A 126,063-nucleotide genomic window follows, 5' to 3' on the forward strand; every position below is an offset into this window, starting at 1 on the left:
GAAACCTGTTTAGAAATCCTTGGGTTTGTGGCAACGCGTCAGCATCTGAAGCATGATTTTATCAAGATTTTTCGTAGAATCGGAAGGGACCTCAAGGGTCATCTAGTCTGACCCCATGCATTGCAGGAATCTCAGGTAAAGCTTCCTTGACAGATGGCCATCCAACCTCTGCTTAAAAACCATCAAGGAAGGAGAGGCCACAACCTCTCAAGGGAAAGAACCCCAGAAAGAGGGGGAAGGAAGTCAAATTTTGAAATGTTAAAATGATTGTAAAATCAGTGAAATGTATAAACTTGAAAAGCATAAATAAAATTTGAAGAAGAAGAAGACCTCCACTACTCTGTTATTTCTCTGCCTGCTTTACATCTGACTAGCTAATCCTGACCAAAAATCTGGTGATGAAAGCTGAGAACGGAGGCATTGGGATCTATAGAGTAACTTCTTTTTCAAGATTTGACTTCCTTCCCCCTCTTTCTCCGGTTCTTTCCATTTATTTTCAATACCTTCTGCATATCCAAATTAACTTAACCAGCTCATTTATTCATCGACTTCAGGCACGTCCAACAGGTAGATCGCGATCTACTGGTAGAACACGGGGTGTTCCTAGTAGATCTCTGCTCCCTCAGGGATCTCCTTCCACCCAAAATAATAAAAGAATAAAAAAAAGCTCAACCACTCTGGCTTCCTAAGAAATTGTTAAATTGCAAACTACCTGAAAGGGTCTCCTGCTGCTGTTTTCTACAGATAAAATAGAGGCAGCGAAGAAGGTCCTCTTCGCCGTCGCTATAGGTAGAGCAGTTTTGCTGTTGCCGTTTGCCGGGGCGGAAGGTTCCTGGAAAACATGTTCCTCATCTGCTGAGAGAGTTGCAAGGGTTGCCGATTTGCTACTGATGCAGAGTTCAGGATTCTTGCATTAATCTACAGAAATGTAACCAACTTGGGACTCAAGTGCCTTCATGACCTGATTCCTTAGGCTCCATTTCAGACACTGACATTCTGTGATTTTTTTTAAAAAAAATTACCGTCTTTTTCACTCTATAGGATGCACTTTTCCCCCTCCAAAAATGAAGGGGAAATGTGTGTGCGTCCTATGGAGCGAATGCAAGCTCCCTGGCTTCAGCGATAGCAACGCGAAGCCTCCGAAACCTGCACTCCGGAGGCTTCGCGTTGCTTTCGCTGAAGCCAGGAGAGTCTGCTCTTTGAGGCTGGCATTGGGGGGAAGCAGCGCTTCCCCCCACCGCCAGCCCCACAGGCTCAGGGGGCAGCGGGAAGGCTCACGACGCCTTCGCGCTACTCTCCGACCTGGTTTGGAGGCTGGCGGTGGAGGAAAGCAGCGCTTCCCCCCACCGCCAGCCCCACAAGCTTGGTGGAAAAGCCCACAGGAGCCGCGCGCTCTTTAAAGGCTGCTCGGCTTCTGCGGGCTTTTCTACGGGTTGGGGGAATTCCCCCATCTCATAGAAAAGCCCGCAGGAGCCTCGCAGCCTTTAAAGAGCGCGCTACTCTTGGGGGCTTTTTCCCAAGGAGGGAGAAGGGACTGACTGGCCGAGTAAGTCCCTTCTCCCTCCTGTGGGCTTTTGCGGGAGATGGAATTCCCCCACCTCCCGCAATAGCAGGGAGAAGGTCTGGGAGAAGTGCACGGGGGGGGAATCAATTTTTTTCCTTGATTACTCCCTCTGAAAACTAGATGCGCCCTATGGTCAGGTGCGCCCTATAGAGCGAAAAATACGGTATTTAGTTTTTCAATTTGAAGTTTTCCAATCAATTATCCAACAACCGACTTAAAAACAAGATTCCAGAGAAACTTCCGAACTTCCCTCCTCCCTTTTGTGGGTCCTTTGTTAACCGTTCCCTGCTGCATCTTTTATAATAATCCAAATTTTTTACATCTCCATTCTATCAAAAATTCAACATACAAGTGTCATTCCAATCCTACTAATGATTTTAGCCTTTTATAATGGTTTTTAAGATAAATTACGTATTTTCCCCATTCCTTTTGAAAATTGTGATCCCCCTGATTTCTGATTCTTCCGGTCATTTTTGCCATAATCCATCAACTTAATCTGCCATTATTCTCTGGTCTGGACTTTTCTTCTCATCTCTGGACATTCTGTGATTTAGCTCCTCAGGTTCACATGGCCGTTACGAGGGACTCATTGCCCAGATCCCTGTCCAAAATCGAATGGATTTTGAGATGTCTTGAGATATCACCCTTACGCCACCAACATATTTTGCAACCATTTTATTCTCTAAATAAGGCCAATAAAGGCTGAACGAATATTTTGCAAATAACGGCAACGGAAAAAAATCGAACCGATTTCTGCTCCACCCTGAAAAACGTTATTTCTTTAGAAAAGTTGTGCAATCTGAGAGTTTGGAAAGATGAACCCAGAACCCAGCACTCACATCCATGGGTTTTCTGGACTCCCACACAATCAATGAGGCAAGAATGTCGCAAGGAATTGTGGACAGGATGTTGAGTGCAGTCTCACCTATAAAAAGAGGACCAGAGATGCTTTTTACTACAGAGAGAAACGAGACAAGGACAGACGGACAAGGAGAGACGGACAAGACCCTTTTGGCTGGAAGAGAGGTATGTTGCATTTTGGGGAACTGAAAGCCATATTGGAGAGAGTTTGGGAACACGAGAAAAAAATATTGGTGGGGTATCTGGGATGCGGTTAAAAGATTCTCGCGCTTTTGACGTCAGACTCTGCCTGGGTGTGCATTTGGCAAAGACTTCGTCTTCCAACATAAGAAGGGATTCCAGCCAGGTAGGCTTAGAATTTGACGTCTTTTTTTAGTGGCAAATGACTAAATTCTTCCCTACATAGAAATGCATCTCATCTCTTTGGTGGCCCTGACCGGGCTGGTCTTGCTGGGGACATTTGCCACGGCTTTGAATCTGGCCCTGAATAAAGACCGGAACGAGTGGAAGAAGACCCACAATAAAGAATACAGCGAGGTGAGTTTGTGCCAAGGTAACTAGGATTTCAAAATATGGATGTGTAGTGATCAGATGGGATTACTATGAGGAATTATAAAATATGCATCAAGCCATTGTGTCCGCGATGAAAGCATGGCGTTGACTGGGTTTGATTCATTTGATTCATCTGATCGAATCCCAGAAGCCTCTCCACCTCTGCCATTTGCTTTCTCTACACCTGACAGGCACATAGAAGCATTCTGAGACACAGGCCAGTTGCTTCATCAGGCATCCTTAGTACATAAAGATAGTAGGTTACTTTGATGTAGCTGTTAATCTTTAGGTGGATCTTAAGGACCAGGAAGAGAGTTCACAAGGAGATGGTAAATACTCTTTCCTTGCCATCCTTCCTTTCCTGTCTGTTTATGACCTGAATGCATTCCTCTAGTCCTGTTTTATTTACTCTCAGATATGTCTGCATGCTCAGAGTAGTCTTTGTAGTGAAAATAATTTATTCTGATCTGACCTTGTCCCACGTGGTGTTTTTTTTTAATGCTCAGAGGAAATCTGATTGGTTCTTACGAACACTGTGTAAAAAGTTCTTTTGTGAATAAAACGACCTGGGCCAAGGGGTGGACAGGATTATTATTATTGGCACCCCTTGCAGAGTCTTGCTGGTCAAGCCTCGTGTGTACTTTATTAATCAGAGTCCAATCCTTCCTTTGCTTTGGGAACGCTACAGGATGTGTTTCTGAACATGCGCAGGGAAGAAGTCCTGGGGCAAGGTAGCTCTCTGCATTGGCATAGAAATTATCTTGCTGGCTCAACCACAAAGGCCACAAGCCCATTCTTGTCTATGCAGACGGAAGTCCTTTTGGGTTCAAGGGGGCTTTCTCCAAAGTAGGGTGTAAAGAGTTGTAGCCTTTCTCCGGCTATGGCCACCAAGTCCTCAGTCAACCCCTCTACCCTCTAACAGGATGGCATGTCCCCAACATCTCTGCATTCTCAGGGGCAGTTTTCCAGTCTTTGGGGATTCCTTGTGCCCTTATGGGTGGCAGTGTTAGAATGAATGACTGAATCTTTATTTGCATCAGCCATCGGCCATAGCAACAAAACAACAACACGATATACAAAGAATAGAAATAAAAAGTCAATTATATGAAATACATTTTAGGGCTTTGAATCAATGGTCAAACAGTGGATCTTATTCTGATTGCCCCGGCTAAAAACCTTGCCACCTTTGCCGTCACCTGCTCATCTTGATCGGCCGAGAGGAAGGACACTGGGGCAGTGGCTGGGCGACCCGGGGTGGATGATAAAAGAGGGGTGATAATCTCATTCCTCAAGAGGGCAAGCCAGAAGGGCATGCGCCACCGATTCGGGACGGCCATCTCCACAGGGACGTTTTGCGTGTGGGATCTGTTGGCATCGTCCCTCAAGTCCAGCTGAGGGCAAGACATTCAATCTTGCGAGAGTAAAAGCGCGTCTATATTTTAGAATTGCTCGGTTATGCTGAGAGGGTGCCAGAGAATCAAAGTTGAAGGATGGAAAATGGTCATACCATGGGCAAAATTTCCGTATTGTGGCCAAGTCGTTCTGACACTTGATATCATTTAGGCGCTGACAAATTAGGCTGTTTGCTTTACTAAAACCGAAAGTGAGTAGCTGTTGTGGTGATAAACGACAAGAGTGAAGTTTCTGATTGTTTTTGCAGTGTTAGAAACTCAGCTATATAAGCTATGCACCAAATGGCTCCCAAAACCAGGGTTATAGGAGTCAAACCGGAATGCCTAGTTGCCATTTGGGGGCTGGGAGGGTCAAAAGTTGTATTTTTTCAATATGACTTTTTGGTTCCCAAAATTCATTCTGATTGTGCAGATAAAATACAGCGGATAGAATTCTACACAATAGGGTGTTAGTGTGTGAAAAAAGTCCAGATCCAAGGATCTCCAGTTGGTGGAGATGTCAGGCACCATCCCGGCATCCAGACATCTTCACTTGGTTGCAAATAGCCAATAGCCAGGTGCAAAATGCGCCTGACGCCTGGCGAATTTCGATTGCTGGTGGGCACTGTCTGTTCATTCTTAACCAAGAGGCTTCCTTGCAGATGAGTGAAGAAGACCACCGGAGAGAGATATGGGAGGAGAACCTTCAGATGATAGAAAAACATAACCATGATGCTTCCGAGGAGAATCACACCTATGAGATGGCGATGAATCAGTTCCGTGATTTGGTGAGTGGACTCTGGCTCATATCCTGGACTTCACAGCTACCTGTCTCTTTGCTGCTCCTGCTCCTTCTTCTTCTCCTTCTCCTTCTCCTCCTCCTCCTCCTTCTTCTTCTTCTTCTTCTTCTTCTTCTTCTTCTTCTTCTTCAACTGCGGAAATTGACAGTGCCTGGTTATTCTCTTCTATGTACTTTTGGCTCTTTAATACCTGTGGTTCCGTAAGGACCATGTGAAAATTGCTGAAGGTCTCAGTGGATCACTTAATGATTTTTGCACGCTGCTCCTTGTTCAGTATGTTGAACTTTCCAAGCCCTGGGTAACAGCTTAACAGTGCTGTACTGGGTATGTCTACTCAGAAGTTGGTCCTATTGCACCCCCATGTAAGTGTATACAGGATTGCACCCTTAAGACACCAAGGAGTTCACGGCAGAGTGAGGCTGTATTTCAGCTGATGGTTTGCTGATCCACAGTTCGATCTGTGACATGACAGGAGTTTTGAAGACAAAGTGATGGCGTTGATGTCTCTTCTTCTCAGAATCAAGAAGAGGTTGAGGAGAGTTTGAGAGGGCACACTTCTGAGCTGGCCAGAGAAGATGAAGGCAAAGCGACCTTTTTTGAAGGATCGCTCAATCTGAGGATTCCTCCCTCCTTGGACTGGCGCAAGAAAGGCTTTGTCACCCCAGTGAAAAATCAGGTGAGTAGAACACCACGTGAGAAGCCTTAAGTGGCCAAGTTTGTTACGAAGGTGAGCATCTGTATTTGTCGTGCGCACTTCCGCTTCCAGTCTCTTGCAGTTCAGCTTCAGCCAAAGAAAGCTGTTTGTCCATCTATTAATGCAGAAGAGTTAGAAGCAACCTGGTTGGGCAGTCTTTTGTGCAACCATGTTCTGCAAGTGCAAAATGTTTTGGCAACACAAAGTGTTGTTATGCATTTTCCTTAAGCTATTGGAGACAATTCCTCTTCCATCAAAATTTGCTCCAGCAGGATAAATGGGTCTCCCCAATAGGTGTCCATTTTGCATTGCTTTTCAACACATATTCTACTTTTTTTGTGCTTTAAGCTTCCACTAAATCCTACACGGTTCATCTTGCTAATGTCAAAACTTACGCAATTAATCGCATTATCGCTTTCAATCCATTTTAATGAAAAGGAAATGTGATCTTTCAGATGAAGGGCAGTAGTAATTTAATAATAAAAATGCAGAAAATAATGCAACTGGCAGAATGAATACTATTGGTATTTATTTGCTTGTGTGGTTTCCATTCCTGACAATTGATGAAGAGGCAATGGGTGGCCATTTCCAACTCACAGAGTGTTTGTTGTGGGGGGAGGAAGGGAAAGGAGATTGTTAGCCGCTTTGACACTCCTTCGGGTAGTGATAAAGCGGGATATCAAATCCAAACTCCTCTTCTTCCTCTTCTATCCAGCTATGGTTCTCATCCTTCAGGGTCTCATTCATGGGTTTCTTAGCCAAGGGTTCAGCAACGTGGCTGGAGAGCGAATGACCTGAACAGAGTCTGGATCAAACTGCTTATTCCCACAGGATTATCCAACTAGCTGTTCTATTCTAACTAATTGCTTGTCCCCGCACCCCCCCCCCAGGGTAGCTGCAATTCTTGCTGGGCGTTCAGCGCCGCTGGAGCCCTGGAAGCTTTGCATTTCCGTCGGACTGGCAAGCTGGTCTCGCTGAGTGTGCAAAACTTGGTGGATTGCTCCTGGCGACAGGGCAACCAAGGTTGCAAAAGCGGATCCACAACTGCAGCCTTCCGATATGTTTGGAAGAACAACGGCATCGCCTCATGGGATGACTACCCATATACCGGAAAGGTAAACTGTGGACAAGACCTGCAATACTGCAATCGTGCAGCATACTCATGAGGCTCAACAGAACCTCCTTCCTTTTATTTCCTTTCACCATTTTCACTCCTCCTTTAAACCAGTGCTTTTTTGGTGGGGGGACGCAGAGGTACCCATACCTGTAAACATTTTGTGAATCTGACGCAGGGGTACCCCGTACCTGTAAACATTTTTGTTGACATGCTTTCTGCAAAGAAGCAAAGCCACTTTCAGCCGCAGCAGGGGGCTCCTTAGGACCTGGTGTGCTCGTCTATGCCATTTCCGTTGCCTCCTCCAGCAGCAACAGCAAAGGCAGGAGGAGGAGGGGAAAAGGCACAGCCCATGCTTCCTTGCTGCTGCACTTACCACGCGGTCTGGCCTGCAGTGCGCCCGAGCCAGGCATCTCTCCTGGGAGTGATGCGGTGGTTCGGGGCCCCGTGCCGCCCAAAACAGCAGCGTGGAGCTTGTGCCCGCCAGGTAAACTCCATGGGCAGCTTGCCCCACATAGAACATAGAAAATGTATTGGTTTGCAACTTCTTTGCAGGTTGGGAAATGTCGATACCATGCCTCTAAACGAGCTGCCACAATCAAAGGCTTCAGATGGATTCGCAAAAATGATGAGGCTGCCTTGCTAAAAGCTGTAGCCACGATTGGGCCAGTTTCTGTTTGGCTGGATGGCTCCTCCATCAAGAAGTATGTTCGAGGTAAGGTGCCTCATGAATAGCAAAGAGGCTGGGCGGAATCCTAAATTTGACGCTGAATATCTTTGGTCTTGCCGTGACATTTTGCGGGGGCAGCAGCAGCAAAAGTGAGTTGCCTCTCTCAGAGACAACCCTGGGGTGTACCAGTAAGGGCCCCCCAAACTTCACTGCTTTTCATGATTGATTTGTTTCCCCTCCTTCCACCCACAATTCCCCCTTTGTCCAGGAACCATTCTTTCCCACTGTGGAGATAAGATGGCACACTGGGTCCTGGTGGTTGGCTACGGTAATAGAAATGGGGTTCCTTATTGGATCATAAAGAACAGGTAAGCTGGGAATGAGAGGTGTGGGAGAGAGTTGCATTGGTGTGGCAGGATTTAGCATCATGTGGCGCTGTGGGTTAAACCCCAGAGCCTAGGACTTGCCGATCAGAAGGTCGGCAGTTCGAATCCCCGCAATGATTCGGGTGAGCTCCCGTTGCTTGGTCCCTGCTCCTGCCAACCTAGCAGTTCGAAAGCACCTCAAAGTGCAAGTAGATAAATAGGTACCACTGTGGCGGGAAGGTAAACAGCGTTTCTGTGCGCTGCTCTGGTTTGCCAGAAGCAGCTTCGTCCGGCTGGCCACATGACCCGGAAGCTGTATGCTGGCTCCCTCGGCCAATAAAGCATGATGAGCGCCGCAACCCCAGAGTCATCCGCGACTGGACCTAACGGTCAGGGGTCCCTTTACCTTTACCTTTAATGTCATGAACTGGCTGGATGTCGAGGAGCAGCGAGGCAGCACCAGCCAGGGAACCCCCAAGGGAACCTCCTGGAGAAGTCTCAGAGCCGTTTCCAAAGAAGTGAATAGCATTCACTTACAGTGGTATTGTAGTTCTCAGACTTAATCCGTTCCAGAGGTCCATTCCAAAACCAGAGCGTTCCAAAGCCAAGGCGCGTTGCTTTCCCACAGAAAGCAATGCAAAACGGATTAATCTGTTCCAGACTTTTAAAAACAACCCCTAAAACAGCAATTTAACATGAATTTTACTGTCTAATGAGACCATTGATCCATAAAATGAAAGCAATAAATAATGTACTGCAGTCACACAATCAACCAATCAGGAGCTGAACTGGGTTCCACACAGTTACAAAAGAAAAAAGAGCTGCAAAAACACAAACACAAAATAAAAAGCAAAAACAGACAGAGCTCAGCGTAACACTCAAATCAGAAGCGTAACACTCAAAACGGAGCATATTTGGCTTCCAAGAAAAGTTCGCAGACCGGAACACTTACTTCCGGGTTTGCAGTCTTTGGGTTCCAAGTTGTTTGAGTACCAAGGCATTTGAGGACCAAGGGACCACTGTATTTCAGCTATTTATAGATGATTTCTTGCGGCTGGGGGAAAACATTCTCAGATCGATTTAGGCCGTACAATAGAGCAAACTGTTTATAGCATTCTGAAAAATCCTCAATCCTTTACCTGCATAGCTCCACCTTGATTCCAACATTATTGTGATCCATTAAGTTTATATACTGCCATTCATCCAAAGGTCACAGCACCCCTAAGTACACCACCATTTTAAAGATATACCTAGCAAAATTACACTTTAGGAAATAATATGCAAAGCAAGGCACAGGCAGCCTTCACAATTCAGATTTCTCCAAATTACACAAAGCAGCTCTTCAGCCACGCCGTGTATATATACCCTGGTTCTCGGACTTAATCCGTTCTGGGTGTCCGTTGGAATCCCGAAACTGTTCAAAAAACAAGGCGCGGCTTCTGATTGGCTGCAGGAGCTTCTTTCGGCTTCCAAAAAACATTCGCAAACTGGAAGACTCACTTCCGGGTTTGCGGTGTTCAGGAGCCGATTTGTTCAACAGCTAAGCCATTCGACAACCATGGTACCACTGAATATTGGTGAAAATAAAATATAAAATGAATTTTATCAAGGGAGATTGCTTTGCGAGAATGTGCACATCCAGCAAGATTGCATACAAAATTGTTTTTATTAGGAGAAATTGGGACTGTAATCCTGGTGAGTTTTCATGTTTTATTTTTTTTTAAAGTGTTGCAAATTGCTGCCGAAAGGTTGAACTGAATTTAAGACTGGATAAATGTGAAACTAAGAGCTGATATGCTACATAGTCTGCACCCCACTTAAATGCATCACACTCTCCTGCTATGCCCTTCTTAAAATGACCCTCTCTTCCTTCCATAGCTGGGGCCCCAACTGGGGTAACGATGGCTACATGTACTTGCTCAGAGGAAGAAATACGTGTGGTATTGCAAGATACGCAAATTATCCCGTGTAACCAGCTAAGGCTCCGCGGTCCCTCTTCTTCTGATCAGCTTCAGAGCAACGAATCGTCAGCAATCTTCCCCTTTGCTTCTTATTTCACGGCTCTCAGATTGAGCAGAAATAACCTCCTGGAAACAGACCGCGTAGAGCAACATCTTCTTCCTTTTAAGCAATAAAAATAATAATTGAGCATCTATCTGGCTTCTTTGAGTGAATATTTGCATAGAGCCAAAGCTTCTCTGCATTTCTTTGTAGGTGGTGTTCTGTTTGAGATTTTTGTTCGCACCAGCGGTCCGCACTTTGGCACTCGTACCGAGGGCCGACTAAAGCAGGGAGAGAGTTCCGCTCAAACAATGAGTACACAATGTGGATGAATAGGTGGAAATAAATCAGAAATGAATTCAGTTAGGTATATGGCTTTTATGAAATTGCTCGGAGGTTTTCACTTGATGTGCTCAGAAGAGGAGGAAGCCACTATCTGAAAAAGGAAAAAATGCTCTATAGGTGGTACCTGACGCCCAGTAAAATTGGCTAACATGTACAAGAGAGGTTCCAAACTGTGTTGGAAATATAAAGAAGAGATTGAGGGAACTTTCATACGTAGGTGGCGGCAGTGTAAATATGCCCAGAAATATTGGGGAATAGTTTTAGGTAAAGGTAAAGGGACCCCTGACCGTTAGGTCCAGTCATGACCGACTCTGGAGTTGTGGCACTGATCTTGCTTTATTGGCCGAGGGAGCCGGCGTGCAGCTTCCGAGTCATGTGGCCAGCAGGACTAAGCCACTTCTGGCGAACCAGAGCAGCGCACGGAAATGCCATTCACCTTACCGCCAGAGTGGTACCTATTTATCTACTTGTACTTTGACGTGCTTTCAAACTGCTAGGAGGGAAGGAGTGGCCTCTCTGTGTCCCCTCTACCCTTTTCATAGGTCTGTGGCCCCTCTACCCCTTTTCTACCTCTGAGGCCCCTCTACCCTTTTCATAGGTCTGTGGCCCCTCTGCCCCTTTTCTACCTCTGGGACCCCTCTACCCTTTTCATAGGTCTGTGGCCCCTCTGCCCCTTTTCTACCTCTGGGACCCCTCTACCCTTTTCATAGGTCTGTGGCCCCTCTACCCCTTTTCTACCTCTGAGACCCCTCTACCCTTTACATAGCTCTGTGGCCCCTCTGCCCCTTTTCTACCTCTGAGACCCCTCTACACTTTTCATAGCTCTGTGGCCCCTCTACCCCTTTCCTACCTCTGAGACCCCTCTACACTTTTCATAGGTCTGTGGCCCCTCTGCTCCTTTTCTACCTCTGAAGCCCCTCTTCCCTTTTCATAGCTCTGTGCCCCCCCACTTCCCCCAATTCTACCTCTGAGACCCCTCTACCCTTTTCATAGCTCTGTGGCCCCTCTGCCCCTTTGCTACCCCTGAGACCCCTCTACCCCTTTCCTACCTCTGAGGCCCCTCTACCCCATTCTACCCCGAGACCCCTCTAACCTTTTCATAGCTCTGTGGCCCCTCTACCCCTATTCTAGCTCTGAGACCCCTCTACCCTTTACATAGCTCTGTGGTTCCTCTGCCCCTAGTCTAGCTCTGAGACCCCTCTACCCTTTACATAGCTCTGTGGCTCCTCTGCCCTCTATTCTACCTCTGAGACCCCTCTACCCTTTACATAGCTCTGTGGCTCCTCTGCCCCTAGTCTAGCTCTGAGACCCCTCTACCCTTTACATAGCTCTGTGGCTCCTCTGCCCTCTATTCTACCTCTGAGACCCCTCTACCCTTTACATAGCTCTGTGGCCCCTCTACCCCTATTCTAGCTCTGAGACCCCTCTACCCTTTACATAGCTCTGTGGCCCCTTTCCTACCTCGTAGACCCCTCTATACTTTTCATAGCTCTGTGGCCCCTCTGCCCCTTTCCTACCTCTGAGACCCCTCTACCATTTACATAGCTCTGTGGCTCCTCTGCCCCTATTCTAGCTCTGAGACCCCTCTACCCTTTACATAGCTCTGTGGCCCCTCTACCCCTTTCCTACCTCTGAGACCCCTCTACACTTTTCATAGGTCTGTGGCCCCTCTGCTCCTTTTCTACCTCTGAGACCCCTCTACACTTTTCATAGCTCTGTGGCCCCTCTACCCCTTTCCTACCTCTGAGACCCCTCTACACTTTTCATAGGTCTGTGGCCCCTCTGCTCCTTTTCTACCTCTGAAGCCCCTCTTCCCTTTTCATAGCTCTGTGCCCCCCCACTTCCCCCAATTCTACCTCTGAGACCCCTCTACCCTTTTCATAGCTCTGTGGCCCCTCTGCCCCTTTGCTACCCCTGAGACCCCTCTACCCCTTTCCTACCTCTGAGACCCCTCTACCATTTACATAGCTCTGTGGCTCCTCTGCCCCTATTCTAGCTCTGAGACCCCTCTACCCTTTACATAGCTCTGTGGCCCCTCTACCCCTTTCCTACCTCTGAGACCCCTCTACCCTTTACATAGCTCTGTGGCCCCTCTGCCCCTTTTCTACCTCTGAGACCCCTCTACACTTTTCATAGCTCTGTGGCCCCTCTACCCCTTTCCTACCTCTGAGACCCCTCTACACTTTTCATAGGTCTGTGGCCCCTCTGCTCCTTTTCTACCTCTGAAGCCCCTCTTCCCTTTTCATAGCTCTGTGCCCCCCCACTTCCCCCAATTCTACCTCTGAGACCCCTCTACCCTTTTCATAGCTCTGTGGCCCCTCTGCCCCTTTGCTACCCCTGAGACCCCTCTACCCCTTTCCTACCTCTGAGGCCCCTCTACCCCATTCTACCCCGAGACCCCTCTAACCTTTTCATAGCTCTGTGGCCCCTCTACCCCTATTCTAGCTCTGAGACCCCTCTACCCTTTACATAGCTCTGTGGTTCCTCTGCCCCTAGTCTAGCTCTGAGACCCCTCTACCCTTTACATAGCTCTGTGGCTCCTCTGCCCTCTATTCTACCTCTGAGACCCCTCTACCCTTTACATAGCTCTGTGGCTCCTCTGCCCCTAGTCTAGCTCTGAGACCCCTCTACCCTTTACATAGCTCTGTGGCTCCTCTGCCCTCTATTCTACCTCTGAGACCCCTCTACCCTTTACATAGCTCTGTGGCCCCTCTACCCCTATTCTAGCTCTGAGACCCCTCTACCCTTTACATAGCTCTGTGGCCCCTTTCCTACCTCGTAGACCCCTCTATACTTTTCATAGCTCTGTGGCCCCTCTGCCCCTTTCCTACCTCTGAGACCCCTCTACCATTTACATAGCTCTGTGGCTCCTCTGCCCCTATTCTAGCTCTGAGACCCCTCTACCCTTTACATAGCTCTGTGGCCCCTCTACCCCTTTCCTACCTCTGAGACCCCTCTACCCTTTTCATAGCTCTGTGGCTCCTCTGCCCCCTATTCTAGCTCTGAGACCCCTCTACCCTTTACATAGCTCTGTGGCTCCTCTGCCCCTATTCTAGCTCTGAGAACCCTCTACCCTTTACATAGCTCTGTGGCTCCTCTGCCCCTATTCTAGCTCTGAGACCCCTCTAACCTTTACATAGCTCTGTGGCTCCTCTGCCCCTATTCTAGCTCTGAGACCCCTCTACCCTTTTCATAGCTCTGTGGCTCCTCTGCCCCCTATTCTAGCTCTGAGACCCCTCCAACCTTTACATAGCTCTGTGGCTCCTCTGCCCCTATTCTAGCTCTGAGACCCCTCTATCCTTTTCATAGCTCTGTGGCTCCTCTGCCCCCTATTCTAGCTCTGAGACCCCTCTACCCTTTACATAGCTCTGTGGCCCCTCTACCCCTATTCTAGCTCTGAGACCCCTCTACCCTTTACATAGCTCTGTGGCCCCTCTATCCCTATTCTAGCTCTGAGACCCCTCTACCCTTTTCATAACTCTGTGGCCCCTTTCATACCTCTGAGACCCCTCTACCCTTTTCATAGCTCTGTGGCCCCTCTACCCCTATTCTACCTCTGAGACCCCTCTACCCTTTTCATAGCTCTGTGGCCCCTCTACCCCTATTCTAGCTCTGAGACCCCTCTACCCTTTACATAGCTCTGTGGCTCCTCTGCCCCTATTCTAGCTCTGAGACCCCTCTATCCTTTTCATAGCTCTGTGGCCCCCTGCCCCTTTCCTACCTCTGAGACCCCTCTACGCTTTACATAGCTCTGTGGCTTCTCTGCCCCCTTTTCTACCTCTGAGACCCCTCTACCCTTTTCATAGCTCTGTGGCTCCTCTCCCCCTTTTCTACCTCTGAGACCCCTCTACACTTTTCATAGCTCTGTGGCTCTTCTGCCCCCTATTCTAGCTCTGAGACCCCTCTACCCTTTACATAGCTCTGTGGCTCCTCTGCCCCCTTTTCTACCTCTGATACCCCTCTACACTTTTCATAGCTCTGTGGCTCCTCTGCCCCCTATTCTAGCTCTGAGACCCCTCTACACTTTTCATAGCTCTGTGGCCCCTCTACGTTCCTACCTCTGAGACCCCTCTACACTTTTCATAGCTCTGTGGCCCCTCTACGTTCCTACCTCTGAGACCCCTCTACCCTTTACATAGCTCTGTGGCTCCTCTGCCCCCTTTTCCACCTCTGAGACTCCTCTACACTTTTCATAGCTCTGTGGCCATTTCCTACCTCTTAGACCCCTCTACCCTTTTCATAGCTCTGTGGCCAAATGCCCCTATTCTAGCTCTGAGACCCCTCTATTCTTTTCATAGCTCTGTGGCTACTTTGCCCCATTCTAGCTCTGAGACACCTCTATCCTTTTCATAGCTCTGTGGCTCCTTTCCTACCTCTTAGACCCCTCTACACTTTTCGTAGCTCTATGGCCACTTTGCCCTTATTCCAGCTCTGAGACCCCTCTACACTTTTCATAGCTCTGTCGTCCCGGTACCCCTCAGAGCTATGAAAAGGGTAGAGGGGTCTGAGAGCTGGAATAAAGGGAAAGTGGCCATAGAGCTACGAAAAGTGTAGAGGGGTCTAAGAGGTAGGAAGGGGCAAAGTGGCCACAGAGCTATGAAAAGTATAGAGGTGTCTCAGAGCTAGAATCGGGCAAAGTAGCCACAGAGCTATGAAAAGAATAGAGGGGTCTCAGAGCTAGAATAGGGGCATTTGGCCACAGAGCTATGAAAAGGATAGAGGGGTCTCAGAGCTAGAATGGGGCAAAGTAGCCACAGAGCTATGAAAAGGATAGAGGGGTCTCAGAGCTAGAATAGGGGCATTTGGCCACAGAGCTATGAAAAGGGTAGAGGGGTCTAAGAGGTATGAAATGGCCACAGAGCTATGAAAAGCGTAGAGGAGTCTCAGAGGTGGAAAAGGGGGCAGAGGAGCCACAGAGCTATGTAAAGGGTAGAGGGGTCTCAGAGGTAGGAAAGCGGCAGGGGGGCCACAGAGCTATGAAAAGGATAGAGGGGTCTCAGAGCTAGAATAGGGGGCAGAGAAGCCACAGAGCTATGTAAAAGGTAGAGGGGTCTCAGAGGTAGGAAAGGGGCAGAGGGGCCACAGAGCTATGTAAAGGGTAGAGGGGTTTCATTGTTAGCAAAGGGGCAGAGGGGCCACAGAGCTATGAAAAGGGGTAGAGGGGTCTCAGAGCTACAATAGGGGGCAGAGGGGCCACAGAGCTATGTAAAGGTTAGAGGGGTCTCAGAGCTAGAATAGGGGGCAGAGGAGCCACAGAGCTATGAAAAGGGTAGATGGGTCTCAGAGCTAGAATAGGGGCAGAGGAGCCACAGAGCTATGTAAAGGGTAGAGGGGTCTCAGAGCTAGAATAGGGGGCAGAGAAGCCACAGAGCTATGTAAAGGGTAGAGGGGTCTCAGAGGTAGGAAAGGGGCAGAGGGGCCACAGAGCTATGAAAAGGGTAGAGGGGTCTCAGAGCTAGAATAGGGGGCAGAGGAGCCACAGAGCTATGTAAAGGATAGAGGGGTCTCAGAGCTAGAATAGGGGCAGAGAAGCCACAGAGCTATGTAAAGGGTAGAGGGGTCTCAGAGCTACAATTGGCGGCAGAGGAGCCACAGAGCTATGTAAAGGGTAGAGGGGTCTCAGAGGTAGAAAAGGGGGCAGAGGAGCCACAGAGCTATGTAAAGGGTAGAGGGGTCTCAGAGCTGGAATAGGGGGCAGAGGAGCCACAGAGCTCTGAAAAGGATAGAGGGGTCTCAGAGCTAGATTAGGGGGCAGAGGAGCCACAGAGCTCTGAAAAGGGGTAGAGGGGTCTCAGAGCTACAATAGGGGGCAGAGGGGCCACAGAGCTATGTAAAGGTTAGAGGGGTCTCAGAGCTAGAATAGGGGGCAGAGGAGCCACAGAGCTATGAAAAGGGTAGATGGGTCTCAGAGCTAGAATAGGGGCAGAGGAGCCACAGAGCTATGTAAAGGGTAGAGGGGTCTCAGAGCTAGAATAGGGGGCAGAGAAGCCACAGAGCTATGTAAAGGGTAGAGGGGTCTCAGAGGTAGGAAAGGGGCAGAGGGGCCACAGAGCTATGAAAAGGGTAGAGGGGTCTCAGAGCTAGAATAGGGGGCAGAGGAGCCACAGAGCTATGTAAAGGATAGAGGGGTCTCAGAGCTACAATTGGCGGCAGAGGAGCCACAGAGCTATGTAAAGGGTAGAGGGGTCTCAGAGGTAGAAAAGGGGGCAGAGGAGCCACAGAGCTATGTAAAGGGTAGAGGGGTCTCAGAGCTAGAATAGGGGGCACAGAAGCCACAGAGCTATGTAAAGGGTAGAGGGGTCTCAGAGGTAGGAAAGAGGCAGAGGGGCCACAGAGCTATGAAAAGGGTAGAGGGGTCTCAGAGGTAGAATAGGGGGCAGAGGAGCCACAGAGCTATGTAAAGGATAGAGGGGTCTCAGAGCTAGAATAGGGGCAGAGGAGCCACAGAGCTATGTAAAGGGTAGAGGGGTCTCAGAGCTAGAATAGGGGGCAGAGAAGCCACAGAGCTATGTAAAGGGTAGAGGGGTCTCAGAGGTAGGAAAGGGGCAGAGGGGCCACAGAGCTATGAAAAGGGTAGAGGGGTCTCAGAGCTAGAATAGGGGGCAGAGGAGCCACAGAGCTATGTAAAGGATAGAGGGGTCTCAGAGCTAGAATAGGGGCAGAGAAGCCACAGAGCTATGTAAAGGGTAGAGGGGTCTCAGAGCTACAATTGGCGGCAGAGGAGCCACAGAGCTATGTAAAGGGTAGAGGGGTCTCAGAGGTAGAAAAGGGGGCAGAGGAGCCACAGAGCTATGTGAAGGGTAGAGGGGTCTCAGAGCTGGAATAGGGGGCAGAGGAGCCACAGAGCTCTGAAAAGGATAGAGGGGTCTCAGAGCTAGATTAGGGGGCAGAGGAGCCACAGAGCTCTGAAAAGGATAGAGGGGTTTCATTGTTAGCAAAGGGGCAGAGGGGCCACAGAGGTATGTAAAGCGTAGAGGGGTCTCAGAGCTAGAATAGGGGGCAGAGGAGCCACAAAGCTATGAAAAGTGTAGAGGGGTCTTGGAGCTAGAATAGGGGGCAGAGGAGCCACAGAGCTATGTAAAGGGTAGAGGGGTCTCAGAGGTAGGAAAGGGGCAGAGGAGCCACAGAGCTATGAAAAGTGTAGAGGGGTCTCAGAGCTAGAATAGGGGGCAGAGGAGCCACAGAGCTATGTAAAGGGTAGAGGGGTCTCAGAGGTAGGAAAGGGGCAGAGGAGCCACAGAGCTATGTAAAGGATAGAGGGGTCTCAGAGCTAGAATAGGGGGCAGAGGAGCCACAGAGCTATGAAAAGGGGTAGAGGGGTCTCAGAGCTAGAATAGGGGGCAGAGAGGCCACAGAGCTATGAAAAGGATATAGGGGTCTCCGAGCTAGAATAGGGGGCAGAGGAGCCACAGAGCTATGAAAAGGTGTAGAGGGGTCTCAGAGCTACAATTGGGGGCAGAGGGGCCACAGAGCTATGTAAACGGTAGAGGGGTCTCAGAGGCAGGAAAGGGGCAGAGGGGCCACAGAGCTATGAAAAGAGTAGAGGGGTCTCAGAGGTAGAAAAGGGGCAGAGGGGCCACAGAGGTATGTGAAGAGTAGAGGGGTCTCAGAGCTAGAATAGGGGGCAGAGGAGCCACAGAGCTATGTAAAGGGTAGAGGGGTCTCAGAGGTAGGAAAGGGGCAGAGGGGCCACAGAGCTATGTAAAGGGTAGAGGGGTCTCAGAGCTAGAATAGGGGGCAGAGAAGGCACAGAGCTATGTAAAGGGTAGAGGGGTCTCAGAGGTAGGAAAGGGGCAGAGGAGCCACAGAGCTATGAAAAGGATAGAGGGGTCTCAGAGCTAGAATAGGGGGCAGAGAAGCCACAGAGCTATGTAAAGGGTAGAGGGGTCTCAGAGGTAGGAAAGGGGCAGAGGGGAGACTTCCGGTCGGCGCCAGCGATTAATGGCGGGTTCCCTCTGAGCTCCGGAGGGAACCGGCTCCGTGAAGCGTGGGTCTGGCCGCTGCGGCGAAGCGGAGACCCGAAGAAATCGCAGGCGGTGAAGCCTGCGAACTCGGAGACTCGGCGGGCTCCATTTGCGCGCCCCCCCCTGACTGCAAGGGAGCCTTTTTAAGGGCTTCTGAACGGAGCGGGGGTGAGCGGCGCGGAGCTGAGAGTCGTCTACCCTCTTCGCGGGGTGAAGCCGCAAGCCATTGTCGGAGAGCGCAGATTCCTTTCTGGAAATTTGGAACTGAAAGCAACTACCCGTGAGTAGGGGTAAGAAGCAAAAATTTTTACCAAAAAATCTAAGCAAGTTTGGCACCGAAACGGGAGAAGTTTAAACAGGAAGTCTGCTTCTCCCGACTTGTAGACAGAACAAAGCAAAGAGATTGTAAAGCAGTAACTTTGGAAGACGTTCTTTAAAAATCCTAAATCCACCACCGAAAAAGAAGGATCCCCCTCCTCTTAGCAGGGGTGGAGGGGTGAATTTAGAGCTCTAATTTCCTGCAAAGACAGCGAGAAGTACAGTTTTATCTGCTGCCTCTAAAACCTGGAACGGACTGCATTTGACAGCTGTCAAAGTGCTAAGGGTAAAGAATACTGATACTCTGTGAAAAGATACAATTGCTTTTAAAACGGACTTGGATATAAAAGTAACTTTTGATTGAAAGTGTGTATAGTTACAGAACAAAGGGGAGTTACTAGGACTATATTTGTTGCAACTGAAATTGGAAGTGTGTCCCCCTAGAGGAGATTTGTTGTAGCAAGTACCAAGCTACAAAACAACTGAGCCTGGAAAATTCCTTTCCAAAACAAAGTGACTAGGCGTGAGACTGACCTTGGACTGTGTATGGGAGTGCTATGGCAGATGAGAAGGGCAAGATAGAACAGACGGAAGAAAAGACGCTCAGGTCTGGGAAACAATACAAAATAGATATTGCTCAGCAGAGAAGGGCCTCAACATCTGGAGCAGTTAGTTCAGCAGGAGTTACGGTTTCACAACAAAGGCTAAAGGCTATGTCATCTCAAGATCCACTTGCTCAGGCACTTAGCAAAATTAATGCATCACTGGATAATCTAGCTAAACAGGTTGCAAAGACAAATAAGCAAGTAGCTGAGGCCTCAGCAAAAATTGATCTGAATACTACAAGCATAAATTTGAATACTACAAGCATAAATGAATTGGGAATGAAGGTGAATTCTAACACACAGTCTATTGAGAAGCTATTAGAGGAATCGGCTTCGACCAGGAAATTAGCTGAGGAAGCAAAGGAGATTGCAACTGCTGTTCAGGAGAAGATACCACCGGTATATAAGAAACTAGAGGACCATGATTTGACCTTGTCTATGCTGGAACTCCAAGGGAAAGAGAGGAACTTAAGACTCCGGGCAGTACCAGAAAAAGAGCAGGACAATTTGGTGGACTATCTTACAAAGGAACTTACAGAATTTTGGCAAAAAGATCTGGGGAAGGAAGAAATTAAGATAGTGAGTGCTTTTAGGATTGGCAGGAAACAAAGAAAGAACAGAGCAAGGGATTGTCTGATTACTTTAAGAACAAAAGAAGAAAGAGATAAAATTCTGAATCTACAATACCAAAGAACCCTGGAAATTGAAGACTCTTTTGTGGAAATCTTCAGGGATATACCTAAACTTATACTGGATGTCAGGGCCCACTACAGAGATCTGGTGGACCTACTGAAAAGAAATAGAATTCCCTTCAGATGGGAATTTCCCCAAGGCCTATCTTTCAAATTTAAAGGAAGTAAAATAAGAATAAGGACTGTGGAGGACAAAGACAAATTATTGAATGAACACAAGGAGAATTTACAGAAGGGAGTGATTGGAGAGGAGCCAACCGTTTCAGAAGAAATTCGAGACATAGCAAACTTATCATTTGGACTTTCTGAACCGGGGAAAGATACACTACCGACAGAGGAAGAACAACAACTGGGTGCAGTCGGCGGGAGTAAGTAATCCACTATGGCTCTGCAACTTCTAAGTTGGAATTGTAATGGTCTCAATTCCCCCCGAAAGAGGAAAAGTGTATTTCATATATTAAGAAAAGAACAATTGGATTTGATTTGTCTACAGGAAACACATGTAATGAGGCTCCACAGGAGGTTGCTCATAAATAAGAGATTGGGACAAGAATTTATTTCATCTGACAAGGTTAAAAAAAGAGGAGTTGTGATATATGCAAAGGAGAAATTCACACCGAAACAAATTTTTAAGGATGAACAAGGAAGGTATTTGGCTATTGAAATTCAACTACAAGGAGAGAAATTTCTGATTGTAGGGGTCTATGCACCGAATGAGGGGGAATCTGAATTTTTTAAGAAGTTGCATGAAGTTCTTCTGGACTATATGGACTATAATATAATCTTAATGGGAGATATGAATGGAGTTGTTTCAACAAATATGGACAAGGCACAAAGACAGGTAATTGCCAAAGATGGTAGATTACCAAAGACTTTTTTTGAATTGACTGACAATATGGACTTGATTGACATTTGGAGAACTAAGAACCCCCTGGGGAGAGAGGGAACTTTCTTCTCTGAAGCCAAGATGACATGGACTAGAATTGACCAAATTTGGATTACTAGAGGAATGGCACCAAAGATAAAGAAAGTGGAAATCTGCCCTAAAACCTGCTCAGACCATAACACTGTAAAGATGGAGATGAAGCAAACAACACCAGGCTCCTTTAGATGGAGGATGAATGACACCCTATTTAGAGATGAAGAAGTATACAAAAAGGCCCAAAAAACTTTGAGAGACTATTTTGAAATAAATATGACTACTAATGTCGAAAAAAGAGTAATCTGGGATGCAAGTAAAGCCGTGATGAGAGGGTTTCTGATTCAACAGAATGCAATAAAGAAGAGAAGTCGAAATGAGAAAAAGGATAAAATTCTGGAGAAAATAAAAGAAGGAGAGAAAAAACTGAGAGTAAAGCCAAAGTCACAGGAGATCCTGAAAGAAATAAAGTTACTTCAGGTACAATACATGGAATTGATGAACCAGGAAATAGAATGGAAAATTAAACAAATGAGACAGAAGACATTTGAATCAGCAAACAAATGTGGGAAACTGCTAGCATGGCAGCTGAAAAAAAACACAAAAATTAAATACAATTACAAATCTGGAAGTGGAAGGAAAAGATATACATAACCCAATTGAGATTAGAAACTGCTTCCAGAAGTATTTTAAACAACTATATGCACAAGGGCCACAGAACGAAATGGACATAGATCGATTCTTGAAGATAAATGGATTACAAAAAAATTCACAAGAAAGTAAACTTATGTTGAACTGTAAAATACCTGACCAGGAGATAGAAGGTGCCATTCAAAATATGCAAGTAGGCAAATCTCCAGGACTGGATGGGTTGTCTTCCTGCTACTATAGACTTTTGAAAGAGTGGCTATTGCAACCATTGAAGGAAGTTTGCAATGAAATTCTGGAGGGGAAAAGGGCACCAGAATCGTTGAAAGAGGCTTACATTACACTAATACCAAAAACAGAGACTGAAAAGACTCAACTTAGGAACTATCGTCCCATATCCTTATTAAATGTGGATTACAAAATCTTTGCTGACATTTTAGCTAAGAGACTGAAAAAAGTACTGATTGAGGAGATTCATAAGGACCAAGCGGGCTTTCTTCCGGGTAGACATCTTTCTGATAATTTAAGGAACATAATTGACATTTTGGAAAAGCTAGAAGTGAACATAAATACTAAGGCAGTTCTGATATTTGTGGACGCGGAGAAAGCCTTTGACAACATTTCTTGGAGCTTTATGAAAAAGAACCTACAGGGTATGGGGGTAGGCCATGGTTTTGAGAATGGTATTGGTGCAATATATTCAGAACAAACGGCCAAACTAATTGTAAATAATGTGGTCACAGAACAGTTCAAGATAGAAAAAGGGACACGACAGGGATGCCCAATTTCCCCTCTGCTCTTTATATCGGTCCTGGAGGTTCTGCTGAATATGATTAGAAGGGACCGGATGGTTAAAGGGATACAGGTCGGAGCCAAACAATTCAAATTAAGAGCATTTGCAGATGATCTAGTTTTGACACTACAGGAGCCAGAATCTAGTACTAAAAGAGTTTTAGATTTAATTCAAGAATTTGGTCAGGTTGCTGGGTTTAGATTGAACAAGTTAAAAACCAAGGTTCTTGAGAAAAACTTAACACCGATTGAGAGAGAGAAGTTTCAGAATGAAACAGGTCTGACTGTGGTTAAGAAAGTGAAATATTTGGGGATTAATATGACAGCTAAAAATGGGAATTTGTTTAAAGATAATTATGAAAAATGTTGGGCTGAAGTGAAAAAAGATTTAGAAATTTGGTCGAATTTGAAGCTTTCCTTGTTGGGTCGAATTGCAGCTATAAAGATGAATGTATTGCCTAGAATGTTGTTTTTGTTTCAAACTTTGCAAATTTTGGACAAAATGGACTGTTTCAAGAAGTGGCAGAAAGACATTTCTAAATTTGTCTGGCAGGGCAAGAAGCCTAGAATAAAATTTAAGATACTAACTGATATAAAGGAAAGAGGTGGATTTGCCCTGCCAGACTTTAAACTCTATTATGAATCAGCAGCATTCTGCTGGTTGAAAGACTGGCTGCTTCTTGAGAACACAGACATTTTGGATCTTGAAGGTTTTAACAATGTATTTGGGTGGCATGCATATTTGTGGTACGACAAGGTTAAAGCACACAAAGCTTTCAAAAACCATATTGTCAGGAGAGCACTGTTTAATGTTTGGACTAGATATAAGGATCTATTGGAAAATAAAACTCCAAGGTGGTTGTCACCAATGGAGGCTAAGGCTCAGAGAAAACTTAACATGGAGGCCAAATGGCCAAAATATTGGGAAATTTTGGAACAAGAAGGGGACAGACTGAAATTGCAGAGTTTTGAGAAACTGAAAGATAAAGTGCGAGATTGGCTTCATTATTACCAGATAATGGAGGTTTACAATTCGGACAAGAAAGTTGGTTTCCAGGTGGAAAAATCTAAATTGGAAACAGAATTGTTAGAATCCAAAACTAAGACTTTGTCAAAAATGTATAACTTGCTGCTGAAATGGAATACTCAGGATGAGACAGTTAAATCTGCTATGATTAAATGGGCACAAGACGTTGGACATAATATTATGTTTGCTGACTGGGAACAGTTGTGGACCACCGGGATTAAATTTACGGCATGTAATGCCTTAAGAGAAAATATTATGAAAATGATATATAGGTGGTACATGACCCCAGTCAAGCTTGCAAAAATCTATCATCTGCCCGATAACAAATGTTGGAAATGTAAGGAAAATGAAGGTACATTCTTTCACCTTTGGTGGACGTGCCCCAGGATTAAGGCTTTCTGGGAAATGATATATAATGAATTGAAAAAGGTATTTAAATATACCTTCTTGAAGAAACCAGAGGCCTTTCTCTTGGGCATGGCCGGCCAAGTGGTGCCAAAGAAGGACAGAACTTTTTTTATGTATGCTACAACAGCAGCAAGAATACTCATCGCAAAGTATTGGAAGACGCAAGATCTACCCACTCTGGAAGAATGGCAGATGAAACTGATTGACTGTATGGGACTGGCAGAATTGACGAGCAGAATCCGTGACCAGGGAGAAGAGTCGGCAGAAGAAGACTGGAAAAAATTTAAGGACTATTTACAGAAATATTGTAAAATTAAGGAAAGTTAAATGGTGTTGTATTGAAATTGAGTGGTTTCTAGCTGTAATGATATAAAGGAACATAGATGGGGGGAAAGGGTTTGAAAAATAAGGTTATATTATAAGCTGTAATGCTTTAAGTGAAGGATTTGCTGAACAAATAATTTTTTTAAAAAGAATATTTATTAAGTTTTCCAATTTTTTAAACAAACAAACAAACAAAACAAACAGAAACATTAAACAAAGGCATAAAATTCATAAACCATACTTTTAAATAACAAATTTCTCAGGCCTCCTCATACTTCTCCTTCTTGTATCCCAATTAAGATTATTTGTTCAGCAAATCCTTCATTTAAAGCATTACAGCTTATAATATAACCTTATTTTTCAAATAAATAATTTTAATTGGAATACGAGGAGGAGAAGTATGAGGAGGTCTGAGAAATTTGTTATTGAAAAGTATGTTTTATGAACTATATGTCTTTTTTAATTTTTTTGTTTGTTCTGTTTTTGTTTGTTTGTTTAAAAAATTGGAAAATTTAATAAATATCTTTTTTAAAAAAAGGAAAGGGGCAGAGGGGCCACAGAGCTAGGAAAAGGGTAGAGGGGTCTCAGAGGTAGGAAAGGGGCAGAGGGGCCACAGAGCTCTACCCTTTTCCTACTCCTGAGACCCCTCTACCCTTTCCTACCTCTATCCTCCCTTACAACCCTTTCCCTATCCAGAACCCCTCACTATTTCCTCTACGTGCGTGTGTCCCTCTTCCCTTTTCCTATCTCCTTCTCCCTTCCGTCTCCGCCTCTCTTCCCGCTCCCTCCCCCCCTCTCTGCTGCTCCTCTCTGCCCGGGCCGCTCTAGCCCTCTCCCTCTCTCTCTTCCCTTTCCCCGCTCCTTCCGGCTTCCCCCTCCTCCCTCGCATCCGGTCTTATTTTTGTGTTTTGGTCCGTCCCTTTTCCCTTCCGGCCGCCTCCCTGCTCCCTCTCCAGAAAGGTTCCGGCTGCTTTCCTTTCCCCGCCTACCCTTAGGACGTTTCGCGACGTGCTGCTGCGTGGTGACGCAAGCGCGCGGCCTGGCTCCGGAGCGTGCGCGCGGCCGCGGGGCTGTGGGGAGGCGGAGGCGCGCCAACATGGCGGCGGGGGGCGGCGGCGGCCGGGGGAGCAGCAGCAGCAGCGGCGGCGGCGGGCCCAGGATGGGGGGCAGGCTGGGGGGAGCGGCGCCCCCCGCCTCGGAGAAGCTCCCCGTCCACGTAAGTCCGGGGGGAAGGGGGCCACCCCCCAACACAGAGGAGTGGGGCCTTTAACGCCCCCCCACAAAAAGACACCCCCCAATATGGGGTGGGTCTCCCTCTTGGGGGTCCCCCTTCCTGCAAGGGGGGCTGGATAGGCACAGAGACACCCCACCCTCTGCCCCCCTGCAGCTCTTGCTAGGAAAACGCCCCCCCCCAAAAAAAAAAGGAAAGGAAAAAGGGAAGGTTTCCTGAGCTCTCCTCCTTTGCAAGAGGGGGGGGGGAATAAGGATGAGTTTTTTGCACTCTCTTCTCCATGCAGGGAGAAGTTTGCAAATAGGTTTGGACAACCGGCACGTAGCTTGGGGTTTTTAGTTTTTGTTTTAATCAGGCAATTTTGGGATTTTAGGTTAATATACCCCATTGAGTATATTATTATTAATAGCTGCATGTCTTAAATGACCCCATCCAATTGAGTATATTAGATTATTTTTGTTATTATGATCAATAATAGCTGCATGCATTAGACCACCCCACCCCCATTGAGTTTCTTCTTCTTACTGGATGCATGCATTAGATGAGCCCCCCAGCCACCCCCATTGAGTATATTATTATTATTAATAGCTGCATGCCTTAGGCGACCCCATCCAACTGAGTATATTATGATTGTTATCATTATTGTTATTGCTATGATCAATAATAGCTGCATGCATTAGACCAACCCCATCGCAGACTTCCTTGCAAAAGCCTCTTTGCTTTCTTCCCCTCCATTTCCTTTGCATTAGTATATTGTTGTAAACACCCCCAGCCTAATACTCCCCCCCCGCCTGTTTATTCTTTCCACATAATAATAATAATAATAAAGTTGCATGCATTAGATTTAGATGACCCCCACCCTGATTGCAGACTTCCTTGCAAAAAGCCCCTTTGCTTCCCCCCCCAAACAACCCCCCTTCCATTTCCTTGGCATTATATTGCTGTATGGAAACACCACCACCCTAAACTTCCCCCTCTCCAGTTTTTCGTTTCCACCCCCTAATAATAATAATAATAATTGTTATTGCTATATGCCGCCCATCTGACTGGGTTGCCGTAGCCTCTCTGGGCGGCTTTGAGCAAATTACAAAACATTAAAACTTCAGTAAAACATCAGACATTGAAAGCTTCCCTAATGCAGTCCTTTTTCGTTAGGTAAATGTGTGAGTGTGCTTATCTAACAGAGGTAGAATCACAGAATGGTAAATTTGCAAGGGACCTCTGAGGGTCATCCAGCCCAACCCCCTGAAATGCAGAAAACTTTTGCCGAACTCAGGGCTCAAACCCACAACCCTGAAATTGAGAGTCTCTTGTGAAGCCTTCGCACTCGCCTCTCGCTTTCTCCTTGCTTCCCAACCCTCTCCTTTTGCTTTGCATTATGGATAATGCAACCCTCCTTTTTTGGCCGCCCCCCAAGTTCCTTTACATTGGTTTGCATCCAATGTTCTACTCGAGGGAGCACCCCCCCAAAAAAAATTAATGGAACCAAGCAAGTTACGCCCATTAATTTCAACGGTGCGACTCATGAGTATTAAGTCGTTTCAGATGCAAACCAAATTATGTATATACCCGCATTAAAGGACACTCATTCCCGAAGCTTCCTTCAATACCACTTGGAAATTCAGCTTTCAAGTAGTTAAAAAAAGGGGGCACCTTTAATTAGATATGGCTAAATGTTGCGTCCATGCATGCATGGAATTATTTCAATTCATTCCCGTAGGGAGAATTCGGTGTTTGAAACAGCTGGTGGGGACATATTGTGGTTGTTGCTGTTAAACATATACAGCAAATCTATAATTTATGTGGGGAGTTGCGTTCTGGGGGGGGTTGGACCCCAAGCCGAAACTGCATATAGTCAGGACGCATTGAGGTTCAAGAGTGGCTGGGATTGCCAAAGGCAGCTGTTATTTTTATTCTGATTATGTATTTTGTGGTTTCCTACTCTGATTTTGTTCTGTGATCCTCCCTGAGACCTGTGGGTATAATAATAATAATAATAATAATAATAATAATAATAATAATAATATCATCTCCCCTCCCCTGGAAACCCACCCATTTTCCACCCTACCTTGTATTTATTTTGTAGTTTTGCATTTTTAAAATTGCGCATATAGCTGAATCATGCACAAGTCGAACGTGCGTCAGTTGCGGGATTTAGCGTTTAAAACGTTGGGTTTCCCCCCATTAGTCTTTCTATTTTACTTTTTTCGTATTGTAAACCCCCTCTGAAGGCCTGGCCCCACTTTCCTGGGAGTAAGCCCCACTGATCTCAGTAGGACCTGCCGCAGAGTAGGCGTGGCTGCTGCCGAGCCGCAAGAACGCTGATCCGGGTAAATACAGTCGCCAGAGAAGCGATCCCGGGCTGTAAAGAATAAGAGATTTTCAGCTTAATGTGCATGGATATATTTCCTCCCCCCCACCACCTCAAAATGCAGATGTAGCTGCAGAGAGCGGACCGATTTATCTGCCAGCTTCCTGCACGTTTGATCTGGATTACTTCCAGACCGATCCTGCGAGCACTTACTCAGCAGTCTGCGGCCGCCATAGAGGGGGGCTGGCTTGGCAAGGATTTGGGGGTGAGGATTTGCAGCCTCGTAAGAGGGGGTCTGGGGGGGCAGGAGGCAGGTTCGGTTTGGGGCTCCTCCGGGAAGGGGGAGCCGAAGCCTAGCAGGCAGAAGGGGCTGCGTTTCGGGGTCTCCGAACACATAAACGGGGGCGCCACCCCACAGCCCTGTTTGAAAGCAGAGGCTGCTCTCTCCCCCAGTCCCTGCAGGGCCTGCAAGACAGAGCTGTTCCACCAGGCCTTTGGCCAGTCTGACCCCCTCTTTCTGCAATCCTCTAGCCCAATGGTTGCCATTAAATTGATTCTGAATTGATTTGAGAATGTATTTCAATTACCGTATTTTTTGCTCTATAAGACGCACTTTTTCCCTCCCCAAAACTAAGGGGAAATGCGTGTGCGTCTTATGGAGCGAATAGAAGCTGCGCAGCTATCCCAGAAGCCAGAACAGCAAGAGGGATCGCTGTTTTTGCGGTGCGTTTTATGGTCTGGTGCGTCTTATAGAGCGGAAAATACGGATAATTGATTGTGATTTTATGTAAACTGTGTTATTTTTACTGTGGTTATCCGCTATGAGCCCGGCTTCGGCTGGGGAGGGCGGGATATAAATAAAATTTTATTATTAGTATTATTATTCAGGCATGGGTACCGGGAGACGCCGTTGGCGGCTGAACCCGCACCCAGAGCCTCTGAGCAACCCACGGAGCCCGGTTCCTTGCCACGGGTGGGGCTGGCTGTCAGCGGGGCAGCCGCCTCTCCCCTCCCGGGCCCACGGAGGTCAGGGCCCCTTGATGCCTTCCCCTAAAATAATTCTCCCGCAGGTCGAAGATGCCCTCTCTTACCTGGACCAGGTGAAGATCCGCTTTGGCAGTGACCCGGCCACCTACAACGGATTCCTGGAGATCATGAAGGAGTTCAAGAGCCAGAGGTAACGGGTTCGGAGGGGGTCCGGGCCCCTCTCCCCATCTTTACGCAGCCCCCCAAGCCATGAAGCGCCCCGGCCGGCGGCGGATTTATTTTTCCCCAGTGTAACCTTGGAACGTTTACTTTTCTTTTCTTTTATATTTAATTTTTTCTTTTTTACCAGCAACCAAACACAAACAGTGAAACCCCCCCTCCAAGGCAGCTGGGTATACATAATCAGTAATAACATATTCATAAATCCGGCGTTAGATTTTTAAACCAGAGAGCGGAAACAAGGGGAATGGGAATCACTTCGGAGTCTGGGGACGCGGCCTCTTCATAGCCCATCGAACACCCCCCAAAATCTCCCTCCCGCCCTCATTTTGGGTCCTGCCTCGCGCCTAACCAGGGTGGATTGGATTTAAATCAAATCGTTAGTCAGTAAGGCTTGATTGAAATCATTATTTTCTTTACAGAAAGACTCATTCTTGCTGGCATCGTCTTAACATTTATAGATGAAGTTTTTGTTTTTGGGATAATCGATTTTCAGAATTGTTTTTACAGCTCTTATCAAAAATGACCAGTTTAGTTGTACTATTAGAAATACATAGACAGATAATTATGAAATTATGGGGAGGTTTAATAAATTAACTCAGTGCTTTTTTCCCTTAAAAAATGTTCAGGGGTACTCTCATTCTCCTACTCATATTGAAATATTGCCCCTCAATGAGGCCAAACTTACGTTCACAAAATGTTTAGGGGTATATGTCCCCCCCCCCAGGAACAAACCCCACTGAGTTAACTGTGTACATTTGGACAACTTTTCTGCTGTACTTTATTGGAAGGAGAAAACAATCATTTTCTTAATAGCAATTTAGACAATTTGTTTAACTAAAACAACGACGTTATAGCGTATGTATCCATGTTTGCTAACCGATGTGGCTAAACAATTAAAAAAAAGAAACTTTGAGTTTTAGCGCACGTGAAAAACTTAAAACAAATCCTTATTCTCTGACGAATAGCCTTTGGACTATAATGTAACTTGGAACAGAAAACCTTTAGAAATGTTTTTCCTCATTTTAAAAATCTGATTTAAATTTAAAAAAAAATCTGGTTTATTTTATTTTTAAAAAATTCTTTGATATTTCTTTTTATCCCCCCTTGCCTTCAGCATCGACACCCCCGGCGTCATCCGCCGCGTCTCGCAGCTGTTCCACGAGCACCCTGACCTCATCATCGGCTTCAACGCCTTCCTGCCTTTGGGCTACCGGATCGAGATCCCCAAGAACGGGAAGCTGAGCATCCAGGCGCCTCTGGCCGGCCAGGTTAGACCAGGAAGCGGGCTTGGGGTTGTGTTTTTTTGACGATTCCCACTCATTCCTATGGGGAGATTTATTCCCACCCACCCCCTTTTAAAAAAGACATTTTTTATTCAGTTTTACACTACACATTTAAATTCAAGCAGTAGACTTAATCGTCAGCATTCCCTGAATCTTTAGACTTCCCTCTGACCTTCCATGGTTTCATCACCATCATAATCATAAATAATTTTTATTTATATCCCACCAAAGTCGGGTTCATGAGAGCCAGTGTGGTGTAGTGGTTAAGAGCGGTTTCGTAAGATTATGATGGAAAGAGCGATGTTATCTATGAAGGAGATGATATATGGAAACCATCTCGATTTGAGGATTGGAAGAACGGAAAATTCACACAGGACTATTAGTACTATTGGTGTTTATCGGCTTAAGGAGACTATCAGAAGAGATCATAAAGAAAAAAGAGAAAATATATGAACAAGATGTGACGTGGAAACAGCAAGATAAGGTGGGATAGAATTACGAACTCTGTCTGGACTGATTTGGACATTAACGCAGCAGCAAGAAGATGATCAGAATTCCCCTTCGGATCTTGAAGTATGGGTCCCCCCAACAAAATTTAAAATTTGGCTTTGTAATTCGGAATTTATGTGATGGGATTTAATTTGATGTGATTGGCCAGTTAATAAAAATTATTTTAAAAAAAAGAGCGGTAGTCTTGCAATCTGGGGAACCGGGTTCGCATCTCCGCTCCTCCACCTGCAGCTGCTGGGTGACCTTGGGCCAGTCACACTTCTTTGAGGTCTCTCAGCCCCACTCACCTCACAGAGTGTTTGTTGTGGGGGAGGAAGGGAAAGGAGAATGTTAGCCGCTTTGAGACTCCTTCGGGAAGTGATAAAGAGGGATATCAAATCTTCTTCTAACATCAAACACATGACATTCGTATAAAATCAAACAATAATTAAATTAACTCCTAAAAACAGGTCCAAATCAAATAGAAGGGACTTTGGGGTCGTCTAGTCCAGCCCCCCCCCCCCCGCAACACGGGAGCAAGGCGACGAGGACCACCCAGGCGGAAGGGCAGCTGCTTTCACACACACACCCATATTCAGCCGCTGCTGACACCTGGCTCCCGCTCTCCCTCTCTCTGCCTAGGTGTCCCTGGAGCCTGTCCAAAGCCCCCTCTCGGGCTCCGGCCTCATCCTGCACTACTGCCAGGAGAACGCCCACAACCACGGCGACTGCCCGGAGGACTTCTGCCACCAGCAGCCCCACCAGCAGCAGCAGCAACAACAACAGCCCTGCAAGGACGACTGCCGCCTGCAGGTGCCTCTGGAGTCGGACTCGGTGGAGTTCAACAACGCCATCAGCTACGTCAACAAGATCAAGACCCGCTTCCTGGACCACCCAGAGATCTACCGGTCTTTCCTGGAGATCCTTCACACGTACCAGGTGAAAGGTCTCCTCTCTCCCCACGGCGTTCCGGGGTCAGGAAACAAAAAACCCAAAATATAACCCTGCTTGGTGCGTGTGGTGTGGTCTGTGGGCTGCCTCGCCCGACCTGCATATAAGCTGCCACCAGTTTAGTTTAGTTTAGTTTAGTTTAGTATTTAGTTTAGTTTAGTTTAGTGTTTAGTTTAGTTTTTCATTTCCACAGCAAACATTACATACCAAAAGCAAAACGAAAGATAAACTAATCTTACGTTAGATATTCTTAGACTTAAGATAGCTATTACAATATACGTAATTAGATGGTCAAGAAATCTAGGATAAATGTGTGTTATGTAAAAGAAATAAAAGGAAAGAGAGAAAAGAAAGAGAAGAGGGGGAAAAGAGGAATAAAGAAAAATGCACGACGACAAAACCGAAAAATGAATAAAACTTAAAACTGCCTATCGAACAAAAAGCAATGTTTAGTTAATTCAAACCAGTACCAGGGTATTCTGTTCATAAAGCCCCTGTCCCTCAGTGCTGACCCCTTCCTCCCTCCCTCCCTCCCTCGCTTCTCAGAAAGAACAGCTGAGCACCAAAGGCCGCCCCTTCCGGGGCATGTCGGAGGAAGAGGTCTTCACCGAAGTGGCCAACCTCTTCCGGGGCCAAGAGGACCTGCTCTCCGAATTCGGGCAGTTCCTCCCTGAGGCAAAGAGGTCTCTGGTATGTGGCAGGAGGGGAGGGCACCGGCGGCTGGGAAACCCCTCTGAGAACACGGGGTTTTCCTGGGAGATGCTGTCGGGGACAGAGCCTGGGACCCCCTCCCTGCCAAGGAGTGGGGAGGGTGTCCCCCTGCTGCTGCCCCTCATCCCTCTCTCCTTCCTCCTTCACCTGCTCGCTGAGGCTCCTCCATCTTTCTCCGCAGTTCACGGGGAACGGGCCCTGCGACGCCAACAACATATCCAAACTGGAGCATGAGAAGCACGTGGAGCACAGTAAGAAACGTTCCAGGCCCCTGTTGCTTCGACCCGTGCCCGGCCCGGCCAAGGTATCCGACCCGGACGCGGAGGTGGGTGGGCTGGAGGGGTGGGGAGACCAGGGAGCCTGCCAGGGGCTCAGTTCAGCTGCGGGGGGTTCGACGCGTTGTTTCCGGCCGGCAGGGGAGCCCGGCGGGTTTTGGCGGCGTCCTCTCAGGGTGAGCTCCTGAGCAGCGCCAAGCCCCGCTTGCGAAACACGGAAGCGTTCTCACACAAGCCCACACGGACATGCGCGTTTCCTCCCCCCTGTAGAAGAAGATGAAGCTTCGGGGGACGAAGGACCTCTCGGTGGCGGCGGTGGGCAAGTACGGCAGCCTGCAGGAGTTCTCCTTCTTTGACAAGGTGGGTGTCCGGCACAGAGCCCGGGTGTGTGTGTGAAATTTCAGATTTAGATTTCTGTGGAAATGGTTTCCCGTTTGGTTATGTATTTTTTTGATGTGGTTTATTTATTGTTCTTAACTTTCATAATTATGTACCGTATTTTTCGCTCTATAAAACGCACCAGACCACAAGACGCACCTAGTTTTTGGAGGAGGAAAACAAGAAAAAAATATTCTGAATTTCAGAAGCCAGAACAGCAAGAGGGATCGCTGTGCAGTGAAAGCAGCAATCCATCTTGCTGTTCTGGCTTCTGGGATAGCTGCGCAGCCTGCATTCGCTCCATAAGACGCACACACATTTCCCCTTACTTTTGAGGAGGGAAAATGTGAGTCTTATAGAGCAAAAAATACGGTAAATCTTGCAATGCTGCAAGCTGCCTCGGGCGTTGTTTTTTTAACTGTGGAAAGGCGGTATACAAATAAAAAATGATGATGATGAAAAGGGGTGTGGGGGCACAGCGGAGGGCCCCTGAACCTCCAACCTGCACGACCCTGCCAAAGGAGGGGGGCAGACAGGCCTCCCTGAGACCCCAGAACAGTCGGTCAGGGCTTTTGGGACTGGGGGGGGTGTCCTTTCGCAGCCCTGCCTGGAGCAAAGCAGAACAGCCATTTGCCAGGGACGCTCTCGTTGCGGATCCTGCATGGCTGGGGACAGGCCTAGGGGTCCCTCCCGTCTCTGCAAGCAGGTGCTCTAACCACTGAGCTGCCCAGCCCTGAGTTGCCCCCTCCCATCCCCGGCTGGTTCTTCCGCTCAGGTGCGGCGAGTCCTGAAGAGCCAGGAGGTGTACGAGAACTTCCTTCGGTGCATCGCCCTCTTCAACCAGGAGCTGGTCTCAGGCTCCGAGCTTCTCCAGCTGGTCACCCCCTTTCTGGGGTAAGTGGGGGCTGCGTTGAGTTGGGGGGCTGCAGGAGGGTCCTCCATCTCCCTTGGGGAAAAGGCAGGCAGGGGTTAATCCCGGCAGCCAGGCAGAAGCAGACAGCTTCCTCTTGGTCGACTTGGCGAGGAGGGAGGGAGAACACTGTCCCCTCCCAAATTTCCCAGAAAACACTTTGCCTCTCCCAGATTTTCCAGTTTCCTTGTTGTTTGTGTTTACACATACCTTTTCACATGGGAAAGCGACGTCTCAAAGCAAATTTACACAGAGCCTAGGGCTTGCCGATCAGAAGGTTGGCGGTTCGATTCCTCGCCACGGGGTCAGCTCCCGTTGCTCAGTCCCTGCTCCTGCCAACCTAGCAGTTCGAAAGCACGTCAAAGCGCAAGTAGATAAATAGGTACCGCTCCGGCGGGAAGGGAAACGGTATTTCCGTGCGCTGCTCTGGTTTGCCAGAAGCGGCTCAGTCCTGCTGGCCACATGACCTGGAAGCTGTACACCGGCTCCCTCGGCCAGTAAAGCGAGATGAGCGCCGCAACCCCAGAGTCGGCCACGACTGGACCTAATGGTCGGGGGTCCCTTTACCTTACCCCAATATATTTACGTTAAGAGAGCATAAAACCCCCAGCATGTGGAAGAAAGCCAAAGTAGATGGGACTAGCCAGAACCGAACCTTCAGGGGCAAATTTCCAAGTTGGGTGTCTTCTGTCCATTTCTCGACAGAGTCACTGCCTGCCCTCTCTGGTTTCTCACCAGAAACGTCAGCTCAGCTGCACATAAAACACCCCAGATTTTTGTTCTCCCTTCTCCCCCATGCACACTTTTGACAAGTAACAATTCTGCCCCTCGGTTAAGAAACCTTGCGTTCATTCCCGCCCCTCCGCTCATGAGTAAGATATAGCAGAGCCCGCAGGCAAAACGTCACCAGTTCGGTGCCCGTTGGCTGCGCCTTCCCCGAGTTTTCAGATTCGAACCCCCACCGCAACTCCAAGGGTTCCCGCCACTCACAGCCCACCTCTCCTCCTGCAGGAAATTCCCGGAGCTGTTTGCTCAGTTCAAGTCCTTCCTGGGGGTGAAGGAGCTGTCCTTCGCCTCCCCCATGGCGGACCGCTCGGGGGACGGCGTCTGCCGCGAGATCGACTACGCCTCCTGCAAGCGCATCGGCTCCAGCTACCGGGCGCTGCCCAAGACCTATCAGCAGCCCAAGTGCAGCGGCAGGACGGCCATCTGCAAAGAGGTAGGCCGGGGGCCGTCGGCAGAAGGAAGGCGGCAGCCGTGGGGCGTCCCGGCGACTCCCCTGGACTGAGGGCGCCCCCTCTCGCCCCCGCAGGTGCTGAACGACACCTGGGTCTCCTTCCCCTCCTGGTCCGAGGACTCCACCTTCGTCAGCTCCAAGAAGACCCCCTACGAGGAGCAGCTGCACCGGTGCGAGGACGAACGCTTTGAGGTGGGTGCCCCCGGCGATGTGGGCAGGCTCGGGGCCCCTGCTTGGGGGGCGGAGGGCCCCAGGTCCTTCCTCAAGGCTGGCTCAGTCCCTGGGGGGTGTCAGGCTTCAGGGAAACTGCTTCCACTTTGGCCGTGCGTAACCCTTCAAAGCCCTAAAGAGCCTCGGCTCAATAGACCGGAAGGAGTGTCTCTACCCCGGACACCGGGGTCCCTCTCCCGAGGGTCTTCTGGCGGTTCCCTCCCTGCAAAAAGTGAGGTTACAGGGATCCAGGCAGAGGGCCTTCTCGGTGGTGGCACCTGCCCTGTGGAACGTCCTCCCATCAGATGTCAAGGAAATAAACAACTATCAGACTTTTAGAAGACATCTGAAGGCAGCCCTGTTTAGAGAAGCTTTTAATGTTTGGTGTTTTATTCTGTTTTTAGTGTTCTGTTGGGAGCCGCCCAGAGTGGCTGGGGAAACCCAGTCAGATGGGCGGGGTATAAATATTATTATTATTATTATTACCACCAAAGCAATTATTGTCCCTTACCAGTTTAAGAGTGTTTAATGATCACAGCAAAAGAACAACGCAGCCATTCTGGGAGTGAAGGCGCTCTCAGTTAGGCTTCCCTCCTTCTTCCTCCAGAGTCAGGCAACATTCCTTCCCTCTTTGAGCATCCAATATTCTTGCTGCTGCCGCCAAATACGTAAACAAACCAACTCTTTCGGTATATCCGTTTCCATAATCCCTAAAATTCTGGTTCTAAACGCAGCATAAGGGGTCTCTATAGTATAGTGTATTTTAAAATGGGATTTCAGAGTTTTTGTGGGTTTTTGAATGTTTTATGTAGTTTTTCTGTAGCTTTTCAATTTCATTGTTCTGCATGGGACAATGACAATAAAGATATCATATATCGTATATCATAAAAAGAAAATATCCGGGTCATGGGGAGGGGGTGTTTGACGCCACCTTGAAACACCGTTTTTTCTCTCATTATCCTGGGGCGTCTGGGTCCGCCACGAGGGCAGGAAGCCGCCAAGTTTGTGTTTCTCCCCGGCGCTCCTGGCAGGGGCAGCCCCCGTATCTCACGTTGCCCGCTCTTCCCCCGCCCAGCTGGACGTGGTCCTGGAGACGAACCTGGCCACGATCCGGGTGCTGGAGAGCGTGCAGAAGAAGCTGAGCCGCATGTCGCTGGAGGACCAGGAGAAGTTCCGCCTGGACGACTGCCTGGGGGGCACCTCCGAGGTCATCCAGCGGCGCGCCATCTACCGCATCTACGGCGACAAGGCGCCCGAGATCATCGAGAGCCTCAAGAAGAACCCGCTCTCGGCCGTCCCCATCGTCCTCAAGAGGTGAGCCATTCCAAAATCGACAGAAGAAATAAGTCAATAGATCATATTTTTTAAAAAGAGTGGGAATGTTTCAGCAATTGCTTAAGGAAACAAGGTTCCACCTCTAAGGTTTGGTTGTGTCTAGAAAAACTCTATAAATAGGGTTATGTCATTTCCACATACCATAATGAGAAAATATTAAATACAGGGGGATTTTTTAGTAAGGTGAAATGAACCGTTACAAGGTAGGTGGAAGTCTACCACATCACAATAAATAAAGATAGAGATTCAATCCGTACGTAAAGGTATATATATGAAAGGACTGAATCATATTGAATTGCGTCTAACAGACGATGCAGATTTGATTTTGTTACTGTCTTTGTTTTGTCTTTTTCTTTGGTCGTCTTCTGTTACCTTTTTCTTTTTGCGTATGTTGAGATGAGAGTCTGATGTTATTTAATCTATATAGAAGTTATCAATGTACGTATTTGTCATTTGAGTATTTATTTGTATACAGTGGTACCTTGGGTTAAGTACTTAATTCGTTCCGGAGATCCGTTCTTAACCTGAAACTGTTCTTAACCTGAGGTATTACTTTAGCTAATGGGTTCTCCCGCTGCCGCAGCACGATTTCTGTTCTCATCCCGAAGCAAAGTTCTTAACCCGAGGTACTATTTCTGGGTTAGCGGAGCCTGTAACCTGATGCGTCTGTAACCTGAAGTTATGTAACCTGAGGTACCACTGTGCAAGGTAGATGGAAGTCCACCACATCACAATAAATAAAGGATAAGAGATTAAATTTATATGTAAAGGTATATATGAAAAAGGCCACAGAAGGACTGAATCATATTGACTTGCATCTAACAGATGACGCAGATTGAATATTTTTGATTTGATTTTGTTACTGTCTTTTTCTTTTGTCCTCTGTTACCTTTTTCTTTTTGCCTATGTTGAGATGAAAGATTATTTTGAAGTCTGATGTTATTTGATCTATATAGAAGTTATCAACGTACGTATTTGTCAATTATGTATTTATTTTATATTTAAAAACCGGGGGGGGGAAGGGAGGGTGGTGGCCAGGTTGGGCTGCCGCCCGCATCTTCCCGCAGTCTCACCTTCGCCTCCTCTCCCCACTCTGTCCCGCAGGCTGAAGGCGAAGGAGGAGGAGTGGCGGGAGGCCCAGCAGGGCTTCAACAAGATCTGGCGGGAGCAGTACGAGAAGGCCTACCTGAAGTCCCTCGACCACCAGGCCGTCAACTTCAAGCAGAACGACACCAAGGCCCTCCGCTCCAAGAGCCTCCTCAACGAGATTGAGAGCGTCTACGACGAGGTGGGTGCGGGGGCCACATTCCCCCCTTGCATGGGAAGCTTCAAGAGTCGGCAGCGGAGGCACCTGCCGAAATCTCCGGTGGCAGGGAGTTCCAAAGGACAGGGCGGATGAAACTAGAGGCACAGTTTCTTGTCGTCAGACGGGGCGATCTCAGCAACCGAGCTGGGCTGGGAGAGCTCAGGTGCCCCCTGAGTCGCTCAGGGCTTTGCAAACAGATGGAGAGGAGCTTGGCCATGCCTTGGTCGTAGGGGGGGCAGCCATTGCAGCCAGACTGGGGACGGGGAGCGGCTGCCAAGACCATATAACACCGGTCCTAAAAGACCTACATTGGCTCCCAGGACGTTTCCGAGCACAATTCAAAGTGTTGGTGCTGACCTTGAAAGCCCTCAATGGCCTCGGCCCAGTAGACGTGAAGGAGCTGTCCATGGAGGCGCAGGTCAATTCTGTGTCCAGGGTGGCTGTCTGCCAGCTCCATCTGGTACGCAGGATGAGACCCTCCCTGCCCACGGACTGTCTGGCCAGAGTGGTGCATGCTCTGGTTATCTCCCGCTTGGACTACTGCCATGCGCTCTCCTTGGGGCTACCTCTGAAGGTGACGCGGAAACTGCAACTAATGCAGAATGCGGCAGCCAGACTGGGGACTGGGAGTGGAGACCACATAACACCGGTCCTGAAAGACCTACATTGGCTCCCAGGACGTTTCCGAGCACAATTCAAAGTGTTGGCACTATCCTAAATGGCCTCGGTCCAGTAGATCTGAAGGAAAGTCTCCACCCCCATCATCCAGCCCAGACACTGAGGTCCAGCTCCAAGGGCCTTCTGGCATTTCCCTCCCTGCGAGAAGTGAGGTTACAGAGAAGCAGGCAGAGGGTCTTCTCGGTGGTGGCGCCCGCCCTGTGGAACGCCCTCCCACCAGATGTCAAGGAGATAAACAACCACCTGACTTTTAGAAAACGTCTGAAGGCAGCCCTGTTTAGGGAAGTTTTTAATGTTTGATCTTTTACTGTGTTTTTAATATTCTGTTGGGAGCTGCAGTAATCATTCCCTTAAATTGGTCCTTTCTTCGGTGTTCCTAAGCAAAGGTTCATCCCCTTACGATACAGGAAACCGTGCTTTCCATTGTATTTTAAAATGGGGTTTCAGAGTTGTTAGGAGTTTCTGAATGTTTTACGTAGATTTTCAATTTCATTGTTCTGTATGGGACAAGGACAATAAATATATTGTATATTGTTGTCGTTAAGTCCATCTCTCTCTCTCTCTCTCTCTCTCGAACCTCCAGCACCAGGAGCAGCACTCTGAGGGACGGGGCGCCCTGAATGAGCCGCACCTCATCTTCGTCTACGAGGACCAGCAGATCTTGGAGGACGCGGCCGCCCTGGTGGGCTACTACGTCAAGCGCCAGCCCACCATCCAAAAGGAGGACCAAGCCACCATCTGGCAGATCGTCCACCGCTTCGTCCCCGACCTCTTCTTCTCCCAGCCCCCCGGCCACGACCCCCCGCCCCCCGCCCCGGAAGAGGCGCCCGAGGCCGGCAAGGGCAGCCCCAAGCGGCCCCCTGCTCCTCCGCCGGACGCCCGCGACTTGCGCAAAAGGGCTCCCCCAGCCGAGGACAAGCCGCTGCCCCCCTCCACCGCCCCGGAGGCAGCCCACGAGCTGCGGAAAAGGACGCCCCCCGCCGACGAGAAGCCCCCTGCCCCGGAGGGGCACGAGCTGCGCAAGAGGAACCCCCCTGCGCTCGCCAGGGAGAAGGGCGGCGGCGGCTCGGAGGGCGCAGCGGCGGCCTCTCCCCCTGCTCCGGCCGCCCCCTCCTCGGCCCGGCCGCGCCGCTCTCTGGACAACGTCTACGCCCTGTTTTTCGCCAACAACAACTGGTACTTCTTCTTGCGGCTGCACCAGACGCTCTGCTCTCGGCTGCTCAAGATCTACCGGCAGGCGCAGAAGCAGCTCCTGGAGTTCCGGGCGGAGAAGGAGAGGGAGAAACTGCTCTGCGACGGCCGCAAGGAGAGGGCCAACGACCCGGCCATGGAACTGCGCCTCAAGCAGCCCAGTAAGGAGGGCGGTGGGGAAAGAGGGCGGCGTTGGGCCAGGGACCAGGGAGAGGGTGGGCTCTCAGATTCCGGCACCCAGCGAGGCCAGGGAGGGGGCAAGGGGGTCGCGGAGGATGTGGGAAGTGGCCTCGCCGCTCGGCCCTCCTAGCTAGAGGCGGGCGGTAATTGCGATTGTCTGAAACTGGTATGGCACTCGCTCCCGTCACGCTGGCGGCAGCTGGAGAGCTGCGACGTGTCGCCAGCTATGATAATAATGTTAAAATTGTTTAGCTGTGTCCGCCTCTTGGTGACCCCCTGGACCAGAGCACGCCAGGCCCTCCTGTCTTCCACTGCCTCCCGCAGTTTGGTCAGACTCATACTGGTAGCTTCGAGAACACTGTCCCACCATCTCGTCCTCTGTCGTCCCCTTCTCCTTGTGCCCTCCATCTTTCCCAACATCAGGGTCTTTTCCAGGGAGTCTTCTCTTCTCTTGAGGTGGCCAAAGTCTTGGAGCCTCAGCTTCAGGATCTGTCCTTCCAATGAGCACTCAGGGCTGATTTCCTTCAGAATGGAGAGGTTGGATCTTCTTGCAGTCCATGGGACTCTCCAGAGTCTCCTCCAGCACCAGAGTTCAAAAGCATCAATTCTTTCGCAATCAGCCTTCTAATAATAAGATAGCCTAATGATAAGATAGGGTAGCTCCTTATGTTCCTATTTATTGATGAGGACTAGAACCTTAGCTTGCCTTTAAGGGAAGAGCAGTCGAGTGTCCTCTGCACACTGAAAGTGCCCGTTTCAATCTCCAGACATGGCTGGCAGTACACCCCTAAGTCTCAAACCCTGGAGAGCTTCTGCCAGCCAGTGTGGGCAACCCTGGGCTCGACAGACCGCCGATCTGATCTGATCCGAGGCAGTCTTTTCCTGCTGCTCGATGGCCACGCTTCCTCCCCCACCCTCTGGTCTTCAGCAATCGCAGAATCATAGAGTGATAGATTCGGAAGGGACCCCCAACGATCATCTATCCCAACCCCTCGCAGGCGCAGAATTCCTGACGGGTGGCTGGGGAATAGGAGCCCCGGCGTGTCGAGATGCTGGGTGCCCCATCTCGGCACCCCACAGAGGGGTTTTGTGTCTCGTGTGTGTGTGTGTGTGTGTGTGCGTTCTTGCCAGGCGAAGTGGAGCTGGAGGAGTACTACCCAGCTTTCCTGGACCTGGTGCGAAACCTGCTGGACGGCAACATCGACCCAACCCAGTACGAAGACACCCTGCGGGAAATGTTCACCATCCACGCCTACGTCGGCTTCACCATGGACAAACTGGTGCAGAACATCGTCCGGCAGGTACTGGCCGCCTCCTGGGGGGGGCGGTAGGGGGCGCTGGTGTGCAGGGGGAGGCCCTGACCCCAAGGGGGTGCTGGACAGGAGTTGTGGGGGATAGAGGCCGACCGCAGCTGGGCCCCCTGCCCTGCTCCACACGGAGGAAAGAAGACCTCAGTGTTTGGGGAGCCTCTGTCTAGGACTTTCGAATTGCAGAATTGCAGTGTCCAATTTTTCTGGCAAAGGGTGTCTAAGGAGAGGACAGAAACGGCTGGGTTAAAAGCTGACCGGAAGCCCAGAGGTAGCGTTGATTTACGATGGGGGCGGAAGGTTCGCAGGCTCGGGAGGACTGGCTCACAGATTTATGGACAGCTGATGACCAGGAAGTGGAAGGGGCAAGCAGACGATGAGACAGAAGAATTGTATAAAGAGGTGTGGGATATCTAGCTATTGTTGTTTAGCCGTTTAGTGGTGTCCGACTCTTCGTGACCCCCTGGACCAGAGCCTGCCAGGCCCTCCTGTCTTTCACTGCCTCCCGCAGTTTGGTTATATAGATATTAATGATCTATTAACGTGCCATTAAGGTAAGGTGGGGAACGTGCAGGAGAAAAGATTCTGAGGAGATAGGGAAGGTGTTTGAAGAATTTGCAGCAATAATAATAATACCTGGTAATGGTCACTGATTTCATTACCTGGGCACCCTGGCTATTCTTTTGTGATGGTTAATACTTCAGTTCCTGAATCCAGGTCACAGGCTCACCCTATTCATACACGAATGTGCCCTTAAGACAGGAATTGCAAGCGACAATAATAATAATAATTTATTTATACCCCGCCCATCTGGCAATGCGAAGGTTTTCCCCATTTGCAGAGGAATACTTGAGGTCATTGGGAGAGTCCAAACGGCTTCGGGATTGCTCCCCTGAATTATTCCAGGCACATGGTTCATACGTTTAGATATGTGTGCGCTTAAAAGTTTTTATTCTATATTTGAGACCTTAAAACTTTTTACAACTTTCCCCTGGCTCCAGCTGCACCACTTGGTGAGCGACGACGTCTGCCTGAAGGTGGTGGAGCTCTACCTGGGCGAACGGAAGCGAGGGGCGGCCGGCGGCAACCTGTCCTCCCAGTGCGTCCGGGCGGCCAAGGAGACCAGCTACCAGTGGAAGGCGGAGCGGTGCATGGCGGACGAGAATTGCTTCAAGGTGCGGCCCCCCCTGCCCTCCACCCTCTGCGGCTCGGCTTGCCCAGAAGTGGGGGGAAGTCGGCCACACTGGTGGGGCGGGGAGAGACCCCTGGAACACTGCTGGCGGCGGGAGGACGGAGGGGGCGCCTCTTGCGGCCGGAGCGCATGTGTGTGAGCGCCTGCCTCACCTCCCCGCAGGTGATGTTCCTTCAGAGAAAGGACCAAGTGATCATGACCATCGAACTGCTGGATACGGAGGAGACCCAGACAGAAGACCCCCTGGAAGTCCAGGTGATTCCCGGCCTCCCTATCATGTGCGCCGTGAGATCGCTGCCTGATGTGGAACCCGTGACCGGTTGCGTCAGCCTTCGGGCGTCGTGTCCCAACGGGTGGGCCGCAAACCACAGCCAGCCTCCCTTGTGCTTCGCTGCTGCTGCTGGGAAGACCGAAAACAACAAGGACAACAATTTTATTATTTATACCCCACCCATCTGGCTGGGTTGGCCCTGGTTTAGATTGGCAGCTGCAACCCCCGGTTTAACGTTGCAGCCGCAAATTCTGGTTTTGCATTACAGCCGCAATCCCTGGTTTCGTGTGGCAGCCGCAATCCCTGGTCTTGCATTACAGCCGCAATCCCTGGTTTAGTGGTGCAGCTGCAACCCCGCATTTAGCATGGCAGTTGCAAGCCCTGGTTTAGCATTGCAGACTCAATCCTGGGTTTAGCGTTGCAATCTGTATCCCCGGCTTAGAACTGCGGCCTCAGTCCTTGCTTTAGCGCTGCAATTTCAATCCCTGGTTTAACATTGCAGCTTCAGTTTCTTGTTTAGCAGACTCAGTCCCTGGTTTAGCACTGCGGCTCCAGTCCTTGGTTTAGCGTTGCAATTTCAATCCCCGGTTTAACACCGCAGCCGCAAACCCCGGTTTAGCTTGGCATCTGCACTGGGACAGCAATTTGCTGCACACCAGCCGGCCTGCGCTTTGTCCGTGCCTTCCTGCTCCCGGTTCACGCAGGGTGGGCGAGTGCAAACCAAACCACAAACCCCAGTTTGACCCACGGGTATCCAGCTCATGCCCCCACCCCCAAACCTCCGAGTGTTTCTCCCCCCTTTGCTTCCTGCCTTTTCCTCTCCCCTCCAGCACTTGGCCAACTACGTCGAGCAGTACGTGGGGGTGGAGGGGACCCCCAGCGGCCAGAGCGAAGGCTTCCTCCTGAAACCCGTCTTCCTGCAGAGGTGAGGGACCCTCCGGCGCTCGGGGGGGGGGGCGGGTCTTGCTCCTGCCTCCAGAGCAGGGACTCGAGGGGGGGGCAAAGATGGCATCCCTCTCTCCCTCCTGCCTCTCTCCTGACCCCCAGGAACCTGAAGCAGTTCCGGCGCTGGCAGTGCGCCCAGGTGCAGGCCGCCCGAGACAAGGCCCGGGGCTCCTGGAAGCAGCTGGTGGGGGTGGAGAGCGCCTGCAACGTCGACTGCAAGTTCAAGCTCAACACGCACCGAATGCTCTTCGTCATGAACGCCGAGGATTACATGTACCGGCGGGGGGCCCTGGGCCGCGCCAGGCAGGTGGGTCGCGAGGGGGGCTGTTTCCATTTACCTTTATAGCGGTACAGTCTTAACTAGGGCCAGGGCCTTTTCAGTACTGGCCCCGACTTGGTGGAACAAGAGACCAGGGCCCTGCGGGACTTGACATCTTTCCGCAGGGCCTGCAAGACAGAGCTGTTCCGCCTGGCCTTTGGTTTGGACTCAGTCTGACCCTTATGTTTCTCTCCCCTTATGGTTTTTATCTATGGGCTACTGTTAAAAAAATAATAATGATAAGGGATGCAGGTGGCGCTGTGGGTTAAACCACAGAGCCTAGGACTTGCTGATCAGAAGGTCGGCGGTTCGAATCCCCACAATGATGGGGTGAGCTCCCGTTGCTCGGTCCCTGCTCCTGCCAACCTAGCAGTTCGAAAGCACGCCAAGGTGCAAGTAGATAAATAGGTACCGCTCACGGCGTTTCATTGCGCTGCTCTGGTTCGCCAGAAGCGGCTTGGTCATGCTGACCACATGACCCAGAAGCTGTCTGTGGACAAACTCTGGCTCCCTCGGCCAATAAAGCGAGATGAGCGCGCAACCCCAGAGTCGGTCACGACTAGACCTAGTGGTCAGGGGTCCCTTTACCTTTACCTTACTGTTAAAATGAGGCTGCGTTTTAAATTTTAACCCGTATTTTAAATTGGTTTTCCCCCCATTATGTTTTTACTGGTGTTAGCTGCCCTGAGCCCAGCTCTGGCCAGGGAGGGCGGGATATAAATACAAAATTATTATTATTATTTACCTTGGTTCCCGAACAGCTTGGCTCCCCAACAAATCCGCTCCCAAACGCTGAAAACCAGGAAGGAAGCGTTCCGGTTTAAGAATGCTTTTCAGAAGCCGAACGTCCGACGCGGCTTCCGGTTGGGTGCAGCCAATAGGAAGCCGCGCCTCGGTTGTCGAACCGTTTTGGAAGCCGAACAGACTTCCGGAACAGATTACGTTCGAGAACCGCTGTATAAAATTTACAGTCGGCTCTTTTATTATTATTAGGTTTATATACCGCCCTATACCTGGAAGTCTCAGGGCGGTTCACAGAAAAAAATCACAACCTATATAACGGGTCAGCAGACCTTTTCAGCAGGGGGCCGGTCCACTGTCCCTCAGACCTTGTGGGGGGCCGGACTTGTGGAAAATGTTCAAAAACCAGAACACTTCTGGGTTTTTGGCCTTCAGGAACCAAGGTCCCACTGTAACTACCCGGAGAGAGCATCTCACGGGCAGGGAGCCACCACAAAAAGGCCCTGTTCTGGAGCTTTCACAGAAGAGGCACATGGAGAAGGACCTCGGGTGGGCGAGCTGAGGTCCAGCTCCCCGGCTCGAGGTGCCGCTTTCCGCTGGTGACCCTCCCCTCCCTCTCTCTGTCTCTGGGCAGGCGCAGCCGTCGGTCTTGCTGCGCTACCACCGGCGCTTTGAGGCCTGGCACCTGGGCTGGCTGAGCCGGCACGCCGGGCGCGAGGCCTCGGAGCTGGTCCAGGACTGGCTGATGGGCGACGACGACGAGGACCTGCTGCCCTGCAAGACCACCTGCGAGACGCTCAGCGTCCACGGCGTCCCCGTCAACCGCTACCGCGTCCAGTACAGCCGCCAGCCGGCCTCCCCCTGAACCCCTTTTCTCCCTCCTTCCCTCTGGCCTGGGGGGGGCGGTGGGTGTCTTGCAGCCAACCCACCCCTGGTATTTATCCGACCAGCGGTCTTTTTTGCGGGGGGCAAAGTGTCGTTTTCTCCGTTTGGTTTCTGACTTTGGGGGACGGGGGGCGGCTCGGTTGGGGCGCCCTCCCTGCGTGGCATGGGCCGGACTTGGGGAGGGTCTTCCCAGAGCTCTCCAGGCCTCGGATTGCTTTGTTTTGGCCCGGGAGGGGGGGGCAAGGATGTGAACGGCAAGGAGGGACCCAGGAGACTGTTTCGGGTGCCCTTCCCACGTGGCACTGGGGGGGTGCGGGGGTTTGGCAATGCCCAGAGCTCTCCAGGCCTTGGATGGGGACCCAGGAGACAAAACTCAGAGCCCCCACCGCCAGGCCTTTCTCCCGACCCCCCCACCCCAACCCCATCGGTCACTGTGCGGTGAACACTTCCTATCGCCCAAACGCGAGGCCTTGTGAGAAGCAAAGGGGGCTTTCCTTTCTACGCCCCCCTTCCCGCCCCACGGACTGCGTGGCCTTTTAGGTGCAAAAAATAAAAGCTGTCCTCTTGTGTGCGTCTGGTGGGTTGGGGGGGGGCATGTGGCCGAGCCCACCTGGAAGGGGGGGGGTCGTCTCCCGCTGTGGGTACTTTGTGGACCATCCCGGCTGTGGGTTTTTTTGGGGGGGGATCAAGGGGCTGCTCCTCCCCCCCGCCACCTCCAAGATGCTCCAGGGGTTAATTTCTTGGGGTCCCAAAGTGGGGGGAGGCCATTGCCCTGAGTGGTTTCTTTGGGGGGGGGGCTTGGTTTCTCTGTTTCCTTTGCGAGATAATCTTGGGGGGGGGGAGTCTGTTGTCCTTTTATTTCTCTCTGCGCCCCCCCCCTCCAAATTTGGCCACGGAAGACACACTTGTGTGTGTGGTTTTGGGGGGGTCTGCCCCTCCCCTCCTCTCTCTCCCTCCAATCACTGCCAAGGAATGGAAGACACCCCCCCACAAGGAAATTGATTGGTTCAAACCTCCCCGCCAAAAAATATCAGACCCCCCTCCACCCTCCTTGTACTCCAGGAAGGCCCCCCCCCCAATCCCCATATCTCCCCTCCCCATACCTGCTATTCTCCCAAGCGGGGGGGGGGGGGACCGACTGTGCCAAAATCTCTTAACGAAACGGATGACTTAAATGGTAGCTTTGTGGCTTAACGTGTCGTTTTTCTTTTCTTTCTTTTTTTAATTGGGGGGCCATTGTGAGGTTTGGAGGGGGGGGGAGAAACCCTCCTCTCCCCAGCTCCCCCCCCCCACTCTTCCTACTGGCCATATTTCTTCATCCCATTGTTTTTAAAAATAAATAAAATCCAAATTAATTTATAATCTGGGCGGGCAAAGCGTCCATCTCTCCAAGGGGGGGGGGCATCAGCAAGACACCGGGGGGGGGGGCACTTCCAGAAGCCGGGAAAGATCTGTCTGTAGCAGAGAACGCGAGAGACAATGCTTCTGAGGTTTCCCCCCCCCTAAATTTCAATTTTTATTTCATCTCCGAAGGATCTCTCTTCCTTCTCTTCTTCCTCTATCCCCCCCCCACCGCACCCCCCCCCGGCTTCCTTCCGCCTTTGTATTTGCTTTTGCCAACTCTTTGAATGTAGTTTTTAAAAGAAATTATTTATTTGCACATCAAGTAAAAAATAAAATATTAATTTTGAAAACGCCAGAGGCTCCCTCGTGTTCTTCCTTCCCCCGCGGAACAGGCGGTGGGGGCCCCGTGCGAGGAGCGTAGGCCCCCCAAGGCAAAAGTTTGCAGTTGGCATGCTTTGGAACAATTAACACGATTTTTGCTTTTGTATGCACGCTGGTAATTTGTCATGCTTTCAGAACTGACGCTGCTGTCCTCCGTCGTTCCTCTTCATCTTCTCAAGTGTTTCACGCAGGACATAGAATTTATTTTATAGAGCTTCCTTGAAGTTCCAATAGCCCCCTCTCCAGATTTCCTAAATCTAACCAGTCTAAGCCGGAAAGACCAAGTTGGTCACACTGGACTCGATCTGGAGAAGGAAGAAAACACAGGGTTGTCGCCGTCTCACGGAACCGTAAAAATCTGGCAAACTCGGTGCTGGGGTGATGGCGGCGCGTGTGCCCACGGAGAGGTCTCCGAGTGCCCCATCTGGCGCACCTGCCATAGGTTCGCCGCCACCGATTTAAGGGGCTGCCTGGCCCCAAAGCTCTCCCCCACACTTGGGGGTCTCCCGTGCCGCTCGCAGGCTGCTATCTGCTGCCAGAAGTTTCCTCTTCCTCCATTTCTCTGCATCGAGGTCATTTCCTCGCGCTTATCAGCACCAGAAGGACAAGCCCTTGTGGGGACGCGAAGGATGTTTATAACAAGGGGCTGGGAGAGCTGCGGCTGGTCTCCATCCCTCGCCAATATGCCCTTGGAGACGGCCTGCGGAAGAATGCTGTCTTGGGACCCCCCCCCTTTGGGAACTGCACCCGGTGCCACTTCTGGAGCCATTGCCATAGCTGAGAAGCAGAGCAGCTGCTTGGCTTGCAGAACGTCTCGATTTCCATTCCCGGTGGAATCTCTGGGGTGGGGCTAGAAGTGTCCCGGCGCTTTTGGGATTTTGCAGCACTAGGGATATTGGACCAGGGGGATTTGAGTTTAGGCAAAGCCAAGAGTTCAGTGTCCTGCGCAAGATCCGTAATTCTACCGGGGAAGATTAACCTCTAGGCACACTGATGTGTTTGGGATTGTTTTACTGACAATTTGCCCGGTATTTATACGATTTATGCTGTGCTCGTGACGTTCCATTGTGTTATTTTTATTTTTCGTCCATTCCGGGTCGCCCAGCCACTGCCCCAGTGTCCTTTCTCTTGGCCGGTCAAGATGAGCAGGTGACGGCAAAGGTGGCAAGGTTTTTAGCCGGGGGCAATCAGAATAAGATCCGCTATTTGACCATTGATTCAAAACCCAAAACAAGCATAGGTAAACTCCGGCCCTCCCCTCCAGATGTTTGGGACTACAATTCCCATCATCCCTGACCTCGTGTTAGCTAGGGATGATGGGAATTGTAGTCCGAAACATCTGGAGGGCCAGAGTCTGCTTATGCCTGCCCTAAAATGTATTTTATAGAATTGACTTCTTGTTTCTATTCTTTGTATAGCGTATTGTTTTATTGCAACGGCTGGTGGCTGACGCAAATAAAGATCCATTCATTCCTTCGTTCATTCCCTGCTCCAGGCTGGAGAGGCTGCTGGGCATTCAGCGTGCCAGCCTTCTGCATGCCCAGCATGCGACCTGGTCTCCCTACAGCCTCGATAACCCCATTTGTGGCTGAGATGGAATAAAGCCTTTTGCCCTCCCTGTCCCAGCTGCGGTCTGAGAAACGACTGGGACAGGTTGTTTTCTGCTGCTCCAGAGAAGCGGACACGGAGCAATGGTTCCAAACTGCAAGAAAGAAGATTCCACCTAAACATTAGGAAGAACTTCCTGACAGTAAGAGCTGTTTGACAGTGGAATTTGCTGCCAAGGAGTGTGGTGGAGTCTCCTTCTTTGGAGGTCTTTAAGCAGAGGCTTGACAACCATATGTCAGGAGTGCTCTGATGGTGTTTCCTGCTTGGCAGGGGGTTGGACTCGATGGCCCTTGTGGTCTCTTCCAACTCTATGATTCTATGACAGGTCTCTTCCTCTGCCGATTCTGCGAAAGAGAAGACTTCTGTCTTGCAAGAGTCAAAGCGCACCTATATTTTGGAATTGCTGGGTTATGCAGATAGGGTGCCGGAGAGTCAAAATGGGAAGATGGAAAATAGCCATGCCATGGGCAAAATCTCCTGATTGTGGCCAAGTTGTTCTGACGCTCGATATCATTTAGGCGCTGACAAATTAGTCTGTTTGCTTTGCTAAAACCCAAAGCGAGTAGCTGTCGTGGTGATAAAACACAAGAGTGAAGTTTTAGTCCAGGCGCATCTATATTTTAGAATCGCTCGGTTATGCAGATAGGGTGCCAGGGAGTCAAAATGGGGAGGTGGAAAATAGCCATGCCATGAGCAAAATTTCCTGATTGTCACCAAGTTGTTCCGACTCTTGAGATCATTTAGATGCTGACAAATTAGTCTGTTTGCTTTGCTAAAACCCAAAGTGAGTAGCCGTCGTGGTGATAAACCACAAGAGTGAAGTTTTTGATAGACAATTTTAGTCCAGACGCTTTTGGGATCTTGCAGCACTTGGGATATTAGACTGGGGGGATTTGAGTTTAGGCGAAGCCAAGAGTTCAGTGCCCTGCGTCATTCTACCAAGGGGAGATTAGCTGTGGTCTGAGCAACATCTGGCACAGGACTGCCTCTTCCTCTGCCGATTCCACGAAAGAGAAGACATTTGTCGCGTGCAAGGGAGTTGCAGGGGGGGGGGGCGACCCTGCAGTGTCACGGGGTTTGGGGTGGGGAGTGTTTCCTGGAGTTAAGAGGCTGAGCCAGGATGCTGCTCCTTGCAGCAGCGACTTCTCCGAAGCAGGATGCATCTGTGCGGAGCAGGGCCAAGCCTGCCTCTCCGGCTGCTCACGCTGTTCCTCTTGTGCGGGCAGCCGACGAAGGCTGCGGCGGATGACGACTACGATGGTAAGTGGCAAGGAAGACCCCCAGCCCCCCCTTTTTAGCTGGGCAAGAGGGTGCAGGACTCTACTTTTGGCCCGGGTGCTGCGGCAGACAGACGTTGGCACTTTCTTTTCTTAAAATTTTATTTATTGGGTTTTTCAATTTGAAATTTCGCAGAGATATCTCAAACATAAATCAAACAACAACACAAGATGCCCAGGAATCTCCTGGACCTCCATCCATCCCCTTTGTGGGTCCTATTATGAATCAGTTTCTGCTGCTATTATTTCCGTGGCTGGACATTTAGCTGGGTAGGTTGTGAAGCACAGAAGCTGCTTTTGGGAAACCCAAGGATTTAAATTTTTAGCTAAATTATATTAGTTTAATGGAAATTATCTTTTGAATTCCCAAGTCATGTTATGACCTTCTGGCACCCTTCCCTATTTGAAATTTGGAAGCTGCAAAAATTCAACGCGTCCTACGTGGGTCGGAATCCTATTCAGAATAAGGGAATTTCCTTTTTAAAAAGGGAAACGTTGGCAGCTATGGCTGGGAGCTGGTGCCCCACGGAAGCTGGGGGGGTGCCCCCCTCTGGAAACCCTGCTTAGAGGGACACGGGCAGCGGGCTTTGGTGCCAACGCCACTAACCCAGCCTCTTTCTGCCTCCCCAGATTATGCCACCCCCAATGGGACTGAGGCCCCCCAGCGCCCGCCGCCACTTGGCCTGTGCCCCCGTGCCATCCCCTCTGCCCGGGTGACCCTCAACCGCACCACCTTCCTGGTCCTGCCCCCCTCCTCGCAGGCGCAGCTGGACAGCCCCCTGACCACCCTCCTGCTGCCCTCCTTCTATGCCCTGCTCTGCCTGGTGGGGCTGCCTGCCAACGCCGTGGCGCTCTGGGTCCTGGCCACACGCGTCGAGAAGCTCCCGTCGACTGTCTTCCTGATGAACCTGGCAGCTGCCGACCTCCTCCTGGTCCTCCTCCTGCCCTTCAAGGCCTCCTACTACTATCTGGGCAACCACTGGCCCTTTGGCGAGGGCATGTGCCGCCTCAACACAGCCGCCTTCCATGCCAACATGTACTGCTCACTCCTGCTGCTGGCCTGCATCAGTGCCGACCGCTACCTGGCCGTGGCGCACCCCTTCCTCGCCCGCTCCTTCCGCAGCCCGGCCTTCGCGGCGGGCACCTGCGCTGCCGCCTGGGGGGCTGCCATCCTCTCGGCGCTGCCCCTGGCCCTCTGGCGCCAGTCGTTCCCCCTGCTGGGCATGGGCCGCGTCTTATGCCATGACGCGCTACCCGCCGAAGACGACGCCACCTATTTCCGCCCCTATTTTGTAGCCCTGGTGGCCGGCGGGTTCGTGGCCCCACTGCTGGTCATGGTGCTGTGTTCGGGCGCCACCCTGCGGGTCCTGGCGGGGAAAGGGGACCGCTACGCCACCGCCATCAAGCTGACCGTCGTGGTGGTGGCGTCGGTCGTGGCTCTGTATACCCCGAGCCACGTCCTCCTGCTCCTCCACTACTCCCGCCGCTGCGCCGGGGCCCGAGGGACCCTCTACGTGGCATACATGGGGGCCCTGGCAGCCAGCGCCGGCAACACCTGCGTAGACCCCTTTGTGTACTATTACGCCTCGGAGGAATTCCGCGCCAAGGTGGCGGGGAGCATCTTCGGCGCAAGGAAGGACTCGGCCGTCTCCCTGAAAACCAGCAAAGAGACGCTGCCCACGAAATGCTCCCAGGCCCTGGCATGAAAACAAAACAATAATAATTTATTATTTCTAGCCCGCCCATCTGGCTGGGTTTCCCCAGCCACTCTGGGCGGCTTCCAACAGAATATTAAAATACAGTAGTCCGTCAAACATTAAAAGCTTCCCTAAACAGGGCTGCCTTCAGATGTCTTCTAAAAGTCAGATAGTTGTTTATTTCCTTGACATCTGATGGGAGAGGGTGCCACCACCGAGAAGGCCCTCTGCCTGGTTCCCTGTAACTTGGCTTCTCACAGGGAGGGAACCACCAGAAGGCCCTTGGCATTGGACAATACACTATCATAACTTATTGATTTCCCCCCACCCCCCAAAAAAATACCCCCACAATTCCCTGTACTGCTGGCATGTCCAGCTCCCAAGAGACTACAATCTACTCTCCCACTATGACAAAACTGGCAGCGATCTACTCACTGGATTGAGCAAAGTTGCTGAGGTTTTTTTTTGGGGGGGGCGATCGATCAGGATCACACGATAGACCAGGATTGACCCCGCGATCGACCAGTGGATCACCATTGACCGGTTGGACGTGTCTGCTGCATTGTAAAGGGACAAACCTTCGCTCAGAACTTGGGTAGGGGGCAATTAAAAAAACCAAACCCATTGAAATAGCTCAGCACAAGTGGTCCCCCCCCCAATTCAGCTGAAAACGCAGCTTTTATTTGCCCCTTTGCAAACAGCGGGAAGCCCGTAGATTTCGTTCGCAAACCTGATTCTCAATGAGCACTGGATAATTTCGATACATGATGCAGTCACACAGAGAAATAAAAAAAATTATTTGTTGATTTTTGGGTCGACCTTTGCCCCCACCCCCAAGATTTGGAAACACAGTTCCGTCGTTTTTAGGCAAAAGTTTGTCAAACGGAGCTACGAGAACGCCGGATTGTACCAAAGTCCTAACCCTCGCCTTTCTCCAGCAAGAAACAAGAGGCGCCGTTTGATTTTTAGACATCGGTTTTTAATAAAATATTTTATCAGCATCTAAATCAAACTTCTTCTCCCACGCCCCCCGCCCTCAACCTGGGCACTCAAACTCGCTACCGAAACATGTGCCAAGGTCCGCAGCTCACTCTCTGCATGCCTCGGGTTTGCGGGCCACCCTACTGAAATGGGGCTGGGGGCGAGAGGGAGGGCAGGGGTCTCCCAGCTCTTCTGGGGTGCAGGAGCTGGTTGTGCCGGGAGAGGGGGTCCCCGGTCTAGGGTGGAAATGGGAGAAAGCGAGAGGGGCTGCCGAATGCCATGGGGTGGGGTTCGCCTGCCCCACTTGGTCACCCCCCCACACCCCGGACGGGCGGAACAGCTGTTTCCAAAATAAATACCGGCAGAGCAAAAGGGTTCTGGGTAGCGGCTGAGCGAAGGGGGCACATTCTGCCTTGCTCAGAGGTGGGGCAGAGGGGGTCCTGGCACCCTGGGATTGTTGCGGGGGGTGTTTGTGCAAAGAAAAAAACATGGAAAGTGGGGGGAGGCTGGTTTCTCACCCCCCCAAAAGGGGAAAATTCCAAAGTTGTGGCTCGTATCTCGGGATCTGGCGACAATGTGGGGGCACTTTTTCTCTGTGGCCCCCACTCTTTTTAAAGCGAAAAGCAAGGGGTTGTGGGTTCAAGAGGGGAAGGGGCTTGTTTGGGCCTCCTTGGGTGGGCTGGAAAAAGCCCTTTTCACGGGGCAGGTTTATGCACCAAGCATTCGGGGAGGAAGGTAGCACGAAAATACAGAATGGAGAATGTTTCCTAGTGGAAAGGAAGGGAACATCCTGAACGGCCGATTCCAAGAATCTGGTGGGAACAGGGAGGTAGGAAACTCCCCAAGCCTAGCCCTGGCTCCTCAATTGCAGAGTTGGGCATCGGGACCCCCGGGGGTCATCCAGCCTGACCCGCTGCAGCGCGACCGGAGAAGAGGTGGAAAAGTTCGGACGGAGGGTGGCGATTCGGGCATGTGAGGTTGCCGTGAGATCTTGCCAGGCACGGGCAGGCAGCTTCCCCTTGCCCACCTTTGCCTCTCAAAGCCGGGTGGGGAGAGGAGGAAGCAGGGTCCGGATCCGAGCGAGGCTTGGCTGGGGAGGGAGGGAGTCCGTGCTTCACCTCTGCGGCAGAAAAGCTCCTGGGTTGGCATGGCGCAAGGGGGCAAGGGGGTGGCACGGAGGGCCTGGGGGGCGGGCAGGATGGGCAAAGTTTTCCTGGGGGGCAGCTGGGCTTCGGCTCGGCATCGAGAGGCGGCGGGAAAAGCCTGGCTGGGTCTCCGGCGTGGGGCAGCCTCTGCTGGACTGGGGGAAGAGAGCCCTAGAGGAGATCAGAAAGAAAGGGGGAGAAGGAAGGAATTAGAGGGTGCAGTTTGATTCCAAAGTAATCAGTGATTACTAATGACAAATAATTACGAATTGCTATTGTTGAAACGAGATAGGAATCAAATTACTCCCACTAATAATAATAATAATTACTAATTCAGTCATATAACAACAACAACAAAACTATAATTGAATCAAATTTCTCCCCCTAGTAATAAAAATAATTACTGTTATAGTAATAGCATAATAATAATAACTGGTATAAATAAGAAATTATTATTATTATTGAAATGAGAACCTCACTCACCCTTCACTCCCCCGTGGGCACCGCCGTCCCCTGAAACCGGCCCCCTCCTGCCGCCGCGGTGCTGCTGGGGGCCGTCAGCTCAAAGGCGTCCCCTTCCGACATGGCGTAGGGGTCGACTTCGTATTCGTAGGAGTAGTAGGAGAAGTCCAGCTGGGAGACGGGGGCTTCCTCTGAAAGGCAGAGAAAAGGGGTCAAACGGGGCCAGGACCCCCCCCCCCCGGAGCCAAAAGGGAACCATCACCAGGAAAACGGTTCCTTTGCTACTTTTCCAAATTTCTAATCTTTCCCACGCTCTCTTGTTTTTTGCCAGTAGTAGCTCACGTCCGGGTTTTCGGCGTTTGGGAAGCAAGGTCCCACTGTAGCGCAAAACGGTTTGGAAGCCTGATTATGATATGATATAAATGTGTGTGTGGATAGATAGATAGATAGATAGATAGATGATAGATAGATAGATAGATGAGATAGCTATAGATAGATATAGATAGATAAGATGGATAGAGAGATGATAGAGATAGAAAAATTAGATATAGATAGATGAGATAGATATAGATAGATAGATAGATAGATAGATAGATAGATAGATAGATAGATATAGATAGAAAGAAAGAAAGAAAGAAAGAAAGAAAGAAAGAAAGAAAGAAAGAAAATATATATCTCCGGAGGCAGAGATCCAGTGGTCGAGGGGTCTCACCGATCGGGGTTTCTTGCTGTGAGACACCGGGCAGTTCCAGAGGTCGGAAGTCTGGCTCTGTCTCTCCCGGGTGATTCTGGCCTGCGGAGAGGAAGGCGGTCAGTGCGGTCAGCGTGGAGCCAGATCCTGCTCCGACTCAATGTCAAGGCAACTTCCCGCGCTCCTATTTAAGCCGCCTCTTGATTTGGAAACCCTGAGGACTGGAATCTTGAAATGCTTTTGAGGGGAAGGCGGCGCTTAGCTGGGCGACAAGAACACCTGCCTGGCATGCAGAAGGCCTCAACTTCGGTTGGTATAGAAATGACAAGAATGTAAGAAGGTTTAACGGTGCACGGTGCAGCTATTTACATCAACCCATTCTCCAGTTCATAATGTAACTTATTCCTAGGGCAATGGCCATGGTTAATAATAATAATAATAATAAATTTTCATGTATACTCCGCCCTTTCTGGTTCAAAAACCGGGCTCAGGGCGGCTAATAACAAATTTTAAACACCTTAAAGGTAAAGGTAAAGGGACCCCTGACCATTAGGTCCAGTCGTGGCCGACTCTGGGGTTGCGGCGCTCATCTCGCTTTACTGGCCAAGGGAGCCGGCGTACAGCTTCCGGGTCATGTGGCCAGCAGGACTAAGCCGCTTCTGGCGAACCAGAGCAGCGCACAGAAACGCCGTTTACCTTCCCGCCAGAGCGGTACCTATTTATCTACTTGCACTTTGACATGCTTTTGAACTGCTAGGTTGGCAGGAGCAGGGACCGAGCAACGGGAGCTCACCCCGTCATTGCGGGGATTCGAACCACTGACCTTCTGATCAGCAAGTCCTAGGCTCTGTGATTTAACCCACGTCCCTAAAACACCTAATTATAAAAGCAGTATGAAAACACGAATAACAATAAAATTCAAAAATCAAGTTAGGACGGAAATGGTGCCGGGAGAGCAGGGGGGGCGACTTACCGGCCGCGCACTGGGCCAGGGGGACTTGCTCGATCCGAGTGCCATTCCCGCAAGCGGCCACTTCCATCTGGCAGTGGTTGGGGTAGACGAGGCCGTCGGAGCCGCAGACGGGGTCCCCGCCGGAGCCGCAGTCCCGTGAACATTCACACTGCTCAAAGTAGCCTTCCTCCTGGCAGCCCGAGAGGCTGTTGCAGAGCCCCGTGTGGACGAAACCTGGGCAGGCAGGGAGAGAAACCGGGTGCAGAACCATGGAAGGGGCCCCCAGCGGTCATCTAGTCCAACCCGCTGCCAGGCAGGAAGTTCGCCTGCGAGATCACCTTTCCTCCTATACAGTGGTCCCACGGTTCTCAAACTTAATTCCGTTCCAAAAGCAAAGCGTTCTCAAACCAAGGCGTGCTGCTTTCCCACGCAAAACGGATTAATCCGTTCCAGACTTTTAAAAGCAATCCCTAAGACAGCAATTGAGCATGAATTTTACTATCTAACCAGACCATTGATAATAATAAATAATAAGAATATAGCGGTCCCTCGGTTCTCAGATTTTATCCGTTCTGGAAGTCCGTTCCAGAACCAAAGCGTTCCAAAACCAAGACAGCGCTTTCCCACAGAACGTCATGCAAAACGGATTAATTTGTTTCAGACTTTTTAAAGCAACCCCTAAGACAGCAATTTTACAGATTTTACTATCTAACGAGACCATGGATCCATAGAATGGAAGCAATAAACAATGTGCTGTGCTATAAAATAAATAAGAGGGTATTGTAGATGATAAAAATGAAAATTTAATTTTTTTTCTTCCCTGCACTGATGACACTTATGGTGTGGATAGGGGGGCTTTTATCCATTTCCACAGTCACACAATTCATCAATCGGTAGCTGAACTGGGTTCCACAGAATCACAAAAACAAATGAACCGAAAAAGCCTCCTAAACAGAAACGCAAAATAAATAGTGAAAACAAAAGCGCCAAACTTAATCTGTTCCAGAAGTCCGTTTGACTTCTGAAATGTTCGGAAACCAAGGCGCAGCTTCTGATTGGCGCACGCGCCCCGGAAACAAAAGCCGACAGCCGACAGTGTCCAAAAACTGTTCAGAAACCGGAACACTTATTTCTGGGTTTTCGGAGTTTGGGAACGAAAGCGTTTGAGAACCAAGGTGCCACTGTAGATGCCCATTCTGATCTGGCCCTGTGACCCCCCCGCGAAAGACCCGCTGCCAAACTTAACCACTGGGCCACCTTTCCTTTTTCCTCCTCCCTCCTCGCTCCCTTTCCTTTCGTGCCGTGCCAACGCCTGCCCTTTACCGCCAGGATTTCTAAGCCGTTCTGGGGTTTTTTTAAGGGGAAAAAGGCAGAGCGGCATTTCTGAGCCCGGCAGGCACAAGAGGGAGCTGCACCTGTGAGACTAGCCGCCCGCCCGCCTTCGGGACTCACCGACCCAGTGGCTGGCGCCGCTCTCCACCTCGTTGCAGAGGGGGCCGTCGCAGAGCTCCCGGGCCAGGGGGCTGTTCTCGCTGACGTTGTAGAAGCGGGTGGCTTCGAAGGCTGCGGGTGCGAGAGGCGGGTCAGAAGAGGGGGCTGCCAGCGGCGGGGGGCGGGGGCGGGGGGGCACAGGTGGGGCCGACGTACCTGGTTCGTAGTAGTCGTACACTTTGATGGGGACGGGGGCTGTCTTCCCCACCACGTATTCTCGGAAGGCCACGAATTTGACGCAGGTCACGCACTGGCTTGGGATCTGGGGAGGAGGCGATTCGGTGAGGTCCCAAGGGCCGTTTTACGCGGCCCCTGCCAACCCAGCACGGAGGGGGGAGCAGCTGCAGGAGGGGCTCGCCGCCCCAAACCCACAACCTTCCCATAAAATAGGGCTGCCTCTTGTGTTCTGAATCAGACGGGTGATATTTCTGGGGCCGCATGCTGGGGTGTGTGGGGCCGGGGGCCGATGGGGGCAGAGCCACAGCTGCAATTTATTTTACTTTTTCTGCCTTAGGCTAGTTTCTGGTAGGGCTGGGCGATATATCGATTTATCATCCCAAACTGGTTTGAAATCCATATCATAATATGGGTTTCATGGTTTTTTTTGACCTGGCAATAGATTGCGAATCGTGATGTGGTTTAGGGCCGGGTGATATATCAATTTATAGTCCCAAACTAGTTTGAAGTGACATATCGGTATATTGTGATGTTTAGCTGGTGATATATTGCAGCCTGGGGACACACACACACACACAAACCGTACCCCATGGAAAAAAATTAACAAGTTACAACGGAGGACTGGCAATGAAAACAGATGGAATATGAAGAAATGGCGAAATGTACCGGAAGAGTAAGAAACGAAGGAGAGAGACTTTTAAAAATCCGATGGAGAATTATTGATTATTTGAAGATGCAGACAACTTAAAACATTAGCCAGGTTGGCTTAAACTTGTGCCGTTGAGAAATTAAACTAAAAGGGAGTTTAATGGGAAATTAGATTTGAACCAGAGATGCCGTGTGTGTGTGGGGGGGAGAGATATAAAATAAGTAACTGTGCAGAAAGGAGGGAAGTCGAAGAGTGATTATGTAAAGAGGTTGTTTTTCATTGAAATAATTGCACAACGAGGAAAGGGAAAATAAAATTATAAAGGAATTCTACCCAGAAGAGTGAACCAAAACTGCCCCCCCAGTCTAAATGGCAATTTAAGCCCTCTTGTCTTTTGGGGGGTCCAGCCCTCCAAATCCCCCATTTCCTCCAAAAGGGGGCCACCCCCGTGACCCCACCCCAGGATTTCCCCCTGCTTCCAGCAGGGCCTTCTGAGTGGTGGCTCCGCTGCCTCACGGACTCACCTCGTCAAAATAGAAGAGGACTTTCCGGCCGTCCACCTCGTAGCGTTTCAGGCCAATCTGTTTGTTGGAGAGGAGCTGGGAGAGGCGGAAAAGGAGGGGGGAGAAAGGGGTCAGCCGGACCTGGCGGCTGGGTCTGCCCCCAACTTGCCCGGGGTTGGGCTAGATGACCCCAGAGCCCCTTTCGTGCGGAACGGAGATGCGCAGCCGGGGTGGCCCAGGCGGGTTGGGCGCTTACCTGCTCCAGACTTTCCAGGTCGGCTCGGAAGCCCGAGAAGAGGGGAACCTCCAGGACGGCCATGTTGGAAGACCCCAAATGCAGCCACCTGACCCAGAGGCATCCGGGGGTCCGCGGAGGGGGGGAGATTGAGGGGAGAGGAGAAGGAAGAAAGGATTTCGGGAATATGAGCATTGCCGGATTTACGTATAAGCTCAACAAGCTCTAGCTTAGGGCCCCACTCTCTTGGGGGCACCAAAACAATTAAAGGGGGGGACTGGATGTACATTTCCAAAATATTATCTATCTATCTACGCATCTGGGGATGTGGGTGGCACTGTGGGTTAAGCCACAGAGCCTAGGGCTTGCAGATCAGAAGGTCGGCGGTTCGAATCCCCGCAATGACGGGGTGAGCTCCCATTGCTCGGTCCCTGCTCCTGCCAACCTAGCAGTTCGAAAGCACCTCAAAGTGCAAGTAGATAAATAGGTACCGCTCCGGTGGGAAGGTAAACGGCATTTCCATGTGCTGCTCTGGTTCGCCAGAAGCGGCTTAGTCCTGCTGGCCACATGACCCGGAAGCTGAACGCCGGCTCCCTCAGCCAGTAAAGCGAGATGAGCGGCGCAACCCCAGAGTCGGCCACGACTGGACCTAATGGTCAGGGGTCTCTTTACCTTTATCTATCTATCTATCTATCTATCTATCTATCTATCTATCATCTATATCTATCTATCTATCTATCTATCTATCTATCTATCTATCTATCTATCTATATCAACTATCCATCCAGCTATCTCTATCTATCTATCTATCTATCTATCTATCTATCTATCTATGCCAGTCTATCTATCTATCTATCTATCTATCTATCTATCTATCTATCTATCTATCATCTATCTATATCTATCATCTATCTATCTATATCTATCAACTATCCATCCAGCTATCTCTATCTATCTATCTATCTATCTATCTATCTATCTATCTATCTATCTATCTATGCCAGTCTATCTATCTATCTATCTATCTATCTATCTATCTATCTATCTATCAACTATCCATCCAGCTATCTCTATCTATCTATCTCTCTCTCTCTCTCTATCTATCTATCTATCTATCTATCTATCTATCTATCTATGCCAGTCTATGCAAGGCAGGCCAGCCCCGTCAGCCTCCCACCCCCACCCCCCCGCCCTGAGCCCCCCAGCCTGAGGCCCAAGACCCCCAAGCTGACCTCATGCAGGCTTCCACCATCACCCGGTACTCTTGCTGGTCCTGGTCGGCAGCCGGGTCGTCGTCGTCCCCCAGGGCCGGCTCAGCCCTGCGCTGGGGGGTCTCCTCCGGGGGGCCGGGCTTGGGGGGCCGCGGGGGGGCTCTCCGGTGCCTCTTCATCTTGGGCTCCTGCAGGTAGACCAGCAGCTGGAAGGAGGGCTTGGCCACCGGGTCGGGGACGTTGTAGGCCACGTCGATCTGGAAACAAAAACGGGCTCTGGGTTTATTCCGCCCGGCTCAGTGCTGCCCGCACGGGTCGGCAGCAGCGGGGTTTCAGGCAATGTCCTGTTTAAATCAGCTTCTTCTCTGATCTTTCACAAGGACTAGAAACTTACTTTTAAAATCACGGGCCCTTCTGCATGCCAAGCAAGCGCACTTCCCTTAAAAAGGAAAGATTCCAGCCCTCGCGATTTAAAAAAAGTTAAGTTTGTAGTCCTCGTGAACGAGCAGAGGCGCCGATTTTAACAGGAAGTTGCCTGTGGAAGGATATAGATCTTCACTAATAAATTATCGAATATGTTAATATGAATAGAAGTTATAAATATTGCAGCTGTTGAATAAGGGATCGTTATTATGACAACTGGGTTAAATAAGACTTTGGAAGCAGAATTTTTAAAAAATGATTAAACCTGTAATTCTAGCCACCAAATTTATACAACTGGATATTTGATTAACGGATGTTTGATTGGGTATTGTGATTTGATACGGATACAACGAGGCGTATTTTGGACTTTTGCAATTGAGAACTAATAAAAATTATTTTAAAAATGGGAAAAGGTAGACGGGAAGCTGCCTCGCACGGAGTCAGACCGCCGGGTCCGCCGGGCTGCATGTTGCCGACACGGGCGGGCAGAAGCAGCTCCCTGGGGTTCCAAACTTGGAGCTATTGCACCTGGGAGCCTTCTGCACTCCAAGCAGGTGTCCTCACTGAAAACAGAGCAAGGGGCTAGTCCTCACCGTTCTCCGGAAAGGGCTTAATTAAATCGGAGCCTTACGCCCTCGCTCCATCCGGGTGTGCATTGTCTGCACGGGCTGGCAGCAGCTCCCCAGGGGTTCTGATTTTGTTGGGGTGGTAGGATACAGAACGAGGCCCAGCCCAGGAACCGAAGACCCTGCGTCCAGGGAGACCCTCACCTGCAGGAGGCAGCAGCCATCTCCCTTGGCGCTCACAAACAGCCCCGTGGGGAGTGAAGGGATCTGTCGAGGAAACATAGACCTCAGTATGGCCCACACGGGCTGGCAGCAGCAGCAAGAATTCACGCCTGGAAGGACGTCTTTTGCAGCTCCGTTGGGCATCATCAGAAAACGAACCCAGGACCGTGTGAATCGAACCCCCGACCCTCTCCGCAAACCCCCAAGCGGAGACCGGGCGCCCCCTGCAAAAGGCAGGGTCCCCAGCGGCCCAGAGCCCCTTCTACCCCCCTCCCTGGGGTGGCGAACCCCTTTTTATACCCTGGCCGTTTGCAGAAGCTTCTTGTTGCCCCGGTTCAGCTCAAACGTCTCCTGGTAGTCCAAGTTGGTGGAGGCCAGAGAGATGGTGAGGTTGACGCCTCCGACGTACGAGAGGATGGCGTATTCGGCCAACGCCTGGAGGGCCACGCAGGTGTCCTGTGGGCGGTGGCGGGGAGGGAGAATAAAAAGAAATCGCAGAGTTGGGACCCCCAGAAATCATCCAGCCCAACCCGCTTGCAACTCAAAGCAACCGCAGGCAACACGCGGCCAATCATGTTCGAAGAAAAGATTTGTTAACACGCATTATTTCACAATATGTAATGGAGTCACACAAAAATAATAATCATAAATTAATATTGCATGGACAAAATTAGAGAAAGTCGTCAATCAGTATCAAAGAGGCAAACAAGCCTTTCCGCAAATAAGAAAAGTCAACCACTGTTGCATGAGCAAAACTGTCTTTGGTGCATCCCTTACCACATAATTACTGGATTGTGACTGTTGAAAGGCTTGTTTGCCTGGGCCCGCCCTAGCAAAAAACCACTGTGCAAATGAATAATAGAATTATAGAGTTGGGACCCAACGGTCATCTAGCCCAACCCCCTGCGATGCAAGGAAACGTTCGCCCGATGTGAGACTCGAACACACGACCCCACGGTTCAGAGTCTCCCGGTCTCCCAACTGAGCTATGAAACGACCGCAGCAAGCATCATGCCGCTCTGACTGGTTGCCAGGCAACCCTTCCTCTGCCACACCCCCGGCACGATTAACCCCTCGGTCCCCGACCTGATGATCCCTGCTGCCGTGCTTCCCACCCCCTCCTTTAGGGGGCTCCCACTGTTTCTGGGCGTTTTCTCCCCTCTGGGATTCCGACGGGGCTCACCTGGGTGGAGGAAAACCCCCCCAGGGCATTCCTCTGCTGCGAGAGCCATTTGACGACGGGCAGCGCCGACGCCACGTCCCCCAGGGTGGTGTACGTCAAGAGGGCGTAGGCTGTCATCTCGACTTCGGCCGACACCACTGCAGGGGGGTGCAGAAGAGCGGGGAATTGGGGGCAGGGGCAACCCACGGCGTGTCCCCCCCCCCCGAGTCAATAGTCCTTTTCTGCCCTCCAGCAACCTGCACTCCTGGCTTGACACCAACCCGCTCTCCACGTCTTTGCAGAATCCGAACCTGCTACCCTCAAATGCCCCCCCCAACCCCAGAGGAAAGCCCACCAGGGAGACCCTTCTCTGATTAACGTTTCGCCCTTGCAAACTGCGGAGACTCACCCGACTGGGAGAGCCCGTCGTTGAAGCCCATGAATGTGTCCTCGTCCGTCGCCAGGGTGCCCATAAGACTCCAGTGGGTGAAGCCGTCTGGAAAACAGGAGATGCGTGGTCAGGGAGAACCCGGAATCCTTTTATTTTATTTTTTAAAGTCAGCCCTTTATTAGGCATAGCAAACCCACAGTGGGACGCGGGTGGCGCTGTGGGTTAAACCACAGAGCCTGCGATTTTGCCGATCGGAAGGTCGATGGTTCAAATCCGCACGACGGGGTGAGCTCCCGTTGCTCGGTCCCTGCTCCTGCCCACCTAGCAGTTCGAAAGCATGAAGTGCAAGTAGATAAATAGGTACTGCTCCGGCGGGAAGGTAAACGGCGTTTCTGTGCGCTGCTCTGGTTCGCCAGAAGTGGCTTAGTCCTGCTGGCCACGTGACCCGGAAGCTGTACGCCGGCTCCCTCGGCCAGTAAAGCGAGATGAGCGCCGCAACCCCAGAGTCGGTCACAACTGGACCTAATGGCCTTTACCTTTAAACCACACATTATCAAACAAACACCGTATGCAAATTGTAGAAAATACGAGCTCGGCATTACAAGATTTGTCCCAGTCAGATCTTTAACTCCAGAGAAAATCAGTTTGTATAAATTATACAATCCTTTTATTTTTGGTAGGGGGCTCCCAACAGTCCAGTAGAGGACGGGACAATATGAAGGTCAAAAGGTAAAGGGACCCCTGACCCTTAGGTCCAGTCGTGGACTAAGCCACTTCTGGCGGACCAGAGCAGCGCACGGAAACGCTCTTTACCTTCCCGCCGGAGCGGTACCTATTGATCTACTTGCACTTTGACGTGCTTTCAAACTGCTAGGTTGGCAGGAGCAGGGACCGAGCAACGGGAGCTCACCCCGTCATTGCGGGGATTCGAACCGCCGACCTTCTGATCGGCAAGTCCTAGGCTCTGTGGTTTAACCCACAGTGCCACCCGCGTCCCCAAATGTATATTTTAAACTGCTGTTATATCTGAATTGTCTCTGTTAAACCCAATTGCAATTCAATGTGTTCCTGTTGCGTTTTGTGATTTTTCTGATATTGCAAGCGAGCTGAAACTGGTCTGCGACCATAATAATAAAATTCAAATTCACATTGGCAAATCTTAACTAGCAAAACCAGGCAGGCTTTAAGGAGGGTTGGAGACCTTCGGTAGAATATTTGGAGTTATTGCAATGGTGTAAAAACTCAGGTAAGATTGGAAACAGCCGCAGTGCTGGTTCAGACTTTCTGCTGTTTGCAAAGGGGCCAATTGGAGTTTCGTATTCCAGCTGAATTTGGGGGGGAGCCTCCATTGTGCTGAGCGATTATTTCAACGGCTTTCGTTCGATGTTAAATTTGGAAACTCTGGAAAGTTATATAAATAAGGTGAAACATTTGAAGGCAGCCCTGTTCAGGGAAGTTTTTATTGTGTGACATTTTAATGTGTTTTTCATCTTTGTGGGAAGCCGCCCAGAGTGGCTGGGGAAACCCAGCCAGATGGGCGGGTACAAATAATAAATTATTATTATTATTATTATTATTAAAATAGAATAAGGTGGCTGGGCGGCTGCCTCACCTTGTGTGAGTGCCATGGCGTTCATCTTCCGCAGGGCGGCGGGCGCAGAGAGGCTTCGCAGGAGCGTGAGCGAATAGGCGGTCAGCACGGCCGTGTAGGGGTCTTCGGCCGAGAAGAAGTTGGATTCCAAAAAGTGCTTGGCCTTCGCCACCGAACTCTTTTCTTCCTATGCCGGGAAGGAAGGTGAGAGTGGAGGAAGAAAACCCCAAATTCGGCAGGCGCTCGGGTCCCCCGTCCTCTGAGGGTTTTTCCCGGCAGGGATTCTTTGAGCTGCTAAAATTGTCGTCCGCAAAAAAATTCACTCCGGTGGTTTATCCCCACAACAGCCGCTCATTTTGGGTTCCAGCAAAGCAAACAGTCTCATTTCTCAGCGCCTAAATCAGGCATAGGCAAACTCGGCCCTCCAGATGTTTTGGGACTACAACTCCCATCACCCCTAGCTAACAGGGCCAGCGGTCAGGGATGATGGGAGTTGTAGTCCCAAAACATCTGGAGGGCCAAGTTTGCCTATGCCTGGCCTAAATGATATCGAGCGTTGGAACAACTTGGCCACAATAAGGAGATTTTGCCCACGGCATGGCTATTTTTCTTCCCATTTCGACTCTCTGGCACCCCCTCTGCATAACCGAGCAATTCTAAAATACAGACAAGCTTTGACTCTCGCAAGATTGAATGTCTTGCCCTTGGCTGGACTTGAGGGACGATGCCAACAGATGTCACACGAAAAACATCCCTGTGGAGACAGCAGTCCCGAATCGGTGGCACATGCCCTTCTGGCTTGCCCTCTTGATAAAGACTTGAGGAATGAGATTATCACCCCTCTTTTATTGTCCATCCTGGGTCGCCCAGCCACTGCCCCAGGGTCCTTTCTCCTGGCAGATCAAGATGAGCAGGTGTTTTCAAAGTCTGGGAGTCTTTTTTTGCACCACCCGCTGCACCCTGGCTTTTTAGCGCCCCTGCAAAGGGAATCCCAGCCCAATTTAACATTGAGTTTTACCTCGGAGGCGACTCCTGTCTCCAGCAGGGCAGCGACTACATACGCCGTCAGCGATATCTTCCCGTGGATTCCTCCCTGGAATTCGAAAAACACACAAAAAAACCCCCAAATTGGCAGACATTGCAATATATCAGTATACCAATATATCGCGACATACCAAGAGGTTGACCATGATACCATATTTTTACGTGTACAACACGCCCTGTGTATAAGATGCCCCCTATTTTTGGGGAATCAGAATTAAGAAAAGGGGGGGATTCCCCATGTATAAGATGACCCCCAATTCTTAACATGATTTTTGAATTAAAAAAAACCTGGTCTCATACACGAAAAAGTATGGTATATTGATATATCGTGATATACCAGTGTGCTGCGATGTTTAGCTGGTGACATATCGCGATGCCGAAAACCAGGTTAGCGGCCAGCCCTAATAATAATAATAATAATAATAATTTATTTATACCCCGCCCATCTGGCTGAGTTTATCTGGCTGAGTTTCCCCAGCCACTCTGGACGGCTCCCAATCAAGTATTAAAAACAATACAGCGTTTTTAGCGTTTGCACCGGCCTCCCGCCCCTTTTCGGATACCTGGATGTCCTTGTTCAAAATTCGCCCTCTTGCCGGGAACGATCCGTCCTCTTTCTGGTGCCGGATGAGCCAGTCCTTGGCGGCTGAGAGCTCCTTGGGGTCGATGAAGATGAACCCGCGCGACTGGGCAAAGGACTTCAGGACGAAGGCGGTGAGCCTGGCGAGAGAGAAGAGGGTGGCAGTGTCTGGACACCCGGAAAGCCCCCTGGGGCAGCCGGTGCCAGCGGGCAGCCGGTCCCCCTTCCCCGCCAAGGACCCCGCTTCGCCCCTTACCACATGCTCCCTGAGGAATCCCTCTCGCCAAAGGCGCTGTAGGACCCATCTTGCCTCTTGTACGTCAGCTGGCGCTGGTAACCTGCGGAGAGAGCGTGGGACAGGATCCGGGAGAGGCAGTCAAGTACAACATTCCTTGTAATGCTAGAGAAGACACGCGAGGGAATGTTTGGTCCAGCCGGTCGAAACTTCCTGTTCCTCCTGGCTGGAGCATCCTCCCTTTTGCATGTGACAGAAGGTGGGCGTGACCTCACCTGTCCAGGTGACAAAAGGACGAGTCACGCAGCACACCTCCCTCTTTTTTGCTTCTTCATTTGACCAGCTTTTAGCTAGGACTGCTCTGCTAGCTCTTAGAAGCACTGGGATTATCTCCCCATATGGGGCAGATCCACATGTACATCTTTGCAACTAAGTCTGCCTTCAGGGATCCAACTGTGAACTGATGTGAGCAAACTTCCTTTACTGACTTTGAATAAGATTGTGGTGTCTTTATTATTTTAAGGGGGATTCAAGGGAACTTACCAGGAACGTACAATTCAATCTGAGACAGATTGAATTGTATAATAGTGAGAGGCCGACACGAGCCTGCAACCAGCTATCCGCTGTGTGTGTTAAAAGGGGAAATGTAACTCTGCTAAGTAAAGGAACTTGCCAGCGCAAGTTAGGAAGGATATGAATAAACAATATATCCTCTCCTGCCACCCTGAACATTCCCACAGAGAGCACAAAAGATGGCGGGAGGCGAGGTCTGACTAAAGAGGAAGTATGGAATATGCGCAGCTTATGGACTTAACATACGGAATAAGAGATCAAGAAGAAGTTTGGAGAAGACTGGAAAATGTTTATTGAATACATGGGGGGAAATAGTGTACCCTTGAAAATGCTGGCAGCATGAAGGTAAATTTACCAGTGTAAATAAGCCACAGTGGTTGTAACAATGGAATAACCGAACGGCATAGTTTATGCAAAATATGCAGGGATTTATGGTGTGCAAAACGAACCGTGGAAAGAGAAGAAAGGGTGTCGTGGTTAAATGGTAAAGCGGAAAATTTAATAAAAATGATATACAAAAAAAGAGAGAGAGAAATAAATAAAGCTGCCCCACGGAGCTCTAACCTTGCACCAGGTAATCTGTCGCCTCCCTTTCCACCTCGGGGCTGAGCTGCCGCGTTTTCTGCAGGTACTTGAGGACGAAGATGTTGGGCGCAAAATGGATCATATTCTGCTCCCCGCAGCCAAAAGGCAGTTGCAAGAGGTTGTCCAAGTTGTTGAGGGTCGGGCCCATCACGTCCCCTGCGGGCAGGCAAGATGTCGGAAATTTATGCCTTTTATTTTGCATTTCCCCAACATTACATACAGTGGTACCTTAGTTCCCAGACGCCTTGGCTCCTGAACAAATTGGCTCCCAAACAATCAAAACCCAGAAGTGGCTGTTCCAGTTTTTGAATGATTTTTCGGAAGCCAGACGTCTGACGTGGCTGTCGGCTATCGTTTCCGGGGCGCCTGCGCCAATCAGAAGCCGCGCCTCGGTTTCCGGACATTTCAGAAGTCAAACGGACTTCTGGACTGGATTAAGTTTGGCGCTTTTGTTTTCGCTCTTTATTTTGCGTTTTTGTTTTTGTGGCTTTTTCAGTTCCTTTGTTTCTGTGACTGTGTGGAAACCCAGTTCGGCTACTGATTGATTGTGTGACTGCGGAAATGGATAAAAGCCCCCCATCCAAACAATGACTATCATCAGTGCAGGTGAATAATAATTATTATTATTATTATTATTATTTATTATTTATACCCCGCGCATCTGGCTGGGTTTCCCCAGCCACTCTGGGCGGCTTCCAAAAAAATATTAAAATACTGTGATTCATCAAACATTAAAAGCTTCCCTAAACAGGGCTGCCTTCAGATGTCTTCTAAAAGTCTGGTAGTTGTTGTTCTCTTTGACATCTGGTGGGAGGGCGTTCCACAGGGCAGGCGCCACTACCGAGAAGGCCCTCTGCCTGGTTCCCTGTAACTTGGCTTCTCGCAGTGAGGGAACCGTCAGACGGCCCTCAGCGCTGGACCTCAGCATCCGGGCAGAACGATGGGGGTGGAGACACTCCTTCAGGTATACTGGACCGAGGCCGTTTAGGGCTTTAAAGATCAGCACCAACCCTTTGAATTGTGCTCGGAAACGTACTGGGAGCCAATGTAGGTCTTTCAAGACCGGTGTTATATGGTCTCGGCGGCCGCTCCCAGTCACCAGTCTGGCTGCTGCATTCTGGATTAGTTGTAGTTTCTGGGTCACCTTCAAAGGTAGCCCCACGTAGAGCGCATGGCAGTAGTCCAAGCGGGAGATAACCATGCACCACTCTGGCGAGACAGAGAGCAGGCAGATAGGGTCTCAGCCTATGTACCAGATGGAGCTGGTAAACAGCTGCCCTGGATACAGATTTGACCTGTGCCTCCATGGACAGCTGTGAGTCCAAAATGACTCCCAGGCTGCACACCTGGTCCTTCAGGGGCACAGTTGCCCCATTCAGGACCAGGGAATCCTCCACACCTGCCCACCTCCTGTCCCCCAAAAACAGTACTTCTGTCTTGTCAGGATTCAACCTCAATCTGTTTGCCACCATCCATCCTCCAACCGCCTCCAGACACTCACACAGGATGAAGTTTGAGAACCAAGGGACCACTGTATGTTCCATTTTTGTTTTATTGCTATGGGTTCTGGCAATGAAGTTTCCATGTGTTTTTGTATGCAAAACCTATTACCGTATTTTTTGTTCTACAAGACTCACTTTTTTCCCTCCTAAAAAGTAAGGGGAAATGTGTGTGCGTCTTATGGAGCGAATGCAGGCTGCGCAGCTATCCCAGAAGCCAGAACAGCAAGAGGGATGGCTGCTTTCGCTGCGCAGCGATCCCTCTTGCTGTTCTGGCTTCTGAAATTCAGAATTTTTTTTTTCTTGTTTTCCTCCTCCAAAAACTAGGTGCGTCTTGTGGTCTGGTGCATCTTATAGAGTGAAAAATACGGTACTTTCCCCGACTAGTTTAGCAAGCGAACGTGCAGGAATTTGGCACCCTCCCCGCTCATTCCCCGGCGCTCTCCAGTACCGATGACGGAGGCGGTAGCCCGTTCCGACCCGGGGATGACGTTGTGAGGGACGCCCAGGGTGAAGGCTTCGTTGTGGTTCTCGTCCGCCTCCTTCTTCCTCCAAATTTTGAACTCGCCGACTGAGCCCCAGCCTGTGGAGAACCCCACGTACTTCACGTCCAGCGGCCGGGTGGGCGCCCAGCTCACGATGACCGACTCGTTGAGGGCGGAGGGGCCGTGGCCCACCTGCGGGGACGGGGGGAGACACACCGGCCATCAGGAACCCCCCCTTTGCTTCCAGGGTCCCATCGGGGGGCTCACATTAGGGGACAAATCCCAACCGCTTCATTAAGTGTGATCCATGAGAGGCAGTCAAGTACAACATTCCTTGTTTTCCTAGAGAAGACATGCGAGGGAATGTTTGGTCCAGCCGGTTGAAAACTTCCTGCTCCTTCTGGCTGGATCATCCTTCCTTTTGCATGTGATGGAAGGTGGGCGTGACCTCACCTGTCCAGGTAACAAAAGGACACCTCTCTCTTTTTGACTTCCTTCTTCGTTTGACCAACCTTTAGCTAGGACTGCTCTGCTAGCTTTATAAGCACTGGGATGATTTCCCCCATATGGGGCAGATCCACATGTACATATTTGTAACAAAGCCTGCCTTCAGACGCTAGAAACCCAGCCAGCTGGGCGGGGTACAGAAAATGAATTATTATTATTATTTTTAAATATAAACTTAAAGCTAGATGGAGTTGGCAGGAAGTCAATGGAGTTAGAAAATAAATTATTATTATTATTATTATTATTATTATTATTATTATTAAATATAAATTTAAAGCTAGATGGAGTTGGCGGGAAGTCAATGGAACTAGAAAATAAATTATTATTATTATTATTAAATATAAATTTAAAGCTAGATGGAGTTGGCGGGAAGTCAATGGAACTAGAAGGTGATAAGGTGTAATAGATATGGACAATTTTTCGATGTTTGTTTGTAATGGATGGTTTTGTGTTATGTTTTTTCTTTCCCTTTTAAGTTAAATAAAGTAATCTAAAAGCACAATAAATAAATAATGAAATGAAATGAAATGAAATAATAAAATAAAATAAAATAAATCTCAGCTGAATGCCCACCCCCCCCCCAGGTAAGAAAATTTATGTGGAGTCAGGGATGCTCTCTGGGTTTCTAGAAACCCCCCTCCCAAAGTTGCCCCCCACTTCCGGAGATGCCCAAATTTCCCACCTGGACGACCCCGTTGGCCCAGCTGACCCAAAAGCTCCGGAACTCGTCCCAGGAGAGGATGCCTGGCGTCTCTGCGCTGGCCACGGGCTCCCCCATCTTGCTGGTTGAGATCCAGGTCTTGGCGTTCTGGCGGCCCCCGATCACGATCTCCGTCATCTCGGCCATGTCGTGGGGTCCGGCCGACAGGGCCAGGTGGGCATTGTGATGGGCTTTGACAGACACCTCGAAATGCCCCATCCAGGCTGGCTTCCTCACGTACTGGTACTCGTATTTGTTGGGGGTGAAAATGTGGATTTTCTCTAAAGTAAAGGTAAAGGGACCCCTGACCATTAGGTCCAGTCGTGGCCGACTCTGGGGTTGCGGCGCTCATCTCGCTTTACTGGCCGAGGGAGCCGGCGTACAGCTTCCGGGTCATGTGGCCAGCAGGACTAAGCCACTTCTGGCGAACCAGAGCAGCGCACGGAAACGCCGTTTACCTTCCCACCGGAGTGGTACCTATTTATCTACTTGCACCTTGGCGTGCTTTCGAACTGCTAGGTTGGCAGGAGAAGGGACCGAGCAATGAGGGCTCACCCCGTCATTGTGGGGATTCGAACCACCGACCTTCTGATCGGCAAGTCCTAGGATCTGTGGTTTAACCCACAGTGCCACCCGCGTCCCTGGATTTTCTCTAGCCGGGGACAAAAAAAGGGGAGCAGGGTTATTTTCCCCACGGGTGTCTTTCTCCGTGTAAAGGCAACACATGTACCCAGCTCCACAACGGACCCCTTTGCGCACCAGGCTGCATCACAATTCGAACACAAGACTCAGGAATGCCAGAGTTTTTTTGGGGGGGGCGGGGAAAGGCTGCTTACTGAATCAAGTCACCTGGCCAGGCATGGGAGAGACAGGACAGGATATTCGGAGCGTCCGAAATGACCGCTGTCCGTACCCAGAAGGGGAAAACTCTTCCGTCTACGGCAGAGATATATTCTGCTCCTCAAACTTACCGTTAGGGCAGAAAAAGACGCTGTAGGTGTATTCTCTGGTGAGGCCCTCTGCCTGGGAAAAGAAAAGAAAAATGGCTGATAAATCAAATACCTTTATTGGCATGGCAGTATAAAACATTTCAGGCCACTGGGATAATTAAAAGCGGCAAAGGGTGTAGCTGCCGAGGATCAGAAAGACGAATTTCCTTCGCTTTAGAGAGTGCGCTGCGCTTGACGTTTCCCCAGTCCGCTTTTGTGCGCAAACATTGGGCGACAAAGATCTCGCCTGTGTGCCTTGATTTTTTTAAAAAAACTGTGGCGGTCAAAAATAGCTAAATTTAGCTGCCGTTCCCAATATCATCTTGGGGTTAAGAGGCAGGCGGCGGGAGCAGGTTTGGCGCAGGCTTGCAGAATAATGGAGCGCGTTTTTCTTGCAAATATTAAGCCGCCTGTGGGGTGCATAGGGTGTTCTTTGGGGGGGGGACAGTGTGCTCCTTCTGGGGCCGTTTGCCCACTTTTGGCCCCCTCCAAAGTGAAGTTACAGGGAAGCAGGCAGAGGGCCTTCTTGGTGGTGGCGCCCTCCCTGTGGAATGCCCCCCATCAGATGTCCAAGAAATAAACAACTACCTGAAGTTTAGAAGACATCTGAAAGCAGCCCTGTTTAGGGAAGCTTTTAATGACTGATGCTTTAATGTGTTTTTAATCTCTTGTTGGAAGCCACCCAATAATAATAATAATAATAATAATAATAATAATAATAATAATTACTTTTATTATTATTACCACCAAAGCAATTATTGTCCCTTGCCAGTTTAAGAGTGTTTAATGATCACAGCAAAGGAACAACGCAGAGATTCAAATCAAATCCTTCTACGGGCATCACAGTATAAAACATTTAAAATCACCGGGATAATGAAAAGGTCCAGGGTGAAGCTGTCAAAGGTCATAAAGCTGCGATCGTGTGCTTTGCCCTGCCTGTTCCCCAACAAGGACGGTTCGTTGGGAATCCTTTCGGGTAAAATTGTGGCTAAAGAGGAAGCTGCAAAAGCAGGGATATCTTTGTCCCGGTCTGCCAGGAGAGACCTCGTTTGGCTTCTTCTCGGAGTTATGGGCTGGAGTTCCGACATTTTGCTCAGCATCAGTTGGCGAGGTCTGCTGCGCAAAGGGCAGTCTAAGAGAATGTGGCGCATTGAATCGGGTCTCGCCCCTAATTCATTCTGCACTCAGGAAAAAAAATTAAGAGTTTGAGGGGCCAACACTGGGCAGGCCCCGCTGCTGGCATCTGCTCACCTCGATTAAGATGCTCCTCCGGACGTAGTCGGTCCCGATCGGCGCCCTCTTGTCGGCATAGATGTCATCGGGGTGCCTCCCGTTCTTGGCGAACGGAGAGCTGTCTTGGCAGCAGCTCCCGGCGTAAGCAAAGGCTTTGGCTAAAAGACAAAGTGGAAATTACGGCCGCCGCCGCCGAGCCATGATCACGGTGGCGAGACTTTGACTTGCGTCCAGAAGGAAAGACCCGACGCTGACCGCAACGGAGGGAGGGTGGCCAAAATGAGCGGACCGAGCCAAGAAATGGCGAAAACGGAAACGTTTAACCGGAGAAAAGTCACAGTTAAAAGACGGGAAAAGCTCCCATAGACTTTCTGCGTGGGAAAGAAAAAGGGAGTGATGACATTTGGGTTTGAGGATTGAAGGCAAGGATTAACGGCGAAATTTACCGGAAGAAGAAGAAATCGAGATAACAAACTTTTTATAAAAGAATGGAAATGGTTTATGGAATATTTGCAGATAAATTGCAAACAGATAAAGACATTGGCGGGATTATTGGAACAGCCTGCCGTTTTATAAAAGAGTATATATTTAATGAAGATAATTACATGAGCAAATTTAATGAATTTGGATATGCAGAAGAGATTAAAAAATGAATTTAAGGAGCCGCAGAAAGAGGGGGAAGGAACTCCAAGTTTTGAAATGCTAAAATGACTGCAAAGTTAATGAAACGTATAAACTTGAAAAGTATAAATAAAAATTAAAAGAAGAAGACAAGGTTTAATAGAAAGTGGCTTTATTAGGAGCGAAGTGAATATTGCTTATCAATAGCGGACAGACGAAGAATCGGAAGCTCTTTAGCTTCTTAACTATTCTTTCTCTCATTTTTAAATATTTTCCTGTTCCATTTTCTCTGGCTCTCCCTTCCTTCCTTCCTCTTTTCATTCTCTGTTTTGCCTTTAGCTTGGATGTTCCCATTTGGACAAAACAAAGGCATTTGACAATAGCCTTTCTGTTTTCCTTTGCAGTGGTACTTGGGGTTACATACGCTTCAGGTTACAGACTCCGCTAACCCAGAAATAGTACCTCGGGTTAAGAACTTTGCTTCAGGATGAGAACAGAAATCGTGCTCCCGTGGCAGCAGGAGGCCCCATTAGCTAAAGTGGTGCTTCAGGTTAAGTACGGACCTCCAGAACGAATTAAGTACTTAACCCGAGGCACCACTGTATAAACCCTGATATATATCCCGATATATTATTTTAACGGCACCTGTGATGTTGCTCTGCCCCAGTTCGGCGAAGGCCAGGACGATGGACGTCGGCTTGGCTTTCCCGGGGGCGACACAATTCTTCCGGGTCAGGAGATGCTTCCCGGGGTGGCCGACAAACTTGATCCCTTTGGGCACCGAGATCTTCACGTGGACCTGCGCAGAAATGAGGGCAGTGGGGATCTGTCAGCTTGGGTGCAGCTTCTGCGCTTCGGGAATCGCAGAGGGACCCCCAAAGGACATCGAGACCAACCCACCCCGGCAAGGCAGAAAGTCCCCCGGGCTGTTCCCCCGAGTAGCTTTGCGCACAAGGCATTAAAATCCCGAAACCTTGCCCTGTTCAAAGGTTTCTGGGTGGTATTCCTTGCAAGCAAATTCAGAAGGGCACGATCTCTTCCAGGCATATTTTTCAGGGGGAAATATGAAAGATTTCCTGTGCCCCACAAATAACCCAGAGATGCATTTTAAATAAAAGGACACATTCTACTCATGTAAAAACACACTGATTCCTGGACCGTCCGCAGGCCAGACTGAGAAGGCCCCTAGTTTGCCTACCCATGATTTGAACCCTGGGCCAAAACTCTAACCATTACGCCACGCTACCCCCCTTGCTTCCTTGCCGTTCCCAGGCTGGGAAGGACGCCGGGGTTTCTCACCTCCGCACACACGGGCAGGTAGTTGTGGACGGTCAGGGGGACCTTGGTCTGCTCCCCACGGATGACGCTGTAGGGCAGGGAGAAGTCTACGAAGAACGGCTTGAAGGTCTTCAGCTGGGCTTGGGAGGCCAGGCCAAGACCCTTCTCCTCCGAGATGCCCACGGCCTCCGCCAGCCACGTGGTGATGGAGCCGGGCGCCTCCACCCGCAGCTGGGCTTCGCCGGAGACGTCGCTGCGTCAAGAGGGGGAGAGAGATGATGGCAAGGGGCGAGGAAGGAGTCATGGGGACCACGATAATAATCATAATAATTTTATTATTTCTACGCCGTCCATCTGGCTGGGTTGCCCCAGCCACTCTGAGAATATTAAAAACACGACAAAACATCAAACGTTAAAAGCTTCCCTAAACAGGGCTGCCTTCAGATGTCTCCTAAAAGTCAGATAGTTCTTTATCTTCTTGACATCTGACAGGAGGGCGCCACCACCGAGAAGGCCCTCTGCCTGGTTCCCTGTAACCTCGCTTCTCGCAGGGAGGGAACCGCCAGAATAATAATAATATTATAATAATTTATTATTTCTACGCCGTCCATCTGGCTGGGTTGCCCCAGCCGCTCTGAGAATATTAAAAACACAATACAGTGGTAGCTTGGTTCTCAAACGCTTTGGTACTCGAACAACTTGGAACACGAACGTTGCAAACCTGGAAGTAAGTGTTCCGGTTTGCGAACTTTTTTTCGGAAGCCGAACATGCTCCATTTTGAGTGCTACGCCAAGGTCTGTCTGTTTTTGCTATTTATTTTGCGTCTTTCTTTTTTGCGGCTCTTTCTCATTTTGTTTTTGTGACTGTGCAGAAGAACCCAGTTCAGCTACTGATGGACTGACTGTGTGACTGCAGTACATTGTTTATTGCTTTCATTTTATGGATCAGTGGTCTCGTTAGATAGTAAAATCCACATTCAATTGATGGATTGTGTAACTGCGGAAATGGATAAAAGCGCCCCATCCAAAGAATGACCGTCACTAGTGCAGGTGAAGAAGAAGAAATAAATTTTAATGTTTATCATCTACAATACTGCCTTATTTATTTTATAGTACAGCGCACTGATGGTTGCTTTCGTTTTATGGATTGGTGGTCTCGTCAGATAGTAAAATCCATGTTCAACTGCAGTTTTAGGGATTGTTTCTAAAAGTCTGGAACGGATTAATCCGTTTTGCATTCCTTTCTATGGGAAAGCAGCGCACCTTGGTTTTGGAACGCTTTGGTTTAGGAACGGACTTCCAGAACGGATTAAGTTTGAGAGCCAAGGGACTGCTGTAGAACCTCAAACGTTTAAAAAACTTCCCGATACAGGGCTGCCTTCAGGTGTCTCCTAAAAGTCAGGTGTTTATTATTTCCTTGACATCTGATAGGAGGGCGTTCAACAGGGCAGGGACCACCACCAAGAAGGCCCTCTGCCTGGTTCCCTGTAACCTCACTTCTCGCAGGGAGGGAACCACCAGAAGACCCTCAGGAGATGGACCATGGTGTCTGCCAGCCTAGTGCCCGGGCCCGAAAACCTACCTGACGTTGAAGCAGCGCCACAGCCACGTCTCGGGGAAAAAGGTCCTTTTCTTCTTATCTGCTCTGTGAGTGGAAAGAGAGACAGGAGGGTTGAAGGTTGGGGTGGGCAGGCAGGGGGTGAAACGCACCGTGAGTTTGAAGGACTTTGGCGGGGTCAAATGGGCACAGCTAACCCGCCACCCTGAGGGGACGGGGTTCCCTTCCATCTCCACGATTCTGGGAGTTCAAACCAGCAGCTTTCAGCCAGCTCCCTAAATCATCGCTGGCTGGACTTTACCATCTAAAGCAATGAGGAGAGAATTAGAAGAAAAGGAGGAGCAAAAAACTGCTCCAGCTAAGGAAAAGACACTAAGGCAAACAAGAAGGAAGGGAATGTTGAAAGGAAGCAGCTGATCGGCAAGCGATCGGGAGGGAGATAAGGGACGCTAGAGATAAAGGAGGCTGCCTGGGAGCGGGGAGGTAAAAGCCCCTGGATCCTCAGGATTTTTGCATTGGGTCACCCCAAATTCACCACCAGATCACAAAGCATGTCCATGGCTACAGCCTGCACCAAAAAAACCACGCACCCACTGTTTCGTGGGGCCGCAAGGGCGCAAAAACGTGGACACAAAGCACGGATCCACATGGATCCTCAGGATTTTGGCATTGGGCTACCCCAAACTCACATGTCTGTGGCCACAGCATGAACCACAAAAATCCTACATCCACTGTTTCGTTCAGAATGTATTTTTTTTCCCTTGTTTTCCTCCTCTAAAAACTAGGTGCATCTTATGGAGCAAAAAATACGGGTACGTTTGGACCTTTGCTCCAAGCCCACAGACCTGCTTACCTGGGCGCCACCCGGGAGGGGGCCGAGGCGACGAGGGTCCCCGTGTGGGGCTGGAAAGCCGGGACGGCCTCGTCCGTGTACATCCCTCCGTGCTGCCGGTGGTGGAGGCTGACCACGTCCGTCATGACCACCAGGCCTGTTTCCTGGGCAGCGGCAAGCCGCAAATGACACAAGAAAAAAGAGAGAGGGTGCATGGTCCTTCTTAGGTTGGTTTAAATCGCAGGCTTGGACGGATCGAAGGTGGGATCTTGTGCCTGCAAGGCGGACGTTCTCCCTCTTTCCCCAAAGTCTCCTCCCGGGAAGGCCCATTTGGCAGAGCACCAAGGAACAGCCATGGAAATATATAGATATACAGTGGGACCTTGGTTCCCAAACGCCTTGGTTCCCAAACACCAGAAACCCGGAAGGAAGTGTTTCTGAATGTTTTCCGGAAGCTGGGTGTCCGACGCGGCTGTCAGCTATTGTTTCCGGGGTGCCTGAACCAATCAGAAGCTGCACCTCGGTTTCTGAACATTTCAGAAGCCAAACAGGCTTCCGGAACTGATTAAGTTTGGCGCTTTTGTTTTGCTATTTATTTCTGTGACTGTGTGGAACCCAGTTCAGCTACTGATTGATTGATTGTGTGACTCTGGAAATGGATAAAAGCCCCCCATCCAAACCATGACTTTCATCAGCGCAGGGAAGAACAAATAATAATTTTAATTTTTATCATCTACAATCCTGTCTTATTCATTTTATAATAGAGTACATTGATCGTTGCTTTCGTTTTATGGATCGATGGTCTTGTTAGATAGTAAAATCCATGCTAAATTTTAGGGGTTGCTTTTAAAAGTCTGGAATGGATTAATCCATTTTGCATTCCTTTCTATGGGAAAGCAGTGCACCTTGGTTTTGGAACGCTTTGGTTTTGGGACAGAATTTCCAGAACGGATTAAGTCTGAGAACCAAGGGACCACTGTATGTTCCATTTTTGTTCTATTGCTATGGCTGCCGGCCAGCGCGAATGAAATTTCCGTGCGTTTCTGTACACAAACCTACGACTTTCCCCGATTAGTTTAGCAAGCGAACATGCAGGAAGACCTCACCGTGAACGCAAAGCGGGCATCCTTGGTGATGTCCCAGTGCCAGGGAAAGATGGAGGAACGGCGCCGGCGGGAAGACATCCCTGCCCACCAGAAATGTCCGTCTTCCTTGGCAGCGCCAAAGGCGTCCGACACGTCATAATCCGCCATCTCCTGGAAGATCTGCGGCAGGAGACAGAACGGCCGTTGGGGGTTGAAGCTGGGAGCTTCTGTACGCCAAGCAAGGTCTCTGCCACGGGGAGACAGCCCTTCTCGGTGCCAACTCTTAAAGTGTCACCTGGCGCCTGCTTGGACCAGCACTCACCTGGTCCGTGGTCAGCTGGAAGCCCGGCTTGAGGAGGTGGACGCTCTTGTCCACCGCGGCCAGGCAGATGCAGCTCCCCTTGGCTGCCGACACCTTGAGGGTCAGCGTGTCTCCCGGCCGGGTCTCGTTGGTGGAAAAGGCCACGGAAACCTGGAGGAGGAGAAGATGATGATGGAGAAGGTGATGGAGGAGGAGGTGAAGGAGTAGGAGATGGTGGGGAAGGAGGAGGCGTTGAAAGAGATGTTGAAGGACGGGAGAAGAAGGAAAAGAAGAAGGGAGAAGCTCATGAAGGAGAAGATGAAGGAGAAAGAGAAGGAGATGATGAAAGAGAAGAAAGGAGATGATGAAGCAGAAAGAGAGGGGAAGAAAAGGATGAAGGAGAAAGGAGAAGATGGTAGAGAGGGTGAAGATGACAAAGGAGGTGACGAAGGAGAAGAAAGAGGAAGAGATGAAGAAGAAACAGGAGGAGGAGGAGATGTTGAAGGAAAGGAGGAGAAGGAAAAGAAAGAGGAGAAAGAGGAGATGAAGGAGAAGGAGAAGACGAGGAAAGAGAAGAAGAAGAAAAGGATGGAGGTGAAAATGATGGAGGAGGAACAGGAGGAGGAGGACACAGTGGGAAGGAGGAGGCAATGAAAGAGATGTTGAAGGAAAGGAGGAGAAAAGGATGAAGGAGAAAGAGGAGATGAAGCCCCATCCACCCCAGAGACCCCCACCCGTGGCCGCTACCTGGTTCTCGAAGGAGGGCTTGACAGCAAACTGCAGGCTGTCGGTGACCCCTTCCCCGTCTTCCCGGACGTAGTAGGCGAGGAGGCGTCCCAGGGGGGCCATCTTGGGGGTCACGGAGAAGCGGACCGAGGTGACGCAGGTGTTCATCTCGGGCGCAGGAGGGGCCGTCGGGCCTAAGGGGAGGGGTGGAAAGGCAGCAATCTTGTATTTGGACGATGCCGTCAAATTAAACACATTGATTTGCAAGGCCCTGGACGAACCGGGTCGCTTAGACCCCCAAAACCCCGCTATGACGCAGAATAATTCAGAGCACGCCAAATTTAAATCCACCATCTGCTTGCGGAACCACAGACTTGGAAGGGAGCCCCCAAGGGCCATCTAGACCAATCCCCCCCCAATGCTACACATTCCCCCAGCTCCCTGGGGCACCCAGGAGATGGGCCCCCGGCTGAGAGACCCCCACGGGGGCGTCTCTTTCCCACACAGCCCCTCCGATGCCCCCTAGACACCTCTGAGCCGGACACAACCGGGTGCTTGCTGTCTGCACTGAGCTGGGACCAATCTTTTTGCTTGCAAAACGTAATAAAAATTATTTTGAAAAAGAGAGAGAGGGGGGCACGGCGGGAAACTGCCCCCTGCCCGACACCGAACCACAAAGCAAGGCTGTCTTAAGGATACGCGGCGCCGGGGTGCAAATATCCGCCTGGCACCCCCAGGTTGCCCAGTCCCAGGTGCGCAGGAGGGTGGAGTCGGCCGGCGGCCTCAGTGTCTCAGTCACCCCCGAACTCGTGCCTCTTCCCCGGACTCAACTCTCGGGCCCCGGACTCTTGGCCTGGCGCCCCTGAGAGCCCAGCGCCCAGGTGCCCCGCAGCCCTTGCGCCTAGGGGTAAGACGGCCCTGCCGCAAAGCCATGCCTGGGACGTGGGTGACGCCTCCACTCCCGGGAACATCCCTCTTGCTCCTTTGTCGGGTGACGTCCGAGGGCTGCACCCCCGAGAGGACGATGTTCCCTCGCGAAACCACCTCGTAGTAGAGGGTGAAATTGCACGGGCAGGTGGACTTCAGCACGACGGACGCCTCCTCGCCCACCTGGGGAGAGAGAAGGGATATCGGGGTCAGAGATCCCCAAAGACGCCCAAAAAAACACCCGTTTATGTACGCCGCTCGACAGCGGCTCAGATGAAAAGAAGATAACAGTTCCTACCCAGGGATTGTGGTTAAATTGTGACTGTGGGAATGTTCAGGGAGGCAGGAGAGAATATATTCTTTAATTATATCTTTCCTGACTTCTGTTAACAACTTATACAATTCAGCAGAGTAACATTCCCCTTTTTAAACGTACACAGCGGATAACGTCTTTGCCAGGCTTGTTTAAGCCTCTAAAATAAGTTTGCTGGTAATTCCCCTTTAATGTAAAGGGACCCCTGACCGTTAGGTCCAGTCGTGGCCGACTCTGGGGTTGCGGCGCTCATCTCGCTTTATTGGCCGAGGGAGCCGGCGTACAGCTTCCGGGTCATGGGGCCAGCAGGACTAAGCCGCTTCTGGCAAACCAGAGCAGCGCACGGAAACGCCGTTTCCCTTCCCGCCGGAGTGGTACCCATTTATCTACTTGCACTTTGACGTGCTTTCGAGCTGCTAGGTTAGCAGGAGCCGGGACTGAACAACGGGAGCTCACTCCATCGCAGGATTCGAACCGCCGACCTTCTGATCAGTCCTAGGCTCTGTGGTTTAACCCACAGCACCCCCCACACCAGGAGATAAGTCACTCTGAGCGGAGGAGGGCCATTGAGGGGGGTCTCAAACCACCACCCCTAGCCCCCCAACCTTGGCAACTGGGGAGAGGCTCACCTGGAAAGGCCCTTCCGGCATCTGAAGTTGGATGTAGCACTTGCTGGGGGAATACCAGCCGCTGATGGAGAGGAAACTGGGGAGGTACTGGTCCCCGGCGGACGCCCCTCCCAGGGCCGTGACTTTGGTCTGGGGGGGGGGAGAGGGAGGCAGCGAAGTCAGGCTTTGATCCGTTCCCACCCCCTCGCCTCTTAGAACCAGAGAAGGGACCCCCTCCCCGAGACAAATATACCATATTTTTCCGTCTATATTTTTTGAGCCCCAAATTAAGAAATAAACAATGGCAACATTCCGTGTATAAGAAGACCCCCAATTTTAAACTAAAAAAAACTGGGGGGAAATATAGCCTTATACAAGACTAGATTTGACGTTTTCATCCCCAAAAAGTTTTTGATTTGCGTTTCTACTGAAATGAGGCTGCATTTTAATGTTGTGTTTTGATCTTGTTTTTCAGTTGTATTTTAATCAATTGTTTTTATAGTTGGTGTCAGCCGCCCTGAGCCCAGTCTTGGCTGGGGATCCCCCAGGGATCATCCAGCCCCCTGCCCCAGATATATGAGACACCTGCTCTGCCTTTCCGCTGCCCCCCCAGCCCTTCGGCGGGGGTCTCCTGAGCCCCCCAGCCCCATCCGGGGCTCTCACCCACCTCCAGCCAGACGTACTGGGCAGCCGAGGGGATGGAGGGTATTTCGAACTCCACCGATCCGCCGCGCGACACCAGCTCGCTGGTGTAGATGTTGTCCTTGGGGGTGAGCTCAGCCTTGACCCGGACCCTCACGCCGTCCGCCGGGCTCCCGTCCGGGTACGTGACTTCCACCTGGCGGGGGGAGAGAAGGAGAGGCGGGGGGAGACGGATCCAGCAACTACGACGCGTGGGGAGAGGCTTGGGGAGGGATGCCGCCACCCCCAAAAGTGGGGGGGGGAATTAAATTACCGCAAAACAGGAATCTAAGAACATGCAAGTTGTTTAGCCAAGCATCCCTGACCACTGGTCCTGTTAGCTAGGGCTGATGGGAGTTGTAGTCCCGAAACATCTGGAGGGCCGAGTTTGGCCATGCCTGATCTAGAGCAGTGGTGGCCAGACTTGGCCCTCCAGATGTTTTGGGACTACAACTCCCATCATCCCTGACTGCTGGTCCTGTTGCCTAGGGATGATGGGAGTTGTAGTCCCAAAACAGCCAGAGGGCTGAATTTGGGGGTGCCTGGCATTGGCAAACATGGCCCTGCAGGTGTTCTGGGACTACAATTCCCATCATCCCTGACCCCTGGTCCTGTTAGCTAAGGATGATGGGAGTTGTAGTCCCAAAAGAGCTGGAGGGCCACGTTTGCCTACACCTAGTATATCGTATTGTTGTTTTATTGCCCTGGCCGACGGCTGATGCAAATAAAGATTCATTCCTTCCTTCTGGACATCCTAGGACCGCTCTATTTTCGGAATGGCGCTCAGCGCTCACCTTCGCCCTGTACGGCAGGCCCGGCTTGAAGTGTTTCGGGGTCCCCCTGCTGTACTTGATGTCGACCAGCTGCTTCTGGACAGGGGTGGAGTCGTCGAAGGTGACCTGGCGGCTGCCGTCGGCTCCTGTGACGGTTGCCCAGATGCTCACAGTGCCGCGGAAATGCTCAGGGACGTCAGCCGGCATCATGTCACTCACGCACACATCGAAATCCGCAGAGCCGTCGATCTGAGGGAGGGAGGGAGAGTGGGGTCAGCATCACCCGCACTGGCTGGCAGCAGCGCCTCTCTGGGGTCTCCAGGGGGCATTCCCTAGCCCTCGCCCCAGGGAGGCTGCCGGAAGTCAAAGCTGGCGCCGTCGTGAGGTCCCAGAAGGGAATTTGGGGTATCTGCCTGGCACTAATGGGAAACACAGCCAGATGGGCGGGGTACAAATAACAAATTATTATTATTATTATTATTATTATTATTATTATTATTATTATTATGGCAGAAGGCTAGATCTCCCTTTGCCTTAGTTGTGACACATTGAGATTTCCCTTTGTTTGCAGAAATCGAAAGCACCGACGCTGAGAGCTCTGGATCACAGCAGAAGAACGAAGAGAAGAAAATGAAAAATATTCCGCACAGAATTATAATTAGAATAGGTAAAGGTAAAGGGACCCCTGACCATTAGGTCCAGTCGTGGCCGACTCTGGGGTTGTGGCGCTCATCTCGCTTTACTGGCCGAGGGAGCCGGCGTACAGCTTCCGGGTCATGTGGCCAGCAGGACTAAGCCGCTTCTGGTGAACCAGAGCAGCGCACAGAAACGCCGTTTACCTTCCCGCCGGACCGGGACCTATTTATCTACTTGCACTTTGACTTGCTTTCGAACTGCTAGGTGGGCAGGAGCAGGGACCGAGCAACGGGAGCTCACCCTGTCACGGGGATTCGAACCGCCAACCTTCTGATCGGCAAGTCCTAGGCTCTGTGGTTTAACCCACAGCGCCACCCGCATCCCAATAATTTGTTAAAAAAGAGAGAGAGAGAGAGAGAGAGTTAGAGAGAGTGTTACAGAATGGGCAGAAAAGGTTCCAGCTGCCGTTCCTCAAGCCGCTGTCCATCATCCCCTTGACCGCTCACCTCCATGGTTTTCAGGACCGGATGGCCGGACTCATGCTTGTAGTAGCCGACTCCGTTGACCGTCATGTTGACGGTCAGCCGGCCAGCGACTGGCTTCCCAAAAGTGTACCTGGGGGAAAAGGAGTGGCTTCAGAGAGGGGGCCCCAATCCGGCCCTCGCCTCTGGACCCTCTGCCCCCCGTGGCCGGCCGAGGTCCCCGAATATACATTCCCCCCCGACCCCGTCCTTACCTGGCGTGGACGGTTGCTTTCTCACACGCGCCGAGGTCCCGGATGTAGCGCGGCGGGTCGATGCGCACCTCAAATTTGGGTAAAACTGGCGGGGGAGAGGAGGGTGGGGGAGAGGTTGACCGCTGCCAAGGGGGGGCGTCCCAAAAGCCCCTCTGCAAAGGGGGTCAGGCCCAAGGGGGGGTCTCCCAGGCCGGCCTCTTGAGACCCCCCCAATGAGACCGAAGCAGCCTTTTCCCTCGTTCAACTCTGTTCATCCGGGGGGAATTGAATTGAATTTCCACTTCTAAAAATTCTAAAACTTGGAAAAGTGGTAAAATACCGACCAAAAAAGAGTGGCTTGCCAAATTATTGGAGTATTAAAATATGTCCAAAGCAATGGGGAAAATCGGAAGGATCTCAAAAGAGAAGATAGACAAGGACTGGAAGGTGTTTAAAGGATATTTGCAAAATCATATTGAGAAACCAGAACTCCTATTAGAATAGACAAGTTCTGCTATAAATACTGAAATATCAAATAATATGGATGATGATGGGTTAGATTGTCATTGCTTTATTTAATTGCATGATCTGCCATGATCCACTAACTGGATGGGAGACTGTTTGCACCTGGCATTCTTGCAGTTAATGTTGTGCTGTGTCTTTAATTGCCCTTACAGTATATTAGTTTCACCTGTGGCCAAAATTATATTATGAAAGTATATTACGTTCTTTACAATGTGTTACCAGCACCAGTGACCACAGTATCACATGAACACTGATCCAGAGTATATTTTCTACAGCGTTCGTATCTGCTTACATGCAAGTTTGGGTGTGTATTTTAGTTGTACATATTGTATTATGCATTTTATTTTATACAGACGCAGTGTATATTGTAATTTCAGCTTGTTAATAAACTGAACTGCATCCTTCTCGTATTAATTCTCACAAGCCTGGCTGGTGAAGAATTGATCAAGATTGGTTGATGAAGATTGGGTATCCGGAAACTCTGTTCCAGCGATATTTGGTGATAGACAGAATAAACTTTGCACGATTAAAATAATAATAATAAAAGCCGATCGATGCTTCGAAAGATTGGAGAATTAGTAAAAACGATATATATAAAATAAGAAAAGAAGGCTCTGCCCCCCCCTCCAGCGATTCCACCAGCCGCTGCGCCAAAATCTCACCATACTTCTGGACTTCGAAGGTCTTGTTGTACACCTGGCCTTGCAATGCGGCAAAAATGACCCACTCTCCGAAGACAGGCTGGTCAGACAGAGGGAAGCTGACGTTGAGGACGCCTGCGGCCGGGGTGAGAAGCCGGGAATAAAATATAAGTTATTAACAGATATTAAAGATAGATGAGGCTTCTCCTTGCCAGATGTGAAATTATATTATGAAGCCTATTGTATTTGCTGGATCCGGGAATGGATAAAATTTTTTAAAAATACAGATTTATTAGATTTGGAAAGTCATGATAGAGTTGGTTGGCGTGCTTACTGCGGCAGAGAAAAGAGGGGATGGTCAGCAAAGTCTGGCCGAAAAAGCGCTGGGTCGCTTCCGGCAAAAGAGGGGGAGAAAAGAGGTTTGGCCCCTATTTCTCTTTTCTCCTTTTCGGGGAGACGGGCACCCCATTGCCGCTCCCTCCAGACTCACCGCAACAAACTGGCTTTAGGTTGTTCCATTCGATCATCCGAGAGCCACGAGGATCCTGGAGAGAGATAATTTAATTCAATTTCATTTTAGTCTTTAAGAAATTATTATTATTATTATTAATAATAATAATAATAATAATAATACAGTATTTGGCACTTTTGTTTTTGCTCTTTATTTTGCCTTTTTGTTTTTGAGGCTTTTTCGGTTCATTTTGTGACTGTGTGGAACCCAGTTCAGCGACTGATGGATTGATTGTGGAAATGGATAAAAGCCCCCCATCCAAACAATTATCATCTACAATACCGTCTTGTTTATTTTATAGTACAGTGCACTGATTATTGCTTTCATTTTATGGATCAATGGTCTCGTTAGAGAGTAAAATTCATGTTAAGTTACTATTTTAAGGGGTTGTTTTTAAAAGTCTGCGATGGATTAATCCGTTTTGCATTGCTTTCTATGGGAAAGCGCGCATTGGCTTTGGAACGCTTTGGTTTTGGAACAGACTTCTGGAACGGATTCAGTTTGAGAACCAAGCAGGTACTCACCACAATGTAGGCTTCAACCTGGAAGGGGGAAAAGAGGGACGAGTTACTCGCTTGGAATCCTGCACAAAACTTAACAGAAAGAAGCTTTTATTTAGTTATTGGGTCAGCTAGTAATGCCTGCACGGACCGGCAGCAGCTTCCCAGGCATTCGGACAGAGAGCCATTAAAAACAAAGTAAGATGCTAGTCCCCATTGCTTTTTAAAAAGGGGGCTGAATTAAATGGGGCCTTCTGCATGCCCAGCAGGTGTCCTACCACTGAGCCATTAAGAACAACGTAAGATTATAGTCCTCATGGTTTTCAACAAAAAGAGGGATGAATTAAATAGGAATTTAGGACACCGCTTAGTCCCCTTGAACAGTCTAGCTCAGGGCAGCTTACACTGACCGGCAGCAGCAGCGACCCTGCTGGGAAATACCCCCCAGCCAAAACCTTCCGCATGCCCAGCAGCTGCTCTAGCCGCCGAGCTACAACCCTTTTGCCCTGGGAGCGTAGGAAGAGCCTCTCCTCCGCTGTGATTTTGCCCAGTCCTTTTTTAGAGCCATAAAGGTTGGTGGTTGCCTCAGGTGGCAGGGAGTTCCACAGGCCTCCAGCCTGGCGAGGTCCTTCTCTTCAAAGACCCCAGAGGAAACAAGCCCAGGATAAATATATATTATTACAGCCTCTTCCTCACCTTCTCATCGACGGGCCGCAAGTCTGGGTTGACGGTGAACAGGTTGATCAGCACTAGAAACAGAGAAGGAGAGGAGGAAATCAGAAACCAGAGAAATCAGAGAAAATTTTATAAGGAATGGCGAAAATCTACAAGCTGCACTGTAAACAGCTAAAAACTTTGGCAGGGTTTTAGGGACGCTTGCAACGTATTAAAAATTAGGGTGAAAAAGAAAAAGGATGGTTTTAAGTAAAACGGAGAAATGATAAGACACAACAGATAAAAGGCGGATCCTAATGGAAACCATTGACGGAATCTAAGGGTTCAGGGCATCTTAAATGTGGGTGGTTCATGTTTGAGTTTAATTGTATAACGTAAAAGTGAGTTTTAAAAGAAATAGAGAGAGGGGGAGAGAAGGAAAGGAGCATTGCAGAATTGTGGATTGGAGAGCTGGCAGGGGGCGCCCAGAGTCATCCAGCTCAACCGGCCGCGATGCACGAGTGCGAAATGTGGGACGTGATCCATGAGAGGCAGTCAAGTACAGCATGCCTTGCGATGCTAAAGAAGACATGCGAGGGAATGTTTGGTCCAGCCAGTCAAAACTTCCTGCTCCTCCTGGCTGGAGCATCCTTCCTTTTGCATGTGATCGAAGGTGGGCGTGACCTCCTTACCTGTCCAGGTAATAAAAGGACGAGTCACACAGCACACCTCTCTCTCTTTGACTTCCTTCTTCGTTTGACCAGCTTTTAGCTAGGACTGCTCTCCCAGCAGAATCACTGGGATTATTCCCCCATATGGGGCAGATCCACATGTACATCTTTGTAACTAAGTCTGCCTTTAGGGATCCAGCTGTGAACTGATGTGAGTCAACTTCTTTCACTGACTTGGAATAAGATTGTGGCTTCTTTATTCTTTTAAGAAGTTTTGAATGTGTGACATTCTAATGTATTTTTCATCTTCGTTGGAAGCTGCCCAGAGTGGCTGGGGAAGCCCAGCCCGACGGGCGGGGTACAAATAATAAATTATTATTATTATTAGGGATTGGAGGGAACTTACCAGGAATGTACAATTCAATCTGAAGACAAACCAAATTGTATAATAGTGAGAGGCTTACACAAGCCTGCGACCAGCTATCTGCCGTGCATGTAAAAGGAGAATGTAACTGCTACGCAAAGGAACTTGCCAGCGCATTTTGTGATATTGTGATAGGAGTTTTATGGTCTTAGATATATGGCAATGTTCAGAAGTGTACCAACCGAGCACATACATAGGTCAGCACAGGAAGGCCAACCTGGAACCATTTTGATTCCTAAACTGACCAAATGTTTTCTCTGCAAGGTCAAAATGGGAAACCTCCCCATTGTCTCTTTCCTCACAAATCCTGTCTTAAGGGCACATTTAAGATATGAATAAGGTGTGAGCCTGTGACCTGGCCCAGGAACTAAGTATTTATCACTACAAAACACTGGCCAGGCTCCCCAGGCAATCCAATCAAGTAACCTGCCAGACAAGGAGATAAACAACAACAGGAGAAAAACGACATTCAAAATTTCTATTTTAGACAGCTTTTTTGTGTGTGAAGGTGTGATGCATCTGGGGCCGGTCTTGGGTTACACCCCTTCTGTTATGTATGTATGATGTATGGAGGGGTGGTCTTGAGCTCCAGGGCAGGGAATTTAAAATGTCTATAAAAGAGCAGACACATCTTGGTTCTGGGTTCCTCCTCCCTCCTGCGTGTGGGGAGTGAGGACCCTGTTGCAACAGATCAATAAAGATCAGGCTTACTAGCTGCTTTGCTTCTCAATATTCTCTGCTTGGCCTCTGTTATTTTCTCCTACCAATAGGGAACCTACGTAAGGACTCTATATGGGCTCTTGGATAAGGGAAAAGGGCAATGTTTTATTTATGACAATATCAATAAACAATATATCCTCTCCTGCCACCCGGAACATTCCCACATTAAAGAATAAGCGACCACCTTTCTGCTTCGGCTTGTAGACGGGTTTATCCGTCTGGATGAAGACGGAGGCGCCTTTGCTGTCGATGGTGACGGTGGTGTGGTTGTGGAAAATGTAGCCCTCTTCCGCCAAGTGCCGGTTGCCCCAAACCTTGAGGTGCGCCTGGCCCCGTAGCCCCGGGGGCACCTGGTCGGGAAGGCAAAAGGGAGTTATAGCGCCGCGCCTGGCGCCGACGAAGCTTAGAATCGTGGATTTCAGCTGGAGCGCCCAGGACAGAGAGAAGGCCAGGAGTTTATAAAATCAGATGTGCTTTCTCCCTCCCTGGTGTAACAGTAAGTAAGTGCATGGTTAGCCTGCGGAACCTGCTGCCACTGGAATCCGCCATGCCCACCGACCAGAATGGCTTTAAAACAGAAGCAAAGAAGGGAAGGGGTTATAAGAGCTCTTTGCATCAGGGTGGATTTGATCGAAATCAAATCGATTTAAATCACGATTTAAATCACTAGTCAGTAAGACTTGATTTAAATCATTTTTTTTTTTTACAGAAAGACTCATTCTTGCTGGTATAATCTTAATATTTACAGCCAGATGAAGACTTCGTTTTTGGAATAATAAGTAGTTTTTGCGGTTATACCAAAAATTACAGATTTAGTTCTACTCTTAGAAATACATTCAGACAGATAATTATGAAATTATGGTGAGGTTTCCTGAGTTAACTGTTTATTTGGGGACAACTTTTCTGCTGTACTTTATTGGAAGGAGAAAAACAAACATTTTCTTAGTAACTATTTAACTGAAAAAATAACATTATAGCATATGTATCCATGTTTGTTAACTGTTGCAGTTAATTAAAAAAACTTAGGCTGAGTTTTAGCACACATAAGAAACTGAAAACAAATCATTTCCTGATGAACAGCCTTTGGGCTACAACGTAACTTAAATAGAAAATCTTTAGAAAGGCTTTTCCTCCAAAAGCATTTTATTTTTAAAAATCCAATTTAATTTTTTTTTTTAATCCGATTTAAATTTTTAAAAAACCCGATTTTTTATTTTTAAGAAAATTGTTTATTTTTTAAAAAAACCCGATTTAATTTTTTTAAAAACCCGATTTTTTATGTTTTAAAAAATCGTTTATTTTTTAATCCCCCCCCCCCAGGTTTGTACTCACCTTGAGCTTGATGGTTCCTTTGCCTACGAAAACGCCAGAAAGAAAAAGAGAGAGAAAATACAAGATTCAGAAAGCCGAACCATATTGTGCAAACAGGCCAGATTTAACTACGATATTCAAGACACACAGACACACCGAACTCAAGCCCCTTTCTCTGGCAATGCAGGGGTGTCTGGTGCCACCCAGCCATGCCCAGGTGCCCTTTGCACGTACGTAAACGGGGGCCTACCCAAAACCGTTCCGTGCCCTCGCGCCACCGTCTCTCCTTTGACCGTCAGCTGGATCTGAACCGTCGTCTCCTTGGCCGGGTTGAAGATGACCACGCTGATGGTTTCGACTACCCCCGCCCGGAAGACCGAGGGCACAGCCACCAAGTAGCCCCTGGGAAAAAGAGGGAGAGAGGAAGGAAATGAGATGGGGCAGCTCTGAAAGAAAGGCTTTGCGGCAGAACAGCTGCCTGGCAGGCAGAAGCCTCCGTGTTCCATCCCCGCTGCCATCCCCATATAATAATAATTATTATTGGGATGCGGGTGGCGCTGTGGGTTAAGCCACAGAGCCTAGGACTTGCCGATCAGAAGGTCGGCGGTTCAAATCCCCGCAATGACGGGGTGAGCTCCCGTTGCTCGGTCCCTGCTCCTGCCAACCTAGCAGTTCAAAAGCACAAAGTGCAAGTAGATAAATAGGTACCGCTCCGGCGGGAAGGTAAACGGCGTTTCCGTGCGCTGCTCTGGTTCGCCAGAAGCGGCTTAGTCATGCTGGCCACATGACCCGGAAACTGTACGCCGGCTCCCTCGGCCAGTAAAGCGAGATGAGCGCTGCAACCCCAGAGTCGGCCACGACTGGACCTAGTGGTCGGGGGTCCCTTTACCTTTACTTCACCCATCTGGATGGGTTTCCCCAGCCACTCTGGGTGGCTCCCAACAGAATATTAAAAGCACAATAAAGCATCAAACATTAAAAGCTTCCCTGAACCGGGCTGCCTTCAGATGTCTTGTAAAAGTCAGATAGTTGTTTATTTCCTTGACATCTGATGGGAGGGTGCCACCACCGAGAAGGCCCTCTGCTTGGTTCCCTGTAACCTCACTTCTTGCAAAGAGGGAACCGCCAGAAGTTCCTTGGGAGATGGACCCTGGTGTCTGGGGTGGAGACGCTCCTTCAGGTCTACTGGGCCAAGGCTGTTTAGGGCTTTCACTAGAAAATCACCAGCCCAGACTGAAGTTCCTTGCCTCCCCTTCTCTGCGGTCATTTCCCCAAGCAATCGGAGACTGTGCCTGCCAGCAAGCCCACCTTCCTTTTGCCCTTTTCATGCTGCTCTTGGGCCTGGGAGACCAGTAGGGAAGGGAGATTCTTGCCGCAGGAGGGGGAAGAAACCCCTCTCTGCCTCTTGGCTTCCCTCCTCTCCTGCTTCTGCTCCTGCCTCTGATTCTGAACTTCTCTCTGCCACTGATTCTCCCCGCTCACAAAGCCCTGTTCCCTCTTCCCAGCCCCTCCAGGTGGGAACAACTTAAAAAAGTGGAATGGCATGTAGACGCTGGTCCCGCCTTAACCCTTATTGCATTTGTGTCATCAGTGGGGCAGAATGCATGGAAACGGAACAGCCCCGCCAGCCCCCCGGAAGGCCCCCCAAAGTTAACTACCATATTCCCCCTTTGCCTGAGCGCTCTTCTTTCCTCCTCCCGCCTCGCTGCCTTCCCCTTTTGTGCTGCGTCTTTTGGTCCAAACCCACCGCTAAGGCGCCGACGGCACATTGTACGGCGCACACATGCGATTCAAATTCTCCGGACTCCGTCGTGATTCTCCTCCGCAGCTCCTCTCCCCGCTGCTCAGCCCATCCCATCCCCAATGGGCCTTCTTCGTGCAAGACAGCTCTTCGCGTCATGCGCTTTTGGAAACATAATTCCGCTTCGCCAGCCGGGTCTCTTTCGCTGGAGGTTAACAGGCGCCCCGGGAGGAGCGAATGCTGCCTTTTTCCCTCCTCCCCTCCAAATTCCAAACATTGCACACTCCTGCCCCCTCAGCGGGATCCATCGCCATGGAGATCTCATTGCAAGAGATCTCCCGGGCGACAGGCAGCGCTCAGGACCGGCCCAGATCAAGAAAGCAGCAATGAGAAGCTCAAATCTGCAAAACCTCGACCGGTCTAGCGGGGCAGCAAGAGGGCAAAAAACCGAGGAAATATTTGCAACGTAAGGGTCTTTTGCCCGACGTGAGACTCAAACCCACAACCCTAACAGCCTTGCGCTTGACCGGTTGAGCTATCCCTGGCTGGTTTTGTCCAGCTTACGGGAGATTTCCAGTTTTGTAACTTTAGGACTTGCTCCCTGGACGGCCGGTTTATTACAGAGTATGAATGAACTTTATTACGGTCACAGAGCAGGATTAAGAAAAGCATATAGATAAAATAGCAGTTGGGATTTTTGACCGATAATTGTTGGGGCAAATGAGGACAAGGAAACAGGCATAAAACATCCGAATAAAATACAAGATTAAACACAGACAATGGATGGATAAAAAACTAATAATTAAAACAGATAAGAGCTAAAAACCAACAAAGACACGCAGTTAAAACAGCTGTAAGAGCATAAGAACTAAAAGACTCACAGATAAAACAACTATAAGAGGCTGCAGAGTAGAAGCCTCTTAAATAGAGGACACTCACAACGTTAAAAACTGCTGTGCAAATATGGTTAAAACAGACAAATAAAACAAGAGACAACACTAAATTTCGAAACAATGTACAACAATAAACTGTCCCAGGGAGTTGACTCAGAATCACCCATGGAACCGTGTTTGGGGCTTTTCATGCCGGACTATTTTGAGTATTACAGAGTATTTGTCTTGCTTTGCTTGCGCGATGTTGATGCAGAGGTTAGACTATCGTGGAATTTTAGAGCTGGAAGGGGGGGCCCCAGCGGTTATCCAGTCCAGCCCCCTGCAATGCAGGGATCTCAGCTAAAGCATCGCGGACAGAGGACCGTCCGACCTCTGCTTAAAAACCTTCAAGGAAGGATAGTCATGAACGCCAATGTATTCTGCCTTGGACAGACCCCACCTGGAATCCTGTGTCCAGTTCTGGGCACCACAATTTAAGACGGATGTTGAGAAGCTGGAAGGTGGGCAGAATAGGGAGACCGAGATGATCAAGGGTCTGGAAGGCTGATGAGGAACGGTCGAAGGAGCTGGGCGTGTTTAGCCTGGGAAACAGGAGAGGCTGGGAGGAGATGGGAGAGTCACCTTCCGATATCTCACATGGAAGAGCGAGTTTGTTTCCTTCTGCTGGCAGAACTCGAACCCACGGCTCTAAGTGACAAGCAAGGCGACTCCGACTCAACACCAGGAAGAACTTTCTGACGGTTCTGTGGGATGGGAGGTGGCAGGTGCCCAAGCAGAGGTTGGAAGGCCATCAGTCATGGACGCTTGAGCTGAGATTCCTGCCTGTGCAGCGGGTTGGGCTGGATGACCCCTGGGGGTCCCTTTCCAAATCTACGATTCTGGGACACCGGGGCACAATAGCCATGGGCAGCCTTGTCCGCCGTGAATTGGCCTTTTTAAAGCCATGCGTCAGAACTAGCCCTGAGGATTAAGCCTTCCTCTCCTCTGAGATAGACTGGCTCTGTCTATGGAGGCTCCATTTGGGAATCCTAAGGGGAGCCTGGACCGCTGGATGAGGCCAAAGGGAGCTCCTTCAGCCCTGCTGTAACGGTTGCCTCAGAGGGAAGCCCGGCAGCGGGGACCCGAGTGCGAAAACCGCAGCTCAGGAACTCCCTGCTGGGGAGGCCCAGAAACCGGCCGTCGGATTGGGGGCGAGAGGAGAGCTGTTCTGTCCTAACGGACCAGTTCAGAAATGGGGGGGGGTCCCTGACCTTTCCCACACCCTGTTAGGGCAAAGGATTATACGGCACCCCCAAAATTATACGGCACCCCCAAAAACGGTGCAATGTTGTGCATGGAAGTAGGGGCTCTGTGGGGCAGGCCAGGATGCAGTTTGGCCTGGGGGGGGGACATTTCCTGGACCCCCATCCTTTGCGTGGGTCGGCAGGATGTGGCCAAATTCCACCCAGCACCTGAGGCAGGAAGATGCTCCTCTCGGCTGACAACCACAATCGGCCCAGCTGGGTTTGGGAGACGAGGAAGAGGGCTCTCTGTACATGCTCAAGAACAAACCCTTGACTCGTTCCTCTCTACAGCCTCCCAGAGGCAAGGAAGAAGGCTCTCTGCACATGCCCCAGAACGCCCCCCTCCCTGGTTCTTCCCCCTGAAGAATTCGCAGAGCAGAGAAGGAGGTCTCTCTGCACGCGCTCAGGAACCCCTGGGCTTTCTGCACATGCTCTAGAACACTCCCCTTGGCTCTTCCCCCTCTGCCTGCTCCTGGGTTCCCGGAGGCGAGCAAGAGGTCACTCTGCACATGCTCAAGAGCCCCTGGGCACTCTGCACGCGCTCGGAGCGCTCCTCTCCTTCCTTCTTCCCGGAGGCGAGCGCGCAGCTCTCTCTGCGCGCGCTCCGGAGCCCGGGGCCGGGGCGCCTTGGGGACCCCCTCGGTCTCTCGGTCGCCGCTTCCCTCACCTCCTGTCCGGGCTCGGGGTGCAGATCCCGCAGAGGCTGCACAGCGGCAGCAGCAGCGTCCAGGGCGCGCGTCCCGGGCGGCGGGCCGGAGGAGGCATGGCCGGGCGCCCTTTGTTCCCTCGGGAGGCCGCCGACGCCCGAGCCGGCCAGCAGCGCCTCTGCCCCGGCCCTGCGCCTCCGCCGCTGCCCGGCCGCCTCCAGCCCCGCCTCGGCCCGGGGCGGCCCGCCGATGCCTCCGCCTCCGCGCTCCGCCTCCCACGCGCGCTCCCTTTGTTCCGGGGAGGCGCGCGAGGCCGCGGGGAGGGGCGCGACAGACCCCCCGGGGGTCCCCGCTCAGCGGGGTCGGGGGTCTTCTTCTTCTTCTTCCCCTCCTCTCCCAGGAGATTCCTTCCTTCCTTCCTTCCTTCTGCGCGCAAAAGTGCCGCGCGTAAAAATCGTGCAAGCTCCTCGGGATTCTCCACTTTTGGGAACAAGCCTTTTGCAAGATCTCTTCTTATCGATGCTTCCCAAAAGTTCGTAGTGGGAAGCTGGTACCCAGCTCGAAGCATCTTTTCATTGTTAACAGAAGTAAAGAATCTTGCATGTGTTTATTGATACAGAAATGTTTTATTTATTTTATAGTACGGCACATTGTTTCTCACTTTCGTTTGATGGATCGATGGTCTCGCTAGATAGTAAAATCCATGTTAAGTTGCTGTTTTAGGGGTTGTTTTTAAAAGTCTGGAACGGATTAAGCCACTTTCCATTCCTTTCTATGGGAAAGCAGTGCACCTTAGTTTTGGAACGCTTTGGTTTTGGAACGGACTTCTGGAACCAAAGTACCACTGTAGTTATCCACATTAATGAGGATAGGTGCATACCAGATTAAAAGAAATATGGCTATTTTTGTGGGCACTCATCAATATTTACATTGATGTATCTACATATACCAGATGGAAACATATGGGTCTGCTTTAATTGATTGTTATCAAAAGATAAACAAACGTTCATACCCAATGCAAAGTATCTTTTCTTTGTGATTACAGAATTAAAGAAGCATGCCTGCTTTTATCGATAGTTATCGATATTGATAAGGATCAATACATACCAGATTAAAAGAACTATGGCTATTTTTATGGATACTCATCAAGATATACATTGATGTACAGTATCCATATATACCATATTATAACCAACGGCCTGATGTATATCGCATGCAAGAAGCTCCTGTTCTGCCGCTTAGCTAAAGCTTTGCGAAAACAACGCAGGTTTCTAGTCCTTAGGTTCTGGAAACCAAGCCTGATGAGGAACGGTTGAAGGAGCTGGGGATGTTTAGCCTGGAAAAGAGGAGGTTGAGGGGAGATAGGAGAGCCATTTTCTGATATCTCAAGGGCTGTGTCACGTGGAAGAGGGGTCATGCTTGTTTTCTCCTGGAGGGTAGGATTCGAACCCGTGGCTTCCAGTTCCGAGGCAGGAGATCCCGACTCAACATCAGGAAGAACTTTCTGACGGTCAGCGCCATTCGGCCGTGGGATGAAAGCTGCGGACTCTCCTTCCTTGGATGTTTTTAAGCAGAGGTTGGGCGGCCACCTGTCATGGATGCTTTAGCCGAGATTCCTGCATTGCAAGGGGCTGGACTAGATGACCGCTGGGGGGGTCATAGCCGCCGGGTTCCACCCAACTTTGGGTCCCAACGCAGCTACAAGAAGGCGGTGGAATACTGGGGGAGCCTAGCCCCCTCCTTGAAAATTATTTTCCCATTTCTACAATTTTGCGATTCTACGCTTCGCGCAGCGCTGCGTTAACCTGTGGAACTCCCACCCCCAGGATGACCATCGATCCGGCTGTCTCTGAAAGAGGATCTGGCAAATCCATGGCTCTCGTTGGCTACAAACTATGTTCTCCCTCCCCGCCAGTCAGGGACGGGGCCCTGCTTCTGAACACCCAGTGGGGAGACAGTCGCTGCGGGTTCGAGTCCTGCGGTGCTCTTCTTGGGAACCGCCAGAGGAAGAGGCGAGCTTTGGCTAGGAGTTGAAGAAAGCCGGCGCAGAGAACCTCTGCCTGCTCCAGGCTGCACCGCCCGGCCTGTTGCCAGGATGCGTCCCAGCGAGGGAGATCTTGGACCCCTTCCCTCCTTCTCCTCCTTGCTGGGTGGGTCAAGGAATGAGGGGGTCATAAATACACGCCTTTTATAATTCGGAATACCAACCATTAGCTCAGGCCCAGGAGGGGGGTCCCCGAAGGACCCCCCCCAAGTCTTGGCTCGCTTCCTCCCCCAATTTCCGTGGGAATGAGAACTCCTCAAAGCTGGGATTGGGCGTGGGGAGACCCTGACGGGGGTGGGGGGGGAGGACGCTGGCCTCATGCAGTCAGGATTTTAGGGGGGGCTCCACCCTGCCTCTCGGGTTCCCCACCCCCCCTCTCTCAAGGGTTTCAATATTAGCAAAACGCGTGGACAAAATTGGAGCCAGGCTTTGTTCAAACAGGGAAATATAAATCCCTTTCTGCGGCATTTTGTGGATTTGGCACGAACGGTGGATTTCTTAAGGGAGGGGCAAGGGTGGGGAATGAGCCGTTGTGCGTAAAGTGTTGTGGGAAGGGGGGGTCTCCGATATGCCTCTTTCTCAGGGCATAAACTCATGATAATGTCAGCTGAGGGGGCCCATAACGAGGGCGAAGGAGATTGGGAGCCGAATGTGGCCCTCCAGATTCTGAGTGCGGCCTCCGGACTCCCCTCAGACCAGTGCCGGATTTACGTATAAGCTAAACAAGCTATAGCTTCGGGCCCCACTCTGTTAGGGGGCCCCCCAAAAAATGAAAGGGGAAAAAACCTGGATGTACATTTCCAAAATATAAGATAAAAAATGAATAAGATAAAACCTATATCCAGCAACAGTGTTTTGCGTTGTGTGGGCTCCTCTGGTGTAAGTCATGGGCCCCACCTGCTAGCCTGCTCCCTAAAATATCCTCCAAGTGCCCCTATTTCCCAGGGACAGACCCGTTTTTACAGAAGATGTCCCAGTTACTGACTTGATACCGGAACGTCCCACTTTCCCGTAGGACGTCCCTATTTTCAGGGGAGAAACGTTGGAGGGGATGGAATAGGACGTCCCTATTTTCAGGGGAGAAACGTTGGAGGGGATGGAATAGGACGACCCTATTTTCAGGGGAGAAACGTTGGAGGGGATGGAATAGGACGTCCCTATTTTCAGGGGAGAAACGTTGGAGGGGATGGAATAGGACGTCCCTATTTTCAGGGGAGAAACATTGGAGGGGATGGAATAGGACGTCCCTCTTTTCAGGGGAGAAACGTTGGAGGGGATGGAATAGGACGTCCCTATTTTCAGGGGAGAAACGTTGGAGGGGATGGAATAGGACGTCCCTCTTTTCAGGGGAGAAACGTTGGAGGAGATGGAATAGGACGTCCCTCTTTTCAGGGGAGAAACATTAAAGTGTATGCAGTCACACTGGCACCCGGGTGGAGCAGGCCCTGGGTGTCGCCGGTGCATGAGCTCACAGCTGCAGGTGTGAATGGAGTAGCCCAGCTGCCGCAGGCGAGGCCCTCCAAAACGTGATGACAAGCCGGCCAGCTCACGGAGAAGCCGAGTCAGCAAAGCAGGGGCCGGGGGAAGCCTTTGCCGGGCCCTCGGCCAAATCGAACCTTCTTTCCGCCTGACGTCCTCTCTCGGGTCCCCTCGACCCAGTCCAGGCCCCACCCTGCTGTGGCAGGTGGAGGGGCTCAGCCACGGGCGGGGGGCAAGGAAATAAATCAAGTAAATTAAAAAAACCACTAAACTAAAAGTAGAACTAATCGGAAAGCTAGAGAGTTCCAGAAAGACACCTACTTCTGCTTCATTGACTACGCAAAAGCCTTTGACTGTGTCGACCACAGCAAACTATGGCAAGTTCTTCAAGAAATGGGAGTGCCTGATCACCTCATCTGTCTCCTGAGAAATCTCTATGTGGGGCAAGAAGCTACAGTTAGAACTGGATATGGAACAACTGATTGGTTCAAAATTGGGAAAGGAGTACGACAAGGCTGTATATTGTCTCCCTGCTTATTTAACGTATATGCAGAATTCATCATGCGAAAGGCTGGGCTGGATGAATCCCAAGCCGGAATTAAGATTGCTGGAAGAAATATCAACAGCCTCAGATATGCAGATGACACAATCTTGATGGCAGAAAGTGAGGAGGAATTAAAGAACCTTTTAATGAGGGTGAAAGAGGAGAGCGCAAAATATGGCCTGAAGCTCAAACGAAGATCATGGCCACTGGTCCCATCACCTCCTGGCAAATAGAAGGGGAAGAAATGGAGGCAGTGAGAGATTTGACTTTCTTGGGCTCCATGATTACTGCAGATGGTGACAGCAGCCACGAAATTAAAAGATGCCTGCTTCTTGGGAGAAAGGCGATTGCAAACCTAGACAGCATCTTAAAAAGCAGAGACATCACCTTGCCAACAAAGGTCCATATAGTTCAAGCTCTGGTTTTCCCAGTAGTGATGTATGGAAGTGAGAGCTGGACCATCAAGAAGGCTGATCGCCAAAGAATGGATGCTTTTGAATTCTGGTGCTGGAGGAGACTCTGGAGAGTCCCATGGACTGCAAGAAGATCAAACCTCTCCATTCGGAAAGAAATCAGCCCTGAGTGCTCACTGGAAGGACAGATCCTGAAGCTGAGGCTCCAAGACTTTGGCCACCTCAGGAGAAGAGAAGACTCCCTGGAAAAGACCCTGATGCTTGGAAAGATGGAGGGTGCAAGGAGAAGGGGACGACAGAGGACGAGATGGTGGGACAGTGTTCTCGAAGCTACAAACATGAGTTTGACCAAGCTGCGGGAGGCAGTGGAAGACAGAAGTGCCTGGCGTGCTCTGGTCCAGGGGGTCATGAAGAGTCAGACATGACTAAATGACAAAACAACAACAATTGTAAAATCAAATAAAAATGATTTCCAAAAGTAGAATTGCTGTAGAATTTGCAAACCGCATAGGGAGTTGTTCAGTTTGCGGTTTTTCACCGAATCTGGCAACTTTCCCCCTTTTTTCGCACATACACACCCGGGCAGAATTTTTCTGCCTTTCCAGGCCACTGGGAGACTGATTGGATTACTTCCTTCTGCCTGGCATGAAATTGCCTTCCTTCCACCCCCTCCGGAGATCCGGAAAGCTACACTCCGAATGGTCAACAAACGGCCAGCTGCGCCCCCGGAGCCAGCCGGCCAAAGATCTGAGAGGCCGGCGGGCATTAGCGCAGTGAAGCAGCGGAAGACATTTCCAGGCATTACGTTCGCCTCTGTGCCCAGATTCACGCACAGAATTCCTGGCCTTGTTTCTATCTCGTGTCTCCCGTTATCTCCCGTCAAACGTACGGGGGCCTTTCATAGCGATGTTCCCTCCATTGTTCGGATCTTGTTTCCTCTTCAGGGGGATGGCATGCCATCCTCAGAGAAAGGAAAGGAAAAATGCGTACCACCAACTTTCGGAGACGCGCCAGTTTTGGGGAGTTTGTCCGCCTCCGGGGAAAGTCCAGAAGGAAGGATGTCGAAAGCTCCCCACTGGATCCGGGCCCCCAGAGACTGGGGGTCCCATCAGTGCCAGATTTATGTATAAGCTAAACAAGCTCTAGCTTAGGGCCCTACTCTCTTGGGGGACCCAAAAAAGTTTAAAGGGGGGAAAAACCTAGATGTACATTTCCAAAATATAAGATAAAAAACAAATAGAATAAAACCACAATGCTGGTGGCTCTGTGGTCTAAACCACAGAGCCTAGGGCTTGCCAATCGGAAGGTCGGTGGTTCGAATCCCTGTGACGGAGTGAGTTCCTGTTGCTCGGTCCCTGCTCCTGCCAACCTAGCAGTTCGAAAGCACACCAGTGCAAGTAGATAAATAGGTACCGCTCCGGCGGGAAGGTAAACGGCGTTTCCGTGCGCTGCTCTGGTTCGCCAGAAGCGGCTTAGTCCTGCTAGCCACATGACCCGGAAGCTGTACGCCGGCTCCCTTGGCCAATAAAGCGAGATGAGCGCCGCAACCCCAGAGTCGGCCACGACTGGACCTAATGGTCAGGCGTCCCTTTACCTTTACAGCAACAGCGTTTTGTGTTGTGTGAGCTCCTATGATGTAAGTCATGGGCCCCGCCTGCTCACCTGCTCCCTCAAATATCCCTGGTTTGCTCCCTTCTATATATAGGGTGCCGACATTCTGCTATTTTTCATTCTTAGTAGTTTGCATCATATATTTGCACCTCTTATTATTTCATGTTATAGCAAGTTTCTAGAGACTAGGAGTCTTTGTAACTGGTGTTTCTAAAGGAACTTTTGATCTTGCCAACTGCCAGTGAGTTTGCATTATTCAGTTTGCTATGAATCAAAAATCATTTTGAGTTAGAACTTAATAATTGTTTCACTATGATTATACTTCTTCTTAATTGTATTTCACTATTCATATACTTCTCCTTAATTGTATTTCAGTTCACTTTGATAAAATACATCTTTTGTGATGTGCAAATGGCTTTAGATACGGTACCTATTCGGTCCGTAAATGACAATATAGCATATATTCAACACAAAAAACAGCGACAATTTGTTGTGGACAAAGGACAGCTGGACATAGAAAGGGCCCCATCGAATCTAAATTGGGCCCTGGGTCCTGTCAAAGTCCTATTCCATCCCCTATGATGTTTCTCCCATGAAAAAGGGACATCCTATTCCATCCTTCCAACTCTAAAATTCTATGATAGTCTAACCTCTGCATAAACGTCGTGCAAGCAAATCAAGACAAATACTCTGTAATAAACAGACCATCCAGGGGACCCAGTAGCAAGTCCTAGAAGTTACAAAAGGTTTGCCAGAAATCTCCTGTAAGTTGGACAAAACTAACCAGGGATAGCTCAGTCGGTTGAGCACGTGGCTCTTAGGGTTGCGGGTTTGAGTCTCACGTCGGGTGAAAGACCCCTGAGTTGCAGGGGGGACTAGATGTCCCTTGGGGTCCCTTCCAGGTCTGCAGTTCTGTTCTATGAAAACCCAGCAGAGAGAGAGATTTTGTGCCTCATTAGGATCCATGCGGAGCTCAGCCGAACTCCGAGCGACATCGCAACTTGTCGGATTTGTGCAGGCTGCAAACCTTACAAATCGGGTGTGACGAGACGCCGTCTACCCCCTTTCCTCCAGGGTCCGGGGTCAGCCTTCCTGCCGGCCGGCCCCCACCTCTTCCCCGCTGCTAATTAAGTGTTTCCATTTCTCTCTGGACCGGCTAAGCGTGTTTAATCGCCTTTAATTAAACCGTCTCTGCTCCGCGCCGAAACCCGGGGAGAGAAGAAGACGGGAGTCTTTGCAAAGGGGCCTTTTGATCCCCGAGGCTGGGGCGCGTTCCCTCTCCCCCCACACCAGTTGCCGGACCCTGCGGAAAAGTCGCGGGCCTCTTCCTCCAGACGACACGAGCCACGGCTAAAGAGATGCGCTGGCCAGGGCCCAAGAACCGCAGGCTGGAGCGAGTCACAGCTTGTCAAGGCTTGCCGCCTTGGATGGGCAAGGGCCATAGGGACCCCTGCTTGGCATGCAGAAGGCTCCATCTCTAAAGAGGGCTGGGACTCACCTCCCTGTGGGAGACCCACCGAAGGATCCGGCCCAATTGCCTTCTCAATCCGGCCTGTGGACAGTCCAGGAATCAGCATGTTTTTACATGAGTAGAATGTGTCCTTTTATCTTTAAGTGATAAAGAACGGAAAATCACCAGAGGTGGTTGGCGGAAGTCTGAAATATTGTATAAGATAAGAAGCGATTAAATGATTGTTGAAAATGATATGTAAAAAAACCAATAAAAATGTAAAAAAAGAGAAAGAAATATACTCAGGGTCCTGCAGTGATTTCATGCTTGTAAAACAGTGATTTTATGGTTTTCCCAGTAGTGATGTATGGAAGTGAGAGCTGGACCATAAAGAAGGCTGATCGCCGAAGAATGGATGCTTTTGAATTCTGGTGCTGGAGGAGACTCTTGAGAGTCCCATGGACTGCAAGAAGATCCAACGCAACCATTCTGAAGGAAATCAGCCCTGAGTGCTCACTGGAAGGACAGATCCTGAAGCTGAGGCTCCAAGACTTTGGCCACCTCAGGAGAAGAGAAGACTCCTTGGAAAAGACCCTGATGTTGGGAAAGATGGAGGACACAAGGAGAAGGGGACGACGGAGGACGAGATGGTGGGACAGTGTTCTCGAAGCTACCAGCATGAGTTTGACCAAACTGCGGAAGGCAGTGGAAGACAGGAGTGCCTGGCATGCTCTGGTCCAGGGGGTCACAAAGAGGCGGACACCACTAAACGACTAAACAACAGCATCAAAACAGTGGTTGAACAGTGATTGAATTCATGTCCTGCTTCATCTCAGGGTCGTGGGCTTGAGCAAGGGATGCTCTAGATGACTCCCATTGTCCCTTCCAACTCTTGAGTTTCCTGCATTGCACGGGGTTGGACTAGAGGACCTTAGGGTTCCCTCCCAACTCTCCAATCCTAGGCCTGAACGCTTCATTGCTTTCAAAATCATTGCTTCCTGTGCTTTATTTGCCAGCTGCTTGGAGTCCCTTTCTGGGGATGAGGAGCCGTATGAAATCAGATAATAATAAAAAAAACAGCAATAATAATGCAATTATTTACTTAACGTTTGCAGACCGACGGCAGCAGGCAGACAAGCTGGGGCGAGCAGGCAGGTTTCCCCAAAATTGTCCAGCATTCCTGCCTGACACACACATACAAAAAATGTGCCCCCAAAGTATATGGGTTTTGCTCTCATAAGGTAAAAATCCGTATTTCCCTGAGGCTTCGACGGCTCTCTGTTGCCTCTTCCTGGCAGACGATGGGAATTGCGGCTGAAGGGTTGCAACACAGGCAGAGGGACGGGGTGTCAATATTATTATTATTATTATTATTATTATTATTATTATTATCATCGCAGCTGACTGGGCAACGTGGGGCAGAGACTTTTCTTCTTCTTCTTCTTCAATCCCTCGTAGCCAAGTAAGATTGTTTTCCATCAACATGGTTTTAACAATGAGTCCGTAAGTTTGCCTAACCATGGCTTAGATGTATATCCATATATATTTGGGTTGTTATAAGTTTGTATTGGAAAAATCAAATAAATAAAAATGATTTCAAGAAGAAGAAGAACCATTAACTACAGGGAGGGGGGCTAGCCAAGTATTTTGTCCCGGGTTAAGCCTCCAGAGGGGCACCGCTGAAAGTCCCTGCCTGTGTGTGTGTAAAGCTAAAGGTAAAGGGACCCCTGACATTTAGGTCCAGTTGTGGCCGACTCTGGGGTCGCGGTGCTCTTCTCGCTTTATTGGCCAAGGGAGCCGGCGTACAGCTTCCGGGTCATGTGGCCAGCAGGACTAAGCCGCTTCTGGCGAACCAGAGCAGCGCACGGAAACGCCGTTTACTTTCCCGCCGGAGTGGTACCTATTTATCTACTTGCACTTTGAGGTGCTTTTGAATTGCTAGGTTGGCAGGAGCAGGGACCGAGCAACGGGAGCTCACCCCGTCATTGCGGGGATTCGAACTGCCAACCTTCCGATCGGCAAGTCCTAGGCTCTGTGGTTTAACCCACAGCGTGTATTCGACTGCAAATAGGGGGGTGTCTCTGACCCGGGGGAAATCAAGCCCCTGCAATTGATTTTTGAATTTATTGTTATTCACGTTTTATACTGTATTTTATGCTGGCTTTTTTGTTGCATCAATTAAGTGTTTTATATTTGTCGTTAGCTGCCCTGAGCCTGGTTTTTGGAACCGGGAAGGGTGGGGTATTTATAAAAAAATATTATTATTATAAGACACCCCCAGCCCCAGGCCTTCTTCATTTTTTGCAACGTTGCTGCCCCCTTCCTGCTCCCTGGATGTGGCCCCCAAGACCCCAATCACGGAGGGGTGATCATGCCCCGAAAAGCAGCCCCACAGGTCGCAGAGCCCCCACCCAGAATGAGGGCTGTTCCTTTTTAATACAGTGGTACCTCGGCTTGCATACGCTTCAGGTTACAGACTCCGCTAACAACGAAATAGTGCTTCAGGTTAAGAACTTTGCTTCAGGATGAGAACAGAAATTGTGCAGTGGAGGCGCAGTGGCAGCAGGAGGCCCCATTAGCTAAAGTGGTGCTTCAGGTTAAGAACAGTTTCAGGTTAAGAATGGACCTCCGGAACGAATTAAGTACTTAACCCGAGGTACCACTGTACGGCCTTTCCTCTCGATTTCCCATGCGCTCCATTAAACAGCAGGAAGCGGCGCAGGAAGTCTCTCCAGGAAGCCAAATTATTCATGCCAGTTTCTTTGCAGGACAAGAGAGAAGACGACTCTGGCGTGGGCGAGGGAGGAAGGCCAGAGGTGGCTGGTGTGAGAACAGAGGGAGAGTCCGGCTGCAGGATCAGACCACAGTGGACTTGGGATCCATCCCCTCCAACGTTTCTCCCCTGAAAATAGGGACGTCCTATTCCATCCCCTCCAACGTTTCTCCCCTGAAAATAGGGACGTCCTATTCCATCCCCTCCAACGTTTCTCCCCTGAAAATAGGGACGTCCTATTCCATCCCCTCCAACGTTTCTCCCCTGAAAATAGGGACGTCCTATTCCATCCCCTCCAACGTTTCTCCCCTGAAAATAGGGACATCCTATTCCATCCCCTCCAACGTTTCTCCTGTGAAAAGTCCTGCCTTAGCCCCATTTTTCAGCATTTTTTTATGTCAACTTTTCAAAAGTTTTTAAGTACCAGGCCGCCCTGTACAGGGAAGTTTTTAGTAGCCGATATTTTATTGCATTTTTAATATTTTTGGGGGAGCTGCCTAGAGCAGCTTGGGCCAGCCTTTCCGATCGGGGGCCTTGCAAATAATAAAACTGTTTTCTAAGATTTGAGACGCACTCCTTAACTAGGTCTGTATTGTTCTATCTCAAAGTATTTCCTTTTATCAACAGATGCCCCTTTTGAGATTTGACCTATATATCTTTGCATTCTCCCTATACCAATAAAGATGACTGATTGGATAAAATCATTATTAACTATTATTATTATTGTCGCCATGTCGATTTTTCTCCTCGTTCCTTTTATTGCTTTATCTGTCTTTCGAGCTTGTTTAAGCAACCCAACCGTGTGTAAAACTTGCGAAATAATTAAATAACCGAAACCCCAGGGGGGCATCTGCAATCTTGGTACGGATTTGACCCCCACCCACAAAAAAACCGACAAGGGAAGCATTTCGGCCAGAAAAGAAACCAATCAGTTTGGAGTATTGTTGTTTTTTAAAAAGGCACAATTTCCATTTTGCGGAGAGAGAAGGTAAAATAACAACCTGGCAGTGCTTTTGCAATTTGCAAAAAGGAAGGGTGTCCGTTTTTTCCTCCAGGATGTCAAGATTAGAACTCGCCTCCCTCTCGCCCATCAGGTTCGGAAGGAGGGAAAAGCAGTCCTGATTCTTGTTCCGGACCCCCGAAATGCCTGGCGGTGCTCCTTTTATTTCCTTCCTCCCCGGCCGCTCCTCGGTTCCAGACCTTGTGGCAAGGAGTTCCGCAGGGGAATAACAACAGGCCTGATTGTAGCAGGGAAGACACTTCCTTCGACCCACCCGCGGTGGGATGGGCACCGCGGTTGCGTATGCATTTTTTTGGGGGGTGGGCTTTGGGGGGGGCAGCCCCAGCCCCAGAGACAGGCGTGTTGGGGAAAGAGGAGCTAGATCTTCAGGCAGGCATCTTGCGGGGAGAAGGGCGAGGGGTTGCCTTTGTGCTGGCAGGCGGGAGGCAGGTCTCCCTGCAGGGACAGAAGGGGGGAAATAAATAATAAAATATGCAGAGGGACCCCCGGGGGACATCTAGTCCAGCCCCCTGAAAACGGAGGGATCTTTTGCCCCAAGTAGGATTCGAACCCATGGCCCTAGGAGGCAACTTAGCACACAGTTTCCTTTCTGCCCCACCATTTTTCCCTTTCTCTCCCCCATCTCTGTCTCTGGCACCCCCCCCATAGGGTCCCTATAGGGCACCCTCAGTCATATGTATTAAAAGAGGGGAGAGCAGGGTTCAGCAAAGTGTGTGTGGGGGAATATCAGGGAAACATCACAGAAAAGGGAATTGGAAGAGTCAATAATGCAAAAGAATTTATTTTGTATATATAAAAAAGTGCATTGGAATTGTACGTGGAATTTCCAGAAATTTTATTTTGAAATTCAAGGGGGGAAATTAAAGCGCGCATATATATATATACACACACACACACACACACACACACACACACTCATGTGTGTGTGTGTGTGTGTGTGTGTGTGTGTGTGTGTGTGTGTGTGTGTGTGTCTGTAATTTCTGGAAATTTAATTTGAAAATTAAAGGGGGGAAATGAATGCAAAAAAGAAATTGTATGTGGAATTTCTGGACATTTAATTTGAAAATTAAATTGTATGTGGGTTTTCTGGCAATTTAATTTTAAAATTAAAGGGGGGGGATGAAAGCAAAAACAAAACATGGGAATGTGACCCCCCCTTGGCCCCCCCACACTGTCCCAAATTCAAAGCAAAGACCCCCAGCTAGGAGTGGCCCTCTGGAGGGGAAAGAGAAAGGGGGAAATGAGTGGGGTATAAATATTATTATTAGACAAGCACTTGCCTTATACAACTTACAGACGACACCAAGGAGGTTGGATTGCGCTTCCCCCTGGAGTTCTTCCGTGTGGTTCTGGGGTTGGGGGGCGGAATAAGAAGGGAATCAGTGGGGCAGGCGATGCGGAGGGTGCCCCCAAATCCCTCCCCTGTGGCAGAAAACTCGGGGCGCTCTGCTGAAATAGGAACGCACCCCTGGAAAACCACCCAGTTTCTTTATTTGTTGCATTTTCAGACCTAGAGATGGGAGGGGGAACCCCAGAGGTCCTCTAGTCCAACCCTGGGCAATGAAGGAATCGCAACTCGAGGCGGCGGGTGCGAATTCTCCCCTCTTCCCCTTTTATCGCCACAAGGAGCCCACAATTCACACCCCAACCTTCCCTCATTTCCCACCCCCCAATTCCCCCCTTTTTATCGTCACAACAACCCGGCAAAGTAGGCGAGGGAGAGAGAGACTGGCCACAGCGACCTTCAAGTGAGCGGCGATTCGCACTCGGGTCTCTCCCGGGTCCGAACGCCAAAGCTAAATAAAGGTCATCCAGCCCAACCCTTTGCAATGTGGGGGTCGCAATGCAACTCTTTTTGCGGGAATTTATTATTTTTACTATTATTAAATATCTCAACACGAATGAAGGTCAATCAATCTGTCGCTGTTGATAAGGGACTAAAGGCCAGGGCTGAATGCAATTGGATTCCCGTATTTTTCTGTGTATAAGACTAGGGGTTTTTTATTAAAAGATAATGTTTAAAAAGGGGGTGTAGTCTTATACATCTTCCCCCATTTTCTTAATTTTGAGTCCCCCCAAAGAATTAAAAAAATGTGACACACGGGAAAATACGGCAGCTAAGATTTTGGTAGCAGGAAGGAATAAGGACTTTACGCCCCAAAACCCAGCCCACGGGAAGTCCCTCAAAATGTATAATCGGATGGGAATTGTAATCTGACATTGATAAAAAGTGGCTGTTAGTGGGCTTTAATAATGGAAAATTAAATTTGCTTATTTGGAAAGCAGGGGTTATCCGAAACCAACGGACCTCCTGTCTGCAAGGGGGGGTGCTGGATTATAAATCTGCGGGTGGAGCGAGACTCGAACTCGGAACCTGCGCCGCCCGAATTTGGGCATCTCCGGCCAGGACTTACCCCATTGACAGTGATCCACGGCACGTACTTGTGGGGCGGGCGGAGGGCGTCGGTGAGCTGGGCATTCTGGTGCATGAGTTTGTTGCCCAGGTCTCCGCTCACGCAAGACGTGATGTTGGCAAGGGGGGTCTCGCTGGTCGGGTACAACTGCATGCACTGGAGGGGTCAGAGGGTGGCGAGAGAATGAGAAGGAAGGAATGGATCTTTGTTTGCGTCAGCCGTAGCAATAAAACAACAATACGATATACAAAGAACAGAAATGAAAAGTCAGTGATATAAAATGCGTTTTAGGGCTTTGAATCAATGGTCAAATAGTGGGTCTTATTCTGATTCTAAAAACCTTGCCACCTTTGCTGTCACCTGCTCGTCTTGATCTGCCAAGAGAGAAGGGACTCTTCCATTCTTCCTTTCTTCCTTTCTATCTCTTCCTTTCTATCTCTTTCTTTCTCTCTCTTTTCTTTCTTTCTTTCTTTCTTTCTTTCTTTCTTTCTTTCTTTCTTTCTTTCTCTCTTCCTCTCTCTCTCTCTCTCTCTCTCTCTTCTCCATCTCTCTCTCTCTCTCTCTCTCTCTCTCTCTCTCTCTCTCTCTCCCTCCCTCCCTCCCTCCCTCCCTCCCTTTCTTCCCCAAACTTGCCCCCAAACCAGAGACCCTGCCCCCCTGGGGATTCCTCACACTGGAAGCAGTCGCTGCCGCCAGCCCTGCGAGGCGGGTTTCCGTGGGAAGGAATTTGGGGAACGTACCGTTTCCAAGTTCTGGGTAACGTTGGCGCTCGACTCCATGCAGAAGATGAGAGGGAAGTAGCTGCCCTGGTCGCCCAGCAGGTGGATGAGGCAGGCCTGGGGGGGGGGAGCAGGGGGTAAGGGTTAGAGCGGGGGGGGGGGAGTTTGTGCTGCTGGCCAAAGCTCATAAATCATATTATTATAATATTATTTTTTTGAAAGAAAGAAAATAAATATGCAGCTACCAAGGGGAAATAAAAAAACCATTAAAGGAGGGACGGAAAGTCAAGAAAAACAGTGATAGATGATAGAGAGAGAGAGAGAGATGATAGAGAGATAGATATAGATGATAGAGAGATAGATGATAGAGATGATTAGATAGATAGATAGATAGATAGATAGATAGATAGATAGATAGATAGATGATTGATAGATAGATATAGATATAGATTAGATAAATTAGATAGATAGATATAGATAGATAGATAGATAGATAGATAGATAGATAGAGGATAGATAGATTAGATAAATTAGATAGATAGATTAGATAAATTAGATAGATATAGATAGATATATAGATAGATAGATAGATAGATAGATAGATAGATAGATAGATAGATGATAGATAGATAGATAGATAGATAGATAGATAGATAGATAGATATAGATGGATAGATATGACTGGAGTTCTGTGATAATTCGAAAGATTTAACAAAAACCATTCTTTTAAAAAAGGGAAAGGCTTTGTAAGCTCGGCTTCTTATTTTGTTTTGACAGCCCTAAAGAAACCCTAAATATTCCCCAAACACCAGGCTGACAAACGGAAGCCTCTTCCTGCCAGGTGAGAGAAAAACCCCCGGAAATGGAGGAGACAGAGAGGTTTTGGCACGCCGGCCCTGCAGAGCGGTCCTTGGGTGTACCCACCTCCATCAAGTTGCCCAGGCATTCATCGGGGCCGTGTTGGCACTCAAATTCCCACTTGGAGGGGCCTTTTTTCTCCTGCGAGAGAGAGAGGGAGACAGGACGGGCGTCAAGGAAAACGAGGGTGGGCGCAGCTTCCCCACCCCACCCCTGCCCAGGGGATCGGGACCTACGTTGGCATTCCCGTAAGGGACCAAGGTGATTTCCATGGCGTCGCCCACCAAAAGCCAGGTGGGGAAGAGCTGGAAGACCAGGAAGGAGCGGCAAGCGGGGCAGAGGCTCTCGTAATAGAGGCTGATGGAGACGGGGTCAGCTTTCTTCCCGGGGGGGCCCAGCCGGGCGCAGTGCTTCTCTGCCTGCAAAAGGAAAGAGCGTTGGTGAAGATGATAGATAGATAGATGATAGATAGATAGATAGATAGATAGATAGATAGATAGATAGATAGATATAGATGATAGATAGATAGGTAGATACATGATAGATGAGATGATAGATGAGATGATAGATAGATGATAGATAGATAGATAGATAGATAGATAGATAGATAGATAGATAGATATAGATAGATAGACAGATAGATGATAGATAGGTAGATAGATAGAGGATAGATAGATGATAGATAGATAGATGATAGATGATAGATGATAGATAGATAGATAGATAGATAGATAGATAGATGATAGATAGACAGACAGATAGATGATAGACAGACAGACAGACAGATAGATAGATGATAGATAGATGATAGATAGATAGATAGATAGATAGATAGATAGATAGATAGACAGATAGATGATAGATGAGATGAGAGATAGATAGATCGATAGATGATATGTAGATAGATAGATAGATGATGAGATGAGAGATAGATAGATCGACAGATGATAGATGATAGACAGATAGATTAGATAGATGATAGATAGATAGATAGATGATAGATAGATAGATAGATAGATAGACAGGAGCAGCGTACCTTCAGGAGTGCAGGATGCTTGGTGCTAAAAGAAAATGCAGTCATTCAAATGTTGAAATACACATTTTTTAAAAAACCAGAAGCATTTTTACTTGGTTTTATAGGCCAGGACATTAATAGGCAAGATGTTAAATTGTTTTTATATGCAACAGCAGCAGCAAGAGTATTGTTAGCCCAGAAATGGAAGCAAGAAGAAATTCCGAAGAAAGAAGAATGGCAGACGAAATTAATGGACTACGCAGAATTGGACAAAAGGACAGGAAGGATTTGAAACCTGCGGGACCAGAGATTTACAGAAGATTGGAAGAAGTATATGAATTATTTGAAGAGCAACTGTCATCAACAAATCACGCTAGTAGGACTACAAGAAGTTTTGTAAGGAGAAATATACGAAGTGTTACAAAGTAGGAAAAGATAGAGATATTGGTTGTGAGTTTGAAATGTAATAGGGAAGATAAGACATGCATACTAAGAGATTAGATTGGAAAATTTTCAGGCAGGATGGATGGAAGTCGAAAATTTGAATAAGATGTAAAAGTATGTTTAATTGCTGTTGAAAATGATATGTTAAAAAAAACTAATAAAAAATTATATTAAAAAAAGAAAAAAATACAGTCATACCTCGGGTTACAGACGCTTCAGGTTGCGTTTTTTTGGGTTGCGGACTGCCGAAACCCGGAAGTACCGGAATGGGTTACTTCCGGGTTTCAGCAGTCGCGTATGTGCAGAAGCGTTAAACCGCGCTTTGCACATGTGCAGAAGCACCAAATCGCAACCTGTGCGTGTGCAGACGCTGGTTGCGAACATGCATCCCGCACGGATCACATTCGCAACCCGAGCGTCCGCTGTACAGCGTCCAGATACGTGCAGCAAATGTTCCCCCCAAACCAGAGCTGGGATGGAGGAATTCGAAAAAGGCTACGGGATGTTATTTCAAGACACAATCGCCGCAGAAAGACTTTGTACGCACAAAGTTGGAAAATATTCAGCAATACGTGCTGAATCATAGAGTCAGGAGCATGGCCAGATTTCAGTTTGATGAGGCCCTCAGCTCCTGAAGGTCATGGGGCCCTTTCTATGTCCAGCTCTCCTTTGTCCACAACATATTGCTGCTGTTTTTTGTGTTGATTTATGTGATCATTTATGGACCTACTAAGTATCTCAAGCCATTTGCGCATGTTGCCCTGCAACCAGTCCATGCAGAATGTCGGCACCTTATATATAGAAAGGAGCAAACCGGTAACATTTGACTAGGAGCCTACACAACACAAAACACTGTTGCTGCACGTAGGTTTTTTTTATTTGTTTTTTATAAGATATTTTGGAAATGGACATCCAGGTTTTTTTCCTTTAAATTTTTTGGGGGCCCCCAAGAGAGTGGGGCCCTAAGCTAGAGCTCGTTTAGCTTATACGTAACTCAGGGAACGCGGGTGGCACTGTGGTCTAAACCACAGAGCCTAGGATTTGCCGATCAGAAGGTTGGCGGTTCGAATCCCCGCAATGACGGGGTGAGCTCCCGTTGCTCGGTCCCTGCTCCTGCCAACCTAGCAGTTCGAAAGCACGTCAAAGTGCAAGTAGATAAATAGGTACCGCTCTGGCGGGAAGGTAAACGGCGTTTCCATGCGCTGTTCTGGTTTGCCAGAAGCGGCTTAGTTCTGCTGGCCACATGACCCGGAAGCTGTACTCCGGCTCCCTCGGCCAATAAAGCGAGATGAGCGCTGCAACCCCAGAGTCGGCCACGACTGGACCTAATGGTCAGGGGTCCCCTTACCTTTACCTTTTTAAATCAGGCAGAAGGACAATCTCAGCTCAAGTCTTGTTTTATTTGGGGTTTGGGATTGCTTTACCGACAATTTGGCAAGTATTCTGTATGATTTATGCTCCTGTTCGTGACGTTCCATTATGTTATTTTTATTTTCCGTCCCTTCCGGCTTGCCCAGCCACTGCCAAAGTGTCCTTTCTCTTGGCAGGTCGAGATGAGCAGGTGACGGCAAAGGTGGCAAGGTTTTTTAGCCAGGGCAATTAGAATAAGGTCTGCTATTGGACTATTGATTCAAAACCCTATACTATTGGCTTTCTTTATTTTTATTCTTTTGTATATCGTATTGTTGTTTTATTGCTATGGCCAGCGGCTGGCGCGAACAAAGATTCTTTCTTTCTTTCTTTGGTTTGTAAGCCGCTTTCGGATGCATTTGAACAAAAAGTGGGATAGAAATAGACTTAACAAAATAAATAATGATGTCTCCCCAACTGCAACGGCCCCTTGCCCGGCCAGCTTCCTCCTCCATCTTTCGAGAGGGAAGTGAAAGCAGCTGAGGGCGGCTTCTGGCTTCTGAAAAGCGAGGTGGGGCTTTCCGCGGGGAAACACCCCCCAAAAAATAAGATGCTGAGAAAATGGGGGGGCTGCAAAAGCAAAGCTGCGTTGGGCTTGGCTCAATGAGGAGACGTTTTGCCTCTGCTAGGAGCTGCCTTAACCCAGAGCCTTGGTTCACCTATAGCTCAGCACCGCAGGCACTGGCCGGCAGCCGCTCTCCGGAGCTACCGTCAGAGTTTGAACCTGGAACTGTTGGTTCAGATCCTTTCAAAGCTTTCCCTGGGGGCCTTTGGGCCTCGATCTCTCAGCCTAGGCTACCTCGCAAAGTTGTTGTGAAGATGATATGGCGAGCATTTGCAGGGAACCTCAGAACAGCGGCTCCCTTAGCCACTCCTGTACAGAACCTGTTTCCTGGCACGGATTAAGGGATTGGCAGTAGCTGATGAAATACTGTTTTAAATCTTCACGTCTGCCAGGCTGCCTTTTGAAGCTGATGGGAGATGGGAGTTCGGTCACATATGAAGGGCAAGCAGTTTGAAAGCAGACCAGTGCAAGTAGATAAATAGGTACTGCTCCAGCGGGAAGGTAAATGGCGTTTCTGTGCGCTCTGGTTTCCGTCATGCGCCAGAAGCGGTTTAGTCCTGCTGGCCACATGACCTGGATAGCTGTCTGCGGACAAACGCCAGCTCCCTCGGCCTGAAAGCGAGATGAGTGGTGCAACCCCAGAGTCGCCTTGGACTGGACTTCACCGTCCAGGGGTTTTTACCTTTTACCTTTTTTGCTTATAACTGGCAATGGTGGCCACCTGAGAGATGCCGGAACTGCGCACTGGCTGAAAAAAGCCCTGATTGTAGGAGTGCAAATATCGAGAGTGTGGGGTCAGGTGGGATTACTATGAGGAATGATAAAATATGCATCAAGCCATTGTGTCTGCTGTGAAAGCATGACGTTGACTGGGTTTGATACATGGACAATAATTTCTGATCAAATCCCACAACCCTCTGCATCTCTGGCCATTTCCTCTACTGTCCATTTTTCTTGCTTGAGAAAGCCCAGTTGCTTCGCCAGGCAGGCATTCTGGGTCATCAAAGACAGTGGGCAAGTTTCATTGATGTAGCTTTTCTGATATGTTAATCTTAGGATGTTAATCTTAGGGCCAGGAAACAGGTCTCACCTGAAGGTGATGATGATCGTTGTCCTCCTGGCCATCCTTCTTATCATATATATTGCTTGTTTATCACCTCCGGGGTTGCCAAATGCTCTTCTTTGTAGTTCTGTTCTTTGTTTACCCTGTGCTTAATTAGTTTTGGTAGTTTAACTTTGTCCCCAAGTGGGGTTTGTTGAAATACTTAGAAGAAATCTGATTGGTTCTTACGAACACTCTGTAAAAAGTTCTTTTGTGAATAAAACGACCTGGGCCAGGGGGTGGACAGAGATTATTATACGCACCTTTCCCAGAGTCTTGCTAGTTCAAGCCTCTGTGTGTATTCTTATTAATCAGAGTTCAATCCTTCCTTTGTTTTGGGAACGCCTCACTGATGGTGATGATTCTGTGGCCCCTTGGCTGGGTGCCCTACACGGGGGACCCCCCAGCACTGAGTCCAGCCCCCTGTCTTCACAGTGAGGTGCCCCCCAAGGCGCACAGGCAAGACCCGAGAGCAACAGCTTCCTCCCACTCTTCCTTCCCCCCACTCTTAAGGTAGACTGCCTCTGTCCACGGCAGGAGTGCCAACTTGGCCCTGAGCCCGTGGCTGCCATGCAGTGTGCATGGCCCTGGCACCCAAAATTTTGAATGCCCGGACTCTTCATGGGGAATGTTGTGGGCACCAATGGTCCTCGGGTCTCCATTTAGGAATCCTAAGACCCCCCCCCGCGGCAGTTGAATCAGGCCAAAGGGAGCGCATCGGAATCCAGCCTCCTGCCCCCCAGTGGCCAACCAGGTGGTGCCCCCCCCCCGGGAAGAAACGACCCCGTCCCCAAGCAAGACCCGTGCGCCACAGCAGCTCTTTGGAGCCACCCGTTCCTCCGAGTCCAGGAAGGGGGTTGCACAAAGCCCCCCCACGTCGCCACTGCTAGCCCCCCTTCCTCTCTCAAAGCCCCTGTGATAGGAATTTTGAGGTCTTAGATATATGGTAATGTTCATAATCACACGTACATAGATCAGCACAGGAAGGCCAACCTGGAACCATTTTGATTCCTAAACTGACCAAATCTTTTCTCTGCAAGGTCAAAGTGGAAAAGCCTCCCCATTGTCTCTTTCCTCACAAATCCTGTCTTAAGGGCACATTTAAGATATGAATAGGGTGCGAGCCTGTGACCTGGCTCTAAGGAACTAAGGTAAGTATTTATCACTACAAAAGACTGGCCAGGCTCCCCAGGAAATCCAATCAAGTAACCTGCCAGACAGGAGATAAACAAGGACAAGAGAAAAACAACATTTAAATTTCTGTTTAGACCGCCTTTTTGGTGATGTAGGTATGATGTTTCTGGGGGTGGTCTTGATCTACAGGGTGGCAATTTCAAAAGTCTTTATAAGCCCTTGCACAGCATTTTTCTGGGTCCCTCCTCTCTCCTGCAGCTGAGGGGAGCACCCTGTTGCAACAGATCAATAAAGATCAAGCTTACTAGCTGCTTTGCTTCTCAATATTCTCTGCTTGGCCTCTGTTATTCTCTCCTACCAATAGGGAACCTATGTAAGGACTCTATATGGGCTCTTGGATACCCCATAAGGGAAAAGGGCAATTTTTGCTTACGACCCCCCCAACCCCACCCGCAACGTGGGTGGCCACCCCTCCCCCTCCCCTCCGCCCGGCTCCGGATTTGCCAAGTCGGCTGCGCGCAAAGAGTTCGCGCTCCTCCTGGCCGCCTTCGCTTTCCCTTTCCTCACCTTGCAAGCCTGCGCGATCTCGCTGGAGCCGCACCACTGGTGCGGGGGGTAGTGGCAAGGGGCGCCCCCCAGGGCGATGCCCCCCAGGCAGCAGAAAGCGGCGATGGGCAGGAGCCAGCCGGGAGCCATGGCGAGGAGAGGTGCCGGGCTGCGCGCAACGGCAAGGCGGAGTGCGCACGGCGGGGGCGAGTCGGGCGGCTCTTAAAAACCCCCTTTCCCGGCTCCGCCCTTCCCTCTTCTTCCTCCTCACAACCCGTTCGTCTTCTTCTGCTGCTGCTTTGTGTGTGTGTGACTCAGGCGGCCCCTGACTTGCTCCAGAGGAGGAGCAGGAGAAGGAGGAGCCGGACTTTGGGGAAGCCCCAGACGCGGAGATTTAGGGGAAAGACCACTTTGCGCGCGCCTGTTTCAAAGCAACAAGCAGCAAACGGTTTGGGGGCTTCCAGATGTTGCAGGTCTTCCAATTGTCCCTATTTTCCGGGGGAAATACCGTGTCCATGGAAGACAATCTTGCTGCGAGTGACCGCCAAAGAAAGAAAATATTTTCCAGGGATTTGCAGGGGAAAAATAGGTCGTCCCCCCACAAATAAAATACAATTAACCAAACATTTTCCAGTAAGCATTCTCTTTAAAGACGTCCCTCAAACCCTTTCACGGTTATTTTTTGCAGCTGCATATTATAACTAATCTATAGCTGATTTTCTCAGCCTAATTCTTTTTTCTCAGCCTAATAATTTTTTACTGCTGAACTTACTCCCAGCCTGCTAGCGTGCTAACATGTTTATAATACTTTTTTTTTTAAATCTGTTTTGCAATCCTCTTTGAAGCTGTGTCGGTTTCTGATTTGATGCCGGAAAGTCCCGCTTTCCCTTAGGACGTCCTATTTTCAGGGGAGAAACGTTGGAGGGGATGGAATAGGACGTCCCTATTTTCATGCTTTTGAATTCTGGTGTTGGAGGAGACTCTTGAGAGTCCCATGGACTGCATGAAGATCAAACCTCTCCCTTCTGAAGGAAATCAGCCCTGAGTGCTCACTGGAAGGACAGATCCTGAAGCTGAGGCTCCAAGACTTTGGCCACCTCATGAGAAGAGAAGACTCCCTGGAAAAGACCCTGATGTTGGGAAAGATGGAGGGCACAAGGAGAAGGGGACGACGGAGGACGAGATGGTGGGACAGTGTTCTCGAAGCTACCAGCATGAGTTTGACCAAACTGCGGGAGGCAGTGGAAGACAGGAGGGCCTGGCTCTGGTCCAGGGGGTCAAGAAGAGTCGGACACGACTAAATGACTAAACAACAACATTTTCATGGGAGAAACATTGGAGGGGATGGAACAGGACGTCCCTATTTTCACGGGATAAATGCTGGGGTGGATCGGAAGTTCCTGGAGAGTGGTGGGGGGTGTCAACTTGAATAAAAATAAGCCCCGCCTCGCATAATCGATAACATGAGGTATCAGGCACACGCTATTTGAATGGCAATGCGCATCCATGTTTTATTGGACGGGCGAGGTCCCTAGGATTTGGCTCCTCTGGGGACCCCCTCCCCAGTTCAGATTGGACAGTGGACTGGCTGACTGCTTGGCAAGGAGGAGGCGGGGGGGTCGCCTCAGGTCCCAGCATGCCTGCAAGAATTTAAAGCGACCCAGATATTTGCCACCTAGCAAGGGAAATTGTGCAAGCCCCCAGGCAGGGCCGATCTGCTGACACAAGCTGTTGAGCAACTTTTTGCGCTTGACAACAAAAGGTTGGACTTTGGAATTGGCAGCTGACACGGAAGGGAGAGAGATAAGGCTTCAGTTTTCGTTTGGGAGTTTGCATGTCACAAAAACCAAAAGCACCCCAGATCCTCAGCTCTTCAAACTGGGCATGGGCGTAGCGGGGGGTGGGCAGGGGGAAAGATCACGAATATTATTGAAAAGCGTTTAAATATATTTGAGTACTCATGTCCTCTTCTTTACAGGGTTTCCCAAGAAACTTTGGTTTCCTAACAGAAAAGCACATTTCCTAAAAAAGCTTCTTATAGGAATTCTAAGGTCTTATATAGAATAAACGTTCATAAATGTACAAGGCAAACACATACATAAGTATATCAACCACGTGTCTGAAATAGTACAGGAGAGCAATCCTGAAGCCATTTGGACTCTCCCAAATTGACCTCAAATATTTCTCTGCAAGGAGGAAGGAAATGGGAAAAGCTTTCCAATTGTCTTTGGACTGTAGGGGCTTACGAATCTCTCTAAATACAGTCTGGCAAGTATCTGTTCAGCTGATATCATTATGTGTAAGAGATTTGGGAACTAAGGCTCTGTCTCCAAGTTTATGGCCAGGCTACCCAGAAAAGGTAATCAGATAAGGCAGGCATGTCCAACAGGTAGATCATGAGCTACTGGTAGATCGCAGGGGATGTCCCAGGTATGAAGTTCAGTGGGTAGATCAAAGCCGGTCTTTTGATACTGTGAGTAGATCGCAGTCACTTGAGAGTTGGACGGGCCTGAGATAAGGCATTATCAGGGACTACAGTTCTAAGATTGTAGAATTCCTGTAGCAATGGCCGCGCCCCCAGTCCCTCCCAATTCTTGGGGTTCTGAACGCAGCAAGGGTTAGCATCATTGTAATAAAAAAATTAAGGTCTTATATACATATAATATGGTGCTGGAGGAGACTCTGGAGAGTCCCATGGACTGCAAGAAGATTCAGCCTCTCCATTCTGAAGGAAATCAGCCCTGAGTGCTCACTGGAAGGACAGATCCTGAAGCTGACGCTCCAATACTTTGGCCACCTCATGAGAAGAGAAGACTCCCTGGAAAAGACCCTAATGTTGGGAAAGATGGAGGGCACAAGGAGAAGGGGACGACAGAGGACCAGATGGTGGGACAGTGTTCATGAGTTTGACCAAACTGCGGGAGGTAGTGGAAGACAGGAGGGCCTGGTGTGCTCTGGTCCAGGGGGTCACGAAGAGGCGGACACGACTAAACAACAACAGATATAAGAGCTTGCACACCTTTGTTCTGGGTTCCTTCTCCCTCCTGCGTGTGGGGAGTGAGGACCCTGTTGCAACAGATCAATAAAGATCAGGCTTACGAGCTGCTTGGCTTCTCAATATTCTCAGCTTGGCCTCTGTTATTTTCTCCTACCAATAGGGAACCCACTTAAGGACTCTATATGGGCTCTTGGGTACCCCATAAGGGGAAAAGGGCAGATTTTGTTTACGACATCATCTTGAGGATTCTGAACCAGTGGGACAAGTTTTCCGGTGACCTCAATGTCATCATCAGCACCTGAACCAGGTTGCAGGAGCTGCAACTAAGTGAGGGGCCCCCGCTGGGTTCATGGGTGGGGCTTTTTCTTTCCACCCCCTCACCCAGCTGCTAGGCAGGAAAACAGGAGCCAGGGTGGAGTCGGAGAGCTGGAAGGAGGAGAGACAAACCTGCCTCCTTTGCCTCAGATCCAAAGCTCTGACTAATGCAGAAGCGAGATTTGCTGAGCTGTTGATGTTGCGAGTATCTCCATCCCATGCACAGGTGAGTCTTACCTGCCGAAACGAAACCATGCACCCTAAAGCAGGGGTCAGTAGCCTTTTTCAGCCGTGGGCCGGTCCACCGTCCCTCAGACCTTGTGGGGGGCCAGACTATATTTTGAAAAAATAAATAAATGAACGGATTCCTATGCCCCACAAATAACCCAGAGATGCATTTTAAATAAAAGGACACATTCTACTCATGTAAAAACACACTGATTCACGGACTGTCTGCAGGCCAGATTGAGAAGGCGATTGGGCCGGATCCGGCCCCCGGGCCTTAGGTTGCCTACCCCTGTCCCAAAGTAATAACCACCGGTGGTTCTCTGACTTTTCCCCCTGGGATGAAAGCTTGCTTGCACCGCACCAAAATTTCAGTCGATAAGAAATATTATTACAGCGGTCCCTTGGTTCTCAAACGCCTTGGTACTCAAACAACTTGGAGCCCAAACACTGCAAACCTGGAAGGAAGTGTTCCAGTTGGCGAACTTTTTTTGGAAGCCGAACGTGATCCGTTTTGAGTGTTACGCTTCTGATTTGAGTGTTACACCGAGGTCTGTTTGTGCTATTTATTTTGTATTTTTGAGGCTTTTTCGGTTCATTTGTTTCTGTGACCGTGCGGAACCCAGTTCAGCTACTGATCGATTGATTGTGTGACTGTGGAAATGGATAAAAGCCCCCCATCCAAACAATGACTATCACCAGTGCAGGTGAAGAAGAAAAAAGTTTGGTTTAATTTTTATCATCTACAATACTGCCTCATTTATTTTATAGTACGGCACATTGTTTATTGCTTTCATTTTATGGATCGGTGGTCTCGTTAGATAGTAAAATCCATGTTCAACTGCTGTCTTAGGTGTTGTTTTTAAAACTCTGGAGCGGATTAATCCATTTTGCATTCCTTTCAATGGGAAAGCACCCCTTGGTTTTGGAACGCTTTGGTTTTGGAACGGATTCAGTTTGAGAACCAAGGGACCACTGTATTATCAAAACCTGCAGGCTTTTGGCTGTTTGCAAGGAGCACGTCGAGCGAAAGCCATTGAAATCGCTCCGGGCGACAGATGCTCCCCCAAATTCAGCTGAAAATGCAACTTTTATTTGCTCCCCTCCCTGGTTTGAAGGAGGTTCTATTATTTTTATTTTTTATTATTTTGTTATTTTTATTTTTTATTATTTTGAAATCCCTGCTGCAGATGGTTCAAAGGCAGCCAGCCTTAGCCACCTTCAAAAAACAGGAACTGCCACCCCCTTGTGCCCAGATTAAGACCCACGTGTCTCACTTCTCTTTTCCGGAAAAAAGCCTCCCTCTTTCTCTTCCCCCTTCTCAAGAGATATGTTCCTTAAAACGCTGGTTCTAAGAAAACGCAAAAAAACCCAAAATGTCTTGCCCTTATATCCCTTTAATTTTCTGCCAGGAAAATTCTGCCAACAGGTCCAGTCTGTTCCAGATCTCCCTCTGGCAAGGGATTGAAAGATCACAGCTGGGAGGGATCCCTGGGGGTCATCCAGCCCAACCCCGCCAACGCAAGTGTCGCTGCTCAAGTTCAGTCGAGTGTTGGGCCGGGACTCGGGTTCGAATCCTCGCGCTCGGCCAACAAGCACCTTGGGGGTCCCTCCTTCAGCCCAACCTCCCTCCACGCAGGGTCGCTGTGGGGATTCGACGGGGACCCGGGTTCGAATTCCTGCTTGGCGAGGAAGCGTGGGCCAGCCGCTCCCTCCTGGCAATGTTGCCGTGAGGCTAAAAACGGAGATAAGGGGAGAGCCACGCAAGACGCCTTGAGAACCTTGCAGGAGAGAAAGTGGCAAATAAATGTGAAAAAGCCACAATAAACCTGCTCCAGTGACCCACGGAGATTTGCAGCGTTTTAAAATGAATGTACCCCCTTCAAGTTGAATTTTAAGTCTATTTAAGCTTAGTTAGTAATAATAATAATAATAATAATAATAATAATAGTAATAAAATTTATTTATACCCCGCCCTCCCCGGCCAGAGCCAGGCTCAGGGCGGCTAACACCAGTAAAATTACAGTAAAAACATAATAGGAAAAGAAAAAAACCCCAGTTAAAATGCAATTTAAAATGCTGCCTCATTTTAAGAGCAGGCCATAAATCAAGACCATAAGGGGAGGGAAACATAAGGGTCAGACTGAGTCCAAACCAAAGGCCAGGCGGAACAGCTCTGTCTTGCAGGCCCTGCAAGAGACCCTTAAACTCACGGTCAAGGGTTCGAGTCCCGTTTTGGGCAACAGGGGGCTGGACTAGATGGCCATTGGGGGGTCCCTTCCAGCTCTTAATTCTGCAATTCATTACAAAACTATGTTTCTTCCGCCTCGCCTTCACGCACGAGGAGACCGAGTCAGAGGGACAGAAATAACCGCGACGCCCCGAAGCCACGTTTTGCATGAACACCTTTTATTTTATTTTTAAAGTACCGTACAAAACTTTGCTTTTAAATAATTCTCCCCTCCCTCCCCCTTTGTTAATCTATGTATCTTACAGTAACAAATCTCGGACACAAATACACGACGGTTTTTGGGGGAACTTTCTCGTTTGCTTGAAACTTTGGTCGGGGGCAGGAATAATTAAGAAAAGACCCACTTCAACATCCAAAATTGATGATGGGGGGTAGCAGGAAATGAGGGTTTGGGGTGCGTCAAAATGTTATATTGCATATCTGTGTATAACCTAGAAAGGGGAAACGGTTTTTTGCAACTGGGGGCACTTTCGTAAACGACTCCTTTGCACAATCGAGATGCACACTTGGGTTATAACTTTTTGACTTTCTCCCCAAAATACTGATTTCCTGTAGCCTAAAGGGATGAACTTTTGCTTGGAAACACTGAAAAGGCGACTAATTCTTCCCCAAAAACGGTCACCCCAAAAGGAAAGGTTGCTACTCATAAGTACCCGCACTTTTAAAAACTTCATGGAACAGTTTTGAACTTTTCCCAGCTGCCCAGAACTTCCTGAAACGGCCGAGAACGTTCTGAAAGAATCCAAAAATCGGTCTATATATTTAAAAAGTGCAATTCAAGGGGCTGTGGGAACTCGATGGCGTTTGCGGCAGAAAACAAAGAAAAGCCTCCACTTCGATTTATTCAAAGCAATAAGGGGTGTGCAATTTGCAAAACAATGCACTAGTATTAGAAAGTTTGCAAGCTCCAAAAGATGAAAATTAAATTAAATTTGCAAGCTCAATTTTTCCTGTATACTGTGCATACGTTACAAAATGCATTATACGGTCCCCTAGGCAAAAATCGATTTATTGATTTTGAGAAGCGACCTTTCCCCCCAAAGATTTGGAAATGGCAAGACAGTTCATTTTTAGGCAAAAGTTCGTCCGGCTGAGCTGCGAGGTTGTCAAAAAGTTATAACCCTAGCTCTCTCTCTCTCACACACACACATTTGGTAGGGTGCAAAAATATGGATTTTATTTGGGGGGGGGAGAGGAAGAGAGCATTTCTTGGGGGTGAGGCGATCCCAAGGGGTTTCCTGCTAGGAAGACAAAAAGGAACCGGTCCTGGGTTCGAATCATGGACCTGAACAAGGTCTGTCGCACGCACAAACACAACACGTGTTACGCAAGGAGAAGGGAGGTTTGTAGTGTTCAAATGGCTCTTTTTTGGGGGGAGGAAAAAAGGATTTTGCAAGACCACCCGCTCCAGGCTTTGGGGTGCAGAGAGCAGGCACACTTGGGGGGGTCAAAGGGGAACCCCAATTTTGGGAAGGGGAGAGATTGGCTTGTTCCTGTCACCCCCATTATCTGCCCCTCTTAGCTTGGTGGGGGGGGCAAGAAATGGCTTTACGCGTAAAGAGGAGAAAGGGGGGGCTCCGAGGACCCCAAGAAGGCCCCAGACTTTTTCCTGGCACAGGAAAAGGAAGCCTCACGGGGGACGCAAAACCTGCGCCCATTTTACAGCCGTGGCAAACCGAGGCAGAGACACGGAAGCGAGTGGGAATTTTTTTTTTTTTGGGGGGGGGGGTTAGGATGTATTTCCCTGCCCAGCAGTTGGTAAAATAACTTGAGAGATAGGAGATGGCTGCAATAGGGTTTTGTTTTCCTTTCTCTTTTTTTTGCATATTTAAGAAGAAACGAAACATAATTCTGCATAGGAGACCCAACGCTGTTTGGCTGGGGGGGAGGCGAGTGCGGAGGGCTGGGGAGCGGCATAAAAAATAAAATTAAAAATAGGAGTGCCCCCCTGCGAAACGAAAGGAGCCGAACTGTCCCCAGGGGAACAGCGAGTACCAGATTTGTCTCTGCCAAGAAAAATAAGATCTATGCCCGTCCTTCACAGATAAGGAGCGTTGGTTGTTTTTTTAGGAGGGGGGGGACCTAAAAAAGCTTTAGGAAAGTCGCTGCCCACCCCCCCAGTGGGAAAAGCATCGCTAGCACCAAAAAGAAAGGGAAAAGTTGGAAAGGAAAACAGCCCCCGAATGCTGCTGCAAAGGAAAATAATTGAGATATATATATATATATTGGGTTTGGGGGCGAAAGGGAGAGGGGGTATAGAGAGGGGGAAAGGAGCAGTTTTTCGGGGAGGGGGAATTTCGTGGAGCCCCCCCAACCCGGCTGCCCCGGCCTTCATCTGGGGGGCAGCGGGAAAATGGGGTAGGCCAAGGTGACGTTGAGCGAGTCGTTGTGTTGCACCAGCGAGGTGTGTTTGTAGTGGAGGACCAATTCCTTGAGAGAAGCGTAGAGGTTGTAGGGCTCCGCAAAACCGAAGCCGGTGGCCGTCTTGTAGATGACGCAGTGCTTGGTGTCGCCGTCGACCCTGCGGAGCGGGCGCAAGAAGGGGGAAAGCGTCAGAGAGAAGGCGTTGAACGGCTCCTTGAAATATGAAGGTTCAGTATCGTTCCACAAGACGGGCATCTCTTTAAAGGCCAGGGCAAAATATCACGGCCTGGTTTTGCAGCCGTGAAGCAGGTAACTGTAAAAACGGCTCTGAAAATTCGTCTGGTTGTAAATATCGAGGCAATGCCAGCAAGGCTGAACCTTTCCGTAAAAAAGATTTAAATCTGAGTCTTATGACCAGGGATTTAAATCGTGAAGGGTCCCCACTCCCCGGCTCTACCATCCTGCAACTGCACAACTGCTCTCTGGCGCACACTTAATAAAAGCAGGCACCGTTTTCCCCCTTCCGAAACTGGGAAAGCAATTAAAAACCGACGCGTCGCCGGCGGGTTGGGATGGATGACCCCCGGGGTCCCGCCCCGCGACTCTACAATCCCGCAACCGCACAACTTCTCTGGCACGCGCATAACGAAAGCAGGAACTGCTTTCCAAACTGGGAAAGCAATTAAAGATATAGAGTTAAGATAACCGAAAGAGGGTAAGGATTTGCTGATTTGATTATTTAAATGGGAATACAAAAAGGGGAGGTGTGAGGAGGCCAAGGAAACAAGCTAATGAGTTTAAAGTTACAAAAAAACGGATTTGTTTTTAATTCTTTTTTAGCTATTTGTTTTTTGTATTTTTATTCTTCTTTTTTCTTTTTTATGTATTTTTCTATGTTCTCTTTTTTGTATCTTTTTCTTTCTATATGACTTTTTTCTGTTTTGTAAACTTATGTTTTTGTAAAATCTCAATAAATATCTTTTAAAAAAAAACCCAATGGGTTGCCAGGAGGTTGGGATGGATGACCCCCCCGGTGTCCCATCCCCCCGAGACTCACACGGACAGAGCAGGCGTAGCAGCCTCGCTGGCTGCTCTCCCGGATGAGGAAGGTGCCGTCTCTCTTGCCGGCCAGCATCTCCTCGGCCTGCGTGCGGTTGATCTTGCCCACGTACCACGTCCGCTCCTCATGGTGCGGGAGCTCCTCCTCATCCTCCATCATGGAGTAGTGGCTGCCGAAAAAGCGGAAAGGTTGCAGCAAAAGGAGAGACCCCCGTTGGCCAAGGGGAAAGGGGTCTCCTCCGTGCCCAGTCTGGATGCCCAGCGGCCCAGTTCTGGCCGTTCCCCAGTATCCCGCCTCCGAAGGGGGGACAGCCGAGGCGCCGAAAGATCGAGGCCGATGGGATGTGATGTCGAGGTGGCAGAGACCCACCGGGGGAACGAAGGAACGGAAGGAAGAACGAGATGATTCTGCGAAGGATGGAAATGTTTTGTGGGCCGTGTTGTGTTAAGAATTGGGAAGTTAAAATGGAAGGGTCTTGGTGGGGGGGTGTCCGTTTTTATTCTTGTTTATTTGGGATTGTTACTCTGTCAGAATAAAATGAAAGG

General features: G+C 49.6%; 6 protein-coding genes across 7 annotated transcripts in view; 3 read left to right on the forward strand and 3 right to left on the reverse strand.

Moving 5' to 3' along the window:
• Positions 1-2,833: 2,833 nt before the first annotated feature.
• Positions 2,834-9,983, forward strand: LOC310753229 (procathepsin L-like; the record flags this gene model as incomplete). Its single annotated transcript, XM_083594286.1, has 7 exons — positions 2,834-2,962; positions 5,031-5,156; positions 5,686-5,844; positions 6,753-6,977; positions 7,532-7,691; positions 7,915-8,014; positions 9,890-9,983. The coding sequence occupies 7 exons, from the start codon at positions 2,834-2,836 to the stop codon at positions 9,981-9,983; spliced, it is 993 nt and encodes a 330-aa protein (XP_083450412.1).
• Positions 9,984-25,148: 15,165 nt separating this feature from the next.
• On the forward strand, positions 25,149-47,296 carry SIN3B (SIN3 transcription regulator family member B). Its single transcript, XM_083594384.1, has 19 exons — positions 25,149-25,270; positions 28,667-28,773; positions 29,920-30,073; positions 31,220-31,516; positions 32,075-32,218; positions 32,421-32,543; positions 32,785-32,874; positions 33,668-33,786; positions 34,814-35,021; positions 35,115-35,231; positions 36,325-36,563; positions 37,689-37,872; positions 39,152-39,920; positions 41,071-41,240; positions 42,248-42,421; positions 42,601-42,693; positions 43,540-43,634; positions 43,757-43,961; positions 45,349-47,296. Exons 1-19 carry the CDS (start codon positions 25,151-25,153, stop codon positions 45,577-45,579), a joined length of 3,639 nt encoding a protein of 1,212 aa, XP_083450510.1. The 5' UTR covers positions 25,149-25,150; the 3' UTR covers positions 45,580-47,296.
• A 2,625-nt stretch (positions 47,297-49,921) lies between these two features.
• On the forward strand, positions 49,922-52,918 carry F2RL3 (F2R like thrombin or trypsin receptor 3). The gene is made up of 2 exons (XM_083594782.1): positions 49,922-50,192; positions 50,840-52,918. The coding sequence occupies exons 1-2, from the start codon at positions 50,090-50,092 to the stop codon at positions 51,913-51,915; spliced, it is 1,179 nt and encodes a 392-aa protein (XP_083450908.1). The 5' UTR covers positions 49,922-50,089; the 3' UTR covers positions 51,916-52,918.
• On the reverse strand, positions 52,864-95,025 carry CPAMD8 (C3 and PZP like alpha-2-macroglobulin domain containing 8). Of its 2 annotated transcripts, XM_083594343.1 has the most exons (43): positions 94,784-95,025; positions 90,450-90,601; positions 90,221-90,243; positions 89,073-89,238; positions 87,116-87,168; positions 86,444-86,461; positions 85,899-85,953; positions 85,430-85,543; positions 84,264-84,348; positions 84,034-84,142; positions 82,913-83,140; positions 82,105-82,275; positions 81,459-81,587; positions 80,525-80,699; positions 79,611-79,783; positions 78,885-79,034; positions 78,584-78,742; positions 77,499-77,641; positions 76,670-76,732; positions 75,109-75,340; positions 74,455-74,608; positions 73,207-73,346; positions 71,938-71,989; positions 70,949-71,247; positions 69,726-69,951; positions 67,755-67,931; positions 66,639-66,720; positions 66,366-66,522; positions 65,777-65,851; positions 64,780-64,945; positions 63,186-63,272; positions 62,798-62,934; positions 61,915-62,070; positions 61,597-61,659; positions 60,425-60,660; positions 59,214-59,301; positions 58,979-59,053; positions 57,785-57,890; positions 57,590-57,700; positions 56,159-56,371; positions 55,207-55,287; positions 54,516-54,685; positions 52,864-54,203 (listed from the first exon to the last, which is right to left on the reverse strand). In XM_083594343.1, exons 1-42 carry the CDS (start codon positions 94,879-94,881, stop codon positions 54,519-54,521), a joined length of 5,544 nt encoding a protein of 1,847 aa, XP_083450469.1. In that variant the 5' UTR covers positions 94,882-95,025; the 3' UTR covers positions 52,864-54,203; positions 54,516-54,518. The 2 variants fall into 2 exon arrangements, with proteins under 2 accessions (XP_083450469.1, XP_083450470.1); XM_083594344.1 differs by lacking the exon at positions 86,444-86,461 and having other exon boundaries at positions 87,102-87,168; positions 94,784-94,983.
• Positions 95,026-106,018: 10,993 nt separating this feature from the next.
• IFI30 (IFI30 lysosomal thiol reductase) lies at positions 106,019-117,212 on the reverse strand. Its single transcript, XM_083594889.1, has 7 exons — positions 116,327-117,212; positions 110,326-110,508; positions 110,156-110,230; positions 109,253-109,348; positions 108,513-108,668; positions 107,375-107,447; positions 106,019-106,529 (listed from the first exon to the last, which is right to left on the reverse strand). The coding sequence occupies exons 1-7, from the start codon at positions 116,453-116,455 to the stop codon at positions 106,456-106,458; spliced, it is 786 nt and encodes a 261-aa protein (XP_083451015.1). The 5' UTR covers positions 116,456-117,212; the 3' UTR covers positions 106,019-106,455.
• Positions 117,213-124,284: 7,072 nt separating this feature from the next.
• Positions 124,285-126,063, reverse strand: part of PIK3R2 (phosphoinositide-3-kinase regulatory subunit 2) — an 18,365-nt gene continuing 16,586 nt past the window's right edge. Inside the window, 3 exon segments of the mRNA XM_083594512.1 lie at positions 124,285-124,615; positions 125,516-125,517; positions 125,519-125,687. Coding sequence (XP_083450638.1) covers positions 124,426-124,615; positions 125,516-125,517; positions 125,519-125,687 — 361 coding nt within the window. The 3' untranslated portion in view covers positions 124,285-124,425.

Source organism: Podarcis filfolensis, assembly GCF_964270895.1.
Source record: "Podarcis filfolensis genome assembly, chromosome: 18".
In the NCBI taxonomy this organism is placed as follows: Eukaryota; Metazoa; Chordata; class Lepidosauria; order Squamata; family Lacertidae; genus Podarcis; species Podarcis filfolensis.

Excerpts from the sequence above, each read along its gene's own strand:
- CPAMD8 (XM_083594343.1), bottom strand. The coding sequence starts at position 94,881 with ATGCCTCCTCCGGCCCGCCGCCCGGGACGCGCGCCCTGGACGCTGCTG. Across the intron at positions 89,239-90,220 it reads AAGGAACCATCAAGCTCAAG|GTGCCCCCGGGGCTACGGGG; the intron begins GTGAGTACAAAC and ends CTTCCCGACCAG. Across the intron at positions 78,743-78,884 it reads TCCAGCTGACCACGGACCAG|ATCTTCCAGGAGATGGCGGA; the intron begins GTGAGTGCTGGT and ends CTCCTGCCGCAG.
- SIN3B (XM_083594384.1), top strand. The coding sequence starts at position 25,151 with ATGGCGGCGGGGGGCGGCGGCGGCCGGGGGAGCAGCAGCAGCAGCGGC. Across the intron at positions 32,875-33,667 it reads AGTTCTCCTTCTTTGACAAG|GTGCGGCGAGTCCTGAAGAG; the intron begins GTGGGTGTCCGG and ends TCTTCCGCTCAG. Across the intron at positions 33,787-34,813 it reads CTGGTCACCCCCTTTCTGGG|GAAATTCCCGGAGCTGTTTG; the intron begins GTAAGTGGGGGC and ends CTCCTCCTGCAG.
- IFI30 (XM_083594889.1), bottom strand. The coding sequence starts at position 116,455 with ATGGCTCCCGGCTGGCTCCTGCCCATCGCCGCTTTCTGCTGCCTGGGG. Across the intron at positions 110,509-116,326 it reads AGATCGCGCAGGCTTGCAAG|GCAGAGAAGCACTGCGCCCG; the intron begins GTGAGGAAAGGG and ends TTCCTTTTGCAG. Across the intron at positions 106,530-107,374 it reads CTGTAAGTTGTATAAGGCAA|ACCTGCCTCCCGCCTGCCAG; the intron begins GTGCTTGTCTAA and ends CCCTGCAGGGAG.
- F2RL3 (XM_083594782.1), top strand. The coding sequence starts at position 50,090 with ATGCATCTGTGCGGAGCAGGGCCAAGCCTGCCTCTCCGGCTGCTCACG. Across the intron at positions 50,193-50,839 it reads GGCGGATGACGACTACGATG|ATTATGCCACCCCCAATGGG; the intron begins GTAAGTGGCAAG and ends CTGCCTCCCCAG.